Raw genomic sequence first — 144,179 nt, 5'->3', positions numbered from 1 at the left:
GGGCTGCAGGATATTCATATCAGGCTACAGAGCAGGTAGTACAACTCCAAGCTGGTAAACGTGATTGTTTACAGAGTTAGCAATTCAGAAATATCGTAAGTAGATTAAATTTTACTGTGGGAGGAAGGACGTTGAGTGAAGAAATAGTCAAGTTCACATTGACCAACTGATGATACTGAATGAGAGCATAATCTGAGCAATGAGTAGAGGGAAAGAGGGGAAAGTGTGCTGTGAAGGTAAAGCAATGTGCATTCCATAGGGACAACGTGAGACCTCTTTTTGTGCTTTAAAGAAATAGTGAAGTTACTTGACATACCATTTTTTCTAAAGTTATGCTAATGATGATTAATGATGATTACAGTGCTTAATTTTTACATTTGGCAAGTTTTAAAGCAGAAAGAAGAAACCAGATTACCATAATTGTGTAAATACTTATAAAAGAAACATTCACAATTCAGGAGACCCGAATACAGGAACCTCTTAATCAAAATCTAATCCAGTGCTCCTCTAAGATATCCTCCTGTTCTTGCTATGTCTGGGTACAAGATAGATGTTACAAGACTTCTGTTGCCGTGACCAGGAAGTTTCTGGATCAGTATTTAACCTTTCCCCAGACCCTTCACTGCCTAACTTTCATCCAGGAAACAGTGTGTGAGAGCTCCAGGTGATGTTATAAATAGAGGAGTCAGCATCTTCTGAGCCACTTGTAAGATCAGTGCAACTATGTGACTTTTGAAGTGCTGCTTCTTCCCGTTGTGTAGATGTGGAGACATCATCAGATGTCCTGCCAGTTACTGGTGGTTTACAGCACAGCATATGAAGGTTTCACTGAGATTAGATATTTTTATGCAAACAAAGCATGGACAACTCTAAATTCTGAAGTAGTGTTAACTGAAGACAGCACAATAAAACATTATATCATACAATAAAACAGAACCCAAGAACATAGCCTTGGAGTTTGACTACAGCAGATATTGCTTAAAATATTTCTTCACTCTGGAAGCATACCAGATTAAAGATTGGTATCCTTGCTCCCTCCCTTCCTACTCCATCTCTAAGAGAAGGTTTTGCAAAGTTTTGCATGGCCACAAAAGAGAGGTTTGGTGTGTTTCAGGACTGTCAGTTTTTCACCAAGCCTCAGTTCCCTGAGGTCTTTCTTGAACTGAGAGGCCCAGAAATGGACATAATATTCCAGATGTGGCCTCACCAAGGAAGAGTAGAGGGAGAGGAGTACCTCTATTGACCTAATAACCACACCTTTTCTAATACACCCCAGGGTGTATTAGACACCATTGGGTGCTTCATTTCCATCTTGGATGGAGGAATGGTTCTTCCTAGAGTTCAGTGCTGGGACTAGCTATATGACCACTGGAACGGAAGCAGCAAGAGATGGAAGTCTTCTTGTGCATCCTCACTTGCTCAATCCACTGAAATAGCTTGGGCTTCAATATCTGTGTGCTACTTAATAGACAGAAAAGAAAGGTATGAGTAGTACTTACAGTGAGCACGAACGCAAGCTAGGTCAGCTCTAACCTTAACAAAAAGTTTGGATGTGTCTCCTATTGGTAGATGGCTCTTCCAAAGGAGCCTAGCTGCTCACATCATTCCCAGTGCTATAAAGGAAGTAAGTGCAATAGCTGACTTCTAAGGATGTTGGATTTCCTTGATTTTTTCCATTCTTCAGACTGTTTCTTCTCATTTTATTATTTATATCACTAGCATTTCCCATTTTTCCAGCACTGGATTCCAAATATCTGAAGTGGGATTTGGGTTGTACTCAATCTGTGCAGTCAAATGTTTACACAGGCCCTTCTACTGACATCATTAGGGCCAGTTCTCTCTTTTGTCCCTGTTTTTAATTTTTCCTCATCAGAACTATTTTATAAGCTGCAGCAATCAAGCCCAGTTTTGTGAAGTCTGCAACCAGTGTCTTTGTTTCAGCATCTGTTCTTCTCCTACTGGAAGGACAGGGATGCATTGAAAGTCAAATACTGATGCTTTGCTTTGGTTTCATGACTTCTGAGCAAAATGTTTTAGCAACAGCAGGGTTCTCTCATGTCAGTGAGAGAAGGATTTGTGTTTCTGAAAGGACTGGTATCAGCATATGCCTGTCATGTTCCTAGAGGAAAGTCCTTTTCTTATAGTGTGGACAGAAATCCTAGTTTGCCACCTGTGCTGCCTTCTCATTCTAGCCTTGAAGATGCTTGCAGGAAAGAAAATAAAGCTTCTGTTTAACCTGTTATCTGATTCTATTTTCCCTGAGACTAATTCCCTTTCTTCTGAAGTGCAACAGCACAGTGAAATAGATAAATGCATTTTATGCTACAAAATCTACCAATGCCAATTATTTTTGTCCAAAAGGCACCTGCAGTAAGTGCACATGATAGGGTTAAGGACATTTATATGTGAGCATTTTCTTGGTCTCATGACTACAGTAAAGATGAATCAGATTCTGTCCTGTTATGCCCCTTGAGATACCAAGAAAGTAAAAGACTTGATGTAAACCCTAATCCTGAAGTTCCAGTTGAAATGCAGAACTGTCAAGCAGGACAGAAGCTAACATAGATATTTGATTTCAAAAGAAGAGTCATAGATTCTTCACTGAAACTGCTTTGATGTAGTGCTAAAAATCAATGGGATCAACCCCTGCCTCAAACAGGAAAGCCCTATTTATCATCTTCCCTCTGGAGGCAGCAACTCAAGTTTACTCCACCTTGCCCCAAATCATGTTTGTAGTTCAGTCTGAAAAAGGCAATAATATATGACCATGCAGATTTTTATGACTGCTGTCTTAATCTCTGAGATACTGCAGTAACAAATCTGTTACAACACCATCATGTCAGGCACGCCTATAATCAAAACTGCAATTAAGCCTTGTTTTTGTCTAATAAATGGCAATATCTTGATGGCCCCAAGATTTAGACTATTCACCTTATGCACCTCAAAATTTAATTGATACCTTCTATTGCTGAACACATGGAAAGTTCCAGTGGCTGTGAAAATGGCATGGTTAGGGAAACCTTTGTCTATTAAGGCTAAAGTGATGGGTGAACTCACAAAAGGCCTTGGTTATATGAGCTGGTCAGTCATAGATCTTCTTTGAGCTTAAACAAATTGCAGGACATAGCATTTCAGGACTTCAACCACATCTACAGTTTCCATCTAAATCTGTCAGATGAGCATACATGGAGAAAGTGGACTGGGACCTACAGGTATTTTATATTTAGGGCTCTGTAAAGTCTCCCTAGACTTGAAAGAAGGAACTATTTTAATGTCATCCCTTCTTTTTCACTTTATTTCATATTCTGTGCATCCAATGGATTTTACCTCAGTGAGATTTTGTCCTTATTACATCTCTTAATCTCTGTCCCACAAAGAGAATCACAGAATGTTAGGGGTTGGAAGGGAACTCTAGAGGAGACCTTATTAAAATCTAATAATCTAAAATATTCAGAAGTTTGAATAATTGTCAAGACATCCCATTCTTGCAACAAAATTTACAAACAGGCCTTTTCTAAGATGCTCTTGATTGGAAAACTTCAATGGATGTTAGTTGTAGGCCAGCTCACTTTGGTGTATTCCTGAAGAGTTCTCTTAGCCCTCCAGGCTGGGGACAGTACTGAGAATTCTCATTCTTGCCAATAACGATCATAGAATAATATTATAGAATGGCCTAGGTTGGAAGAGACCTTAGACATCATCTATTCAAACCTCCCACTCATGGGCAGGGACACCTCTCAACTAGATTTTCCTGCTCAAGGCCCCATCTAAACTTGCTCTGAACACCTTTAGGGAGAAGGCATCCAGAACCTCCCTGGGCAGCCTATTCCAGAGTCTGTCCACCCTCATACCGAAGAATGTTTTCCTAAGATCCAGTCTAAACCTACTCTCCTTCAGCTTAAAACCATTCCCTCTTGTTCTATTGCTAGACACTCTTATGGTAAGTCCCTCTCCAGCCTTCCTGTAGGATCCCTTCAGGTATTGGAAGGCATCTATAAGGTCCTACTGGAGTCTTCTCTAGGCTGAAAACCCCTAGGTCCTTCATAGCAGAGGATGCAGCCTTTGCATCATCTTTGTGGCCTTCCTCCAGACTCTCTCCAACAGCTCTGTGTCCTTCTTGGGTGGGGATATCAGAACTGAATGAACCAGTTGAGTTATTTGAAAAGAAAGGGGTTCATTGCTACCTCAGAGCACCACCTCAGGATAGGGCAGATGGTTGTCTTTGTGTGTTTGATTTCTTGCTGTGACATGGGGCACATGTTACTGCCTGGAGACAGACCTTCCCTCAAAACAAAAAATGTGACCGCTTCAGAAGCTATATTATTTTTAACTGTTGAAATGACAGGAATACTTTGTTCTGCCAAGGGTGTCTTGTCACAAGGAGCTGAATGGAGTTCTTGAGTATCTCCAGATACTGTCAGTTGAAGATGGTCTGAAACCGAGTTTCCCAACAGTGCAGAGGGAGGAGTGGTGAATGCTGCATCCAATACCAATCGACACCTGGTGGTTGTGTAGGAGATGCCCATCAAAAAGACTGATTCTAAAAGGTTTACAAGGACAAAATTGTTACATTTCTAACACTTGGGCTGTGTGAAGTTTACCACCAGTGTGTCACTGGCCTTTTGATGTGAAATTCCCTTGAGGACAGCCAGTGCTGCAGCCATATGAATGAGATGAGAATTTTCCTGAGAGGTCTGAAATGCTCAGAAGCAGCAAGATGCTGTTATCACAGCTAATGCCTTTTCCTTTAGATGATGACAGCATATCCTCAAGCAATTCCGTGTGGCACACAGGGGTGGCGATACGGCGACATATTCTGGCAGTCTACATGGCAGTGTATACTTAGCTGTCGGATGGACTGCACAGCCATAGCCCTGGAGGTACATTAATAAGAACTATTTGTAATAATTATTGTGGCCACATCTATGAAGGATGGCAGTGGTTTTTTTCCTTGCTGCTCATGCAGAATAAAGCTGTCATAGACATTTTATGGTCAGTACGCTTTGAACCTTATGTAATAATTGTAACATAAATACTCCCCCATGAATATTTAAGGACTGCTTTCCTTTGGTATTGTGTGGCATTTGCATAGTTATCACTGAAATTCATGGCAGGCTCGAAGTGCTCAACCTGTTTACATTGCAGTGGGAAAGTATTTACTGATCCGTACAAATGTTACATTTGCATCTGCAAAGGAAAACGCATCCCTCTTTGGTTTGCTAATGAGAAAAATTATACATCTGGTTGAAGGCACTTGGTTAGAGGCAGAGCTGGCATTTCCCACATCCCATTAATATATGGACACACTTCTTTCCCCCCTGGAATTTGAGTCAACTCTGAGAACATGTTGCTGAGGAAATTGAGTGGTGCCAGAATTTATATGAAGTATTAAACCCCAGGCTTCTGAGCCGTTGACTTATAACAGTCACAGTCTCATTTGGCTGGCCAAGTAACAAATACAGCATTAATACAGGATTTCAAACCAGAACAAAACAAATGGCACATTGTCCTGTCCTTTAAAGGGCTGGACGTTTGGGGCCTCAAAAACTGTGCAGGAGTGAGGGAATGCTGAGTACCTGACAGGCCTCAAAAACTATACAGGAGTGAGGGAATGCTGAGTACCTGACAGCACTGGGACACTCAGCTCTCTTAAACCCCTGACTGATGAACTGGATGCAAACCTGCAGTCAGACTGTGCAAAGCAGCTCACATTTGGTTAGCTTTATTAGCTTGGTCTTGATAGAGATCAAATGGAGCAGGACTGGTCCAAAGTAGCCTTTGAGGGACCAGAACTTTCAACCTGGGGATTGTAACCAAAGGGCTTGCTAGAAGTCAGAGTCAGTCCAGATGGATTTGATACATCTGGGTTGGAGCTGGCTGTGCTAGCTCAGCTGGTTTTGTGCAGAGAGATTCCATGCCTTTAGCCTGTGCTCTTGTGTTAACTGCACTGAATAAATCAGAATACTTGGCTCTCTTTCAGTCCAGAGAGTGGATCACTGTCTGCAACTCAGTCATCTTGTCCTGCTGGATGAGGAAGAAAAATGGTGCACTCTGTAACAGTCTTCTGCATTGCAAAAAGGAACTAAATTACAAGAATTAGCCTGAATCATAGAATCATTTAGGTTGGAAAAGACCAAGATCATCAAGTCCAACTGTTTACTCTAACAAGTCCACCACTAAGCCATATCCCCAAGCACTGCACCTACGTGACTTTTAAATGCATTGAAGGATGGTGATTCTACCACCTCCCTGGGCAGTCTGTTTCAATGCCTGACAATCCTTTCAGTGATATTTTTTTTTCCTAACGTCCAACCTAAATCTTCCCTGGTGCAGCTTGAGGCCATACCCTCCTGCTCTGTCTTGGGAAAAGAAAACATTCACACGGTGTGGGTTCCAACTGATGTGAGTCCAGTGTTTTATGATATGTTAGGTTCTCTTTGTCTTTGGGAACTTCAAGGCATGCTTGGTGAAATTCCAGAGTTGTCCCTTGAATTAGAAAAGTTACAGGTTGTCTTGTACAACTGACTTGATGTTCCTGTTAGCAGGAACTGGGGTACTAAATAATGTATCCATACCTATGAGCCTTGAACTAAAGCCAGCACCACATCCTTCTGAACTGGTGACTCTGTATAGACCAAGACTTCCTGCTCTGCTGATTGTCTTGAACATTCATTTGAGATCTTCAAGTGGACAGGTCAAAGGTAGTTATCAGAAATGCTTCTTTGGATTTAAGCTAGTTGTTTGGATCTTGTTTGGATCTAGGGTTTTACTTGTACCAATACTAAACTGAGATTTTTGATCCTTTCCTTTTAATTCTTCATCATATAAAATTACACTCTTAAGTATTTTTCCTAATTCATAATACTGGCCTTCAAAGTAACTATGAACTCAGAAAGTCCAAAAAGTTGATAACTAACCCGTGAAAAATGTATTAAACAGAGAAGGATGAAGCTGCTTCTTGGCCTCAAACAGTTAAAGTTCTTTCCGTGACTCTTTCCTTTAATAAATACAGCTACCTCATTTTAACCATTAAAGATCTAACTTAGTTGTTTCCACACAGGAAGATATTTTTGTCTTAAAATGTTCTTTCTGTCACCTATGGAAAATCCCAGAAGTTTTTTCATCTCTCTCTCTCAGACAATGGGATTTTCAAGTGCTCTTGTCACTGGCACACTACACCACTGTTAACTTTACCTTCTTGCAGCGTTAGGCACAGGTGTGGGACAAGGACACAGTGACGTGTTGGGTAACGCTGTGACAGCAGGAAAGTCCAGAACCCTAGTTCATTTAAGAGACCATGACTGCATTACTTTGCAAACACGGTTTGTGTATCTTTTTGGTTTAGTGGTAAGTAACCAGCTGTCACAAGGATGCTAACACAGCCTGGCAGGATATCATGGTAGACACTGGGCATGCAAAACCATGGGGAGTGCCTCGTGCAGTAGGGTGTTCCGGAATATTTCCTGTTCTTTTTGCAAGGTGTCTGACTTTCAACTTGAATTTCCTACTTTGCTGTAAGCCTTCTGACATCCCTTCTTCAAAACCTTCTGCTCCCTAGATGTGATTGACAGCTCCAAGCTTTCCCTGCAGTGGAGGAATCCTGGCTCAAAATTCTTGTCTCTTTCGCATCCCAGACAAGTACCTTGATCAGCTAGGGCTTTAGATCAGTATTTCCAGAACCTTCAAAAAGAGGCTATGTGACAACTGGGACTAAAATCTCCTCAGTAGCACTTCATTGTAAGGGTCAAAATCCTTGGACTGGATTTTATTTTTATTTTTACTTGAAAAGGTTTACTTGTGGTTCATTTGTAGGGTCAATATTGATGCCATCTGATATGCAGACCCCAAACCAGAAGATATGGGAAGAGTCTAAATTAGGAGGAAAATGGAAAGCAATTTCAGCAAACCCAGGTTGTAGAGAATTAAACTGCTCAGCCATGCTCCAAGAAGCAAATTTATGCTCAGGTTACAGAACGAGGTTTGGTTTAATTGACCGTGTTGTAATTTTCCCACACCCTTTGGTCACAGAAATCGGATGCGGTTCTCTGATGCCTGAGGCATCAAACCAGATGTGGTCTGAGGTATCTGAGAGCAACCAAAGCTCACTAATGGAACCTTGTAGTGTGCAGAACAAATGCGTTTATTCTTCTGTGTCCTTCTTAACCCAGAGAGTTGCAAGCAACCAGACTGCTTATAGCACTCTTCAGGAAAGATGTTGATGATGCTTTTCTCTCTCCATTATTTGCTTCAGTGACAGGTGTCTACCTTTGAGAAGCTGGCTGACACAGAAGTGTGAGGTCTAGCTTGAAACCATATTGACTTTTAAATTCAAATATCCTTTTCATCTCCTCCTGTAAGATGTTTTTAAAACCAATTTAATATATCTGTTCCAAGTAGAGATTGAGTTTATATCTTTTCTAGAAAGGTTAACAGTAGAAAATGATGAAAAGCCTAAATTTACAGTATTAATACACTGTTAATTTGCTTAAGATGCTGTTGTAGCTGTGGTAACATAGGCTTGACCAAAATGCTTGGAAATATAAATATTACATTACAGTCATAATATACAAAATCAGTTTGGAGCTACACAATGCTTTGAGCTCCTAAGTTAGTGCTTTATGAATGCACAAGTAGCACATTTGCTTTTTAATTTAGGTTCCATTCTTTTCAGCAGGATTCTCCACTTATGGTACAAATAAGCAAATTTCTACAAAAGTTTCTCAGGGAGAATACTACACAAATGTGAACCATTTATAACTCCTCTAGGATGCTGAAAACAAAATCCCTAATTACAAATATTTCAAGAATGAAAGGATCTGAAAATAGTGAGTAATGGCTTTGAGCTTAAGTTGAGTAATTCTCTGTCAATGAGTGAAATGTGTATAATCTACTATCAAACGGAGCAATTAAGTTTTACATCAAGGAGCATGTTTGGTTACCATTACTTATTAATTCCACAGCTTTTTCTTTTTTTCTCACTTCCACTTAATTCAGTGAATTTAAGCTTCCAGCTTCTCCGCTATTCAAAACACATCATGGAAACAGCAGAGACAGCTATTTCTTCCCTATAGTGGAATAATCTGGCCTTGCACTCAACAACCAAAGACAAGAAGGTTCAGTCACCCTTTCAAAGGGACTGAAAACTTCTTTCCCACTTGTCTGAGTGGGTCAGAGTACAGCAGCATATGAGAGCACAGATCCCAGGTTGTCTTCCCTCCCTGAAGGGATATGGTGTCAGGAAAGCAACTAATATTTTCAAAATCTAACACATTAATGCTTTTATTTTTAACATCATCCCAAATAATGGCTGGGATGTTATTGTGATTAAATCATGCAGGCAGGCTATGGAGCTGCACTTACATGGTGTTTAGGGTGTAATTCAGGCTCCATTGACAAGTTACTAGTTTAAAATATCAGCAGGAATTCATCCCTACTGCAAGATGAGTGCCACCTCTTACCTATGTGTTAAGCTCAATTTTCTTCTCTCCCTAACTACTCAAAACCAGCAGAAAGTCTGTGAATTACTTTCAAATATAAATTGGAATGAAGAACCAGGGGCCTGCATTGCTGTGTTTTGTTTCTCAAGCACAGAAGAGTATGGGAGCCCTGAGGGACTCCTTAAATGAAGCCAGAAGCTTCAAAGTGCCACATGAGGTGAAACTGATGGACTTCAGCCCAGGGAGCATGCCAAGTGGGACACAGTGAACTAGTTAGTGTCACCCTGGCATTGCCACCTCCCAGCCTTTCTGCTTGCTTCTGAGGCTCCAGGAAGGTCTGAAGTGACAGGAATGGCAGGTGTATTGTCATAGAATCATAGAATCAAGAAGGTTGGAAGAGACCTCAAGGATCATCGAGTCCAGCCTGTCACCCTACACCTCATGACTATCGAAACCATGGCACCAAGTGCCATGTCCAATCCCCTCTTGAACACCTCCAGGGATGGTGACTCCACCACCTCCCTGGGCAGCACATTCCAATGGCCAACCACTCTCTCTGTGAAGAACTTTCTCCTCACCTCCAGCCTAAACTTTCCCTGGCGCAGCTTGAGACTTTGTGCTTCTTCCCTTCCTAATTGCTGGTCCTCCCTTGCTTCCTCTGTATGTGGCACCTAGAGGAAATTTCCCCAACCTGAACTGCTGCTATTTTTCACAGCCACCTTTTTAGAGAAAAGTAGCTCAGAGCACAGGCCTCCAGTGACCAAATCTGGAAGGGCTTCTCCATTGCCACATAAGAGCAACAGGGCACAAACCTGAGCCAGCAGAGCCCCTCTACAGGGTGTGTTGCTCTCAGTGCTGTGTAGACTGAGGCAGCACAGACTGGTACCAAGAGCCAGAGAGCCTAAGGAAGGATCAAGATGGCTTAAAAGCACGTGTGCCCTTTCCCAAGCCCAGGATTCACCTCAGTGCAGTCCCAAGCTGACCACATGCTGTATCATCAGTTGCTTCTGTTGTCCAAGAGCATTTCCTCAACATGCTGGTGTTTCTGTGCTCTCATGTCTGTATTGTGAAAACCAGGACATCCTGCTGTGCTGCCAGTCATAGAATCATAGACTTGTAGAATCAGTATAGTTGGAAAATACCTTTAAAATCACTGAGTCCAACTACTACCTAACTGCCAAGTTCAGTACTAAATCATGTCCTTGACCTGAGCACACAACCTCAGCTACTGTGAGATGTGCTTGCTGCTAAGTGCTTCCTCCTTGGTGGCAAAGCTAGCTTTAGCATAGAGTCATAGAATTCTTTTGGAGGGAAAAGACCTTTAAGATCATCAAATCCAACCATTCTGTAACTCTACCAAGTCTGCTGCTAAACCATGTCACTCAGCACCACATCTCTGTGTCTTTTTAACACCTCCAGGATGGGGATAATCACTTCCTTGAGGAGCCTATTCCAGCATTTTATAGCCCTTTCAGTGGAGAAGTTTCTTCTGCTATGTTTTTGTTCCAACTTGCTCTCTCTTAAGGGCAAAAAATAAATTCTTCCTGACTGCATCTACTAAATCTCTCACTGCATTACAATGGATTTTTGTGCTTTTGTCCTTGCCTTATGTAGCTGACATGGACCTAGTTTGACCTGTAAGTGGCAGTATATGGCTTAAAATGCTTCCTCCTCCACGACTCTTTCTCATCCAGCTGGATGACACTCCGAAGGAATGATAATTGGAGGGCTGACTGAATTCCACTGACTAAGGGCTTACTTAAACAATCTTCTTGTCTGAATGGTGTCACGCAGCTCCCTATTATTCCTAATACTGCTCAAGCATAGAAAATTATTTTGAATTACTTGTTTTCTCAAATAGTTTTAAAGCTGCTTTTTATAGTAGTCAGATTTCTCTCCCTGCATATTGTGAAGACTTTCATTTCCTAGGTGTACTCTGAAATAGCACTGTGTAGCTAATTTCTGCATAATGCTTGGGTGTCATCATAAGTATAGACAGAGAAGTAAGTACATTCAGTTAACAAAATAAACTTAACTTGTGCACATGATTGTCCATGCAAAGGTGCTCTTAAAATTCTTGTTGGTGTGTTTTGGTTTCGGATTTTTTTTTGGCAGAAGGATAAACTTTTTGCATTGCTGCAATGAATTTCTACTGTACCCAGCATACCAGTAATAGGATTTATTCAGATCCCACAACAATACATTCTGTATAAGCAGATGACAATGGTCTCTCTTTTTGAAATCTTAGTGACCATAATAAAATCTGTGGCCACTCTTCCATAAGGAATTGCTGAAGTAGCTCCCAGGCTAGTCTGACATCTCATTCTCCTCTGATGAGGCATGGAGAAAATTGAATTGATCCAAGCACCACACAGGTTTGTTCAGTTGGAGAAAGCAGGGACAGACCCTGTCCCCCATAGGGACAGACCCTCTACTGCCTGAGGGTAGGGCAGAAATAGATGACTGCTGAAATTACCAGCAGGGATTAATATTTGCATGATAGATTCTGATGAAGGCTTCCTGGGGTTTATGCCCGCAAAGTGGTTCAAGTTTACCTGTGAAAAGTCAAGAACTAGAAGAAAAATGTTCTCTGCTTTCTTCTGAGAGGCTTCAGCTTGATTTGTTGTTGCAATTCAGGACATTTGTTTATTTGTTGATTGTCACCCAAAGTTTGAAAACAGCTTGAGGGCCACCCTACAAACCTCTGGTTTACAGATGAAGTAGGAAGGCAGAGATTAGACATACTGGATGTTATCCTGCTGTCTGACCCATGAGTCAAACCTCCCTAGGACTGAATGGCAATCATTGTCTTGTCTCTGCTTCCCATCCTTCCTCTGCTTTGTGTCAAGGTGCTACACTCCAGCCTTGTCAGCTGCAAGTCTGGTGCTCTTTCACAGGCTTTAAAAATAAATCTCAAAAGAAACTATTCTGTTCTGTTTGGCTATAAAGGACACTGGAAGTTTCGTATATAGCATACCATGCATAAAAATAATTGCTGCAACTGCAATGTACAAGTACTTATTGTGCTGAGGTAAAATCAAGATGTGTCACAAGCAAAAAATATTACTCTGGAGGAAAAGTCCTTGCTTTAAGAAGTAGAGAAAAACAGCTCTATCAGTGAAAAACCAGAACACAGAGAGGGTTTTATTTGTAAGTCAGACTTTTTATGGTACTCATCAGAAGCCCTTTAGTACCTCATAAATATGAATTAATTTATCCTCATAATTCTTCCATGTAGTACGGAAATATTATTTTCTTCATTTTAGAGAAGGGAAAATGGGCCAAGGAAAGATCAAATGATTAGCCCAACATCATAATGATCACCTGTAGTAGAGCAGGATAGAAATGCAGATTCCCAGAGTCCTGGGGACATATATATACCTGCAAACCAATCTTTCAAAGATAATTGTTGGTATTTGTCATAGAGAGGCAGGAGGGGAAAAAGAGCCAGCCCCACTTTCAGGAAAATAAAACCAATCATGGCAAAGTAGAAGTGGAAATCTCTGAGATTCAAAAGCAGAGATTCTAGTAAAGTCTCCCAGGGTTGATGTTAGATTCAACTGTGCTCATAAGGCAGCAAGATTTTAGAATGGAAATTAAAATACTCTGTAAACAATGAGAATTACAGGTGAAGATGGAAAGCATGAGCTTAGGGGGTTTTCAGGCTTTTCAGATGCACAACTGAATTCTTCAAAGCATCCACGAATCTCCTATTTTTATCACCATCGATCTTCATCTCCTGTCAGTTTTGCTATCCTCAATTTCAGCCATGATGTAAAACACATTCTTCAGCCAGCACACTGCAGGTTTCATCTGCCTAAACCCCAGTGCCCTGAATCCAACAAGGACAGTCCTGAAACCTGGAAATTGTTAGAATGATAAGTATTTCTGGTTGGATTGTGCTAGAAAAAAAACAGCTGATGTGAGACAAAGTTCTGGATTATCCTTCTCCTCAGTGCTCTCTGATGCAGTTAGGCACAGGAGTGGGACAAGGACACAGTGAGGTGTGAGGGGTAACACTGTGACAACTGCGAAGCCAGCAGAACAGTCCAGAACCCTACCTCATTTAAGAGATCGTGACTGCATTGCTTTGCAAACACTGTTCATGTGTTTCATTTGCCTTTAGTGATAAGTAACCAGCTACCAACACAGCCTGGCGGGAGTTACGTGAGCATGCAGCTGCATGATGTTATCTTAAGTAACATATATCTCAGGAGGCCTAAATTGTCAATGGCTTTCAAATAAGAATCTGTTTGCTGTCCTGTGCTCTGAGCTTTTCTTCCAGTTGGCCCTTTTTCTATCCATTTCCCACCACAACAGTGTTAAGTCCTGGTCCTTGACACAGCTTCCTTTCAAACCTGAAAGTTTGGTTTGAGGTGCTACACGAACTGGTTACTTTCATCTCAGCCTCATCTCTTCAGTGTTCTAACCTTGAGTATAACAATGTTTTAGCTTCAAGACTTTTCCTGGAACTGGAATATGTGTCTCTATGAATAAGAAGTCTCCAAGGTGATATTAGTGGGGAAATTAAGTAGAAGGTGAGGTAGGAGAGGATGTGAATATCTTTGTGAAGCAGCCTATGACAGCTGTGATCAAAGCAGTTGGGGAGAGTGTCACAACCAAAGAGTTGCACTGTTGCCATAATAAAATGCTCCTTGATACACACATTGCACAAGATGTGGTGCTTGTCTCCCCATAAGCAGTGTTGTAGAGTCAGCCCAGCAGGCCAGACCAGCAGTGCAACTCCATCAAAGTTGCACTGCAGTGCAAACACGCTGCTCTGCTGCTCTCACTGCTCTGCCACTTCACCTGAGACAAGCCTAAATGGTAAACCCTTTCTTGCTCTGAATTCTCCTCCCAGGCAAGTGTGTGGTGTCACATTGCGTAACAGACACTGTTCAATAGTCAATGCACAAAGGGATTTGCCTTGTGTCACTGGGAGTGCTGCTAGCCCACAGCTACTCCTCCTGTGTCTGTGTGTGGAGAGAGATTAGAAAGTCTCAAAGAGCTGTCTCTTGTTGTCCCACAATACAAAGCCGCTTAGTATTTGCTTGTTTCTGCACTGATCTCTGCAAAAATGCTATCACCTGGTGGTCTAGGAGGCAGAAGGCAGATTTTTAAAGTATTTTTTTTTTAAAGTACTTTTTCTCCACTAAAACCTGACAATTTGGACTCCTGCTTGGAGATGAAGTTGTGCTTAGCACCCAGGCAGAAACCCTTTAGGAATGCAACAAGCAAAGGGGTCATGTGGCTGCTTTCTGGCAGCACCAACTGCTCAAATCTTAAAATAATTAAGTAAGAAGCAGTAGTTCTAATCCCACCGTGGTTTGGTTTTTTTCTCCGACCATCTGTGAACAGACATGTCTCTTCTCTCAGCACTGAAGTGAGGAAGATTTACCAGAGTGTGGAGGCCACAAGAGAAATGGCTGAAGGACTTGGGGCTTTCTGAGATGTTCATCACTGGAGAAGAAGCAGTGATATCTGGAGAAAAACAAGCACTATATGTTAGCTCTATTTCAGAAACAAAACCAGCAACTGTCTTGCACCTTCTCTGAAGAGGATTAGAAGAAGACTCACTTATGGGCTGTATCCATTGAGCAGCTGGGAGGACAGGAAAAGAAAAGCCATCTTCTACCACAGAAGGATTATCACAGGCACATTGAAATGTCAAGTCTACCATTTCAAGGTGTGAGCAGCCTGGAGGAATAAAGCCCCAAGGAGTCTGAAGGATATTTAAGAATTCAAGGATGAAGTGGAAATAAAAGAAGAAAAATTAAGTAGAAAATATGTCAAATAATATGCAGCTTAGCAGAGAATTAAATGATGACAAAAGGTAATTACAGAGGGAGAGGCATGCAAACAAACAAGAAAGAGAAGAGTCATGATAAGCCTTTAAAGAAGAGGAGGAACAGAAAGTCAGTGTCTCCTGCAAGTATTTTCGGAAGCTTTTATTATTTTTTTTTTCTTAATTGAGTTCCATATGCTCAGAGCTGATCCTGTCTTTAAAGTTGGTGGCTTATGCCTTTCTATCACACGTTTTTTCTCAGCTGTGCTAACAAGTTTTTGTGGCAGGAATGCAGTGCTCTGTTTAACATGGAAAATAGAAAAGCCTGCTTTAAAGACTTTCAGGCTTCCTGAAATTCCTTCTTTTTGAGAAGCTGTTTGTTCCAAGACAGAGAATAAAATGAGCCCAAACTGCTTGCTGTTCATGGCTGGGTTTATAGCCAGCAGTGTTATATGGGCTTGTTTGCTGAGAAGTGCTAAATGTTACTTAGGCTCCTTTTGGAAAAAAAATAGGGTTTCTTACAAGTTTGTGCCACAGCACTTCCATGCAAAAAGCATAATCAAAAGCCAGTCAGCAATAAACTCTGTATGTTTTCAAATAATGGTCTAAAATTCTGCTTTAAAGCACCTCTGAGGACTCATTATGGCAAAAGAGATTTCTCCAAATTGGTACTTCTCTCACCACAGGTCATATTCTTTAATAGGGCCTTCAGTGATGGTAGGATCATAGGACCTTTTTAAACGTACTCACAGTGCATTTGCGATAGAGAATTTGCACGTCACGTCCACTACTGTCTGGAGCACTTTTAAGGGCAGGAGAAACAGCATTAGCTGTCACTAGAAAACTGACTAAAAGAAACCTGGGAGTTCAGCTTCATTGTGGATCTAGGTGTGGATATTTTTGCAAGGGATGGGATGGATATTGCATCACTGCGGCGAGCTCTGCTCCCAGTTAGCAGGTGCTGAAGCTGACAGCCTGTGCCTTGCTCAGGGAGCAGGAGCTCTGCCAGCTGCAGAATCCTGCCAGCTCCTCAGATCACAGCCTGCAAGGCCTAGAGGGATGGCACAACACAGAAACTCATTTGCAAATGCCTGAATTTCTACATTTCAGCTGCCTGGCTGAGGAATCCAGAATTTCTCATCTGATCTTCTCTGAACTGGAGACTCAGGGCACCTTCCCAAACACAAGGGAAGCCTTTTAAATGCATCAGATTGAATTGATCTGCAGCTAGGGGTGACATCAGATTTCCAGGAACTCGAAAAAAACGTGATTTTCTGTGTGCACTTAACTCCTGCCAATTTTGCATGTGCAGATGTGTTTTACTTTGACTTTTCCTTTCTTATGAGCTCTCAGCCCCCACATTATGGGTGACAACTTAAAAGAACACAAGGGATCCTGTTTGTTTTCCATAGGAAGCACCGACCTATTTGTATTTCTGTATCACTGCTGAGATCAGTGGGCTGTATTTCAGGAGGAGCGCTTGCTGCAGCCTGCAATCTGACTCCATCAGAAGTTTTGATATCAAACCTGACCTCAGAGAACTATGAGCCACCTGAGTGCCTTAACCCAGAAACTTTGTCAGAGTGGGATTACTGGCTGATGGATTATAAACATGTGAATTTTCAAAGAAGCAGACAGAAATGTAAAGGGAGAAAAGTTTGGAAACAGCTATTTTGCAGAATAGCTTCCCATTCTTACTTCTGCTCAATAGCACTGATTTGCTCCCCTGGTGAGCCCCAGGAGTATTTGGGGAGAAGAGGAGAATAAGGATGTCAAAATTAAATCAGTGCTGGTTCAGCACTGAAGGCAGTGTCACATTATAACATCTTTCACCCCGAGTGATGCTGGGAACCCTGACACTGATGCAGCATGGGACACTGCCCAGACTTCCCATCGGAGGTGAGACTCGCCAGCATTCTCATCTTTAAAGCTTTTATAGAACTTTCTTAGAAGTCAAATATGCTCCTTTCTTTCAAGACAAAGACAAGGACACACTTGTGGCAGCATCACTGGTGTCAGGTGAGAGCAATATCCAGGTATTTCCATTATGATCAACCAGCTAAGTTTAGATTTCAGGGTAACTGGTGCTTGTGTCACAAGCTTCTTGGTGTACAATAGCCTGGTTAGGACAATTACATGTGTTCTGCAGTCCTAGATGGATGCAAGACATCTCAGGAGGAAAACACATCCTGTGATGGACAGAACTTGTAAGGGCTTAGCTTTCACAGCTGATGTTTCACGGGCAATGTCCTAGCTAATGCCAACGTCTCCAGTGCTTTTTGTGTAGAAGTGCTTGTCTCAGAGATTGAAAGAGCTGTGACTGATTGAGGAGGAGTGATCCTGCATCACACTACCCATGTGTGGGTGAGAAGTCACAAATAGGCACAGGATTCGGGTCCATGGTAATGCCCAAAAGAGAGCACAGAGGACCCAGCTTCTCTGCCTTGCTTAACACTAGCACTGCAGAGACTGCTTTCAGGGAGGAGAAGCCACTTTCTTCTCCCTGTTTGCTCTGATGATTCTAATCAGTATGGACACTGCCAAAGAACAACAGTAACTTGATGCCAAATCTGGACTGTGAGGAATAGGCCTCACTTTGCTTGGAAAGCACCACAGCCTGCCACCTTCTGGCCTACAGATGCCTGGGGTGGATGGTCCAGGCTCCCAGTTCCACCTTTTCTCTCTTCTGGTAGTGTGCTGAGCTTTCCCAGCCTGAAGGAGCCCTTGCAGCAGCTACTTCCAGGAGGGAGACAGTTTACTTGTGTGCTGCCAGAGCGCCTCCCTCCTCAGTCACAGCCACAGGACACTACATTAGACCTCCTGACCACATTTAAAAATTACCAATGTCTGAAGACTCTCCCTCTCCAAGCTCTGACTACCTCAGTCAAGAGTCTGAAACTAAAAACATCCAGCTAATCTCTTTTGTGTTACTTCCCTCTGCTGTGCAAGCATTCATCAGGGACAATTGTTTTAAACTAGAACAGGGTAAATTTAGGTTAGACATATTAGGAGGAAGTTCTTCACAAGGAGGGTGGTGAGATACTGGAATGGGTTGCCCAGATGTAGTGGAGGTCCCTCCCTGGAGACATTCAAGGTCAAACCTGATGGTGCCCTGAGCAATCTGATGTAGTTGGAGATGTCCCTGCTTCACTGCAAGGGGGTTGGACAAGATGACCTTTGAGGATTCCTTCTAATCCAATCCGTTCTGCAATCTTATGATCATAAAGCCTAAACCTGAGCCATGCTGAAGCAGGTGGTAAGATGCCTGTTGACTTCAGCAGAGCCTGGGCTTTACTTAAGAGATAAACTGTAAAGCTGTGCAATTTCAACATCCCAGTTACAAGCTCCCACATTTTACTGGTTTAAATTGCTTTACTCTGGGTTTATAGTAGTGCTGTGGGAGAGTAAATTATCCCAGGGTTTCCTACATATTGTTGAAAATCAGACGTCAAACTTAATCTGCCTAAACTCCCAAACCAGTGGCACATCACTCAGTTATAAACTGCGTGCAAAAGGTGCAAGCTGCCAAAAGTAGCTTCAGTCAAATATGTGCCCAGGGGCTCAGTGATGGAGACAATGTTGTGCTTGCTAGTTTACTGCGGTCTGTCTTTCCTCATCCATACATAGAACCATAGAATTGTTTTGGTTGGAAAAGATCTCTATGATCATCAAGTCCAACCATCAACCTAACGCCACCATGGCCATTAAACCATGTCCCAAAGAGCCATGTCTACATGTTCCTTGACTTACATTTTACCTAACGGTAGGCTCATTTCTCCCTTCCTAAAATACTTAGAAGGGAACTGAAATGAAAAATTAAAATCACTGCCTAATTTTGTATGAGCAGAAGGTTCTTTGGCAGAGATCTACAGTGAAACAGGCATTATTGACAGCTTTGTCAAGTTTCCCATATGGACAGTTTGTGCTGATTTCCAGGCAGTTACAAATAATTGAAGTTAAAGCTTTCTGTGCTGAAACAAGAAACAGGTATGTGTCTGATTTTGGAGAGCTTATCATTTATGGTGCTGTTAGTTTTCTTCTCCAAGGAGCTGGTAGATTGCCTTCCAGTACAAAAGAATGGAGGTGAATTTGGGACTACCAGAAAGGGTCACAAAGTGACCTTCACAAATGCTCACACGATGCAGCCTGAGGAAAACTGGTAATGTTAGAAAAGATGGAGTAAGCCTTTGTATTCAGACTGTGTTCAGCACAAAGCCTAATTCACCTGGTTTTGCTGTCCTACAATCTCATTTTCAATACTCAGTAAAAACAGTTCTAAGGAAAGGGAAGTTTGCCAACCCAGCTTGATGTCTTTTATATTGTGAAGGTGGCTGTGGCAGTAAAAATCTGTTTGTTAAAATCTGAGTACATGTAATTATAGAGTACTGTGTGGTGAATAAAGATGAAGTTGGCCATGAAATAGATGGTCTTTTAGACACTTTGGTGTTGCAGTAACAGTGAAATTCTTTGAAAGCTTCCTAGTCCATTGTTAATGTATGAACAGAATGGACTTCCCTTCATGACAAAAACTGGCAAAGTTCCAAATAGTAGAATCACCACAGTGATTATTCCTAAATCTTTTGTGTGGCAAGGTTTGCATTATGTGTATTTTGTACATTTGCACTTCTTTCTAAGGTAGTCAATAGGGGCAGGCCCAAGAATCTACTGATAGCTGATCTTTGTCGTAATTATGTTGGGTCTGGTTTATGTCTATTGATAAGATTTGCGTGTTTATATAATTCAGGCACCTGAAAAGAAAAATGGGAGGTTGGAGCCTCAAGAAACTGAGATTGGTACAAGAAGGGAGTTTCCCTTTCTTCTGTTTCATAGAAAATAATAGGGCTGAGGGTTGAGAGGTTATCTACTCCATCCTTATAAATCACTGTAAGCCCAGTGCTTTTTGTGCAGCTGCTGTGGAGTTGGGAGCAATTGAAGAGCATTTGCATGTTCAGAGGTTACTATCCTGCCCACTCTTCAGTGCTCTTTTTTTCAGACTGCTGCAGAATTCTCTCCTCTCCTAGATCAGCACTCCTAACCTTTTCTCCTTCCTTCTCCGTAAGGTTTATTAGAGAAGGAAAAAACCAAACACCTACTGTTCTTGAAAATAAGAACCCACAGTGGATCTTTTCTGTGCAAACAGATGCAAAAGCTTGGATTTCTGCACCTTCAGTCAGAATGGTGTGTTTATGGAATGCCTCAATTCATTACTCTTGCTAGAGACCTTTGAGGTGAGCTGGTTTTCTACAAGAAAGGAAATTCTTCTTTTCATCGGATATTTAAGCACACAGTGAAGCTCAGGCTCAGATGTCACTAAGCTTTAGTGGGAGATCATACTAGAAATGTCCAGCTCAAAGAGATACCAATCTGTTGCATCTGCAGATGGTTGGGAATATTGTCTCAGAAAGAAAATCTCTGAAATATCCATTTCTGCTGCTGAACTTCAGAAAGATATAACACAGATCAAGTATAGACAAATATGATGAGGTATTCTCCTGCATTTCTATCTGGCTGGGGACATTTTGCCTTTTTTTTTTTTCCCTTCTAAGAAAAATGTTGAAAATCATGAAACTGAGAAAAACATTGTCACATCTGCCAGGCTCCTGTTTCTCTTCTAGACTTAATTACAATTATATTGACTCAATTGAGTTGACATAATTAAGAATCTGGAATTACCTCCAAGCTGTGATACTGCTCATGAATAATCTCATCTAGGAGTTATGTGTCTTAACAAATGAGTGACACCTCCAGCAGTGCTTCAACAAGTGCTATGCATGATTTATTTTGAATGGGAAATTATAGAAGATTCTATGAAATCTAAGACTAGGAGCAGTAAACAACAGTAGTGTTACCTTTTATACCCACAGTTCTTGCAAACCTTGACCTGGAGTGTTTCTTCCAGCAAGTTTTGCTCACAACCTCCTGAAGCAGGTGAAAGATTTTTTTTTTTTTTCCATGACACTCGAAAACTGTGGTACAGGTGTCTTTGGACTTCTCTGGTTTTCTCTCTCTTCATTGTGCTTAACCTTCTCAGTGTCACCTCTTGAGGCTTAACCAGAGTTTCTGGAAGCCATGAAAGTGCTGGCTTCTCCTAAGCACCCCAGGGATGAATTTGGCTGGTAGCCTCCAAATGTTCTCTGAAGCATGTGACTTCCTTATGACTTCACTTTGATTGTCATATAAATCTCATTCAAATGTCCAAAAGCCTACTTGCCAGATTCTTAGATCCCTAAAATTAATCCACTGATAGCTGCCAGAGTTCAACACTGAAATATCCTGATTAGCTGTGCCTAACTGATGTTTGCAGATAGAAGTAGTGAACCTTTATAGAGTCAGTATCTTTTCCTCTTCCTCACAAGTACAAATACCTTAGAACTGTGAACTGTATTTCAGAAGTCACTAAAGATCCAGAGCATCAACCAACCTAGCTTTTCATTTAAAAATCATGCTCTTTGGAAAAAGTCCCCTTTGCAAATCTGGTGAAGCAAATCCATCAGCCTCATGCTTCTGCACTACAACATTTCTTCTTAGTGTCTTTTCACTTGCCACATCAATAGCAACCACCTAATGTGTAATCCTTAATGGTTATGGGGAATTTCTCCCTTTCTGAGACCAAACTTTACTTGCAAAGAGCTGGAATGAAATTCTTATCCACTAAGTCCTCTGGCATTTTAAATAACTGTTTTCACTCAGCCTAAGATTAGCTTCTCAAGTGTATCATCTTCAGGACAGATAAGACTTTGATGTCAAAGCAGCAAGTCATGAATCTCTCTTGCAGTCAGTGTGCATTTCCAGAACTCTTTGGGTTTTCCTTAATTTCTCAATGTATGCATTCTGCTTTTAATGAGTGCTCTTTTCTTTCCCCTCCTCCCTAAAACTTTGTACATCTTTGTCTGCTGGTGGTGATCTCTTTCCTGGTGTTTGGGTTTTTTTTGTGTGTGTGTGTGTTTGGTTTTCTTTTTTTTCTGTTTATTTGGTTTGTTTTTTTTTTTCTTTTGGTTTGTTTGGTTGGTTTTTTGGGGGGGGTTTAATATGTGTGTAGATTTTTTTTTCTTTTCCTTCACTCTTTGCTTCTTTGAGGAAAGAAATTCTCAAGTTTGTAATTAATTCTCCTAGCACTGTCATTGTATTTGGCATGACCTTTGAGATTTACAATTTGGGCTCATTTAATTGGCTAAGTGACATCCTCCTCGTGTTTACTGAATTCCTTTCCTGACTGAAAACCCCCATTAGTTTTGTCTGGATGACAGAGTTCTCTCATCTCCAATCCTTGAAATTGTTTCAGAAGAGTTTTTTTCTTTCTTATCACTCTTTTCTCTCTTTCAAAATAAAATGTATTAATTAGTTTTTAAATCAGAAGTTTAAGGATCTCTGTGTAGTCTCATTCTTATCTCTCAATTCTTTACACTGAGGCTGTCCTCAATTAGGTTGTGACAGCTATTTATATCACTCCTGAACGTTCATCTCCAATTATAAATCCGTACAAAAGGCCAAGTCTGAATTTACATGGAACATACTTCAGCAGCTCTCATAATATAAATGACTGAAATGTGATTAAAGAAACTAAGAGAAACTTGAGAAGGCAATTTAAGGTTCTGCTGAAGTCACTTAGGTTACTGAAGCTCTGTTAAAGTGATGAAATTAGAATTTGATGCCAGAATAGTTGGACTCAATGATTTTAAAGGCCTTTTCCAACCAAAATGATTTTATGGTTCTATGACAATGGGGATCTTACATTAAATTTGGAACCCTAACTGTTGGGCTGTGGATTTCTTTTCTATAATATGTAAAAACAAATAAGAGCAGGTTTCTAAATATCATTGCAGCTAGTTTACAAAAATGGTTTTGCTCATACATGGAGATATGAATTTTAAGATTTGGCTTGGGAATGAATTTTCCCCAGCTACCTAAGATGGAAAAAACCTCCACCTGTCTCTCTTCTCCCATTTGAGTACCCATCAGCCTCAGGTGACCTTCATATGGTCATTGATTTTGTGTTGAAGCATTTTTTTAAATTGGAAAGCTTGTTTTTAAATACAATATAAACGAACGGTGTGGTATGTTTAATGTAGTAACCATCCAGATCAAAGGTAGATGCAATCAATAGATTGGGTGCAAGTGAAATCAGGGTAAATATACAAATTTGAATTGGGAGCAGTAAAATGATCCTTGAATTTCATTGTTGTTTTGTGTAAAGTATTTTTATGGTATCCGTTATGTAGATTGTGTAAATAACACACGTTGAAATGTTGGTGTGCCTCCCCAAAAGGGATCTACACAGTAGTATTTTCTTTTCATTAATAATCTGAATATTGCCCATAGGTATCTTCATTAATAATCTGAATATTGCCCCTATCATTTGTCTATATGATTAAGACACCACTCCTTTTGTCTTGCTTCTTTAAAGGTGTGGGATGTGTATGCATTCGTCAGCCAGATTCTGAAGTGGGGGGGGCAGGGGCTGATTTCAGGTTTTCTATAGCAAGCTAGGAACATCTACTGCACTGAGTTCTGCAGAGAATTTTAGCCAGACTACTGCTTATTTCCAGACCCTAATAGGACTCAGGAGCTATCTAGAGCTGTTTTGCTCACCTGTGTCAAGACTGGGGTGACAGTGACATATCTATGAACAAAATGTGCCTCCAGCATTAGCACCCAACTGCAACTTTGGGCCTTTACTTTGGGGTGTAGGCATCTAAATGACACTTGACTTAAATGTATCTGGTTTTGTGCCCTCTTTGGGATCCAGGTCTGTGTGCTTCCTTGATTAGGCTCAGGGTTAAGAAATCTGTCTAACTGAAGTTGTAGTCACTGGATAGCTCCAATCAATGGTTGCATTCCCAGGCCTAATGTCATTGGGATAAGACTAGTGATGAATTTTACTGCAAATCGAACAAACGCAGCCCAGCTATAAAAATGTCTTGTACAAAGCTGAAAATCCCTTCACCCAATTCACCTGCATGCTGAAGAGTAGTTAAGTTTCACTTTTTTTCCATTTGTAAACATTTACTTCTTGCATTAAATAACGTATCCAGTTGTAGATCTAATCTACACTCCAGGGTGAATTGTGCAAGAATACTCTGCATAAACACTGCAGTGTATTCCCTTTACATAGTGCTCTTCTGAACTGATTCTTTTGTGTGAGTTTCTGCAAGGGTTGGGACTGTTTGATATTTTTCACAAAGTCACAGAATCTTTCTCCTGCTAAACGGGACCATGCCTAGGCTAGCATTGGTACTGAAGGTAACTGTTGCCTGCTAATGAACACCACAAATTCTTGTAGAGCTCTTCAAACAGCAGGAACTGTCTGGGAGTTCAGGTTTGTTCACAGTGCTCCCAGAAATATTTGAGTTTCTTGAGGGTTATAGTCATGATTTATATCTTCTTTATAGCTATCTTGAAGTGAGGGACTTTATGTGGATAATAATGTTCTACGAATGGCAGAAAACCAGCGGCTGTACTCATAACCCTCTTGTTTTTTATACTCTGTGTCAATGTGTTTCAGACAGCATGTTTTGATCACTGGGGATCACAGAGGAGGAGTCTGGGACTCTAATACCCACCTTGGTGTGACTGATGTATTGTCAGCAGTCAAAAGTGGCTTTTCTCCTGACTTCCATAAACACTTAGAAAGAACAGCACTGCAAAAGGAGATGTATTTGCAAAGGTCTAAAGAATACTGCTTCAGAGTTTGTGTAGAAAAATGACAGTTTCCTGAAAACTGATGAAGTGTCCACAGTCTAAACTTGAAGTTTCAGAATAGACTCATACAGATGAAGAGTCTGATGTTGACAGAATTAACTGAAGTACACTAAGAAATAAATCCTTATTGTTTATCCTTATTGTAAATATCCTGATTGTTAATGTCCATTCTGAAGGCACTACTCGTGTTTTCCCTTTCTGTCTGAAGATCTGCACTTGTTTTGATTTAGTGCAGTTGTCTAGACCAACAAATTCTGAGTTCTCTTGCAAGCTTTTCATGGCTTTTCAACCATTCTCATGTTTACGAATCAAGCAGGAAACTTTCATTAATAGCTGTCAACATATTTCTTCTGATTCTGACATCAAAACTAACCAATTCCTTTATCAGTTTACCCTCTACCCTCTGTTTTCCTGCCATCAAATAGCACAATAGAGCTTAAGGGAAAGAAAATCAGAGCAGGTGATTATCATGTCATTCTTTCCATTATTCTTATTTCTGTCCTTAGCTTGAAAAAAACAAAAGGATTGTGAGACTGAGAGGAACTGAGAGAAAAAGCTCTCTCCTTTTGCTTGGTGAAGGAAAGAGAAGCAGGTGAGAAGCAATGTGATCCAGCCCGCTGTTAACAGTTCCCATTCAGCAGCACCCTTTAGATTGGAAGCCACCATTTTCATGTTGTACTTACACCTGCAACTGATGCACCACTCCTGTAGAGTCCTCTCTTGAGAACATAAATCCTCTATTCCCCTCACAGTGCATTCATTTTCTTTCCCTTTCTTTTGGGCTCAGTTTATTTACAGCTTTCTGAGCATTGAATCTCTAGTACTCGAATAACCTCAGGCAGTCCAATCTATTGGGAAGAATACCTCCAGTTATTTGTGGTCTCTAAAATGGCAACTATGCAAAAGCAGGCAGTGAAAAATATCACTGCATAACAAAGTTACATAATTGTGCTTATCATAAAGAGGGCAACATGCTGTCTACTCTTGATTGCCACTTCCAACGTAGTATCTCGAGGCACAGCTCTCCTTCTTTTGGCAATAATACTTGTTTGCTAAAACAGTAACTCCCAGCCAGATACAGTTCTTACAGCCTCATACAATAATTACATCATTACAACCTCTCAATCATTTTGTCCGTGCGGGATTTCACAGAATCAGAATCACAGAATCAATAAGGTTGGAAAAGATCTCAAGGATCACGAAAGTCCAACCTGTCACAAACTGATTCATTTAGCCACTTGTGTTTCCCTTGTTGTGAGTAGCTGTGTTCCAGGGAATGGCTAATACACATCGAGTGGATGCATTTTATTGATAGTTGAGGGGGTATTTTGCATTAACCTCTCTTCGTTTTTTTTGGGGGGGGAGGGTCTACTTATGGATGTTTTCTGCAAAGCAAAAGCTCAGACTTTGCAAAGTATGTTGCAGATACAAGCTGTGTGGCTGTTAATTATTACTTATTCTGTGGTTTCAGTAGTATCTGTATAATGTGATCACTCCTCTGGGTCTAGTCATTTGTCTGGAGCAGGCCTAAACCCAGGAATTCTAAGGAAAATTAGACCTTGCAAGCCATGCCACACTGGAGGCCATGTCAAACTATTTTCCTTTAGAAACAAAGGTAAGTTTGTTTTGCCTGAAAGAGGAGGTAAACCTGCAGTATTGAGCTTTCTGCTCTTTCACATTGAACTCCCTACTGGCAAATATACTCTAAGTGCTTGGTGCAGTGGTCAAATGTCTATTACTATGGGATATGGTTTAGCACCAGACTTGGTAGAGTTAGATAATGGTTGGACCCAGTGATCTTAAAGGTCTTTTCCATACAAAATGGTTTTATGATTCTATGATAAATGTCTCTTAACAGAGCCAAGGTGCATTGTTCCAAAAGCAACAAACTTTGAGCACATCCAGAGCTTCAAGGAGTTCAAAGGAATGCTGATCTTGTGCTGTCTTCCCTCTGCATACATTGCTCAGTTCCCCATCCAACCTGACCTTGAATGTTCCCAGTAATGGACCATGGCCAACCTGGGCCAGTGTTTTACCACCATCATCATAAAAAAATTCTTCTTTATGTCCAGTCTAAATCTCCCCTCTTAGTTTAAAGCCACCTTGTTCTGTCACAACAGGCCCTGATAAAAATCTCTCTGTCCCCATCTCTTTTTGACACTGGAACAGGTTCCCAGGGAGGTTGTAGATGTCCCCTCCCTGGAAGTATTCAAGGCCAGGTTGGATGAGGCCTTGAGCAACCTGGTCTAGTGCAAGGTGTCCTTGCCCATGGCAGGGGGGTTGGAACTAGGTGATCTTTAGGGTCCCTTCCAATCCAAACCATTCTATGAATCTGTGAATCTTTCTTATAGGTCCCTTTAAGTACTGAAAGGCCACAATAAGGTCTCCCTGGAAACTTCTCCAGACTGAACATCCCTAACATTCTTAGCCTTTCTTCACAGCAGGCAGGTTCCAGAACCCTGATTATTTTTGTGGCTTCCTCTGGCCCCATTCCAACAGGCTCATGTTTCTTCTGTGCTGAGGACTTCAGAGCTGGACCAGCATGGCAGATGGGGTCTCACCAGAGCATATCTGCTTGCCTATGCTGCTTTTGATGCAGCCCAGGATGTGATTTGTCTTCTGGGCTGTGAATGCACATTGCTAGGTAATGTTCATCTTTTTACCTAGCAGTACTCCTAGGTCCTTCCCCACAGGGCTGGTCTCAATCTCTATTTCCTCAGGCCTGTGTTGATACCAAGGATTGTCCTAACTACATCTGACAAGGATAATGCTCTGGACTATCTTTGCAGCTTACATATAAGTTATCTTTTCATTATTAAGAGGGCTCAGTGAGGTGGAGAGAAGAGACATAGGAGCAGAAAGCTGAAGGAAAAGAGTAAAGGCTGAAGGAGAGAAGAGAGTAAAGTGATTCAGGCAACAGCAAGAGAAGGGAAGGCGGCCTCCAGGAATTCAGCTGCCTGTACAGCAGCTTGAGAAAAACATGTTCAAGCTGCGAAAGGCAGCCTGCTCTTGGCATCATCAGTGGCCTTTAAAGACACCAGGGAGGAAGCAAAAAGCTGTTCTGCATCATCTCTTACTGCACTGCTTCATTCCTGCTGCTAGGGACAGCCAAGCTGGCAGTGGCAGCTGCCTTGGTGGCACAGGTGGTGCTGTTTTTCGTGCCTCTGCCCCTCGAGGCTGGCCAAAGGAGCTGTGCCACAGCAACTGCACAGCCATGAGTGTAAATTTACTTTCTCCTGAGTTTCACCAGTCTCATGCAGGTTTGTTTGTTTGTTTTCAAAGCTTACAGTAAAAATAGGTCATCACAGGAAACAGCTATTGTGTCAAATCCTGAAACATTATTTTTGGATGCCAAAACTTTTGACTTTTCGAAAGGTAGCTGAGAGAAGAGTTGATGCTGTGGTATGATCAACTTTGTCATCACCAGAGCTTTCTTTTTATCAACATCTTTGATAATCTTATTTACAAAGTAGTAGTAAAAGTTCAGCGTATGGTTTGAATTTCAGCATTGTCAAAACATAATTTTTTTTTTTAGCAGACTTGCAACTACTTTTTCAAGTGTTAGCATCAAAGATTCAAGGCAAGTGCCAGAAAGAAGATAATGAAAACATGTATCAGGGTCTTTTGTAGGCTCTGCAAAGGCAGAAAGAGCAGTGTCAGATGCTGGTGGATGTAGAGGAGACAAGAGCAGCTCCTGCTCGGGGGTGTTTCTCAAGCAGGTCAGCCAGCTCTCCTCCCACACACCCTGTCCTGCCTGCTGTGGGGCACTGGCTGTCCCTTATCATAGAATCATAGAGTTGTCAGGGTTGGAAGGGACCTCAAGGATCACTTATCAAGTGTTTCTGGTACCCTACAGCATCAGACTGTTAGAGATGTAACTGTGCTACGTCTGGAGTTTTGGAGGGAGCCATGGCAGGCAGGCAAACTTCAGTTACAGCACTTTCATTTAGGTGCATTATCACCTCTTATCTCTAAGCTCTATTAAATCCAAGAGCCTTTCTGCCTTATCTGCTCCCAAATATAAAAGGGAGTCCAGATATTCTGGTAAGGTTTACAGGCAGGCTGTAGGATAAAATCTAAAGAAATTCAGACAGAAAAGGCTAGAGAGCATATTACTAGCCCCATTTTCATTAAGTTGCTTGACTGGAGAAAACAGTTTATTTTAGGCCATTTCATCTTTTCTCTGTCTCTCGGACAGCAATTACAAGTAGGCAGTAGTAATGTAAATGCCATCCTCCTCCTTCCACTGAGTTATCAGACAGGCAGCATGGAGATGTTTCAAAGATGCAGAAATGCGGTCCTAAGGGATGTGGTTTAGCACCAGACTTGGTGAAAGTTAGATAATGGTTGGTCTTGATGATCTTAAAGGTCTTTTCCAACTGAAAGTATTCTACGATTCTACGTCTGCCAGGTGAGTTCAATAAAAGAAATTACTAGGACAGTTTTTAAATTTTTAGTGAGGTGGCAGAACTTGTAGTGGCAATGCTCTCACAGGTTTCTTGGCACTACCTTCCTGCTTCACTCAAAGCAATGTGTACATTTTAGCCTGCTGCATATTGTGCCTGGTTATAGTACTAGAAGGTCTTTTCTACCTACCTATGCCCAATTTTTAGCAGGTGAGCAGCACCTTTCTGTGTTGAGTTAGGTTTTCAAGTGAAAGACAATCTGGTAAGAAGTTTCAGCAATCTGAAAGAGCAGTAGGTTAGTTAGTAGTCATGAGATGCTGCTGTGAAGAAATGTAATCCCCACAGCTGAAATATTCAAGACAGCCCTGCAGTTTGGATCAGGAAACAATCTTACACTTGAGATTGTGCTTCCATCCAGACAGCAGCACAATTCTGGATGCAAAGGAAGGCTGTGGTTTTCTGTTAGCAGAGACACAAGCAAGGCAGGAAGAAACAAAGCCAAGTATTTGACCACATTGTTTTTACCCCATTGCTTTTTTAATAGGTCTCCGTAGATCTGATATAATACGGGTGCTGGAATCACCCATGCTTTCAGCCAGCCCTATAAACCTGTTTAAGGAAACAGAGTAGACCACATGTAACTCCTCATGCCTTTTGCACTTAGCTGTCTGATGGTAAATAGAGTTTGCCACCTATTGTTATCTGATTGTATAAAACAAGCTTGATAGTACGGCTAAGCACTGATTTAAAACTGAGATATTCAAGGTCACAAAACTACCTCTTACTTATATGTGGTCTGTCAAGCCTTGAGACATATTTATGGGAAGTGTGGGAGGAAGTTTATGCATTTCCAGTGCCTCTCAGACTGTGGGTCAAGGAGCTCTGAACACAAAATTAATTTGATTTGATTTTTAATCCCATTCAATTCTGGCACTGCAGAAGCGTTGGTTTCTCTGATAAGCTTTTGAAATAAGTAGCCCTATGGAAGGGAAGACGTGAGGAACTTGCATTTGTTTAAGGACATTGACCTTACAGGCTCCCTGTCACTCACACCAAAAGAAGTGTGCAAGGAATTAACCTTGCTTCAAATTTCCATTGTACTTTGCAGGTTATTTTCTTTTGTGTATGTGTGTGTAATGAAACCTTAAGGTTGCTTAGCCACGAATATTCTTATGTCCTGGATAAAACAAATGCACCTCCTTACTGAGTATGGATAAAATGTTATGATAAACATCTCTAGAGGGTGTTTTTAAAAGAAGATTCATAGCCAGCTTCTAAATGGACTCAGCTTGCTGAGTCAGACCAGGTTTGGTGCCAAGTTCTGTAATGAAAGCAGGAGATACTATCATTCCTAAATTACTACCACTTTATTCCTTAATTGACAGTACCATGCACGTGGGTGAAATCCACCTTCCCCACTAGGAATAAATAATAAGAGTCAGGACAACGTCTTGTCAGGACAGTGAAGTAGGAGCCATGGCAGCAAAAGGGCTCTTTGCATACTTGAAACAAGATGAAAATCCCCAGCTGACCTAAAGCAAAGAATATCCCTGCTCATTCTGTAGAGCATGTTCACTCTGGGAAAAGTAGGGATGCGTCATTGATTTAACTTCAGCTAGACCTATTTAACTAACCAGCAGTTAGTAGTTCATTACATTCCACTTAAACCACTGTAGGAGGCACTGGAATGAAACAACATTTATGTGTATCAGGTATACAGTGACCTAACATAGTATCCTGCAGCTCTATACAGTACCCAGCTGTATATTGGGATATTTTTAATTGCAGTGTGCAATTTGAATGGAGAAAAGTGGGCAACAAATCCAGCAACGCCATTTCCCTTTCATTACTCCACATTTTCATTTATTTTTTGCTTCAGGTAGTGTCCTGTTCGGTCTCAGCCGTACAAGAAAGTATTGGGATCAGCTCCAAAATGCCTGTCTGTAATTAGCACCATTTATTTGTGATCACTCAGGGATAATCAGCACTAGCACTCTCAGGGAAAGCTATGGGCACTGTTCTGCAAGAGCAGCTACTTTAGCTCCAGCCCCACTTTTGACTCTTACATTCATCTGTATACTTTAACTGTGAAAAGAACTTATTTCATGTAACATTGCTTTTTTTTTTTTTTTTTTTTTTTCCTAGAAATGGGAATGGAGCTGGGCCAACAACAAGAAAAAGTGAGTTTTTTGTTTAAGAAGTTGCTATAAAAAAGGTGTCAAGTCATATGCATATAAATTTCCAAATAGCTACTAGAGTGTGCTTACAGGATACTACATCAAGAGGAGCTAAGAAGGGGGTAGGGTCCCCCTTTGCATGCTGGTCTTTGCAAGGCACAAAGAGGCCTGACTCAGTTCCTTTGCTGGGAAGGTAGGACAAGTCCTTGGTAGATCCAAAGCATTGTTCTACCTATGCCTACACAGCTCCAAAGACAAATGCAATTTGGTGGTACCTGCAGGCTTCTATCCAGACCACAGTCCTCTCTGCCTGTGTGCTTACACAGGAGATGGAATGCTGTCAGCAAGCATTGTGTTGTGTTACTGACACCATGGTTTTCTCATACAGCTTCTGCCAAGGCAAAATCCCTGCTCATGCAGAGACTAAAACCAACTCAGGGGTCTCTGTGACCCTTAAACTGCTTAAACTGCCTGCTGAAAATGAAATATGTAGCTTGTATGGACACAGGCATTTATGACTCATGATAAAACTACATAGAAACTGGGATTCAAGCACACAGGTTACTTCAGTTACATTCCTTAATGAAATGAGGTTTTTCTCCTTTTAATTTGAACAGCATTTTGTTTCCTCAAGCGCCAGGTATGCCAGGGCAGCCTAAGAGCAAATCCCAGGCCCTTGCCTTATTGATCGCAGTCGTCCTCATGACTGCAGTCAGTATTTTGGCCTCAGTTGAAGTACAGGTTGTAATGTAATAAACCAGATCCTTTTGGAAGATGGCTGGCAGAATTTCACAGGTTATGCTTGCAAAGGCACTGAGCAGGTATTGCTGGTTTGGAAATCCTGCCAGCATCCACCTGCCTGCTGTCTGGAGAGCAGACTTTTGCTCTACTCTTTTGGAGGCTGTAGAGCTCTGCTGCAGTGCTATGCTCTTTAAAGCCTTTCTGTGTTGTGTGTACAACATCACTTGCATAACCAATGCCCAACTGACCAGCAGACAGCCTTTGCAGAAGCAAGAGGATAAGGTCAAGATTTGTATTTCTGATTTGTTGGCAGACACTCTTTCCAGCCCTGCATAATCAGATTCTCTGTGCACCAGCTGATTTCCTAAGGCATAATGTAGTTGATGAGCAGAAAATTGCTTATGTTCTTATCCTCAAAGCTCTACAAAGGTAAGCAAGAACCCTCAGCATCCTTCTTGTACAGAGGCAGCATAGACACATGAATTCTTAATCAATGAGGTTCTCCAAACACCCCCAACAGGGACTGCAGGCTAGTGATGTCTCCAGCTGGCTCAGGAGAGCTTACTTTGTGACAGTGTGGATCACATCTGTGTGTTGTACCCACAACACCATGGAGTGCAGAATTTGCTGCATAATGGGTTGGAGAAGTTGAGTGAATGGCAGAGTCACTGGAAGGCTGAGGTTTATGCTGCAGTGCTAAGTCTGCTGCAGCGGTAGCTAACCTAAAGTTTCTAACTGAAGTAGGTCTACTTGATTCTGTTGTTGTGGCTGTGGTGTCTGTCCCCGTGGCAGGCACAACAATAAAACCTAGCTCATTTAAGTCACTGTCAGGAAGCTAATCACTGATCTGTGTGCCTTCCAGTGTTGGAAGTGCTACTGATGCTACACCTCAGCCTTCACCTCTGCTCGGTGTGGAAACAGGAATGTATAGAGGACTGCCCTGGGTGGAGTTGTGTTTGGTTTCAGGGAACTAGCCACTGAAAAGCATTTCTAGGTGGTGCCAGCCCCAGTTTGAAGTTGTCCTTCTCATGCCAGACTGACACAAGACTCCCACTCTTCCATTCAGTGACCCCCTCAGGTCTAGAGAATCCCAATTTCTTCTCTGTTCCCATCTCTTTTTTGCCTCTGCTGCAGCTCAAGGCCACCAGCTTGTGCATGAGTGTGTGTGAGTGTCCAGTACTGCAAGGGATGCTTGAGAGTCCATGCTTGTGTCACAGGGTGTCTTACATGGATAAAACAAATGAGGTTTGTGCTAGGTGACAGATCAAAGCCATGGTAGGCAGTTATGGGTTTTTCTAGCTCAGCAAAGTGCCCTGTTTTGGTACAAAGTCAGGACACACCTCATTCAGATATTTGGCTGACCAGGAAATTTCACCTTTAATTTCTGACCCAGACACAGTTCTTCTCATTCCTTTTCCTTTCCTAAGCCAGGTCTCGGTTAGTGCATCTTGGGCAGAGACTCAGACATAACATGAAAGCATTTAGCTCAGTGTGGAAACCACAGGGGATTGCTGGCCAACATGGACTGGTAAAAGCCCATGGGAACTAGTGCAGAAAGAAGAACTGAGGAGGAAATGAAGAGTTTGCGTGGCTCATGTCCATGCAGGCATACATAAGCCTGTTCCCAGCTGCAGTAACTGCAGTTGTTTCTGCTGAAACCATCTGGTTTTACAGTTGACAAGAGCTGTTTGTGCAGTGTCAGATAGCTGAAACATAACATGTTTGGGTAATTTTTGTTTTCCTCATTTTTAGAGGAAACAATCCTCTCTAAGCTCCATTATGTAAGGTTGCTTTAAATCACTTTTAAGCTCTGTGGGAAAAAAAATCTCTTAATTACATGATCAATTTCTTGCTTTTAGTGTGTTGAGGATTTTTTGCACACTACATCCTTTTTTTTCTGCCACACCATCTTCACAGGACAGTAAAGAATAGAATTATTTACTCTTCTAGGATTACAGTTACATGAATAAAACATACAGTGAGAATTACCACATCTAAATAGGGTTAGCATTATATTTTTACCTTTTTTGGTTTTTCCCCGTTTCTTTTTTTCAGGTGGATTATTTGTATATAATTTATTCTCACCTACTCTTTCTGTATTGGGAAAACAGCTTTAAGCTCTTCACTTTCTTCTCCCCTTCCCCTGCCTGCTGGACATCTTCTTAGCACAGAAGTCACTGAATCAAGACAGAGGCCAAGTCTTGTATGAAACAGGATCTGAACCTTTTCTCTTTTTTTTTTTTTTTCAATCTAAAGCCATAAATTTAAAATTTTATATCTCACTCTCATCACTTGCTTGTGCTTTCCACCAGGAATTATGCACTAAATGGGACAGTTCAGATGGAGAAATGTGCCCTCCCCAAAGCTGAATTCCCAGGAAGGGCTTATAGGATGTGCCTGGAGCATGCTGGCAGTAGGGCCATGTGAATCCTTGGCTGCAGGAAGAGCTGGGCTGTAAGCATCAGGAAGGAGGTCCTTGCTAGGTCTTGAACCCAGCTGTGGGGACAGATGCTTTAAGGAGATTTAGGATGGTTTAGGATTGAAGCCTTCAGCTCATTTTAAATTCAGGTTGGTGGGTATCCGTTTGGAACACTCCAAGCAGGAACACCTCCCAGAGATAAGGGGCTTTTTAGCCTGAAGAAGAGAGGACTGAATAGGGACCTTATCAATGCTTATAAGTGCTTAAAGGGTAGGTGTCAGGAGGATGGGGCAAGTCTTTTTTCAGTGGTGCCCAGTGGCACAGGACAAGAGGTAATGGGCACACACTTGAACACAGAAAGTTTCATCTAAACATGAGGAAGAACTTTTTTTACTCTGGGGATGGTAGAGCACTGTGCTTGCTCATGGTTACCTGCTTACAGCTATGAACAAAGACCTGCAACAGGCTACCCAGAGAGGTTATGGAGTCTCTTCTGAAACCATTCAAAGCCCCCCTGGATGTGTTTCTGTGCGATTTACTCTGGGTCATCCTGCTCTCGTTGGGGGAGAGGGGGTGTACTCAATGATCTTCAGAGGTCCATTCCAACCCCTACCATTCTGTGATTCTTTGATTCTGTGACTGGAAGGGTAATTTGAGTTGCTTGGGCAATAAGCTGCTTCTTGAGAGCATAGTGTCTAATGCAGTCTGTGGATGTTTACACAGAGGTAGCTCAAACAGCATGGGAGTGATGGTATTTGTGTTTGGCACTGGAGAGAGGACTAATGAAATACATTATGTGCAGTTCTGCCATTCAGCTGCAATTCAAGAAGGATATTGGCAAACTGAGAGAGAGAAGAGTTAGGAGGGCAATTAGAAGCTGGAAAATATTTATCATGGGCCTAAAATCCTGGATCTAGGAGCTAGCATCTATTTTATAAAATGAAAGTTAGAGAGTGACTTATTTGCAGTCCATAAGAGCTTACAGGGAGGAAAGCCTTGGTGATGGCTCTCTGCAATCTTGGAGCCAGAAAAATGGGAGGGCTTAGCAGGGAGGCTCTCATTAAAATATATGGTAGCAATTTGTAAAACCTTTTTTTTTTTGGTTTTGCTTTTCTTACAGCTACATTTAAATGAATCAACACAGAGGAGAAGTGCTGCCCAAGAGTCATCCCTGTCAGCCTTGGGAACTGTGAATCTGAGGAAACTACTGAGGGTATCTCAAGCAACACATGAGTTAAAATGGCATGGTCTCTCACACACTCACAAACACCAGCATGGAGTCAGGGTCTAAGGTAAAAGCAACTCTTTACATTGCTTTGAATGATGACAAAAGTGTTCCAGATGGCTTACAGGTACGTAGAAAACAGGCACCTTGCAGCACACTGGCTGTCAGGAGAGGTACAAGAAAGGGACAGTGCTGCTTGGGGCTAAAATGAAAAAAGACATCTGATATTGGAAGTGGAAAGGGTTGGTTGGGCAAACAAAGTGAGTAAGATGTGGAGCAGTGAGAGCAGCAGAGAAGCCAAGTAACTTCCTGTCATGCAAGGAGGTCTGAGGAGAATGGAGTGTCACACAAATGTGAGGGTGAAATGACTCCTACAAGGAGAAGGGACTAGGTAGGGATTTGTGCCAGGCTCTCCTTTTTTTGCAGATCTCATTAATGTGGAAGTTAAGGGAAACTGCAGATGATGTGAAAATATGGGGAACTGCCCTGGAGGAAGTAGCAGAGACAAAAAGAGCTGTAGAAGATAACAGCACAGGCATGAAATAATGGTGTGAGATTTGGGGTGAAAATATGTAAATTAACTCATTAAGGCAGAGGAAAAGATGTAAATAATTCAAAGGAAGGAAAAATCATACAGAGCAGCTATGCTGAAAAATAAGAAATGTGCAAAGATGGGAGCCAGTGAAATGAGTCTGCAGTCTGATGTGGTGGCATGAAGGATGGCATTAGTTCTGGATTTCAGATGTGAAAACATGAGCTTGGAGTCTATGCTCTACATCTAGGAAGGTCTGCTGACACTTCCCAGGCACATCATCAGGTGAAGTTGCCTGGCTAACATTCTGCTTTCCTGGGAGCAGAAATACCCCTCTGCAAGTTGTAATATCAATAATGCAATACAATACTGGAGTCATTGAAATGAGGACAAACAGGACCCAGATGTGGGTCAAAGTACAATTAAACCTGAATTTAGTTGGGGTATCTTGATATTTGACTGTCTATAGCCAAACCTTACTTTGCACATAGAAAAGTGACATGGATTGGATGGAGGGATGTTGCTGGAATTTATGGGCTAAAACTGTGAGAAAAAAAGCTTAAAACTGATCTGGAAATCTGGACTTTCCTTGGTTCTCAGAAAGAGGATTTCCCTAGGAAGCTTCTAATGACATTTTTACCAGATTAGATACAGCACTAGCAAAACTGTGCAATAAAGAAAAACTTTTCAGAGGCAAGGAGATGAATTAGATGACCCACTAGGCTTTTTTCATCTCTAACTTGCAATGTCTTTATAAAAACACTTTGTCAGGTCTTCACTAACTACTGTGTACTTAGCTCTGATCAGTCCTGTCAGGCTATGGTTTGGGAAGTTAGATTTAGCTATAAATTCCTATCTGAGTCTCTCTTAAATCTAAAAATAGAATAATTGAGAATGTATGGGCTGAATTATGGATCAAATGTGTCACTGCAGGAGCCAAGGACAAAATGGGTGGTATTAAACTGTTGTCAAAGAAAAAACCTCTACTTGAATAGTTCTCTGCTCAGGGAGTGCATTTTTCATGCACAAAGTTCTGTCAAGACATTAATTAATCCTCACAGGATGTCAGTGGATCATTACTTACACCTCCATTTTTCAGACAGAAAAGAAAGTTTAAAGAATCTTCACATCTTACAGGAAGAGGAATTTTGTCTGTTGCCCCATGCTGAAGTCTCCAGTCCATACTGCCACCTAATGACTGTCTAATGTATGTGAGAAAATGTAGCAGGGGCTTTGAAAAAACAAATTAAATAGAGGTTTTCAAGCTCTCCACAATGTTTAATAGTTAAAAAACAAAAATAAAAAGCCAACAACAACAACACCCCCCCCACCAAAAAAAAAAAAAAAAAAAAAAAAAACCCACATAAATTTACTTCAGCAAGGGGAAATCAGGAGAATGTCTGATATGAGGTTGATGTTAATTGTATGGAAAAGCATTGTTTCCTCCTGCAAGAGGCTGTAGACACCCTTGTGAGCTGGTTTGGTACAGATGTGACCTTTGGCAGCACACTGCACAGCCCAGGCTCTTCCTGGTCTGGTGGTACAGATGTGACCCCTAGCAGCACACTGCACAGCCCAGGCTCTTCCTGGTCTGGTGGTACAGATGTGACCCCTAGCAGCACACTGCACAGCCCAGGCTCTTCCTGGTCTGGTGGTACAGATGTGACCCCTAGCAGCACACTGCACAGCCCAGGCTCTCCCTGGTCTGGTGGTACAGATGTGACCCCTAGCAGCACACTGCACAGCCCAGGCTCTTCCTGGTCTGGTGGTACAGATGTGACCCCTAGCAGCACACTGCACAGCCCAGGCTCTCCCTGGTCTGGTGGTACAGATGTGACCCCTAGCAGCGCAGTGCACAGCCCAGGCTCTTCCTGGTCTGGTGGTACAGATGTGACCCCTAGCAGCTCAGTGCACAGCCCAGGCTCTTCCTGGTCTCATGGTACAGATGTGACCCTTGGCAGCACACTGCACAGCCCAGGCTCTCCCTGGTCTGGTGGTACAGATGTGACCCCTAGCAGCGCAGTGCACAGCCCAGGCTCTTCCTGGTCTGGTGGTACAGATGTGACCCCTAGCAGCTCAGTGCACAGCCCAGGCTAACATCACTAATATTTCACACTGATGCCTGCGGATTGGGTGAAGCAGTGTCTGGGAGGAGTTTCCTCATCCCTTAGGGGACTTCACGATTGATAATCCCCACCAATGCTGAAGCAATTAAATCATAGAATTGTTAAGGTTGGAAAAGTCCTCTAAGATCATTGAGTTCAACTGTCAACCAAACACCACCATGTCCACTAAATCACATCCCAAAGTGCTACGTCTTCACGTTTTGTGAACGTGACTCCATCATCTCCCTTTGCAGCCTGTTCCAATAACTGACAAATCTTGTAGGGAAGAAATTTTCCTAAAATCCAACCTAAAACTCCCCTGGTAAAACTTGAGGCCATTTCATCTTGTCCTATCACTAGTTACTTGGGAGAAGAGGCCAACACCTACCTCACTGCAACCTCCTTTCAGGGGATTGTAGAGTGAGGTCTCTCCTCAGGCTTCTTTTCTCCAGACCAAAAACCCCAAATTCCTGAGCTGCTCCTCACTTGACATGTTCTCCAGACCCTTCACCAGCTTTTTTGCCCTTCTCTGGACCCGCTCCAGTACCTCAATGTCTTTCTTGTAGTGAGAGAATTGGCATATGACCTCCTCCTTTCTGATAGAGTGGGAAACTAGGCCAGGCTGTGAGTAGCCAAGTCTTCTTGGAGATCTCAGGAGCCCAGGAAGCCCAAGCTGTCGTCTGCAATTGCGGCAGCAGCTTTGCCCTACATACTGATGAGGCCACAGACTTGTTATGGGACCGTGCTGCTGAATTGCTGCTCCCTTCATAGCAGTGACTTCTATCACATCATCAGTCACAATTTCATCGGTTTTCAGATCTGCCACAAGCAGTTACAGGATCTATTATTCACAGATTCTGTTACAGCACAGTGATATTCGTGGCTACACAGGACTCTCTGCTGCCCCTGGATTGTTTGCAGCTGGTGGGGCAGATGGAGTTGTCTGCACTGGTGCTGGACTAGTAGCAGAGAGTTTACACAGACATCCACTGGAGACCTGCAAGATGCAAATGTCCTTGACATAAGAGGAAATGGGCTCAGGTTGTGCTGAGGAAGGTTCAGGTTGGGTTGCATACTAGGAAGAATTTCTCACAGAAAGGGTTGCCAAGTCCTGGTGCAGGCTGTCCAGGGAGGTGGCAGAGTCACCATCTCTGGAGGTATTCAAAAGAATACACATGGTTGTGGTGCTGAGGGACATGGTTTAGTGGTAGCAGCTTAGCAGTAGTGGTTAGATTGTGAGCTCTGGGCAAGTGGAAGGACTTGGTGATCTTAGAGGTCTCCTCCAACCTCTATGATTGTAAGATGTGACATACTTGTTGCACTGAGTTAACATTACAGTTTCTTCTCATTATGTCCCTACCCTGTAGGCCCTATCCTTTCTTCATTGAAACGGTCATCAGGACTGGAACAGACTGCCCAGGGAAGTGGAGAATCACAGAGTGTTAGGGGCTGGAAGGGGCCTTGAAAGATCATCTAGTCCAACCCCTCACCATGCTTGGAGGCATTTAAAAGACATTTGGATGGGGTGCTTAGGGACATGTACAGTTGTGTACAGGGGGATATTAGGTTATGCTCTTAAGGTCTTTTCCAACCAGGCAATTCTATAATTCTCTGACTAGCTGAGGAAATACACTTAGAGATGCAGTCTGCAATTAGCAGCTGCCTGGAGGCAGTCATGCCCCTTTCTTCTCAAATTCTGCATTCCATTAACACTAATATTTGCATGGTCTTGCAACTCATTCAGCAATTTCCTGTAATTACTAGGTTTTGTTAGCATTAGTTTAATAAATCCTGGGATTTTATTGTCTAGGCAATGCTAACCGCTTTGCCACTGGAAGAAAATAACAAGGGAAAGCAAAATTATTTTGTCGTTGTGTTGCCGTTGTTACGGAGGTGAAATTCTGTTTTGCTATGGTTGATTAACTTTAAAATGTGTTTAAAAAAAACCACCAGGGTTATACAAGAATGATGTGTTTTTGAAATGTAGGGGACTGCTGACAAGCAGGGGAGCCTTTCATGGTGAAAGCCAAGCTTGTATCATTGGGGAATACTTCTAATTGCCTTTCTGACCGTCATTCAGAAATCCCTTCTTAATGTAATTAGGGACTTGTCCAAAACTAGAAATCTATGCAGAGAAAAGTAATTCTATGCCTCTGAGGATTTGGAGATTTCATGGTTTGGTTTTGCCCTAATTTGAGTAGAAAACCAAAACATTTTGAGTTCCCTGTGTCAGCTCTGAAGCCATCCTTGCCCTAGACTAATGTCGTCTTCACAGCAGGCTCTGCTAGAGCCTTCAGTCCTGGAAGTCCCCAGATTTTTGCATGCCAGGGGTCTGCATGCCAGGCTTCTCTGGCATCTTTTCCCAAGAGAGGAGAGCTGCCAAGTGACTAGGAAGTGGGACAGGCAGGAAACCTGCCGAAGAGATCTCGCTTGCTTTCTTCCTAAATTTCACAGGCATGGCCATACATTTGCAAAGCATTTCAGGTTCAGTTAATTCAGCACTTTGTAGTGAAAAGAGTTTTCTCTGTTCTGCCCTCCCCACAGTGGTTCTAATCTTACCAGAGACAGCTAAAATTACTGATTATGAGCTTTCATTAGGAAACGTCGAAAAGAAAAACCTCATAACCTGATTTTCAAAAGGTAATGACTGCAAACTTTCCCACCGGATTGCTCATACCCCAAGAAATTAGGTTATTTTCCTGTTTCAATATCTTCCAAAATAGGCCAAATACAGCTCTGCAGGAAGTAATTGTATTTATTCAGGACAAGGCAGATTCAGGGGAAGTTGATGTTTTTTTCCAGGACAGCCTTGTGCCATTATTACTGTTGTTTATTTATTTATCCTCTTATTTCTGTATGACAGTCCTCCTGTACATAAGGGACTTGAACATCTCTCCCATGGAGAAAGATTGAGACAACTGGGCCTGTTTAATCTGGAGAAGAGAAGGCTGAGAGGGGATCTTACTAACGTCTATAAATGTCTCAGGGGTAGGTGTCAGGATGAAGGGGCCAGTCTCTTTTTGGTGGTGTCCAGTAATAAGATAAGGTAGATGCTGGAACAGAGGAAGTTCTACCTCAACATGAGGAAAAAATTTTCTGCTGTGAGGGTGGTGAAGCATTGGGCCAGGCTGCCCAGAGAGGTTGTGGAGAGGTCATCTTCTCTGGAGACTTTCAAAACCCACTTGAATGCATTCATGTGCAGCCTGTTCCAGATCATCCTGCTTTGGCAGGTGGGGATTGGACTTATGATCTCTAGAGGTCCCTTCCAACCCCTAACATTCTATGATTCTAGGCTAGGTCATATAAAAACACTGAAGAAAAAATGCCTTCCTACCTCAAAGAAGGTAGATTCCAAGCAGGCAAAGGTGAGGAAGGGAAATTGAAGTCTTTGCATGAGATCATGTATGTAGGCTTTATTGATCCTTACTGGTCATCTTGCAACTGTCTCAGAACCGCAGAAAGGACCTCTGGGGATCATCTAATCCGTTCTGCAATTCTGTGATTCTATCACCAAAGTTTTGTGGATACTGCATTTGCATAACAGGCAGTGTGATTTGTACTGAAATCATCTTCTGCTGGTGTGTAGATCTCCTCTCTTCCCATTGAGCAGAAGGTGGGACAGAGGACATTTCAGGCTGTGACTTCTACCAAGGCTTTTAATTGCTACTATTTTGTGCTTAGAGGTAGGTTAGAAAGGATATGCATTTCAGAGCCTGATAAAAGAAACTGAGATCAAATGGTCGAACTTTTTCTTCTTTGTGGCATTGCTGTAACTAAATTACCTGGGTGCACAGAGATAACAGATACAGAGAATGAGTTGGAGTTGTTCCCAGAATACCTTAATGAATTTATAAACAAAATAAGCATTTCAGCAACACACTCATCATGCTTTGCAAAGTCATGAACAGCAGTCAGTGCACAGTGCCAAGTCCAGGAGGAGGGAGGGCTTATGACAGTGACCAGCTTCCATTACAAAGAACAAAAAGCTAAAGACTTGAAGGCCTCAACTTGGCCATTAACGAGCCTTGTCAACATCAATGAAGTTTCTCATGAAATTTTAGGTATCTGGGGTCAGTTTAGGGGACATTAGAAGAGAAAAATCTTTCCATGATAGGTTATTGGTGTAAATATACTCCCAGTTGCTAGTGACCAGGGTATATCAATATTTGACAGCTACCTCTTAGCACAACCAGCCAGCACTGGCAGCCCAGCTCTGGTGGGATGAACATTCAGATCTGACAGATCACCATGACTGGCTTTACTTGTACTTGCAAAGAAAGGGCGTCGTCAGGAACTGATCTGCCTTTCCCCGTCTGGAGTCCAGGATGGTCATAGGATCATAGAATCATTTTGGCTGGAAAAGAATCATAGAATGGCCTAGGTTGGAATGGACCCTAGAGATTATCTACTCCAACCTTCCTGTCGTGGGCAGGGACTCCTCTCAACTAGACTTGGTTACTCAAGGCCTCATCCAGCCTGGCCTCAAACACCTCCAGGAAGGGGGCAGCCACAGCAGTCCATTTCAGAGTCTCACCACCCTCATACTGAAGAATTTCTTCCTAAGATCCAGTCTAACCCTTCTCTCCCTCAGCTTAAAATCAATTCACCCTTGTCCTGTAGCTAGACACCCTTATGGAAAGCACCTCTCCAGCCTTCCTGTAGGTTCCCTTCAAGTATTGAAAGGCAGCTAAATGACCTTTAAGATCATCAAGCCCAACCATTACCTAACTATCAGATCAGGTGACAACTATGTCCTTCAGCACCACATCTCTGCCTCTTTGAAACACCTCCACCGATGGGGATTCAAGCACCTCCATGGGGATCCCATTCAAGTCTCTGAGAACCCTTTCAGACAAGAAATTTCTTCTAATGTCCAATCTAAACCACCCCCGGTGCAAGTTGAGGCCATTTCCTCTTATCCTAGTACCCCAACTCAGCCATTTCCCAGGTGCTTTCATGGAGCTCTTAAAAGCCTGGCACCTTCAGTAGCAAAATCCTGCTCTGTAAAATCTGGGTTGCTGTTTTTCTGGCAGAGCTGAGGAAGTTGTCAGCGGCCAAGCTGCACAGGAGAGCACCTTATTGTTCTGCTTGTCAAATAGGATGCTGGGATCATTGCCTGCACGCCTCAGTGCACACCTCACAAATCAGAGCTGTACCTGCATGCGGGTTTAATTAGGTACATTCAAGTACAGGGAAGCTGAGACGTTTCAATGCTGCTGCTGGCAGTACCAATTCCCAGCACTCTGTGGAGAGTAAAATGATTCATTCTCACAGGAGAGAGCAGAAGAAGTAGAAGAGAAACTTATGGTTAAACCTAGTCAGTGTTTTTCAGTGTTCATTGCAACACCTAGGGGACAGGCTGAACTGTCCAGGGGCATGAGATGGGCACAGGCCATGGGAAAGGCAGGAGAAGAGTGTCAGTAGCACCACAGGGAACCCAGGACAGCCATGTAGGGCCAGAGAGAGCTTGGGAACAGAAGCAATGAGCTTGGAGCTGGTCTACATGGTTGTTTTGGTTTGGGGCTGAGGGGCTTTTTTTCTTGTTTTGTTTCTTCTATTTGGTTGGTTATCTTTTAGGTTTGGGGGTGGGTTATTTTTTTGTCGGTTTGGTTTGGTTTGGTTTGGTTGTTGGTTTGGGGGTTTTTGTGGGTTTTTTTGGTTGGTTGGTTTTGTTTTTTTTAATAAAATAATAGAACCACAAATGAATATTTATCTGGTTTGCTGGCAACTGAACCCTTTAATTTTACTCTTGAGCTGAAAAGCAAAAAGAAAAACCTTTTCAGGCTGAAAATCTGAATCTTTAGGTTTCAAAAGTGTTGGGATGAAATTTTTAGATTATCCTAAAATATGTTACTGGGGGTAGACGGGAGCACAGGATACAACCTAATTCTACTGAATTCATGCATGATTACCTGAGACTGCATCCTTTATAACACTCAGCTGCATTTGCTAAAAAAAAAAAAAAAAATCATCCAGCTTTGCTCTTTTTTTTTGGTTTAATAATTAAAGTTTCTGGTATAACTGTGCTCATGCTGTAGTCTAGATAGATCCCACATGTCTATGTCTGGCTCTGATGTTCCTTCTTAGAAATTTGCTCACCTTTGTATTTTTTATTTCTTGCTCTTTAAATGAAAATGATTTCTGATCTGAAATACTTTCAGACATTGAAAAAAAAAGGTGTTACAATGACACATTGTGGGTCTGAAGATTTGGTTTTGGTAAAGGCAGATGGATTTAAAAAGTGTTAGCACTTGCTGGGTCAAATTAGACAAATCTTACCAGGAGATCCATGAAATATTTCTACCCAGGGGTTGAGAGTTGCTTATCATCTACAGAACAGGATTTGCCCTTGAAATGTCTTCTATAATTAAAGTCCTTATGCCACTTGTATTTATGAATTATTTGAACAAATGAGACATCAACCAACAGATGATGAGTTTGGTTCCTTGACATCCAACTGAGGTCACCATTTGCCAGCCAGGCTCTGAATCATAAAATAAAACAGAAGCATAGAATAATTTTGGTTGGAAAAGACCTTTAAAATCATAGAGTCTACCAAGTGTGGTGCTAAATCATGTCCCTCAGCACCACATCTCTGCCTCTTTTATCACATCCAGGGATGGGGATTTGACCACATCTCTGGGGAGCCCGTTCCAGTCCTTGAGAAACCTTTCAGTGAAAAAGTTACTTCTCATATCCAATCTAAAGATTCTCTGATGTAATCGAGGCCTTTCCTCTTGTTCTATCACTTGTTCCTAGAGAGAAGAGACCACTCCCCACCTGGGTCCAACCTCCTTTCAGGGAGTTGTAGAGAGCAAAAAGGTCTTCCCTCAGCCTTCTTTTGTCCAGATTAAACATCCTCAGTTCCCTCATCTGCTCCGCGTGAGACTTGTTCTCTAGACCCTTCACCATCTTTGTTGCCCTTTTCTGGACCTATTCTAGCACCTCAAGGTCTTTCTTGCACTGAGGCCCCGAAACTGATCACACGACTGAAGGCGTGGCCTCACCAGTGCTGAGTACTAGGGGACAATCACTTCCCTGGTCCTGCTGGTCACACTATTGTTGATCCAGGCCAGGATGCTGCTGGCCTTCTTGGCCACCTGGGCATGCTGCTGGCTCATCTTCAGCCAGCTGTCAACCAACACCCCTAGGTCTTTCTCTATTGGGCAGCTTTCCAGCCGCTCTGTCCCAACCCTGGAGCTTTCATGGGGTTGTCGTGACCCAACTGCAAGACCTGGCAATGTGATAGTGTGAAGAAAACTACTGCTGGAGCGAGGCCAGCAGGAGGACAGGGACTACAGATAAGCTATAAAAATCCCACACCTACATTTCCATCATCATATTGTACTTTGACTCAGCCTTCCCTGCAGCTTGAGCTGCCAAACAACTTAATAGAGAGGGTTTCTCCTGGTAGAAAAAGAGGGTGCTGACCTTCTGGGCTGAAATCACAGATGAATGCTTTCAAATGCAGTAGGAGAATTGTCCTCGCTTTCATCTCTCCATCACGGGTCATCAGTAGTTTTTGTCCCTGCTCCTTGTCTTCTAGTTCAGAGCTCAGACTTCCCTGTGGAGAAAACATGGAGGGAAAAAAATTTGCCATGGATTTCAAGAAGTGTTTGATTTGACTCCAGGTCGTCATTCTGGACATCACAACAGAAGACTAAGGGTTGAAAGGCAAAGTCAAGAAGCTTTTTTTGGAAAGTCAGGGCTTTATTCTAAATGCACTGGGATGCAGCATTTCACAGGACATTTCCAAGGGTCCAGCCAGGTGACACAAATCAGAAGTACAGTCTCACAGCCAGTCTGACCTGAGACTGGAAATGATGAGGATTTTCTCCAAGCAGTGCTGATCCCAACAAGTTCATCAGGCCTTGGAGGTCCAATGTAGCCCTTGTGAAAGCCAGTCATTAATGTCACTGGAGCTATAGCAAGGATGTATTTAGGCCAATGTGCTTAGAAAAATTTGTGGTGTAGAAGTACAAAATGCCAAGCGGGGTTGAAAGGTTCTGGGGCATGTGTGTGCAGATGGGTAGAAAGATGTGATTTCTTTCTGCTCTGTTTGGTATTTGTGGTTTGTTTGTTTGTTTTTTATAATTGCTTTTATTACATTTTTAGAGTAATAATTTGTTCTATGCGGTGTGTAGCACTGCTTGCCATCTTTACTCCCTTAACTGTTCCAAAACCAAGTGGGTGAACTGAGAGGTGACTTGTTTCAGGTCACTAAATTGGGAAATGAAACGAAACTGGAATGCCTGTAGAAGAAAACCACCTGGAAATAACCCTAAAAGCAGTCTATTATCAGAGGACTGAAGAAGGAAAAATATGTCTGTGTTTCCCATTTATCTGAGTGAAACTATGACTTAAACTATGGGCCTGATGGACTACAAGGTCTGTTTGTCTAGGCACCAACCACAGCACACAGAGCACTGGCTTCAGGGCTCTTGAGAGGACACTTTGGAGTGCTCATGGCAAGGCAGGCTGGAAGCTTTCATTTTAGATGCCAGAATGCTATTAATATGGGAGAATTTTCCAGTATTGCTTTGCAATTGGATCAAAATCTCTCCCATCACAATGTGTAGACCACAGTAATTGTGTGTGTGCATGAATATTAACTTCCACAGAGCACAATGTCTCTACAGAGGAGTCTCCTCTTGATAATGCTTAGCTATTCCAAGTAAAAGTCAAGGTGATCCCATATCCCTTCTTGTATGTGAGAGCAGAAATTATCCCCAAGATGCAGATCAGATGCATCAATTAGAGGCATCTTGGAGGCAAGAAGTCAGTAGGACATGTTTTATTATTCATTTTGGTCTCTGGGAGGTCTTTGCAAAACCATTTAAAGCAAACATGATTTGGAATATTTGCACTGATGTGAAGGTGAAAATAGATCCTCTCCCCACATTGCTGTCAGCAGAGGAAAAAGCTGAGATGGAGCTCATAGTAAGCTTGGACTTGCTGATGTAACTGCTCTCCCTTCACTGACCTCCACACAGCTGAAGTGGTTGACCCCCAGTAAAAACCTGCCCCAGTAATTTTGGCTTTTATTAGAATATCTCCCTTATTAAGAAATAAGCTTCATGAAGTCCCTTTGTCCATCTTGTGCTTCTCTTCCTCCTTAACCATTTTCCAGTGCAGGCATCCTTCAGCAGAATCCATTTCTCTAGGTTTATCCCCAGAAGGTTTACAAATAATGAGCTGTGAAGCCAAAGCATCATTTCTGCTGTATGTGCTCTGCTTAAATCTGTGGGACCTGTGTCTGCCTGAGCAGAAGCAGAGAGCTTGCAGGCACCTAACACTACACAGGACAGTGCTGAAGATGGTACTGAGTAATGACCTCATCTCAGCCCAAATGCCCAGAGAAGGTCCAGAAACAGACAGATTGGCAAAATCCTCTCAAGGTCCACACCTTACGAAGCTGAACTCCGAATTACCTCTTGGTGCAGCATCTTGCTTCTCCCTGCCAAACCAAGAAGGGAGCAACACCAAGACCTAGCTTGGCAGCAGGACCCACTATTGGGCTTTCCCAGTCCAGCAGTGGTGTTTGCATTCCCTCTGTTAAGCACAGGAGAGATGTGTAGTGGGTAGGGGTAATAAAGCATATTACCAGGCTGGAAATTGCTGTATGAACTGTAGGAATTAGTTAAATCCCACTGGAGCAGACAGAGACTCTATGCCTAAAACTCACCTGAAGGCAGGTCTGGGGACTAGGTGCCTGCCCCAGGGACTGGTGGGGGGTTTATCCAGTGACCATCTCGTATCCAACAGGGACACTATTGCAATAACAGGGACTTAAAACCCCCTGTGGTTTTAGTGGTAGAGCTGCTACTGGCCCCCCTTCCTGAAGCAGCAGCCTGCAGAGGCACCATAGATGCTGGTGGGAGTGGAGGGGGAGCGTGGATGGCTTAGTTGCAATTTAACACTGACTGGCACCTTTACCCAAGCCTGGTTTTGGAGCTGGTCCTCACAGAGCAATATCCAACAGGTAGGCTCCAGCAGAGGGCACAGCCACCCAGCAGAAACCAAGAGCTGGGGCACAGAAGCAGGGGGATGCTGATGGGAGCAGAGAAGTCCCAGATGCATCCTTTTGGAACTGGGCTTCTCCTTTAAAAACACTGGCCCCTGCCACTTGCAAACGAGGTGTAGCATCTGCTTTTGGCACCAGAACACATGGTTGCCTTTCTGAAAGGAAGATAGCACAGCCAGAAGGTCACTTTTTGGCAGTATTAGATTTGATCTTAGTTTGGATATGTGCATCAGACAGCTTTCCTGAGGTAGCAGCTGAGGGTGAGCACTTCTTCCCACTGATAGGGTACTAGATCCAGGAGTAACAAACAAGGTCAGGATTTATGATGAGATCCGAATCTGGCCCTTGTTCTCTATTTGCATAAACCTTACACTAACCTGGGGGTTACCTTGTGACCAGTGAACATTGCAGGAAATAGAAAACTCACCAGTTCTAACTTGTAACAGTGACAGTTTTTTGTAGCTGTGCCTAGTCCCCCCTGTGGGGCTTAGAGGGGATACAGAGACCTTTACTCCCTGAGCTGGGGTGGCTCTGCCACCTTTCCCCTCCATTAGCCTGTGCAGTGTTTCAGTGGGGCCAAAGCAAAGGAAAGGCATAGAATCATAGAATTGTTTTGGTTGGAAAAGCCCTGTAAGATCATCAAGTCTGACCATTGCCTCACTCTACCAGGCCTAGTGCTAGCCTATGTCCCACAGCACCACATCTCTCTGTGCCTCTTAAACTCTTCCAGAGATGGGGATTCACTCACATCCCTGGGAAGCCTGTTCCAGTCTTTGAAAACCCTTTCAGTCAAGGAATTGCTTCTAATCTCCAATCTAAACCTCCTCTGGTGCAACTTGAGGCCATTTTTTCTTGTTCTATCCCTTGTTCCTAGGAAGAAGAGGCCAACCCCCACCACACTCCTTTCAGGGAGTTGTAGAGAGTGTGAGGTCTTCCCTCAGCTTCCTTTTCTCCAGACTAAATAATCCCAGTTTCATCAGCTGTTCCTCATCCTTCTGAGACAGCAATGTGCAGGGAAACTGATACATGCCCTCCAGGGAGGTACAAATTAGGAGATGCACCCTCCTTGTATGAGGGAGACCTTGAGGGAGTCCTGATGCCTCCCAATGCTCAGTTTAGCTCTGTGTTCTCCTCACTTAGGGCTCTCCCTCTGAGGCACAATTAAAAGCACACTTGAGTTTTCTCTATTTGTCTCAGTAGACCAGCATGGCAAGTGCAATCCTCCCATTATACAACATGACAGTAATTAACACCTAGCTACAGAGCTGTTGCATCTAGACCTTTCTTCACTGATGGGCCACAAATCACAGACAAGTGTTTACACTACTAACAGTATGAATATGGCACATTTTAGTTTTGAGGACAACACAGGTAGCAGATAAGCAATGTAATAATTATGCTCTGTGTGTAAAATAACACTTTCCTTCTAAGGTTCTTCAAGCTTTTAACACTCAATAATGAATTTAGTCTTGCTGTATCTGCTGTGATGGGAGGGTTGTTAATTTGGCTCCTGGGAGAAAAAATGAAGCAGAGAAGTGACTTTTTCAGAAGCATCTTGGAAACTCTGCTATTGACCCTTTTAGGTTCAATGAATAAAAACCTTGGAGTTGACAGTTTGGGGTTATAACCATAAATTGTGTTTCTGCATGTCTGCTTCTGGGGCCTGGCTGAAGTCCAACAACTGTTCTCTTGACTCCTGTAATTAAGAATAGGCACTTTGGCCTTTGGAGCCCAAGCCATGAGTTTCTGGTGACAGCTGTACACATATGAATGAAGTGATGAGATTTCCTGTCTTCTGGGTGTCAGTTTGAATAGATGAGGTGTCCAGATAAGGACTGCACTGATTCAATGTCCTTCCTAAGGATGCTAGTGAGGAGCCCTGGATGGAAATGCAAAAAATCTTCCTGTGGTCACGTTCTCATGGTGGTTAGTGATCATATCTGACCAGGTCAGGTTCTCATGGTGATTAATGATCATATTTGACCTCTGTGTATTCATGCAATAATTCTATGAGCATGCCAGAAACCTCATCTCTCTTTTTGGACTGTCCTAGAAAGGAGAGAGTGAAATCATAGAATCACAACATCATTTTGGTTGGGAAAGACCTTTAAGATCATTGAGTCCAACCATTATCACACTCTGCTAAGTCTGATGCTAAACCATGTTCTTCAGCACCCCATCTCTGGGCCTTTTAAATACCTATAGGGATGGGGATTCAACCACCTCCCTGGGGAGCCTATTCTAGTGTCTGAGAACCCTTTCAGTGAAGAAGTTTCTTCTAATATCCAACCTAAACCTTCCCTGGCACAACTTGAGGCTACTTCCTCTCACCCTGTCACTTGTTACTAGGGAGAAGAGACAGAACTATGAAAAAGAGTATGGTATCAAGGACAGGGGTATATTTCTATACCTTCCTATGGAAAGGCAATTCCTACCCCTGGGAGGATCTTTCCCAGCATCTGCACCTTTAAAAATATTGAAAGAAGATTTATTTTATTTTCTTATTCCATAACACATAAACATCTATTAACATCCTACCTTAAGTTCTTGTAACAAATTAATGGCTTAACTCCTAGCACCTAATACCCACTACTTTCCCAACCAGGAGCACTTCAAGTGGAGCCCTGCCCCACGCTGAGTGCCAATCAACCAAGACACACAAACAGCAACTCACCTCTTTCTGTCAGAATAGCTGGCCTAGGGCTAACCTGTTTCAAGCACCTTGCTGCTGTGGGTGAGAAGCTGTTTCTGCTGTAAGCTTGCACTGCTGCAGCCTTATCCTCTGACAACACCTGGCTGTAGCAATACACGTTTACCAGCACACAGATTGGTAGGCAGGTGACCACTGAGGCAACAAAATAAGATAAACCCAAGCAGACAGCTGTAACTGAGAAACAACCTGTCTGCTCGAGGATCTGTAAAACTCCAAGAGAATTAACAAGTCACATTTTAGCACCCTTGCCATACTTGGCAGGTGGTCTTTCTTCCCCTGCCCATCCCGCAGCCCCTGGGCCAAGCACACCGTTGCAGGAATTGTCCACTGCAACCCGCTGGCTTGCTTGGTGCCTTTGAGAGACAGTGCAAGGGGCCGTCTCAAATCCAGCTCCCTCACCACACACTACTCACCCCCTCCATGAGCCAGGTCTGAGCCCTCAGGGAGCCAGTACAACTCACTGCACAAGCTATTCACTTTCTTTTTTTCATTTTGGTGACCTACCCACCCACCAGTGAGCCAAACTGGCTGAGGAAGGGGCTGGGGTAGTGCCAGGGGTGGAGAATCAGGAGGATTGCATGACCAACAGGAGAACAGGGAGCAGAAAATCCTCTTCTGTGGCAATCAGGTTGTCTCAGCCCTTCCACACAGTCAGCCTCTGCCTGCTAGTGTAGCAATCAGTCGGAGCATTGAGAGCAGGATAATCTGTTATTTTGGAACACTCCTCAAATAGCCTTCATCCTCCAAACAACTGGCAGCCTCAGGAAGAGTCATTTCTGTGGCTCTGCTGTTGGAACTCAAACAGCTTGTGACACACAGCCAAGATCTACTGGAGATCACCTACTGGAGGTGCCTGCTTCCATGGGTAGTTGGGCTAGGATATCACAGAATCACAGAATGGCAGGGGTCAGAAGGGACCTTTGAAGAACATCTTGTCAACTCTCCCTGCTAGAGCAGGATGACCCAGAGTAAACATCCAGCACATTCCTGAAGCTGGCAGACAGGACATGGAGTTTAGGGGAACAGCTGCTGGAGGACAGGCAGAATACTGGAGGGCATCTCAAACAGCAGTACCTGTGTCTCTGAAAATAAGTTGGGGCTGAAGTGACTAATGTCAGAGTCCTCAACTATGACACAACATAGCCCCAGCTACACTGACAAAACTGCCTGGGGGTTGGGGTGCTCCTGGGCTTGAGCAGCAGTGGCAGAGCCTGCCCACAGACTTCCCCATACCTCTGAAACAGTAGCAGCAGATTGAATATTCAGCTGGGTACAAAAGCTTCCCTTGGCCCTACTGACTTCCTACAGAAATCCCAGCAGCTCTATTACCCTCTTAATTTGTTCTTATTTCTTCATGTATTCAATCTAATGCTAACACAAAGCACTTTTGTACGCCAGCAAAAAAGCACTTCTGAGGCCAAAAAAAAAACCTGTGCGGTCCAGGAGATGTTCAAAGATGTGTTTAAAAATTAAAGGCAGCCCTCTAAAAACAGCTTGTCTGTGCAACTACCTCTCTGTACAACTTCTCTTCCTTGTACTCTAAAGTGCCTGCAACTCCAAATTGCAAAGTTCTTTCTTAGACTATTTTTACACAGATTCCAGATGGCACAGAGCAAGTGACTTTGCTTTGTGAAGCTAAAGATTTTAGAGGAGGTGACTACAAAGGCTTACTCAGCTTTTGTAGCCCCTTCATCACTGACTGCAGGATTAGTCCAAATGATGAAGTGAAAGAACAAGAGAAAAGCTGAGCAATCGTTTCCCATTTTGGGTTTTGGAGAATCAGCGTAGGCACTGCTTTGCTGAGTGTTTGTTGGGTTTGGGTTCTGTTTTGTTCTCTTTTTCTTTTTTTTTTTTCCTTTTGGTAAATCCCCAAAATAGAATCCAATCAATATTTCTACAGTTAAATGTCACATTATTACATGGAAGAGTGAGGTCTTCTTTTCCCCTTTCTAATCAGTGAGCTTTTGTGCATACCTGTGAGATCTCTTCAGCAGCAGGGAGATTATGCAGCATAACTGATGACTGAGTCCTGTCCTTCATTTCAGTGACCTTTGCACAGGATTTGTGTAGCGCATTCACATTTGATTTAATAACAGTGGGAAGTAATAGTAATACTAAATGTAATAGTTAAGCAATAATTAAGAAGACTGAATCCTGTTATTGCCTTCCTGCTGAAGGAGCACATGTGATGGCTTTCATCTTTGAATGAGCAGCAGGATATTCCGAACCCCACTGCTGGCTCCATTGCCTCAGACAGGAATTGTGCCGCTACATCTTGTACCTGCTGAGGTCAGCAGGACTTTCAGGGCTACTGCAAGATACAGCACAGAACCCTGTGGCAGAATCCTGGTCTATATGTGCTGCAAGCTGTGATGGATCTCCTGAACCATTTGGCAACAGCACTATTACATTAGCAGGTTTTTTTTTAAGGCAGGAGGTGAACTGATTTGTTCAGGAGAGACAGCAGTGTCAGTTGTGCTGGCTCTGGAAGCTCTGGAATCCTCATTACAGGAAGCACATGGACCTGATGGAGCGAGTCCAGAGGAGGGCCATGAAAATGATGAGGGGGCTGGAGAACCTCTGCTACAGGCTGAGGGAGCTGGGGTTGCTCAGCCTGGAGAAGACAAGGCTCTGGGGAGACCTAATAATGACCTTCCAATACCTGAAGGGGGCCTACAAGAAGGAAGAAGAGAGACTGTTTACAAAGGCCTGCAGTGATAGGATGAGGTGCAATGGTTTCAAACTAAAGAAGAGTAGATTTAGATTGGATGTTAGGAACAAGTTCTTTACCATGAGGGTGATGGAACACTGGAACAGGTTGCCTAGGGAGGTAGTTGAGGCCCCAGGTTTGGAGATATTCAGTGAGGCTCACAGGGCACTGGGCAACCTGATCTAGTTGAGGATGTCCCTGCTTACTGTAGAGGGGTTGGACTAGATGATCTTTGGAGGTCCCTTCCAACTCAAATTATTCTACGATTCTATGATCCTAAACCTGCACAAAGCAGAAGCAGATGAAGAGTCCTGGCCTGCTTGTTGACACTTTCCCAGTCACAGCTGATAGGCAAGCTCCATACTAGATGGTGAAACTGTGAAAAGAAGAAAATGACCAAGAGATTTTTAGGGTGCCCAATATTTTGCTCTGTGACCACTTCATCTAAGTGCCTGTCAGCTTTTTGCCTGCTTTCCAACAATGTGAAATATGCAGCAACAGGCTTTCAAGAAATTCAAAGTATAAAAATGTCCAGAAAGTTAAGGTTGAAGCACAGATAACTGTTTTTATCTTTGAATCTCTCCACTCATCACTCAAAATACACATGTACCTATTTATAGACACCCATGATAACAGCACTGATCACTTGGAGCAGTGCTTTCTGCTTCTGTAGCTGTTTTAGACTGCAACATCAAATTAAATTAGTCTTTAGAATGTGATTGCACAGATGCCATTGTTTCAACCACCTCTTCCATTTTAAACCTAGCTAAATTATAAAGTAGTATGTAGAAATGTCAAGCAAATATATGGATTGACATCAATCACCACAAAGGTCAGATCCTCTTTCAACCTCTACCACAGACCACTAGTGTGACTTCAGCATGCAGACTTAGGTGGCTCAGTGTAAGTATCCAGCTCCAAGCCGACATGCTTCTGTTTGAACCATTTGCCTTTAGTTTCTCTGTCTCATCTCCTTCCCTTAAAAGAGGCAGATGGGTTTTGTTGCCCTCTCAGCAACAAGTCAGTTTATTTTCTCTTTGATTTACTGATATCATCCAACCCAAGGCTGTAGGGAAGCCAGTGTGCTGTTGCTGTTGTGCTCTTCCCAGTGAGTAGGGATGAAGCACGCTACAGGTCTGCAGATGTACTGGCAGATAATGCAGGAGAATCCTCATGTCTTTTGCCTATGAATGAATACCATCTGGGATACACTTAGAACTGCTACTAGTGTATGCAAAGATGGGAAATTCAGATTCTGTGATTTATATGGAAATGACAGTAATGAGGGAGGTCTCGCTGTTGGATTGCATTTTATGCTCAAGACTTCGTGTGCTTTGAAGCCACAGAGATTTTCCACTTCTTGTCTAGAGCTTCAGCACAAACTGAAAAAGGCTTCTGCTTCCTATGGCTGTGAAGAAAATACTGAGAAAGGTTGAAGAAGGAATCGTGTGAAGATAAAGACACAACTACCCCACTTACAACCACAGGGTAACTTTCATTAAGCCAATCTGAGCCACAGAACTGACAACAAGGAGGGGCAGATTTCTGTCCGAGCTACCCACAAGGGCTGCACCTTGGAGCTACTCCTTGGCCCCCATGGTGCACTCTGCAGCTTGCTCCTACCTGTGGCTTTTCTGTTGCAACTGGCATGAGCTGTTGTAAAATTATGGCAGAAGAGCTTAGATCTAGGTGGTTTCAGAGCAGCCAGGTGGTTTTGTAAGCACCTGATCAAGCTGACACCCCTGAATACTACAGCATGATGGAATGAGAGCATGCTGAGACTTGGGTTAATTTACAGACCTGCAAGATAATGCAATAATTACTCCTTAAATTCCCTTGTAACATTTTAATTCTGATGAGGGTTTGCTATTGATTTATTATAAGCTGACACTGCCTTAGTGCAAGAATTTGCTCACAGGGTTTGCTTGGGCTTACCAGGGCATCCATCCAAGCAGCTTCCCACTGGTTGAGTGCAGGTGTAACATAGTGGTACAGACTAACCCGATCTGCAGGCCTGACTTGCCCGGTAGACTTAAACATCCCATAAACATCCCTTGGCCATTTTTTGTTTATCCCCTGACACCTCATGAAATCTTTCTTTTTGTTAGGACTGGTCAGGACCAGCCAGTAGTCCTAGGGAGGTCACTTATTCACTCTTGATACCACCTTCCATTATGTTATGCAAGAGCACTACCTGATTGTTTCTAGATGATCGAATACATATGAGAACTCACTTTTCCATTATTTGCATGTTGCTTTGCTTTCATATAGAGCAAAACTGCAGACAGAAAGATGAAGTCCTTTGATGCATTAATTGATGCAGTTGACAAAAAAAAAAAAGAAAGCTTTCAAGCACACAGGCCTCCTTCAAGTTTTTTGTTTGTTTTAGTAATTGATGTTATCTCTATATCACACTGTCAAGTCTCATCGCCACTTACCATACCTTATGTTGACTTGTCAGCACCATAGCATCTCATTTCCCAGCAGCTGCTAAGAGTTTAGTTGAGGCTTAGCTATTCATCAGTAGCACAAACTACTCAAAATGACTCCTTACAGCAATAGAAGCCGAATGGTTTTTGCAATAAATTAACACTGTGACAGGGAGGAAAAAGTATTTGCTTAAGTAACAGGGATGATAATGGCAAGGTGCCTAACTTGATTAGACAGGCCTTTGTAAATCCTGAATGAACCTGCTTGCACTATTCAAGCAAAGGGTCTTGGGTAAAATGGAAATGATATTAACATATATCTGGCAGAAAATGCAGCATTTTGCTGCTACATCTTCTGTACAGCCTGAGGAGATGTGCTAAATAAGGGGAATAAAAAGTAATGCTGAATAACTACCCATTTGCTGAACAAGATGGGCACCTCAGAGAAAAAGAAAGAGATACGTGCACAGAGGGACTAAAGTTGTGTTCCTTCTCTCTTGAAAACACATTATCCTCCCCACATCCTTTCTCCTGAAAGGTATTTACAGCTTTCACTTCAAGTTTCTGCTTTTATGTGAGAATTAATTGAGTTACTTAAAAAATGGTTACATAAAAGTTATTTCCCCTTAAAACAGACCATATATTTTTGTTTACTGTTCTCAACTACAACTAATATAAACGGCTAGAAGCAGGGCTTACAAGCTCCTCAAGGCCAGGGAGATTTTATATGGTCTTCCGTTGTTTACTCAGACTTCATAAGTAACCCCAAGCTTCAGTATCTTTTTGCAGATAGTAATGTGCCAGGAAGAATTTTCAAGTAGCCCCTATGAGACTGGGACATGAAGGGAAGGAGGATTCATTGTGGATTGTTTAATCTCCTCACTACAAGAAAGACATTGAGGTGCTGGAGTGGGTTCAGCAAAGGGCAAAAAAGCTGGTAAAGGGTCTGGAGAACAGGTGTGGTGAGGAGCAGAGGAGGGAGAAGAGGAAGCTGAGGGGAGACGACCTTGCTCTCTACAACTACCTGAAAGGAGGTTGGACCCATGTGGGTGTTGGTCTCTTCTCCCTAGTAACAAGTGATAGGAGGAGACGAAATGGCCTCAAGTTGCACCAGGGAGGTTCAGATTGGATATGAGAAGTAACTTCTTGGCTGAAAGGGCTCTCAAACATTGGAATAGGTTCCCCAGGGAGGTGGTTGAATCCCCATCCCTAGAGATGTTTAGAAGAGGCAGAGGTGTGGTGCTGAGGTACATGGTTTAGCACCAGACTTTGTAGAGTTGGACCTGATGATCTTGAAGGTCTTTTCCCCTCTAAACTCTTCTGTGTAGAACTGAGCTACAGAAAACCTGGAGAAGTTCCTGGTGAACTTTGCAGACTCATATGATTCCCAGTATGGCTTTTACTGCATTTCCTGAAACTCTTACGGCTGGTTTTAAAGCATTGCTGAAACTGAAGTTCTACATGACACCTTGTATGCTCAGCACTCTTGAATCAGCACTGAATGCCACACAGATTTTTTGCGAGTCTGAATGGCTGAGCTCCCAGGGCCACTGGAGTTGGAGGAACTCAGCTGGAGACATCAGGGTGCAGCAGATGAGAGGGGAAGCTGAGGATACATGAATACTGTGTTCCCTATCTGCAAGGAGCTGAGCAGGTTACAGTGCTGAGGGGCATGGTTTAGCACCAGAGTAGAGTTAGACAATGGTTATACTTGATGATCATAAAGGTTTTTTCCAACCAAAACAAGTCCATGATTTTATGATACCCAAGGGTCTTTCCCCCAGGCTCCACCAGTCCCATCCATATGATGACATCTCAAAGTTTATCTGTGGTGGGTGAGGATATGGCTCTGCTTGTCTGTAGCGCAGTGCTGCCTGCACAGGGACACCCAGCTACACCCCACTGGGCCTGTTGGGGCAGTGCAGACTTCCAGCAGTCTCAGCAGGTGCATATTGAATTTAAAAATGAAAAGGATGGGGGGCGGTAGGTTATTTTTGGGGTGCACGTTTGCTTTTCTGCCTAAACCTCTGCTTGTGCTTCATCACTGGAGGTGTTTTAAAGATGTAGAGATGTGATGCTAAGGGGCATGGTTTAGCACCAGACTCGGTAGAGTTAGATAATGGTTTGATTCGATGAGTTTAAAGGTCTTTTCCAACTGACGTGATTCCCTGATTCTGTGCGATTTATTCCCCGAGAGGCCGGGAGGGACACGCAGGGCGCGGGTGGGGGCTCAACGCTGGAACGGGGGCTTCCTCTTTCTGTACTAATATTTGACTGCTCAGGGTGTGTGTGGGGGTGTGTTCCGTCAGGCCAAGCCGCAGCTCCGGTGCCGCGGGGAGCCCGGCGGGCCCGCGAGGGGCGGTGGCGAGGGGCGGGTGTCTCGGGCGGTGGCGGCGGCGGCGGCGGGCGGGCACTAAGACCGCGCCGCCCCCGGGCGCTGCGCGGCGGCCGCAGAAGAGGAGGAGACCGGCGGGTCCGGGAGGAGAGGCGCGGTGGGGAGCGGAGCTATGTTAAACCCGGGGTACCGCTGAGGCGGGGCGGGCCAGGCCAGAGGCGGGGGCTCTCCGGTGGTGGGCGCGCAGGGGCCCGGCTCCCGAGGCGGCGGCGACAGGCAGGCAGCGATTGCGGCGCGGGAAGTGGCTCCGCAGCCACTGGGCCAATGAACATGTCAGTGTTGACTTTGCAGGAATACGAATTCGAGAAGCAGTTCAACGAGCATGCGGCCATCCAGTGGATGCAGGAGAACTGGTGAGTACCACCCCTCCCCGGCCCCGCCGCCCCGCTCGGCGCTGAGCCCATCCGGGTGCGCGCTTCTGTGAGCCCGGCCGGCGCGATGCCGGAGCCGCTGCCGGTGCGGGTACGGGCGCGGCTCTGCGCCGCCGTGCGCGGGCACACGGGTGCTGCCTGCCGCCCGCCTGCGCTACCTGCGCGCCCGCCGCCGCCGGGGCCGCCCCGCCGGGTTAACGCAAGGCCAGGGCTTCCCGCCGGCCGCTCGGTGCGGGCCCCCAACCCCGCCGCCGCCACCCGCCGTACTGCGGCCCCCCCCGGCTGGTCCGGCGGCGCGGAGTCACACACGTGTCCCGGCTCTGCCCTCGGCCTCTCCGCAGCCTCCGGCCCTGCCCAGCCCCTCCCGCTCCCCGCCCGACAGAACAAGTTGCGCGGCTGCCTGCGCTCCCTCGCCGAGCCCCTTTTCCACCTGGCTCCGTTCTCCTAGCTCCTCATAAAACTTCATTCCGAGCCATGTGGCTATTAACTTTCTCGGCGTCTGCGTGCGGCCGGGGAGATGAGCCGAGCCGAGCCGCGCCGCAGCGGGACCCGCCGTGTCCGGGGCGGTGGGGGGCGGCTGCTGCAAGAGACCCGGCGGGGCGCTGCGGGCCGCGGCGAGAAGGAGCCCCACGGACATGCAGGTGGACACATGCAGGCACACGGCCTTGCTCGCCAGAGGGGAGAGCTGTGCCGGCAGCCTGCGCGCTTCCCCTTGCTGTTCCCGGGTATCACCGGTCCCGGTCCCGGGGCCTCGGCCGGAAACATGAAGAGAGCCCCTCCAGCTGTCCCTGGCCCTTCCCACGGGGTTCTCCAGGCTGCTCTCGGGGTTAGGATCCATCTCTCTTACCATGCCCATCCCGGGCCCTGTCCTGGTTTTATCCTTCTGCTGGGCCCTTGTGTTCACACCTTGCCAATGCTTACCTGTGCCTTACTACTGCACCATCCTTGCCACTCTTACCTAGTGCCCAGCCTTGCCTTTCGTGCTGCTCCTGTGGTCTCTCTCCCCAGCTTACTTCCTAATTTCTCATTTCTTGCATGCCCAATCTCATCAGTGTCACCTGCCCGCTTTGGCTCCCCATCCCTATATCTCCTGAGTGAGGACCTTCCCCATGCCACTCTCATGTGATGATGGCAGGATAGGGCTGTCTCTGGGTCCAAGCTTTGGCACCTACATTTGCAAGGCAGAATGGTCCCACATCCTGGGAGCATCTCAGCCAGGGACTTGTTACAACCCCTCCAGTTGATAGACCCCTGCCCCCACAATGACTTGTCTGAGGACTTTCAAGGGCACTGTAAAATAACCACTGAGGTGTCTGTATGTCTCCCTCTGTTCTCCTGCAGATGAGCTCATTAGCTCCTGAAGGGTTCCTAGTGTCAATGAGGTTTCGGGAGAAAAGGGACCACATAGATATTCTTGGGCTGCGAGTTTTGGATGCTTCCCTTTTTGTCTGTGTTCCAGAAGAAAATTGGCATCAGAATAGGGCAAACTGGTTAAAGAGGATGGAGGGGTTGGTATCTCAGTATATAATAGCCAAATAACCCAGGAGAGATGCAGTTTAGATTAAAGAACATGACTAGGAACCAGGACTGCTGTGTCTTCTTCTTGGCTCTGCTGTACTTCATGATGTGACCTTGGGAACATTATATAACCTCTCCTAGGCCTCAGTTTCCCCAGCAGGGAAAGATGGGGGGGAGCTTGGTGAGGGGTAATAATGCTGAAATAGTCTCAAGAGGCACTTTGACTTGGGTGATGTTTGCAGAGTGCTGCGAAGATGTCAGGTACTATATAAATGCAAAGCAGTGTCATTAAAGTCTCCTTGGCAGCTTCATGTGCTGCAGAAGTTGCCAGCTGGGACTCCTGGAACGCCAGGTTCTGATTTCCCAGGTTCAGAGGAGGAGACTGGCAGTTGTACGCTGCTGCTGAACAGCTGAAAGAGACAGGGTGATCCCTGCATGCTCTCTTTTTGGTCTAGTTTCTCCTTCTCCAACGGAACTTAGATGATTTAATGCGTTTGATTCACATGAAAGTAAAGGAGAGCGATGTGCTGGTGGCCTGGGAACGTTTCTGGAAAAGAAATGGAGCTGTGCCCACTGAGGTCTCTGCTGTGGCAGGCTTTTCCTGAAAATACTGCTGAAGACTCTTCTGAGTTTCAGGTTAAATTGTGCATTTTTATCTAGAGGGAATTCACTCGCTTAATGAAACAGGAACTGTTCCAGCACTTGAGTTTTGCAGGGGAGCTTTAACTGGTAAAATACAGCAGCTAAAGGCCTTGCAAGAACAGTTTTCTGCTTCACATCAGGGTGACTCCATAGGTTTACTTATGCAGAGATCAATTGCAGTATGTGACTTTTTGACTTTGTAGGCATAGCCTTGATGTTGACATCACTAATGTAAGAGCATCCTAGGTCATTAGGTAGTAGTTTGTAGGGATAAACATGGTTGTTGTTTGGGCAGGAAGATGGGCTAAGTGGGCTTGCTTTGAGAAAGTCTGGCAGGATTTTGTGTTGTAATCAGTATTTAAATTAGGATGCACTACTATTGCAATGCCTAACACGGAGGAAACAAATTCTGTAGGTGTGGCATTTGTTGTTTTATTTCATCTCAAAGATTTTTCTTGGTACCTTAAAAAACCCAAGGTGACAGGGTATTAGGGGAGATGAAGGGGCTCTAATGGTTTGACCTTGTCTTTAGGCTTTTGAGAAGCACTTTTGGAATCTGAGTAGGCTGCATATGAAGACATAGCCCAGACTGAGAAAGGAATCTCTTTGCACACTCCCTAGCTTCTCAGCTGGTTAAAGCACTGACAAGCACTTTTAATTAGAACTGCATAAGCCTAAAGCTGGAAAAGCTTGAACACAAAGCCTAGGGGTAGGAGCATATCCATGGGTACCAGTGTGGTTAGTCTGGATGGATCATGGTGCAAAGAATGAAGTGGTTAGTTCTGTTCAGCCAAGGCTTTGCCCTTTACCTCTGTCCGCCAAGCCTGCTCCAAGCTCCATTGCTCCCTGAGGCAAGTGTATGTCCTCTACAGTCACAAGTTGCAGGCACCTGGGCTTTTCTTCCACATAGTCCCATCTTAGGATTTGTTTCATCAGTGCTATGTGTGCCTGGAAGTCATTCCTCTGAGGCTGACATGCACGGAGGAAATTGGTCTAATGGCAGTGAACAAGGTCCTTGCTTCATTTCAGATGTTCCTGCTTCACTTTAGGGAGGCCCCTATCCTGCAGTGTGCATTGGGCTGGAACCTCTTTAGAGTCTGGACCTAGATGAGCAGTGCTGTAAAGAGTCTGCTGCTTTGACACAGAGGAAAAATGCATAGTCTGTTCCCTGATATTTGGAAGCTGATGGGTTTGGTGCCTCCCTGAATGCTTGGCTTTGTATGTAGTCCCCAGACTGCCTGGTTCTGCAGGAAGGCACTAAGGGCAGAGCTTCAGCCTGCTGGTCCCCTTGGGAGAGAGCTGCCCATTAGCTGACTTCCCTGAACAAGCAGTCATGGGTTTTCAGGAGGTTAAAGAACTAACAGATCTGTTCACACTCATGAAACTCCTTATGCTTGAAGTTGTGGGAAAGCTGTTGCTGATGTACATTTACCTATGCTGCCATCAGGTAAACAGTATTGCTTTAAGATAAGATAAACTATCTCACCATGCTCAGACCATGGGAGTTACAGTTTCAGGATGATTAGGATTAAGTCAAATATTTATGAAAATAATTACTTAAAATGATTTCTCAATTCAGACTCTCCCAGCACCTCCTCCCAAACTTCTTTGAACAGGCAAGAGGGATGAAGTAAATAATCTGCAGAGGATTTTTTTCCTCTTAAACTGCTGCGTAAGAGTTAATGCAGCTCTAGTCCTTTATTTCTTGCGAGTAAATAACATCACTGTTTTTGTAGAAAACTCTCATTTCAGCCACTCATAAAGCAAAAAGGGTTTGCAGAACTGAGTGTGAGAATGGTTAAAGGTCTTTTCCCACTGAAATGATTCTATGATCCCTGCAGCAGCCAGTGAGGTAGCAAAAGGGAAGCAAAAGTGCCTGAGTGCCTGGCTGGAGCAGTGACCACTGGGGTCTTTCTCCATCGTGCTGCAGAGCACCGGGTTCAAGGATCAGCACCAAGTGACAGTTGTTCCTGTTATAATTGTCTGGCCAATAATAATTATCTTCAGATGTCTGCTGACGAGGGGCTCACCAATGGGGAGGCAGGAGGCTTGTGCTGACTGCGCTGAGATTGTCTGGGTGAGATGACATCATGCGAGGGCTTGCCTAAAATCACAGAAACTTTTCCTCTGCTGCTGCTCTGCCGGCTGCTGCAGAGCTCTGGCCATCGCTGCTTCTAGCTCTTGCTCCTTTCTCTTTGCCTTTCCTGTTTTTTTTTTTTTTTCCCTCTTTTTCTCCCTGAAAAGCCAAGGTTTAACCCTTGGTAGCTGGCAGTGTGCCTGCAGGTAGTAGTGGCAGCTGAGGAATCAAGTGGAGAAGGATGACGGGAATGAAAGCAGAGCTGATTGTTGCCTAAAGATGCTGTGGAGCTCTGCTGCAGAAACTTCCTGCTTTCGGTAGAGCGAAGCACTGTGTGACAGAAACAGTTGTTATTTTGGGATTCTTTTGTTTGGTTTGGGGTTTTTTATTTTTGGTTTGGTTTGGTTTTTTGTTTCTTTTTCTTAATTTTAAAGGACTTAGGCAGCTCAAAATGGGCTCTGAAATTAACTTTGTAAACCTCAGCTGAATGTAAATGTTTGTGTGTTTGAATAAAACCAAACCCAACAAACAACACCCAGGCACAGGATGTTATTTTTAACCTTTTGTTACCTGGAACTTCTATATGGTGAGAGGCAGAGAATGCAGCCAGTGCTGAGAGAAATGTATCTCTTTCTGGCCAAAACTGGAGATAGATGTGGAAGAGCAGAGGGTCAGCTAATTTGGATTTGAAAATGCACTTGCCTTTTAATAATTCACACAAGCACCGTTGCCTTAGACAGATTTGTTTCCTAAATGCAGAATGAGCTTTTCTCATCCACTTGAGCTACTCTTACCTCGTGCAGAAATCAAGAGCGAAAGGCTGTGCCTGTATCTCTCCAGGCATACGTGCATGGCAGCCAAAAACTGATGTAAATGACTTTTTTTTTTTCCTCTCTAGCCCTGAGCTCTTGCTAAATGCCAGTGGAGGACGTGGAGGGGATGCTGCAGTCACCTTGTCCTCTGTGCCATGGCAAGGTCTGAGAAGACAAAATGAATGAGTTGCTTTTTACCACAGAGAGAGAATGTTTTATTTCAGCAAAATTCAGCCAGCCCAAGATTTCAGCCTACCTCCACATCCCCCAAAAGGGCTTTTTGCTGCTTTCTTCTGAAAACTGGCCGTAAAGCTGACAGGGCCACCAGTGCAGGGCAGCTGTGGTGCTGCAGAGATTAGAGGATACTCGCTCCGTTGCAGTTCCTCCATCCCCTTCTGAGTAAAACACTGCTGCACTGGAGTGTCACAGAGCTTTGACTGCTTGAAAACACAAGGATGGAGTCTGGGGGGAATAACAGTACAAGTCCATTCAGAGTTCAGGTATTTTCTGTAGGTATGCTTGGGAAAGAAAAAAAAATAAAAGATAGTGGCACAAAAGTGGCAACCTGAAGCTAAATTGCAGAATCACAGAATAGTAGGGGTTGGAAGGGTCCTCTAGAGATCATCTAGTCCAACCTCCCTGCCAGAGCAGGGTACACAGGGCAGTGTCATGGTTGGTTTTGAATGCCTCCAGATAAGGAGGCTCTACTACTTCTGTGGGCAGCCTGCTCCAGTGCTCCAGCACGCTCAATGTCAAGAATTTTCTTATCATGTTTAGATGCAACTTCATATGTTCACATTTATGCTTGTTACCTCTTGTCCTGTTGCTGGGCACCCCTGAAAAAAGATTAGCATTATCCTCCTGGCACCTACCCTTTAAGTATTTATAAGCATCAATAAGATTCCCCCCACAGTCTTCAGTAGGCTAAAAAGCCCCAACTCCCTCAGCCTTTCTTTGTAAGAGAGAGAAATGCATTGATATCTACTGGATTCACCCTACAGTGCAACAAAGGCATTGACCTTTTTTTCTTATTCTATCCCTAGAGTAAGACACATCTCTCATCATGTTGCTTCATTAATTTTTAATTTTTTACTTTGTGAAACCCTGTGTGCTTGCAGGAATAATAGACTTGTAAGAATGGAGCAAAAGATGATTTAGGAGCCTGCTGTCATTTTCAAAAGTCAGCGTGGACACTCAAGAACATTTTGGTTTGGGATGAGGTGTAGGATGCAAAGTAGCTCATATCCCCAACTATGAGGAGTGTTTGTGCAAGTACTGGCTGAGAGCAAGTGGTGGCATGAATCCCCAGAGTCAGGGTGCTTTTTGGGGATGGGCAAAGGAGCAATGCAAAGAAGCTGATTTCTCCTGGGACTGGAGTGCAGAGTGCCCAGCTCTCTCTTTATTTCTCTAAACAGCCTGGCCCAGTTGAATCACAGGGAATTTTTCCCCTGGAAGATGGCATTCTCACCTCTGGGGCTGTTTCTGCTCGTTTGTAGGTACAGGCACGCATGCAGAGCCAAACAGAATTCTTCACTGGTTAAGTCCATGTGAAGTCGATGGGAGAAGGCTCCCAATATACTGGTTCAGCTTTCCAGTTTACCAAGCTATAGCTTCACAAGGATGTGGTGTTAGGGCTTTTGAGGCAACAGGAAGAGGATATCCTTTCTGAATATGATGGCATCCCTACTTGACCAGTCCTGGCAAAAGTGCAGGAAATCAACTTCCACAGGCTCTTCTGCATGCCTGCTAAAGGCCAAGGTCATTGTCCCACCTTGAGAAGACAGCATTTTGGCACATGAGTTGTTTTGAGCTGTCTTGCTGTCAGGTTGCACATGCTTCTGGGCTCTTCCTAGGCACTGCAATGACTCTCATTTCCTGATTGCCAATTTTTAATCATAGCTTGATGATTAGCCACAGTTGTTTATGTTGGTGTGTTTTTCCCTCCTGTTTTTTTTTTTTTTTTGTTTGTTTGTTTGGCTGGGTTTTTTTGAGGCAGACACTACATGTGCATGTCCAGTGCAACCTGGAAGTCTTTATAAAGCAGTGAATGAAATTTATGTGGGGACAGCTTCCACATTCTTCTGTCTCAAACAGGTGCAGTGTGGATGTCCATAATCTGGTAAGAGAAGCACTGTAGGCAGGCTACAGTAATTAACTAGATCCTAGTCTTCCAATGAATTCCACGTTGACAAATGTTGCCGTTTGGTGGGGTTCAGGGTAACCAGGAGATCACTGCATGTGGTGAGGATGTGACACTGTGTGGGTGTGAGGGTGACACAGTGCTGCAGCAGGCTGCCCAGAGAGATTGTGGAGTCTCCTTCTCTGGAGACATTCAAAACCCTCCTGAATGTGTTCCTGAGTGACCTACTCTAGCTGATCCTGCTCTGGCAGAGGGGTTGGACTAGATGATCTTTTGAGGTCCTGTCCAGCCCCTAATATTCTGTGATTCTTCCTGTTATGTCACAGTGTCACATCCCTTGTGGCTGGCCTTGCTGCAGGAGGCTGCTGCAGCCCAGTGTGCATTCTGCAGGGGCACTCAGGTTAGCCTTATGTAGTCTGGCAGCAGAACAAGAAACAGCAGGGCAGGGATTCCACCCAGGATAATTCAAGGGAAAAGTCATTCCACATCATGGGCAGGATTTGCAAATGTGGTAATTACTGCTTTCAGATCCAAAGTAGGAACTCTACCTGATACTGCCTTCCACCATGTGCCTTGCACTATGTGGTCCATTGCGAGCCTTCGATTGCAAGTTTTGGTGACTTTTGTAAGGGCATCTCACCCTTTGATTGTCTCAAGTCTTACTTTTGGGCTAAGAGCAGGGTGGAAGGATTCCAAAACCAGCATGACCTTGGTGTGGCTAGAGAAGGTAGCCAGATCCTGCAGAAATGATGGGCAGATCTTGCATCTGCTGGGAAGAGCTGGTATTCAGAGTGGGGAAGAAAAGGGGGTGATGCAAGTCATTTGGTTTATGTCATGCCAGTGGATTTGGGGCTTTGTAGAGTATATGTTGTGGTTTATTTACTGCATGGCATGATGAGAAGTGATCAATAAGTCTCTGAGGATGTGGGGAGCCTGACTTCAAACTGTGTGTCGCCACAGCCATGTAGTACAAGTCATGCATCAATCAGTGAGGCACAGGTCTTTGAAATGTATCTGAGTCCCATGATTTCAATGGAGATCAAGGACCTGTGCCATCTCTGAAAATGGTTCTTTGTGCCTCAGTTCCTTGGCTGTAAAATAGTGCACAGTTCCTCTGTAGTGATATTCAGAGTATTTTTTTATCATGTCACAAAGGTGATCCTGAGCTGATAAACTCCTATGAGCAGCTACATTAAAATGGTACAGAAAACGTCATGGCCTTAGAGTATGACCACACAGCTTTACACTTGTAGTAGCACTGAAGAATACTTTACTCTTACCAAGGATGTGGGACAAAGTTTGTCTCCTTGATTGTGGAAACTGAGGAGTTCTTACATTGCTGCTGTAATATGAGAGGCAAGGCAGTTTCTTGTTGGTATCATGGGATTAAACTGCAAGTCTAGACCATTCTTGATTGCAAAGTTATGGAAGAAACTGTCCTTCATATAGTCCAATAAAACTTCAGACTATTTAGCAGCTTCTGATGATAACTTTTAAATGGAATTTTAAAATTTTGTTGCTAATTAGTTTCAATGTATGAAGCCTGCAGACTGAGTGAAAAATTAATTGGACATCATCCATGATTATGAGCTCCTCAGATTGAATGTGTTGCTTTTGATATCTGATGGCCTCAGTTACCCCTGGATATAAAACTTCAGGTCATTCAAGAGCATTAGTAAGGACAAATATATGCCCTGAATATCTTGAACTATCAGTAGTATAAAAATACCTGGTAAGAGCAATTCCAGGGAATGCCAATTTGTATTTTAAGGGGAAGAAACAATGGGCCAAGCTCATCTCAGTAAAAACATCAAAATGATGTTATTGAGGAGTCAGATCTTCTGGCTAGTAAAATTCTGGTCTTCCTTTTTTCTTTTCTTTTTTTTTTTTTGTTTTTAATTTAGAACCATGGAGAGGTACTTAAGATGATACTAAAATCCCTGAAGTATAAACAAACACAGGATGCCCAAGTTGTTGCCCTGTCCCATTCAAGTGTTTGATTTATTAGAAAATACTTACAAAGTCTGGCTTTTTCCTTATGTCATTTTCCATTTAGCTTTAACAGGGAATTTCTCTTCTAGGTCTCCTGCCATGCATCTGCTGAATGCAGGTCCTCTAAATGTTAATGGGAATTTTGTGGTTTCCAACATAAAAAATCTCCAGACAGCTGAAGGTCCTGGTTCTTTGTTCTCCCTGCAGGGACTGACTATCCAACTCCTTTTCCAGCAAAGAGGAGGTATGGGTTATTAGTAGGAAGTTCTACAGACACCTTGCATTTCAATTCCGTACTTCATCCTCCTTGGCTTGACAGTCAAGCAGAAAACTCCAAGCTATTTTGTGCACCATGGTGATGTCTAGATTCTTTTGTCTTCATTAGCTACCTGCACTTTCATGAAGACTTTGGCTCTGTTGGCATGGTGTCTCTGGGGCTAATGGCTGTCCTGGTCTATGGTAGATCTAAAGGTCTAATCATAAGGGAGGCTTGATGGATCTCTTTTCCTGGGGACCCAGCATCTCCATGCTCATGGGTGACTGAGTCAAACCCAGCAGAACCCACTGATAGTTTCACTGCACTCCTTAGGTAAAAGCTGTAGCTGTGAGGATGTGTTGAGGGGAACTGTTGCTGTGAGTGCACAGCATTGGTTGCAGACCCCTAATGAAATTGTTTGCAGGTAGAAGTATTTCAAGATGCATAATGCTGTCTTTACATCGTTTTGTGAGGGCATTTCTCCATTACATTTTTCGTAAGGTAGCGCAGTTGGCCTCTGAAACAAGATATTGACCTAGCTGAACCTTTGATCTGTCCTGATTGCTTCTGTGTGCTTAAATATCCTTTTCTGATCACATGCCTGGTAAAGAAAATACTGGATTTGATACTGGTCAGACTGTAATTGACATTCTCTCTTGCAACAGTTCTGTGTACACAGACTCAGTTTATTTTGTTAAATCATTGTTTGTTGCTTTAGAACTGTGTAAATATTTTGAAGTTAAATCCATCGAGTTTAAGTCCCTCTTGGTTTGGCTCTTGATGCTGAAAATGCCCAGCAACCCTATGTACTGTGGCATTTCTGGGGGCTTGGTGCTAGATGAGATTCTCCCCATGCAAGGCATTGCTCACAGGTGCTGTGACAAACTCTTCCCTTGCTCCTAACAGCTTGTGGGTTTAGTTTAAGACTAGTAGTACCCCAGGCAGACAAAACTCATTCTTATATTTGAAAAGGCATGGGTAATTTGTTGCTTGGACTGTGAGAGTCAGATCTGTATAGCTGTGTTGTCACTGTGACCCAGTGGGGAGTTCCACATCTGTCCCAGCGGAGGGAGGATGGCTCCAGACAGCCAAACACGATAGGTAGAAATAATGTTACAGCACTGAAAGGAATCCTCAGCTGATGTATCCTTGTTCACTCACTTCTAGCATCACATCTGAAATGCATTTTTTTCTATTTCTAACAATTTGCTATCAGCTTCCCAGTATTTTCAAGAGTTTCTCTCCTGCATCAGTGCTTCCATCCGTGTTTGGATGGTAAGATCAGCAGCAGCTTGCAGTGTTCCTATTGCAGCCCTTAGGGCTGCGCTGTTGTACCCAGCGCTGTTGTACGCAGGATACTCAAGCCTGTTAGGAGATGCAAGAAAATGTTTTACTGAAAGAAACATTTTGAAAACCCTGGCCCTGGGTGTTCATAAGAGAATGTTAGGGGAGGGGATCTTTAAAGATCATCTAGTCCAACCCCACTGCTAAGGCAGGATCACCTAGAGTAGGTCACACAGGAACACATCCAGGTGGGTTTTGAATGTCTCCAGAGAAGGAGACTCCAGAACCTCTCTGGGCAGCCTGTTCCAGTGTTCTGTCACAGTGAAAAAAGCTTTTCCTTATGTTTAGGCAGAACCTCCTCTGCTCCAGCTTGCGCCCATTGCCCCTTGTTCTGTCATTGGACATCGCTGAGCAGAGCCTAGCTCCATCCTCCTGACACTCACCCTTCACATAAACACAAATGAGGTCACCTTTCAGTCTCTTCTTCTCCAAGCTAAATAGCCCCAGCTCCCTCAGTCTCTCCTCAACAGGGAGATGTTCTACTCCTTTCAGCATTCTTGTGGCTCTCTGCTGGACTCTTTCAAGCAGTTCCCTGAGGTCCTTCTTGAACTGAGGGTCCCAGAACTGGAAACAATATTCCAGATGCAGCCTCAACAGGGCAGAGTAGAGGGGGAGGAGAATCTTACTCAAGATGGGTATTGTGTAATGGTACTCCTTGCTAAAGATGGTAGTTACAGTGCATGCCTCTCCCAGATTGCTCCACATTATGTCTTTTGATCTTCCTAAGGAGGTCTGCACATCCAGGATCTTGGTATTTGGTGATTGCAGACAGTTTTTGTTCCTGTTCTCTAATTCCGGCCCTGAGCACCCTGCAGGCACTGGTGATGGGATTTGTCTGACCGCACACAGACACTGCAGCGTAAGGTATCTGAGTCATACCATCCTGAAATAGGGAGCTGAGAGGGAGAAGTTGCATCCTAAAACCACTCTGTTCTCTGCACCGAATACAGGGAGATTCCAGGGCACTAAGTGGACCATACTTATTTCCAGCCATCTTTCTTCCTTTTTGTCCCACAGTGCTTTCTTTTCTTTTTCCAGCTACCTGTATGATTTTTCATTTCCATTGCTCTTTCCCTTTCCTTCTGTAATTTTCTGTGTATCTTTTTCCCATGTAGGAAGAGCCAAGCTGGCACCGTGGGTGGCTGGGAAAGTGAGACGCGGTGTGATTTTTGGTGCTGGGCTGGTGGAGCTGGGCAACACAGGCATGGCCCTCAACTGTCTCCAGATGAACAGAAAAAAGTACTGCCTTGGGGTAGTTCTGCTGCCACCTGAGGAAGTCATTTGGTCCTTGGTGTCTGGAATAGGGCAATATTGAAATGTAGCTATAAGACCTCCCCAGAGCATTCTCTCCAGGCTGACTGACCCCAGTTATCTCAGCCTGCCTTTGTAGGAGAGGTGCTTCAGCCCTCTGGATCATCATTGTAGCCCTCCTCTGGACCTGCTCCAGCAGGTGCATGTCTCTCGTGTGCTGGGAGCTCCAGAGCTGGACATAGTACTCCAGGTAAAGGCTCATCAGAGCAGAGTGGCAGAATCACCTCTCTCAACCTGCTGGTCATGCTGCAGGCCAGCATGCCATTGGCCTTCCGGGCTGCAGGTGCACACTGTTGGCTCATGTTCAGCTTCTTATCCCCCAGCACCCACAAGCTCTTTTCTGCAGGGCTGCTCTCAATTTCATCATCCCCCAGCCTGTATTGATACTGATCTGACGTTGGTGCAGGACCTTGCCCACCCCTCCAGCCTGTCCTTTAGTCTTATCAACCCTCTAAGGTCATTGAATCCAATTGAATGCCAAATAAACCATGTCTGCACCTTTTTTTGAACACCTCCCTGGGCAGACTGTTCCCAATGCTTGACCACTCTTTCAGTAAAGAAGTTCTTTCTGATGTCCAGTCATATCCTGGTGTAAATGCATATCCTGGTGTATATGTACCAGTCATATTCCTGGTATAAATCTTTTAAATGCAGCTTTCTAGTCACAAGCTGGAAAAATTCTAAAGTGAAGCCTATGGTCAAGCTTCTGTTAGCTTCAACATTAAGAGAAGTAGCTCCTAAACTTGGATTTGTTGGCTAAATATATTACGGCATCTGGCATGTCAAACGATGATGACAGTTGACATATTTTGATATGGTCATTACTATAAATGGAATAATGGAAAAGATGCCAGAAGAACAGGACAAGGAAGGAGATTGTGTCTACATTTAGGACAAAATACACACCAGGCTGATAATATGGGCAGTCTGGAGATCAGACAGAACTAGGGCTACCGCAGCCTTCATAGAATCATAGAATGGTCTGGGTTGGAAGGGACCTCCAAAGGTCATCTAGTCCAACCCCCTCTGCAGTAAGCAGGGAAATCCTCAACTAGATCAAATTGCCCAGAGCCCTGTAGAGCCTCACCTTGAGTATGTCCAGGGATGGGGCCTCAACTACATCTCTGGGCAACCTCTCCCAGTGTTCGACTACCTTCATGGTAAAGAACATGTTCCTAACATCCGATCTCAATCTACTCTTCTCTAGTTTTAAACCATTGCTCCTTGTCCTTTCACTACAGGCCTTTGTAAACAGTCTTACTCCACAGCTTTGTACTGTGTGGTGAAGAAGCAGAGCTCCTCTCTCTGCTTTCTGAAGTAGCATGCTTTGATGGAGAAGAAAACTGGACTAGGATAACAAAAAAGGATCTGTTAGCATCTATCATGTATCAGTGTTAAAGCTGGGAGTGCCCTCAGGCTTTCCAAATGCTCTTCTTGCCTGAGTAGTCCCAGTGACTTCAGCAGTTGTGGTGTCATGGAGCATCTTCCCTAATGAAGTGCTGGTGGTTTCAGGGTAGGCTTGCCAAGTGTGTCAGATACTGAGTGTGGTCCTTTGGTTTATCTTGAGGAAGGGTTGCAAGTACAGTGAGTAGTTTCGAATCACGTCAAATGGCAAATACAACCAATGGAGGCTTTTATTTTATGATTATTTTCTGACATTTTGTCTTTGTATGCTATGTCCTGATGACCTTAGTCATAGAATCATAGAATGGCGTAGGTTAGAAGGGACCTTAGAGATCATCTACTCCAAACTTCCTACCATGGGCAGGGCCACCTCTCAACTAGACTTGGCTGCTCAAGGTCTCATCAAACCTGGTCTTGAACACCCCCAGAGAGGAGGCATCCACAAGCTCCCTGGGCAACCTGTTCCAGAGTCCTATCATACTGAAGAACTTTTTCCTAAGATCCAGTCTAAACTTACTCTCTATAAGCTTAAAACCATTCCCCCTTGTTCTATTGCTAGGCACCCTTATGGAAACTCCTTCTCCAGCCTTCCTGTCTTCTCTTCTCCAGGCTGAACACCACCATCTCTCTCAGCCTGTCCTCATAGCAGAGGTGTTCCAGCCCTTGGATCATCCATGTGGCCCTCCTCTGGACTCGCTCCAACACCTCTGTGTCCGTCTTATGATGGGGACAAAGAGCTGAACACAATATTTGAGGTGAGGTGTCACAAGAGCAGAGTGAAGAGCAGAATCACCCCTCTCGACCTACTGACCACAATTCTCTTCATGCAGCTCAGCACACAATTTGCCTTCTGGGTTGCATGACCTCACTGCCAGCTCATGTTGAGCTTCTCATCAGCACCCCCAAGTCTTTTTCTTCAGGGCTACTCTCAACCCACTCTGCACCTAGCCTGTGTTTGTGCCTGGGATTGGCCCGACCCAGGTGCAGGCCCTTATACTTTGACGCAGGACCTTGCACTCCACCAGGTTAGTGGCGTGTTAGGCTCCTTTCTATTATACCAGGTAGTGTTGTATTTGTTTACAAAGGAGGTGAGTTTGGCTGCAGACATCTTTAACTCACTTGCCTTGTTTAAATTCTGAGGAGTAAGTGGACTTGGTGGAACTTCAAGTAGCTCCTGTGTTGTTAAAGCAGCTGTATATCTTGAAAGAGGGACACTTAAGGAGGGTTAGGTATTTTAGTTTCTTTTTGCCTTTTTCTGAGATTTAGACTGAATCAGTCACATTCTTGGTGAGTTAGTTGCTTTAATGACAGAAAGGTCTATGATAGAACATTTCTAACAAAAGAAGGGATGCCCTGAAAGTGGTGGATCTCCACAGCTACCAGAGCTGCTCTGAGAGCTGGTCAAAGCCATTGCAACTGGAAGTCTTGCCCAATTTGAATGACCAGTTCCAATGACTTTCAGCTGAGGTCTCTCTTCTTAGTTCCCAAGTCTTATATGGCAATAAAAGAAAGGAAGACTTTGGTTTCCAGCACTTTTGAGAGCCTCCCATTGCATGTGCAGTAAGCCAAAGCACAGCAGACAAACTCTGTACCATTGCTGTGTTTTCCCTGGTTGCTGAATGAATTTGTGCTCTTTAAATGTCAGCCAACCTGTGAGGCAACAGGGACAGCCTCTCTGTCAGCTAGGCTCAGTGAGGAGGTGATGTCAAGATGGGTGGCTTTGGGATTGCTGATGCTGGAGTAGCTTCTTGGGGCTCAACTTTTACCACATGCCACACAGATGGAACCACTGCTACAGTGATGTGAACTGGCCAGAGCTGCCTGTCATGACTTCTCCCAGGGCTGTGGCCTCCTGTGGCAGAGTGGAAGGGACCAACAAAGACAGTAAATCATCAGACTGCTCCATCTGCCTGCATGGCTTTTCTGAAGGCAGTCCTGGAGACAGCACAGCATGGGGATGATGTGTCCTTTGGGAAAGATGGGGAGGCACTTGTTACAAGGGCATGTAGTGATGGGACAAGGGCTAATGACTTTAAACTGAAAAAGAGGAGATTTAGGTTACATGTAAGGAAGAAGTTCTTCACTTTGAGGGTGGTGAGACAGTGAAACAGGTTGCCCAGAGAAGCTGTGGATGCCCCACCCTGGAGGTGCTCAAGGTCAGGTTGGTTGGAGCTTTGAGCAACCTGGTGTATTGAAAGGTATCCCTGCCCATGGCAGGAGGGGTTGCAACTAGAAGATCTTCAAGGTCCTTTTCCATCCAAACCGTTCTATGGTTTGGTGCCTATGAGAGCAGTGTGCTGAGGTGCTTGTGGCTCGTGTGCCCAAAATGTTGTACCCACGCAGTCTGAGTAGTTTCCTTCTAGCTGCCTGAGCAAAGCTGTGAATTAGATAAACATCTCTCTCTAGCTGGGTCTTGCTGTGATAGCACCTGGGGGTCTGCACTCTAGACTGTCCTGCTCTACCTGCTCCATTCAAAGAGTGAGTAAGGCACATGTCCAGAGAGCTACAGGTTTTCAAGGACCTCCACTATTAAAACTAGGGTCTGGGATTCTTCCAAGTCAGTGGGAGACATGTCTGTGACTTGAATGGGAAGAAGATGTAAATTTTGGTGCATGAGTACATGAGGTGGCTCTGGCATTAGCTGTAGCTTTAGCTTGGACAGAGATGTGGGTGCTGCTGAATTTGGAATAAGCTGCCATCCCACAGGCTTCCTGCAGGAATACCAGTGAAGAGGATATAAGTGAGAATGTGGCTGTGGAGTAAATGGGGGATCACTGGAAAGCATGAGGACGGCACTGCAAAGGGCTTATTTCCCAGAGACTGCCTTATGGACTATCCTCCCTGTGCAAGTGCTCCTCATCCAGAATGTCTGGATGAGGAGCTACCTGTCTCCAGTGTCGAACCAATTAAGGTGACCAGGGGCTTTAGCTGGAGGAGTGGTGGCAGTGTGCTGGAGAAAGCCTGACAGAACAACAAGGAGAAAGAAATGCCTGTGTTGACTCATAGGAGACGTTTTGAAGGTTATGGATATATGTTAAGCAGGTATTAAATAGCACTTGCTTTATAAATATAATTTAAAAGCCCAAGTATGCTCTTCAGGGCTCCAGAGTGTATCAGAGCAGGAGTTAAGGAGAGTCTGTGTTTTCAAAGTGTTAGAAAAAAGAGGATTTTTAGATCAGAAAATCTGCAAAGTTTGCTGGTGATCTGAAATCTGGTGACTTTTGTGAAACTTCTTGGCCTCGTACCTATCTTTTTCTTCCTGCTCACTGCTTTCTGCAGCTGTGCTCCCTGAATTCCATGTGGTCATCTGTGATCTGTGTGACCTGAGAGAGGAAATGTTCAGCCCTGCCATGCGATTGCTGTTTGACCAGCCACCTTGGGATGATCCTCCAAGGCACTAAGTCACTTGCTTTGCAGAGAAAATGTGGGCTGACAGGAGGGTGAGCCAGACCACAAACTCATTTGTGAAAGAGAGAGGACCCTCACACCATAGTGGTGTGTTGTCCAGGTTATGGAGGATATCTGCAGCATGAGCAACCTGGTGGTGCATTCTGAAATGCTCTCCTGACTAACATACTGCTTGCGTTTGCTGACTCATCCTTGCACTGCCTTTTTCTTTCTTGTTCCCTGGATGTGTTGATTTTTATCTCTGTTACTAGGGCTGTGCCCCAGACACTGTATAACCAGCCTGTTTGGCTCCTGTGGCGGTGGGAGGTATCTACATTTAGATACAGATGTTAGTGTAATTAACCCATAAGTGGATAACAGCAACAAAATACAGGAGCCTGAACCTCTTCACTGTGTGTGAGGGAGGGCTGTGAAACACTGCTCTCAGGGCAGGGCCATCCCCAGCATCACTGCCTGGGGCTTGGCACCACCAGTTACGTTGGGTCACCCTATCTGTCCAGGTCCTGCTCCCCACTGCTGTTTTGGCTGACGTAAGTGTGTCTCTGAAGGCACTTTCAGGGTGGGAGCTGTACAGGGCATGGTTGAGAATTGTGGTGGAGCTGCCAAGTTCCTGCCTTCCTGCATTTCCAGGTGTGTGGGTGACCACATGCCCTGCTTGTAGGGTGCTCCTGGGAGGGCTTCATCAGGCTCTTCTCTGTGCACCGCAGCCGCCCTGTGCCCCAGCCGCCCGGTGCCCCAGCCGCCCGGTGCCCCAGCCGCCCGGTGCCCCGCAGCCCTGTGCCCCGCAGCCCTGTGCCCCAGCAGCCCTGCTTACTTTCCCACTTTGATCTTTCACCCAAGCCATTACACATCCGTGTCTCTTGCCGCTTCAAAGGATGTCTGTTCTTTGTGTACAGTGCTCATGTACTTCTGGAGCTATGGCTCATTTCCTGTATGTGTTCTCAAATGCCAGCAGTGTTTGAGGATCCAGGTTAGTATGCAAGGACAATTATGTTTCAGTTGCCTTTTTTTTTTTCCTGATTTTTGTCCCAGATGATTGCATGAATAGACCTTATGAACTCCTTCTGAACAGGCCACTATTAATTTTCATTGTCCAACTTATGTGGGACTAGTTTTCAAGCCCATCTCATTAACTTGCCATCATGTAACACTCTTTTCTCTTTTTTAAATCAGATGGTGGCTGGTGTTTTCCCAGCAATCCTTGTGCAAGGAATGACCTTGCATGGTCAGTTAGCAGACGGCTTCCTCCCTGATGGTTTGAGGAGCATTATGTATGAATTCCCAGGAGATGATATCACACAGCATTGCTGTGAATGAAGCATGCTTTTTCCCTCCGTGCCTTTTCCTGCTCGTCAATTTTGTGTCAGCTGGGAGCCGGCAGACAGCATTCCCCAACGTCGCCATGCAGAATCCAGTACCAATGATACCTTCAGAAACTGCCCTGCACGGAAACTACAGCCCCTGTGTGCGGGTTCTGCACCCTTCTGAGTACCTGGACATGGTATCTGGTGGGTTGAAATTACCCCCCAGCTAATTTGAGAGAATTACCCCCCAAAATAAAATTGCCAGACTAACTCAGTTTGGGATGGAAGCAAATGAAGCTGTATTTACAAGCAAACTGCAATCTAGAAATATGAAATGCAATGAATATGTACCAAATATGCAATATATGTACTATAGATATATATATACACACACATACACAATTTATAAACAACACAGAAACACCTCAGACCTCCCCTGGATGGCTCCAGGAGACCCATTCACCTTCTCCCCACACTCCCTCCCTCCTTCCTGTTACCTCACACCATAGTCAAAAGAGAGATACCTCTAGCAAGGTCATGAAAAGAGAGGGAGAGAGAAGCTGCAGGTAGAAGTGACAGAAAAAGAAAAGAGAGAATTGTTTATGCCTCTTCTCTATATTCCCATTAGCAACCCAATGGATTATATAGACCTTATCATTATTTTTCTTTTACATCCAATGGTAATTTATTTTACTTGCAGTCTTTGCAGTCATGGACTAGGCTAAAGTTCCCCCTTCAAACTGTAACAGTGTCTTTGCTTTAAGGAACTTAAGCCTGGAACTTTCTGGTTCTTTTTAGGCACAATTGCCTTTCTCAAGCAATCTTCCCATGGCGTTGCTTCCTGCGGGTCTCTGTCTGCTGCGTTCAGTGAGCTGAGCGATACGTAGCGTTTGTATACAAGTTCTAGGTTGGAAAATCTTGGCAGTTTTGATAGTGGCTTTGGTAAGTGCTGGAGGGCATTAAACACGCAGCTTCTCTGGTGTCTTCTCCTGTTAGCTATTTCTTCATAGTGGGAATGACTGTCAGCTTCTTGAACTAAGCTCTGAAAGCCCTACAGGCATTTCAGTGGCGATGCTAAGGAGTTGTGATTAGCTTTACTCACATCTGGATTTACATTTTTGTTAGTGATTCTGAATACACGTTGGACCAAATATATATGCAAACAATATCAGGAGGGTGGGTGCTTGTGTTCTCCCCACTTATTTTTTACTGATGCTCAAAGGCAGTGCCTAGCACCTTGGACGTATGCAGTGAGGACTGAGGATGAGCAGAGCTGTTATTTTACATTGAATTAGTCCATCTTCTCTAGCCCAGCTTCCTCTGAATTTCTGTTCTGTTTGCTGAAAACATCTGGCATTACCTATTTAAAAATTATAAGTTTAGATTTATTTTACCCAGGAAAACAGAAACCAGGCCCAGAACAGACAATAGTGTGAGAGCTTTGAAAGAGATGCCTTGTCTTTATCAGTAAGTGGTAGCACTTACTGGTAGAGCTCTGCTCTACTCAAGTATTTCTTCATTGCTGTCACATAAGGTGAGCAATAAGCTTTTTCTGCAGCGTGGCACTCTGTCAGAGGACAGGGTGAGCAGTGCAACTGGAGCAGTTAACTCTTTTCCACCTCCAGACTTCAGCACCTGCTCCAAATAAGATTTTCATGTCCCTTTGTGCAGCTGCATGATGAATTTCTGGGATGAACAGTTGCTTCAGTACAGAGTTTAAAATGGAAACCAGGACTTTGCCAGTCAGCTTTTAGATCCCCTCTTTCAGTGAGTCAAGGAAGAGGCTTCATTGTCTTACAGAGTACCTTGCAGGCTGGAAACCCCAAGCCTGCAGTCGCTCTGGTTGGTCCTCAAACTGCTGTTCATGCAGCTTACTGCTATATGCCCTTCCTGGCCCGAATCTGGCCCCTTGTCTTTTTGTTTAAGATAAGGGAAGAGCTTTGTCCCTTTGGAAGCTGCTTTGGGCAGAAATATCCATCAAGGAAATATCCATATATTAGTTACATAGATCGCTGAGCCAGATTTTCCAGCTGTTTATTTTACAAGCACTTTCAGGTGGCTCAATGCAGTTAGAGATTATTAAGTCTTAAGTTGTTAAGTGAAATTTAATGATGTTAATAGACCTTCAGCATTCATGTTTAATCCATTATTACTTATTGACCTACATGATATGTTGATACTTTTTAAAGCTTCAACCTTGGCAGGTCTGTATATAAATACTTGTATTTCCCAGATCCTTGGATTAATGTCTTTCTGCTGTTAACCAGCATGGACATCAGCTCTGCCTTTGGACTGAAAACCAGCTGCAGAAGGAAGCCTGGTGCTGTAGCTGACTTTGAAAATGATGCCTGTATGTGTCTGCCAGGTGGAAGCACTGGGTGGAACGCTGAAGAAGAGAGAGAGAAACAAATTTGGGATGGCTTAAATGAGGCATAAAACATTGTACCAGCCAAGGAGGCCTGAGTGAGATGCTGCCCGGCAGACCATACAACCTTGTTCACTGAAGTGAAGCCCAGCTCAGGATGCTTCCAGGCCTCTCCAGATTTTTGGGGAGGAACATCCTGCTGGTTACAGCACAGCAGAATAAGAATCTGCCACCTCTTTATTGTGGTGTTTGACCATCTTTTCTTTTGGCATAAAAGTGCTTCTCCACCGATTAAATTCTAAATTTCAAAGTTTCTGGACCACATTAATGTTTAATCTGCCCTCTACTAGCTGCCAATTTCTATGCTGATTTGCAGTGATTAAAAATTAATCTGAGTAGGATTTGGTGGTACTCCTGAATTCAGGCATTTTGATCTTGTAAGTTAGGTTTTAAACTAAATGCGCACTACACGTGCATACTCTGCTTTATTAAAAAAGCAGAATCAGTGCTTCACTTTTAAAGATTATTCCTGATTTCCTGATCTTTTTCAGGTGTATCACTGCAGCTAAACAATCAGAGAGCATCTTCCAGCTAACTGTTCATGTCTTTGGAGGGATACCTTTTGTGGTTGGTATCAGAAACAAGTACAAAAGGAGCTTTTCAGTCTCTGCCTGTGGCTGATCCATTTTTGGTATTGTGTTTCAGGAAGCAAACCCAGCCATGCCATGTTTTGCTGAGTCAAAGCTTCAACTAATGCCATAGAGCAAGTTTTTCTTGGGCTAGGTGATCTGTCTCCAGAGGTCCTTTCCACCCCCTGCCATTCTGTGATTCTTCTTTATCATGGCTTAGGAGATTCAAAGCCATGCAAAGACTTGATTCTCTTACAGAGATAACCCTTATGTCATCTTCCTAACTATTTTGTCAAGATTGTCTGTCTGTTTTCCTCTTGAGTGTACGCTGGCACTGCTGACCTTTCTTGGCTCACCTTCTGTCGTCTACAGACTGGAGGTGAAGTGTGCAAATCTTGGGATTTACATATTTGGCTGATTTATGAGTAAATACCTCTCAGTCTTTGTTTAAATCTACTGGAGTCTAAAGAGGTGATGCTGTGGCTACCCCACAGATGTATTGCAGTCGTGTTGCAGGTACTTGCAGGTGACAGATTTTCATCATTCACTCTTCTCCAGCTATGACAAAAGACTTCTGCACCAAGTGGAAGCACCAGTTCAGGTATTTTCCATCAGACCTGTGTAGTTTTTGCAGAAATTTTATTGAACCTGTTCTTATGCAAATATTAACACAATTTGGTTTTCTTTGTTTTTTTATGAGCGTGCTGTAATTAGTCTGCCTCTAAATTCTTCCTGGCTGTTTATTAGCTCATGAAGGACTATGGCAATTTCACTGTTTAAATTCAGTGGTTAAATTCAGGCCTGTATGATGAAACTTGTCTAACCAAAGCTGGAGTCTTCACTCCCTGGTATTGGTGCTCTGTCCATGTGATTTTTCTTGGCTTGTTCCTCGCCTTTTTCAGGTTATGATCTGTTTAGCTTAAAACGTTATTTGCTCTTTGGCTTGTAAATAAGATCAATAAACACTTCTGCACAAAGTGTGCAGGGCTTTGTGGGGGGAGGGAGGGAGGTGTCCAGTTGTGCCATTGGGTGACTGGTTTTTGAAATAGCATAGCCCAGTAGACACTGAAATGTGTTTAAATGATAATCCTATTTCTGACCCAAGTCAGATAAATAACTGTGTGTGTCTGTGGACTCCTCACCAAAGGTTAATGTGTTACCCACTAGGCTGCAGACACACTAATGACAAACACTGGTCACTCTTGAGTGGAATGTAGTACCATCCTTGAGGAGCGCCATGCAGTGTCTCAATTCTATGGCTTTGATCACAAGCAAGTGTAACAAGGCACAGGATCACAGAATACTGGTTTGGAAGGGCCCCCAAGGATCATTTGGTCCAACCTTTCTAGGTGATAGTCTAGTTGAAATGAGCTGGCCCAGCACCCTGTCAAGCTGAGCCTTAAGAAAGGGGAATCCACTGTTTCCCTTGGGAGATGATTCCAATGTCTCACTGTTCTTATTTTCTTTTGAAGTGCAATCAGAATCTCCCCAGCAGTAACTTGTCCCCATCACCCCTTGTCTTTTCCATGTGACTTCTTGTAGAAAGGGAGTCTCCATCTTCCAGGTAGCCACCCTTATGGACTGGTCCATGGTGATAAGGTCTCCCTTAAGCTTCTTTTTCTCAGGGCTGAAAAAAACCTGTTCTCTCAGCCTTTCCTCTTGTGACAGGGCTTCTAGTCCCCTGATCATTCTTGTGGCCCTTCTCTGGGCTGTTTAAACCTGCTATAGGTGATGCTGCTCCAGCAGGAGGGTTGGACTAGACAATCTCCAGAGATCCCTTCCAATCCCTACTAGTCTGTGATTCTGTGTAGAGACTTCCTATTGCCACAGCCATGGACACACAGAGATAAGCTCCTGTTTTCACTTTGCTGTGTGTTTTGTGTACTATTTGTAGAGTGTCATGTTTTATTTGAAACCAGCCTGGACTGATGACCTGCATGAGGTGATGTCCTTTCTCTGACTTCTGGAAGCTGCTTCCAGTTCACCTCAGGGTGAAAGTCCTGCACATCTGCATGCACAAAAGGAAAGGTTCAGGGCCAGGTTTCATAATGGAGTTTCTGAATGTTGAAAATCTTTGGTTCTTACTCATCTCTTACAGTGAATGTGAACTAGATCAAAAATCCCAGCACGCTGTGCATTTTAAAGTTCAGGTAAGTTCATTTCACTGAATTCAGAGAAGATTTCAAAACTTTCAGATTTCCAAGTGAAATATGGAGCAACTGCTGGTGCTGATTTTTTTCTATATCATTTTATTCTGTAACTTCTCCAACAGTGTGTTAGGACAGTACATTTTTTGGTCTCTCTTGGGTAGCCATCCTAATTTGGGAGAGTTAAAACAATTCTTAATCTTGTGCCATTGTAGCAGTGTGAGCTGGAATGTGGTAGCAGAGTTTCTAGCATTTCACTTTTATGTTTTTTTTCTGCAGGTAGGTTCAGAAGTCAGGACCAAATTTTAAGTCAAATAAGTAGGAAGTGAAGCAAAAAGTACAGTGTTCCAGAAGCAAAAAGCAGAAAATCATTCCATCTTTTAATGAGATGTGAAATGTTCACACCTTGCAGGAAAAGGTCTCCAGAAAAGGATCCATGTTGTCTTTAGGTTATTCTGTGGGTAGATAACCTTCCCTACTAACAGCTAACTTCTAATGCAATTACTATTCAGTTCTAAAATAGCCATTTTACTTGGGACACCAAGACTTTCTTCTCTGATTTAGTACTTCTTTTTGCTCTTCGTGTTTGGGACCATCATTGCTGTCCTAACCATATAATAGACATACAGACCACATATAGGTGCAGTAGTCTTTTCCCAGGAAAGGTTTTCCTGTAGAGCAATAAGGTAGCCAGATAGCAAGGTCCTGAGAGCATGGAAGCTTCAGCACATGACATGTGGGAATCTGAATGCTCTGCATGGGCTCTGTATGTAAATGGTAACCTTTGAGGAAGTTATCTTAGCTTTTACACAAGCTATTCCTAAGTAACAAGAGGTGATGCAGTAGCCTGCCCAGGTTGGTGTGACCAGACTGGAGTATCCAATACAGAGTTACAATAACTCTGTTCTTCAATCTATCAGTAGAAGAACAGTAGACCACCCCGGCTGCAAACTCACATAAACACTGGGTACACTGTCCCCAGTCCCATGCTTGCAGAACTGTGCAGAGATCCATCTGTTCGTCTCTGCATTTCAGTGTGTGTGTGGGGAGAGAAAAATCACAGGTTTGTGATGTTTTTAGGGTCAGTCACAGTTTTCACAAAAGGCAGATTCTGAAGTAATTTTAGAAGACCATTATGAATGAAGCTGCCGACTCTGTACTTGTTAATTGTTGATAGGATGACTGCATAATTCTATATTGGGTTTAGTTCAATTCAGTATAGTTCAGCCAGTTAAAAAGTCTGGGAAATAGGCAGGAAGACTGGAGAATGAGTTTAGGAAAAAAAAAAATCACAAAACCTTGTCAACATCTCAAATGCTTAGGAAATTAATTTATTTGCAAGGAACTTCAAGCTGCCTTTTCCTTCAAGGCCAGGAAGAATTTCATGTGTTTTGCCTAATCATAGTTCCCAAATGTAGAGGTTACTGAACCTCTATGTGCTAAATGATCAGTAGAAAAGGACCTTGTATACTGAAACTTCTTCCTTGGAGTCCAGGACAGAGAGAATTTGAAAGAGGAGAGGACAGTCTTTGAAGCACAGTTTGGACCTCTCTTTGCACACCTCATTAACCATCTATAAGCTGTCCAGTGCATAGCAATTACAGTGTTTGCCTTTCTAGGGTCTCTTCAATGCTTGGTTTCATGTAAACAGGAAACAATTAAGGCAGAAATGTGGTGCTCAATTTCCATTGCATTTCCCGTGCAAAACTGGGGGTTGAGCCATTTGGGAATTTTCCCCCTTAATTGCACCCTTAGTGGTATGAGGTGTGTTGATTGACTTGATGTGATGCCCTCACACACACCTGCCTGGAAGTGATTCAGGCCACCCACCTTGGGTAATGGAAGGTATTTCAGCTCAGTTTGCCACCTAAAACACAGAGGGCTGGATTTAGTCCTGGGTTACACAAGAGGTGTTGCAGGGAGGAAGTGCCCATCTTGCCAGCTGCCATGGCCAGGTGGGATGGTACAGGCTCGGCACCATTCTCCTCATGGACATTGCCAGAAAGGATTGGCATGATTATGGCTTGTGCTGGCTGCAGGTAGTCATACTGTGTGATTGGGGAAGAGAAGGTGCACCAGCCCTTTGTACACACAGGATGTTGTGTGTGTTGTACAAGTAAACATTATCAAGTCTGATACTGTGAGCTGTGGGATGAGCTGCTCTGCTTGCCTCAGGGCTCCCTGTTTGTTGTAGTGTTGCAGTAGTGGTGACAGGGCTCCAGAGCAGAAGACCACATGAGGCAGGCAAGTCCTCTGAAAGTTTAGTGAACTAGCATAGTAAAATGAAACTAGGGCATCAGGATATCCATAAACCCTCCATAGTTCAAGGAATTTCACAGAATCACAGTATCAGAATCACAGTGGCTGGAAAAGACCTTTAAGATCATCAAGTCCAACTGTTCTCCAACTCTACCGGGGCCACTACTATGCCATATTCTTAAGCAACATATCTGGAAAGATTTTAAGTGCATCCAGTGATGGTGATTCAACCACCTCCCTGGGCAGCCTATTTCAGTCCTTCAGAACCCTTTTTGGTAATGAAGGTTTTCCTGAAGTCTAATCTAGACCTCCCCTGGTGTAACTTGGTACCATTTCCTCGTGTCCTGCCAGTTGTGACTTGTGAGAAGAGACCAACACCCACCTCTCTCTACAACCTCCTTTCCAGTAGTTGGAGAGAATGAGAAGGTTTCCCCTTAGCCTCCTCCAGGCTAAACAACCCCAGCTCCCTTTGCTGTTCCTCATGACTTATTCTCAGGACCCTTTCCAGCCTCGCTGCTCTTCTGTGGACACATTCCAGCAACTCAGTGTCTGCTGAATTTGTGCATAATCAATAGCAGTAACCAAAGCAGAGCAGCAGGTGAACATCAGTCTTGGCTTTCTTTAGGCTGGTTATGTCCATTTTCTTGACTGAGCAGAAGCAAGACCAGAGGCAGGTTTAAATGCTGTCACACTCCACTCAAGATGCCGTTAGTATGTTTTATCACTGGTGAAGATCTCAGAATTGTATCATACTTGCATTTGGCCTCAGAAATGCATTAGCTCTGAGGCATCCAGTAGAGAAATTTGACTACATACACATGAGCCAGAAAGCTTCTGGAATTGCCCAAGAAGACTAAGATCTTTCCAGAGCTGTGTAGTGCTAGTTCAGAGCAAGACACGGGTGGTGATTCTCTAAATCCTTCTGTAAGTTAGCAATTAAAAGCTATAGGGTTTTGTGATCCTTGCTGTATTCTTCATCTGGGTGGATGGATAGATGGATGGATGGATACATGTAAGCTTCTGAAAGGCAGTTTTTGTGGAGAAACCATAAGATAACACAGTGGGAATTGGTGCCAAGAAATCTTTGTAAGTCACAAAAATGGGAAGAGCAAGCAAGCACGATGTTCTAACTCAGTATAAGTCATTGAGTATTTTTCTTTTTGTTTGGCTGGTGGTGTGCGCACTCTTTGGCAAAGTGATTCTCCTCAGTATTATTGGGATATGAAGATATCATGGCTGAGCTTAGAAGTTTCTGTGTGAAGTGCCACTTTGCTTTGGCCCCATACGTTTTCATTAAAAGCCATTTTACAATCATCCAAGATGAAATACGATAATATATCCACAGCTACAGAAAAGGATGCCTTTCAAGTCTATGTGAGTGGTGCAGAAATCATCTTTTAACATAGTTGTGGTGGAGGGATGGTATTTAAATTGCAGCCTAGAATCATTACAGGAAAGCAAACAATTAACATTTGTGCATCTGACATTTTAGAGCCTCAGTTTCTTACATATATTTGCTGAATAAATGTCACCCTCCTGGAAGTTGCACAACCAGGTGATGTGTTCACTTGCACAATCACAAGAGCATTTCAAACATGCAAGAGGATAAAGATAAAATGGGTTTTGTAATGATAAAGCCAAAGGCCTTTATTTTGGTGCAATTAAAATTTCACCTCAAAATTATATAGTGAGTTGTTTGCACAGCATTTCATTTGGTTCTTCAGCTCTCTTACCTTAAGAAGGATGCATAAAAGATATGTTAAGCAGGTGCTGAGCTGCAGTTTGTTTGGAGCCCTTCTGGGCCTTAGTGCTGAGTTCTGGTGAGGCAGTGTGCTTTCAGTTATAGCCAACCTAAGTTTTTCTTCTTTGGCATAGAATCATAGAACCATTTTGATTAGAAGAGATCTTTAAGATAATTATCTAACTCTTCCAAGTCTAGTGCTAAACCCTGTCTCTCAACACCGCATCACTGTGTCTTTGAAATGCTTCCAGGGGTTGGGTTTTATCCACCTCCCTGGGGAACCTGTTCCACTCTTTGAAAACCCTTACAGTGAAGAAATTTCTTCTAATATCCAACCTAAACATCCTCTGGGATAATGTGAGGCCATTCTTGAGCTCGGTTTAGCAATTCCCAAATTAAATGTGAGGACTTGAGATACTCCAAAGGTCAGATCAGATGATGGTCCTTTCTGACTTCAAAGGTGTCCCTGCCCATGGCAGGATGCTTGGAACTAGATGATCTTTAAGGTCCCTTCCAATCCAAACCATTTTGTGATAGGATTCTGTGGTTTTCACAGAATCGCAGAATTAACCAATTCTGAGCCTAAAGTATTGTGTTGATGACTGTAATATAAACACACACTGATCAGTTTAGTAAATATGGAAAGCTACATAATGAGAACACTGTACAAACTTCTGGCACCTTGAAAGCTTTTGTTCTTTCAGAAGTGTTTCCTGTCAGTTCTTCTTAAGATAGTCACATCCTTAGAAAAAGCATTTATTCTTAGAAGTCCTTACCAAGAAGCCTTTAATGTTGAGTTAGGGTTTTTTTTGAGTGAAACAAATGGTATTCATCTGACTGCCATATACAGATTTTCATTTGGGGCTTTTCATATGTTATCAGCATTGATGGTGTCATCTCTGGGAGATAAGGCTTGTTGCCACAAACTGGAGCTGCTGGAGACAAGCTGCATCCCTTTCCTTGCTCGTCCTAACTGTCATGGGATCAGCGTTAAGTGTAGGTTTGATCTGTTACCTACACAGTTTCATTGCATGCTATAGATGTAGCAATACTTACGGATTCCATTGCCTTGCATCTCCCACTGGATTGTTGTGTTAATTTCCTTACACCTTTGCCCGGATGAATCAGCCAGAAGATGAAGCTCTGACAATGAGGAATCCTAAAATGCTGTGCCCATTGAGCTTTAGTTATGGATCACAAACTGTTTTGTTTTCTGAAAGTGAAAAGTATTGACAGTGGGAGCCAGAGGATCACATGTTTTTGATCAAATACTGCTTCTCAGAGCTGCTACTTGAGTTTCAGAACCCAAATTTTCAGATGAAACAGGACTAAATCCTTGAAAAGAAAGTGATTAAACTCTTGTGAAGTAGGTTTGCATCAACATGCAATTTTCTGCTTGATAGCTTGAACTGAATTGAGTGCTGCCTAGTTTATTTTCCATAAGGCACCAGCTCTGAAGTTTAATGATGGCAATTTAAAGGCATCTTTGCTATTCCTTTGTGGGCCAACACAAAAGAAATAGGCTGGGGGATCATGTCTGAATGCTGTCTGCCATCACAGGAGTGATGAACTGAGTCTGAGAAGACAGTTTGGGGTTTTGTTTTGGTTTTTTTTTTTTTTCCCAGTTAAATGCTCTCTTCTCCCAGTGCTTCCTGGTATCAGTGCCCAGGGAGGTGGTGAAGTCACTGTCCCTGGAGGTGTTCAAAAGACATGTAGACATGGCACTTTGTGACATGGTTTAGTGGGCATGGTGGTGTTGGGCTGATAGTTGGACTTGATCTTTGAGGTCTTTTCCCATCTTAATGATTCTATGATTACATATATACATATAGTGTGTATATACAGTATATCTATCCCTTGGTACAAAGCAAGAGACAGAGGTGGTCCAGATAGTAAATTCCATGATATTATCTTTCCTACGTATTCATAGAATGGTTTGGGTTGGAAGGGACCCTAAAGATCATCTAGTTCCAACCCTCCACTAGACAAGGGTGCTCAAGGCCTCATTCAACCTGGCCTTGAACACCTGCAGGAAGGGGGCATCTACTACCTCCCTGGGCAACCTGTTCCAATGTCTCACCACCCTTACTATAAAGAATTTCTTTCTAATATGTCTTTAAAATCTAAAAGTATGTCTTAAAATGCCCATTAGTGGCCTCCTCTGGAGCAAAGGCAGGAAAGTTTCTGGCAGGCAGAGGAGAGGAGCATACCTCTCATGTAAAAGACATTGCCAGGGTTCGACTCAGCCCCGGGCCGTCGCTGCTGGTGCTGTGATCCAGCAGCAAGTGACCTCATGCTGTCTGCAGGGACACAGTGACTCAGTAGCAGCCAGATCCCATCTGAACACCCTGGTGCTGGTTGGCGAGCGGTCAAATGGAGCAGCCAGCAGGGATTTGAACACGGTGTCTGAGCTTGAGAAAATGAATCGGAGGCAAAGCGAAAACAAACCCCTAAATTGCTGGAAATTAAATAAACAACCCCACGCACCAACCTCAACACAACACTGATTTGCTTACTGAGGTGATATCTGGCTCCCTGTCTCTAGTAATCTCATCCACTGCTGCTCGATCTGTCTGACTTTTGGAAGACTAGGATTTTTGGTTTTAATAAGAAACTAAAAAAATCACTGTGTTAATTACTCAATTGTTGTGGGAGCAGGCTGCTTATTTTAGTTTATTGTAGGAGTAAAATATGCAGTTAGGTCAACAGAGACTAGCTAAGCCTTGTAAAGCTGCTTACATTGTATTAGAGAACCTGTAAAGTAAGGGGAGGCTCATTATTTGTTCTTCAAAGTTATTTCAGGAATGTCACTGTAAAGTGCAGAAGATCCCACTTTAGAAGAATCCCAAAGAACAGAAATAAAAAGAACAGAAATTATCACTGCAGACAGGAAAAAGACTTGTCAAGAGGAAAACAGTGCCAGAGCTTGCTGTTTGGGGGGAAATATAAATACGGAATAAAATGCCTCACTTCTATAGTATCAAAGCCTAGTCTTCAAGCAGCACTAAAGAAAAGTTCACTTTTTTCCTGTCAAGTCTCTGAACTCAGACAGGTTCAGTTTTGCTACATCAAAGTAATTCTGTCGCTCTTGCCTTGTAATATCAATATGTTTTGGAAGCTGCCATCCAGTCTGTTAGGATTATGTATGAAAGCAAATAAATGATTTGAATGCAGTTGGACTTAAGATGACAATGCTGACTGACAATGGGGCCAGTCATCAAGATGCAGTAGTTAAAGGTTTTTTGATCTGAGCCTTTTTTGGCATTGAGAGTCCTACCAAGAGAGCCTGTCCCAGACTGGGTGCAGTCAGGTGCTTACTTGGGGACCACAGGGGTGAGTCTATATCCCAACTGGAGATGGTCAAGGGAAAGCACTGAGCAACCAGATTCTTACTGAAGGGTGTATGTATAGAATGAGAAAAACCACATTTGTTGATGTTGGTGTGGGGTTTGGAGAGTTCTTAACTAACTAAGGAAGTGTTTCGTTGGAGCAGGTCCAGAGGAGGTCACAAAAACAATCAGAGGGCTGGAGCATCTTCCCTATGGGGACAGGCTACAAGGGCTGGGGTTGTTCAGCCCAGAGAAGAGGAGGTTCTGGGGAGACCTTTTAGTGGACTTCCAGTTCCTGAAGGGGGCCTGCAAGTAAGCTGGGGAGGGACTGTTGACAGTCTGCACCAGTGAGTCAGGCAGGCTAATTGTATCTCACAACAAAAATCCACAAGCTCTTTCAACTCAAATTATTTCTCTTCTACCTCCACTGAATTCATAGCTCATGAAAGGTGCTGGATCCTAACAACTGAAATTTTCAGACCACAGCTATGTAAAAGTACCATGCTGCAGTGACCTTTCTTTGCTTAGCTTTGCTGCTGGGAGCAAATTGTAAGGCTGTTCCTTCCTAAGCATGGGCTTAATGTTACCAACTTGTCTCCTACAGATTATCAAATAGTCTTCAGGTAGTAGTGATCTTTAGTCATGGTGGATGTGGGCCAGATCTGAACTAACAAACTGTAAAAGGACCTATATCCCATTACCAAACCACTATCCAGTCTTACTCATTAACATTTTAGTGGCAAAAGTTCAAATGAGTTATTTCATTAATAGTCATGAAACTAATTACATTGAAGTGCATCTGGCGGTAGGAAAGGCAACTGACTTCTGTGCTGCTGAATAAATTCAGTCTATGTTAGGAAGTGTTATTCTGCCTCTAAATGAGAGAAATACATTGCAAATCATGAAGAGGTATTAAAATGAGGAATGCAGATGTGTCCTAAATGTGATATACTTGATGCTGCAGTTCCCTACTGCAATCAATTAATTAACTGGGTAATCAGAAGTGTGATTGAGTTGAAGGGTCTTGGGCACTATTTTGTGCCTTATTTGCTCCCATAGACACTGAAAAGTCTGCAAAATAAGAATGGTCTGAGAACTAGGATAGTCATCATTGACTTGGATAAAATTAAACTGAACTGAGTATCAAGGTTAGTTTGGATACATAGTAAGGAGAGCTGGGTATACTGAGGAGATCTGGCCAGAGCCCATGAGGTATCTGTCTGCTTGATTTCCATTAGAATTTTTGCACCTGATTATGGCTAAGGATGTGGTCAGATTTTCTTTGCTCAAGGTCACAGGCAAGTTTGATGGAGCAGCTCTAGTTTCATAGAATAGCTTGAACTGGAAGGGACCTTAAAGATCATCTAGTTCCAAAACCCCTGCCATGGGCAAGGACACCTCCCACTAGACCAGGTTGCTCAAAGCCCCCCCCCCAGTCTAGTCTTAAACACTTTCAGGGATGTGTTCCTGAGCACTAATCTGGCAGCCCAACGTTGCAATGACTCCTGCTTGCTGAGAGTGCGTGAATTTGTCTGCCACATCATTCCCATACCCGTTATAAGCATGTCGGGTCTGGTCCCATTGCCCCCAGAAGGACTTAATTTGCTGTTGCTGTCATCTTTCCTTTTCCATGACTTCCTGAACCTGCATGTGCACCACAAGATGCCATGGAGGCATGCACTTGGAGGTACTTCCTGCCTTTGAGAAACAAAGAGACAAATTGATATTCTTGTGGTAGTTAGGAGCACCTTGCTTTTACTTTGTGTGCAACATTCTTCAGTAGCCTGGGGTCTTCTCAGCTTGGCTCAAGGGGAAGGTAAGCTGAAGTGGGATCGGGGCTGACTTCACCTGTGTTCAGTGAATGGCAGTCAAACAACTATGGTCTCCAGAAGCAGAAAGGCAAGCCTGCAGTGATATCTATGCTCCCAGCTAACCACTGCTGAGAGTGGAGAGGTTGTAAGTGGCTTGATTTGACTCCTGCAACTAACCAAAGCAGGAACATGGTCAGATGTATATTTCTCTTCTTCAGAAATCTTTGTTTAACTCACTCTTGGATGCGTGAAGAACAGATTTTTCAAGTGTTCCTTTTTCACTGAGTAAGCAATACAGATACAGGGAGCGGCAGTCTTGCCAACCAAGTCGGCAAAGGAAGCACTGAATGCTTCATAGGTACCACAGGGAGCCTTGGGGAAGTGGAACAGAAGTTCAGTGCCCCCCTGCCCATGAAGAGTTCACACAGGAGAGGCCACTGAAAGCTGATCTGTCCTCTAAGAAAGGTTTCTTAGTCAAGGAAAAATGTTGGGTGAATAAAATAAAAATAAGATAGTTAAAGCTGTTGAGTTTTACTCTGTGAGTTGGGAACAGCAAATAATGAGGACAGTATCCATCAACTAATAAGCAACTTTTCCAAAGTACTCAAATTGTAGGGAATTTTCCATCAATATCCCTGCATTCAGGACCAGACCCAAGTGTTTCTCTGGCAGTAAGAGAGAGGTGCCATCTCCTACCTTCTGTGCAGTCTCACCATGCATTTTGGCAGCCTTTGGCTGTTATTTCCCACTGGGTCTGTATGGATAAAGAGGACAGGATACAAATATGTTGTTATTTGATAGGCAGTAGAGCAGCTTTGCCTGCAGCATTTGTGTTTGGCTTGCAGTTGCTGAGCTGTGTTTCTCAGCTGTGGAAATGGATGCTTTCTGCCCAGCTTATGCTCTGAGCAAGGGTTGTTCCCTTTCTGCCCAATAAATTGCAGTAACCTATGCTACTGCTGGTTTTGCTTAATACTTGTGTGGTCATGGCTAGAGAATGATGTGCAAAAGCACAGTGTGCTGCTTCTATATGGACATTTGCAGCTGGGAGCAAACACCAGCTTGGCAGCCCTGTTGGCTTCCCATATGGGTTGATCAGTGTGTGCCTCTCCACACTGCCCTGGCTGTGACCTGGGCTGACCTGACCTGCAGTGAGAGAGTCTCAGTTAATTCTCCTTCAGCTCTTGTGACGGCCGGTGCAGCAATGGCTGAGGCTGCCAAGTGCCATGAGTGCAGTGCTGTCCTTCAGGAGGTCTCTTGGGAAGGAGGTTGACACTACCAAAGACTTGACAACATCAGCTGGTAAGACTTCCAGCTCAGGTAAATACTGTTAGTTCTAAGAGCCAGGCTCCCTTTCTTTCTCTTGTCTGCACAAATAGTGTGGGATCAAATCCTGAAATCTTTACCCTTTTCTAGACAGCTACTAAGATGATGAGAGGACTGGATCATTGACCTTATGAGTAGAGGCTGAGGAAGCTGGGGATGTATAGCCTGGAGAAGAGCAGACTGAATGGGGATCCTATTAATGTTCATCAATAGATACCTAAAGGGCAAGCGTCAGGAGGCTGGAACCAGACTCTTTTCAGTGTTCAGTGGCAGGACAAGAGGCAAGGGGTACAAACGGGAACATGGGAGGGTCCATATAACGTAAGGAAAAAAACTCAGGGTGCCAGAGCACTGGCACAGGCTGCCCAGAGAGGTTATGGAGTCTCCATCTCTGTAAGCATTCAAAATGTGTTCCTGTGTGATTTACTCTGGGTGATCCTTCTCTAGCAGGGGGGTAGGACTAGATGATCTCCAGAGGTCCCTTCCAGCTCCTACCTTTCTGTGATTCTTATTCTAGATTCTTCTAGAGAAGAGCAGATTTAGGTAGGATGTTAGGAACAGGTTCTTTACCATGAGGATAGTGCAACACTGGAACAGGTTGCCCAGAGAGGTGTTTGGGGCCTCATCCCTGGACATTCTCAAAATGAGGCTCGACAGGGCTCACGGCAACCTGATCTAGTTGAGGATGCCCCTGCTGACTGCAGGTGGGGGGTGGACTAGATGACCTTCAGAGGTCCCTTCCAACCCAGACCATTCTGTGGTGGTGCATAAGGAATGCTGCTGGTCCAAGCCAAACAAGACCATGCTCTTAGAACATGTGACATATTTACTAGAAAAAAGCTAACAAATAGTTTACTGCTTAGTTCCCAGAAGTACTCTGTCATCAGCCAAGTCAGTGCCCTGATGCAGCAAAGCACTTCAGTGAAATAAATTAAAAGAAAGAAGAGGAATCTATGCATGGGTGCAGCTCAGTGAGGTTTTCTGAGTGAGGTATTTTAACATTCTGCTCTGGGTTGCTTTCTCAACTGGAGCCCTTGAAACCATTTGTGTAGGTCCAGGGCTGCAGATGCTGTCCAAAGCTGGGTTTGGCTTGGGGTTGTGCAGGAGCCTGGTCTTGGGTGAACTGCAGTGCTTTGTTGCTGTGCTGGCAAGGGAGAAGAGCACATGAGGGAAGGGAAGCACAGGCTGATAAAAAGACTACTCTTCTGCTATGAGTCAGCCCCAAAGGAATGTTAATTTTAATTTATTTGTTTTGGGTTGAGCTACCAGCGTTTATCAGCACAGCCAGAGCTCCTGGGTCTGCAGAGTGCTGTGCCAGAGGCAGGCTTGCTACCTTGCCAAGGACCACTTTGGGATCTCTGCTGCCAGAGCAGCTGCAGCTCCTCCAGCTCATCTCAGGGTCCAGAGTAAAGATGCACATCTCAGGCCCCCTCCCAGCTCCTGTGCACTGTGTCCAAGTGGTTTAGGCAGCTCTAGTCTCCAAGGACCCTGGGGACAGAGACCAGCCTTTGCTGCTGGGGCTACGGGGATGCAGAGGAGGATATAGCAACAGGACTGGGTGGGAGGTTTAGGTTGGATGTTAGAAGAAACTTCTTCACTGAAACTGTTCTCCCAAGACTGGAACAGGCTCCCCAGTGAGTTGGTTAAATCCCTGGAAGTGTTTCAAAGAGGCAGAGATGTGGTGCAGAGGGACATGGTTTAGCATCAGACTTGGCAGAGTTAGAGAATGCTTGGACTTGACCTTAAAGGTCTTTTTCAACTGAAGTTATTCTATGGCCGTGCAAGTGGAGACTTAATCTCTTTCCCTTAACATTTCCAGATTTACTTTTCCTTTCCTTCTTTCCTACTCTGAATTTCTTTTCCTTTCTGATAACTCTTCATCTGTCCTCAGGATGTGTGTTGTAGGAAGGTGCTTGTGCAGAGGACAGCCATGTATTGTTGTTTCCATGCTGCTTTGCAGCACAGCAGGCTCAGTCAGAGTTTCTGTGTGTACATATTGCTCAACAGGTCCCAGCCTTGCAGCCTGAGCCAGGGGGTGGCGGGGGAGGGTTGTGTTGGTACTGCAGGTGCCAGAAAGCAAGGGAAAAGCTTTTGCAAATTAAAGGTTCCAGGTTTACCTTCTTGCTCTGCTCTGTAGTAGGGCAGTGGTCAGACTTCCCTGCCACCTCTGTGCATCCCATCCAGCTGGAGTGCACTGTCAAGCCTTTCCTCTCCTGGGTGACCACTTTCAGTGCAGTCATCTGGGAAGAGATGGGGTACAGGCAGGAGTGCTCAAGCCTTTGTATTCCCCTTTCCCTCCCAAGCCCATCTTTGAAACTGGCAAACCTTTTTGCACTTGGAAAGCAGTCTCACAGAGTTTGGTTGTCCTAATGGCTGGGAGTTGTCTCCCTGCCACTGCATAGTGATGTCTGGTGTCTGCAGGTTTGATCTAGTGCCAAGAGAAGTGGAGAGTTTATACCTTCTCCGCATTCCCCCACGCATGAGAGCAAACTCAACATGCCAGGTTTGTTTGTAACACACATGTAGCAGGGAAGAGCTCTGTGAGCTTACATAAGGCATCAAGAGATCTTTCTCTTTAAAAAATTTAAAGCATGTGTGGTTAGCACACGCTGAGGATGGAGATAGACTCTCAGACCTTGCGAGATCAGTCACCCGCTGTGTTTGTTGTGATAGATTTGCCCCAGCCTGCATGCTAGAGACTGTTTCTCAGTTATTTTCTTAGTGCTTATCATTGAATGTGAATGCAGAAATCCTCAATCATTTAAGACACTCGTTCATTCTCCCTCTCCCTTCCAAATTAAAGCAAGGCTAAAAAGTAAGACTGTGTTTGAGCAGAGGCAGTAAAGGCTTTTCCAAGTCTTAAAAATGGAAATGGCTTGCATAAGGCAGCTGCAGTATTTTTTTTTCAGTGCAGGCAGGCATGTTTCCTTTTCATTTGTTAATTATAAAAGAAAATTCACCAAGGAGAGTCTTGTTAAACAAGTCTGGCATTGAAAGGAGAGAAAGAGAAGAAAAGGACCTGCCTTCACTCTGTAGCTGCTTGACCTGAATCACAGCCGTGACCTGAATTTAGTTTCCTTTGAATTTTGTTTCAACATTTTTCTTTTCTTTTTTTTAATTCCAGTCCTGACAGCTTCAAGAAGGGCAGCTGAGGCCAGTATTTTGCCCTCAGGCACGTTGAGTGAAAACAACAATTTAGAAACTTAAACATCAGATACTTATTTCACGTGACATATACTTGGAGCCCTGGGAACAGTGGTGGGTGCCCATTGCTGGCAAGTGGCTCTGGGGACTTTTAGCTCCCAGCCTTCTCACTGCCTCTCTGCTGTTCTCTTCCTCAGACCTGTCAGAGGAAATGCAGTTTGCCTCTTTGTTAAATGCTTCATTTGGAGGAAACAGAGGTTTTTTTGGACAATGGGGTTGGAGCATTCTAACAGTGCTGGATGAGCTTCCCTTGCGGGAGCTGACCTGAAGTCACTGTCTCATGCCGAGCTTTGATTTACATGAGGAAAGAACTATAGCTCTTGGTCTAAAATTGTGCCCCTGGAGAAGCCATTTGGAGAGCTCATGAGTTTTGCTGTGGAACCAACTTGATAGTGAAATAACCCTCCCTGTGTGAAGGAGCCCGGGTCCTGCTGGGTTCAGAGAGCCTTGGATGCAGAGTTTTCCAGGACTATTCATGCTGTCCAAAATAAAGTTGGTTAGAAAAATAAGTCATGCCAGTGTCTCTCAGGACATCAAGCCTATATTCTGTCACTTTCCAGTTATATTGGGTGCAGGATGATTAAGTTTCATACAAGAACTTTCACATTTTCATTTTGCCTGCACGATGTATGCCAGAAGGCTGCTTAATATGCCATTCCTAGGGTTTGAACCACTCTGTGGTTTAAAATGCTTCAATACAGTGTGGTGAAAGAAAAGCAAATAACTTGAGAACATTTCTCCATTGTTCTACTGGAGGAGTAGAGCTGCTAAATTCAGATAGATCCATCATTGCCAGCTTTTTCTTGGTCAAGGAGCTCCCAAACTAATAGCTCCTGCCATCTGTAGGTTTTAGGAGGTCTGATGGAACCAGTTAATTTTCTTGAGAATCAGAAAGATGTTAGCAGAGGCTGTGAGCACCAAATTTAGCCAAATCTTTTGAATATAGTCTGATTTAAAGTTTACAGTTTGTAAATGCAGATGTGGCAGAGCTGCAAAGTTTTAAGTATGAGACCACGTTCTCGTGTACTTGCCTGGTTTCTGAGTGAGCCCATTTCCCTTAAATTATTACTTAACAGGCTCGTTTAGCATGTTACTGACAGCAGTGTTATCAGTATTACTTGGGTTTTATTGATAGTATTGGTAATATTTAACAGGAGTGAGTGGGAAGTAGATTTATTCTTCCTTCCCATACAATCAAATAAAAGCACATCTGAATAAAAGGTTTTACAGTACTACAGGGAATTTGGTGTCTACACAGCCCAATATCTAAATACACAGAAAAAGCAGCACAGGCTGATTTAAGTAATAAGATATTGTTGAACTCAAGTCTAGTTAGAGCCATCCTTTGTTTTGTAGCCACGTAACACCTTTGTTTTATTTAAGGCAAAAGCTACCAGGGGTGGGGCAGGGTGGGATGGGTGGAGTGGTGGTTATAGCACAGATCCAGCATTTCTCACAAATGTGGATGAGAAGCTCAAAGCTGTATTGCTAAGAATCCAGTCCCCAAAAGAACAAACTCCTGCAAGTGCAGGTTTGATAGGTCTTTGAACAAGTTAAGTGTCATGTGAGATTGCTAAGCATCTAAGGCAGGGAGACGCTGATTCTTTTTGATGATAACACTAGCTAGCTAGAGGGACTAAAGCATAAAGTGTAGGCTGGAAAAAATGGTTTTCAATGAATCACAAAACTGAATGGGATTTTGCTTGGCCCACCCTGTCATGCTTGCTAGCCTCTGCTGAAGCAAGGGACACAGCTTGCTGGTTGGAGCAGCATGGGGTGGGCTTTGCCCACTCGAGGGGCTCTGCACAGGCTGGACACTGCCCTGCCAACAGGACTGAAACTGCTGAACCAAAAGGCACTTTGAATGTGGACCTTTTCCCTTCTTGGTAAAAGAAAGGTGACTTGAATTATTTTTTTTTCTCAGACCTTTCTCTGCCACTCATCCCTCTCTGCACATACAGTTGCCTTGGTGATGCAGGCTGGTGAAAAGGAGCAAAATGAAGGGCTGTGTTGGGAATTTCCATGTGAACCAGTGCACCCCTGCACTGTGGTGACCATGTGGAGATAGCAGCTCAGAGCCCCACAGAGCAGAGCTCAGGACCAAGGCCATTACCGTGAGTGTGTGTTGGCCTTAACATAGCAGTACCACGGCCAGGATGTAAGCAAACACAGGGACACATGTCTGTGTTTGTCACTTAGTGGTGGTGGTGTTCAAGGTCTCAAATGTTTTTATTTTCAGTGGGTCAGAGCCCCAGTGAGCCAAAGAAATTAAAACGATGAAGAAAAACACCTTGCAGTGGGGGACGGAGGGCAAGCACTGGTATAGCTGGCATAGGTCCCTAAAACATGAGTAAACTCCCCTTGGCATTTCAAATTCTGAGACTTTGCCTTTTGGACTGAATCCTTGGTAGCTGTGAAACTCTCTGATATGTATTTATAGTTTGCTTATACACAGGAGCCTCAAAGCTGCTACAGGTAAAGGAGGAAAAAAGCAAACCCCCCAAAAAATCAAACAAACCTGAAAGCAATAACACAAGCAAATTGCATTTGCTCTAGGGTATCACAAGAGTGGAAAAACTTGTTGCATGCACAGTATTACAGCTTTTTCTGCGGGCACTCAGGTTAGCTGGTGGCAAATATGCAGCTGCATTGATCATTACCAACCTCAAAGAAAGAGAATTTGCCTTTCCCCAGGAGACAGGCTTGTAAAAGCCAGCTGTTGGTAATCTGTACTTAATGCACAGGAACTGGAGTGCCCAGTCTGCAGAGACTGCAGTAGGTGCTTGGATCATGATGTTTTAGCTAGAAGGTGCTGAGATGCCCAGTCTCAGTGTGTGAGTTGTGTGTTGAGGCCCCTGGATACAGGGGCAGCAAAGGTGACTGGTGCCTGGGTGGATTTTTGGTTCAGCTGCTGACACAGCTGCGGTGGGCATGCTGCAAAGCGCTGGAGCACCTCAGGGCATCCTCTTGGAAAATACTTTTGGGAAGATCCCTTTCTTCCCTCTCTGTTGCCCACCAGATCCTGCACAGGGGTGCCAAGGGACTCATTTCCTTTGCAAATGAAAGAACCAAAGTAGCAGAGCATTCTTAAATGAGATTCTGATGTAAGTGAATCCATGTGTAATTACAGCATCTGGTGAGAGCATGGCAGAGACATTGGGCAGATGCAAGGAGGCAGATTTATTGTTAATGTTGGAACTAGATGACCTCCAAGGTCCCTTTCAACCCAAACCATTCTATGATTCTATGAAAGAGAATACTCTGTCTTCTCATCACCTATTCTTACCGTTTCTACTATACTGGGAGGGGGGGTGTGATACGGAAATTAATTCAGGCGTAGCTTGGCTTTTTGCTAGACAGATTTACAGAATTTTTTTTTTAATCCTTTTTGTAGGCCAGCCATAGGGTAGCCATGGAGAGGAGGTTGAGCAAAATCCACAAGTTAGGGAATTATCACTGGTGGTTAATCCAATTAAGGAAAAAGTAATAGTATACTATGTATGGTTGGAGATGTAAAACAAATTTTGGTTATGTGACTTTTGAAAACAAAAGATCTTTTTTTTTCGTTCCTCTACCTTCTTGTAAGGCTGCTTTCTGTTTAAAACAAACAAACAAACAACCTAACTCCAAAACAGTATCACTTGATTTGCTGGCAGACTTTTGTATTCATTTGCAGTAATCTGGTTCTCCCTTTTGCCTTTTAAGAGCCATGGCCACTAAATTCTGACTATTGTTGCATTTGGATTGTTTGAAAACATTTGTATTTATGCCCTTGCTTTGCTTCATTTGTCTGCCTGGCCAGAGGAGTTGAATATCAGTTACTGCCTGCTCCTGGTTATGCTCCTTTTCCTTGGTCCTGATGTTGTTTATGCAGCCACCTCATAGTAGTCCAGATTGATTGCCTTGTTTGTCTGTGGTTTCTTTCCTTTTGACATCTCCTCTCTTTTAATAGTTCCCCTGTGATCAAGATTTAGCAGAGCCTAGGACAGGCAACTCTGTGTATATTTAACACTTTGATGTTGTACTTGTTAATCCTTTAGTAACCTGGGCTCTTTATACCACGATGGAAAGTGAAATACTGCTAAGCAGTTTAGTATCCCATCTGATTAGGTGAGGGAGTGGCTAAGGGCAGGATGCAGTCAACCAAGCCTTGAGGCTTCCTGCAAAAAGAAAGACCCAGATTCTTTGATTCAGGAGAGCTGGCAGAGACAAGGGTGCCTGTGCCAAGCATGAGGCTGTAGGCAGAGGTGGAAAGGCAGAACTAACTGTCACAAACATACTGCTGACAGGCTAGAGATAAGCTATGTTAATGCCCTGTACTTTGTACTGCTGGCTGCCACTCCTGCTGCTTTATTCTGATTGTTTGGGGCTGCTGCAGGACTGCAGGGGGGATGTCCAAGGGACACATATGAAAAACATGCCTGAGGAATGGGATGTCATCCAGAGGGACCTGGACAAGCTCCAGAAGTGGGTTCCTTTGAACCTCATGAGGTTCAGCAAGGCCAAGTGCAAGGTCTTACACCAGGGCTGGGACAATCCTCAGTATCAATCCAGGCTGGGGGATGAAAGGTTGGAGAGCAGCCCTGCAGAAAAGGACTTGGGGATGCTGTCATGACGCACGTTGCTGGACATGAGCCAGCAATGTGTGCTGCCAGCCCAGAAGCTGTGTCCTGGGCTGTGTTCAAAGCAGTGTAGGCAGCAGGGTGAGGAGGGATTCTGCACCTCTGCTCTTGTGAGACTTCACGTGGAGCACTGTGTCCAGCTCTGGCATAATCACAGAACATTAGAGGTTGGAAGGGACCTCCAGAGATCATCAAGTCCAACCCCCTTGCCAAAAGCAGAATCACCTAGGGTAGTCTGCACAGGAATCATCCAGGCAGGTTTTGAATGTGTCCAGAGAAGGAGACTCCACAACCTCTCTGGGCAGCCTGTTCCAGTGCTCTGTCACCCTCACTGTAAAGTTTCTCCTCCTGCTGAGTTGAAATCTTCTACGTTCAAGTTTGTACCTGTTGTTCCTTGTCTTATTATTGCTCACCACCAAAAAGAGATTGGCCCCCTCCACTTGACACCCACCCCTCAGATATTTATAGACATTGATCCTAGAGAGCTGAAAAAAAAAATTAATCTACTAATGAGAAGCAATGCAAAAGACCCTGTAATTTAGAAATCTTGAAAAAGGTGAGGGGAAGACACAGTAAGTGAAGTGGTTGAATCACTGGTGAGTTGGGTAGCTGAATGGTTTCTAGCCTTCAAAGGACATGGACATGTTGTAGCAGGCTCAGAGGAAGCCACAACAATGATCAGAGGGCTGGAACACCTCACCTGTGTGGACAAGCTGCAAGAGTTGGGGCTTGGTCAGCCTGGAGAAGAGAAGGCTCTGGGGAGACCTTTTAGCAGCCTTCCAGTACCTAAAGGGGCCTGTATGAAATATTGGGACAGACTTTTTAGCAGTTGTGACAGGATGAGGGGTGATAGCTTTAAACTAAAAGAGGGAGATTTAGATTGGACATAAGGGTTTTGTTTTTTTTTTTTTTTTTTTACAATTATGGTGATGAAACAGTGGAACAGATTTCCCAGGGAAGTACTGGAAACATTCTGAGTGAGATTGAATGGGGCCTCTGAGCAACCTGCTTTTAGTTGAAGATGTCCCTGTTCACTGTGAGGGGTTTGGACTTGATGACCTTTAAAGGTCCTTCCAGCCTGATTCTAAATCAGACAGGCTGTGTTATGTAGTTGAGGAGCTGCTGATTGTACAGTGTTACCATGTTCCTCTGTGTTCCCCATCTTCATTCCCAGTGCATTCATTCCCAGGTTTAGGAATGTCATCCCACCTTCTAGATTTTGTCTGCATCAGATCCTGAAAATTCTTGACAGTAATTAGGAAATTGCTTCTACTGCTTTATCACTTGCAGTGTTTCTCATGGTGTTTCATGTTCTCCTCTCAAATGATTTTAGAAGCAGGCCAATTTGCTACTTCCTTTATCTTTAAAAAGGTCTGATTTGAAGGGGCTGTCTTGACTGATTTAAAGGACAGTGATTCTGGGTTTAAGGAATAAGCTTTAGGCCATGGCCTGTGGCATGGGAATTGTAATGGGGTGAAAGTACTGGGAAATATATTGACAGGTTAGTCTGAGGACTGGAGACTCCCCTGGGAATCAAAAGCATAAAATTCCTCTGTAAGTCAGTGGCTCATGAAGATGCCATTGATAATATAGCCAGCTAACACACAGGGCTACCATTTCTGTGGTGGACACATCAGGCAAGCTGCAAAGCATAGTATTGTAAGGAGGTAGCAGCAAAACCTGGCTCCTAGCTACTCTCACCTGCTCCTTGTTGCAAATGTTGAGCACTGCTGAAACATTTTCTTATTTGTCCTGACCTGCTTCCTGGTTGATTAAGAAGGGAATTGGCTGTTTGGCATTAAGAAAGGAAATGGCTCTTTTTTATAGAGAAGTGATTGAAAAGATTGTAGCAAGACTACCTTGTTGGTTTTTTTTTTGCTGGATTTTGCTAGTTTCCTATTAGTCAAGAGTTAGGTCCAGATTTGCTGCAGCATTTCCTTTAGCATCCTTTGTCACTTGATCTCAGCACTAGACAAAGATCAGATGCCCTTGAAGATTTTATTAGATATGTCAAGCAGTCCTTGACATTGTGTATCAAAAAGTACTGCAGGACCAGTCAGAGCAGGCAGCTGTTTTCCACATGACCTGATTCTTCACTAAGGGATGCTGGAAAATGCTCTTTCTTTTGCTTCTCTACCAAAGTGTCCTTTTTTTTCTGAGCCTTATTCACTCCTTTCTCTTCCACAGGGCATGTGAGTGTTTACAGGGTTAGAAAGCAAGAGGTTTTATTTTGCAGTTCTATTGCTGCAGTGCCACTGGTACCAGTGTCCCCTGTTAATCAAACCTAAGCCACAGAATGGCACTGCTGCCTTGCTCTGATTTGTCTATATGGTTTTAGGTCTTTAGAAGGGAAGTGTGTGTTCTAATTTATTAATTATTAATGTCTGAGCTTTTCAGACATCCCCTCAGTTTGGTTTCCTCCAGGATAATTGAATGTATTCTGGCACTGAGTTATGAAGTGATCCTTTCCGTAAGGTGGTCACCAAGCCTGGCAGTACATGACTTTCAGTCGCCCTATTTCTAAGTTGTGCTCTGCTCTAGAGGAGAAGCTTGTGTCTCTCTTTTTTTTTTTTTTTTTTTTTTTTTTTTTTTGGCTGGCAACAGTCTTAGAAAATTCAGAATGGGTTTTGTTTGTGTTTTTCAATCCACTGGCAGTTGTAGCAACATCATTTTCTGCAGTCGCATTGCAGAAGGCTGCAAGGGAGCATCGTCTGCTGGAATGACGTTTAGGGCAGATGGAGGAACAGCACACTACCTGCTTGCAATCCCTGCCTTCTCCATGTTTCATTTTGAGTGACTGCTTTTGTTCTACTTCAGTATTTTTTGAGATCTAACAAACATTATTTCCAAGACTGTTTACAAGTTGCATTTGCAGTGGTAGAGAGACCTGACCATGTCACTGGGGTGCAGAGGCTCTCCTGCAGATGCAGAGGCAAAGGTAGCTGTAGTGTTTGTGTTGATGTGTTACTTGTGTTGTTAAATGAAATATTCCCAAAGCAGTGAGCAAAGCAGTGCTTGTCTATATAAATAACATCTGTCTGTTGCTTCAGAGATCTTTCTGGATCTGAAGGACTCGCACTGATGTACTCCTTTAAGTGCAAACTTATTAGATGTCATAACCACTGACTGATCAGATAAAGCAGATCAAATGAGTTAGGCAATATGGAGATCTAGTTATTTTCATGCTATGTCTATGTCATATGCTCCACTAGCATAATCACTAACTGCTTTCAGGTTAGAAGTCAGTATAAAAAGAATGACATCAACTGGAGGAGATGTAGGTTAGTAGTTGCCAAGTTCAGCTGCAGTTGTGTTTACTAGCTCCGGGTTTTTTATTGTGGAGGCCAGAGTTTAAAGTTACATTGATGAAATTAAAAGTGAAAGTGCTGTAGCTTTTCATCAGAACTGCAGTGCCTCTGACCTACATTAGCTTCCTTGATCTGTGCTGTACGTCCACCTACTGAAAGCCCACAAAAGCCCAGAGAAACCCATAGTGCATCCAAGAGGACACTGGGACGCCCTGCTTTGTCACCTGTTATAAGCCCAAGTCTCTGTATTAGGAACTGGATGTGTTGTCAAAGTGACGTAGGTGGATTTAGCAGAGATTCGTAGTAAAGAAGTTGTTTCTCTGACAACACTGTGGCATGTTCTGAAGACTATTAACAGCCACAGGGATGGGCATCACTTTACCAGTAGGCACCTCTGAGTCTTCTGGGGCCAGATTACATTCTAAGCTCTAGAGATGTAAATCTTCGGGGGATTGTGCAAAAATGGTTGCAGCTTTGTGATGAGTGCCAGTAACAGTCAGGTCAGATGATGGGGAGCAGTGGAGGCATTGAGGATTTTGTGTTTTAGATTGGATATTAGGAAAAAATTATTTACTGAAAGAAAGATGCTCCTCAGGGAAGTGGTGGAGTCACATCCCTGGAGGTGTAGACATGGTACTTCAGGACATGGTTTAGTGGGTATGGTGGTGTTGGGTTGACAGTTGTTGGACTTGATCTCAGAGGTCTTTTCCAACCTTATTGACTTCATGATTCTCTGCAGGCTTTGCTGCAGTCTAGGACACTGGCCGGGTAGAAGGATGTTGATGGGATTCACCCAAACAATCTACCCACTGGGCTGCAACTTCCGCTGCTCTCCATGTGAGGTGGAAACTTGGGCGTGACAGTGGTCACTGCAAGCACACTGTCACTTGCCATCTCCACTGGGTGGCTCCCCATTTGAACCATAATTTGGTGGTGCTAAGGCATATGATGGACTCAATGATCGTAAAGGTCTTTCCCAACTGAAATGATGGCCTGATTCTATAATTTAAAGCTGGAGGAACTCCAGGGCAGAGCCAGAGATGAAGCTGATTTGCCTTCATTGATAACAGAATTTTGGCGAGCTGATTTCCAATCTCAAAGGTTTTGAGGTTGTTTTGGTTTTGAAGGGTTTTTTGTTTGTTTGTTTGTTTGTTTTTCTGAAGTGCTTCCCACTTAAGGCCTAATTCTGCTGTGTGACATTGCTTCTTTGGAATTGGAGGTTATGGGGTTTTAAGGCTTTATGGTTTCTTCCATTAAGTCTTTGTAGAAGTTGCAGGCTTATAAAGAACAAGGGAGTTTGTATACTGCAGAGCTGAGTGTACCTATCCTAGCTGGAAAAAGCTGTCCCTGAATTTTAGCTTCCTTTTCTCACCCTTACACTTCGGTTTCGTTTTCTCACTACAAAGGCAGGAAAAAATTACTGCTGCTGTTTTCATCCCTAGCTGCACACACTTTATGGCCAATCCTCTGTAAGAGGGAAAGGCTACAAGCATCAGCGTGACGAACTGCGGGCAGCCGCGTTTTAGCAAAACAAATGCAACCGTCAGGGTGGTGCAGGACATGAACCACCTTCCCTCATGCCTCCACACTGTGCCCTTATTTCTCCTCTAATTTTGGGGCTGTTGCCTGCCCTGACAATGACATGAACTGGGAAATTATTTCTTGCTCCCGGGTCTGATTGAATGTGATGTGGACGAAGGCTCAGATGGGCCCCTTGCTCCCCAGGAAAGATGCCCATACAGACTGGCTGGTGGGGAACTGGAGCTATCTCCAGCAATGCCTCCAGCTGGACCACAGCCAGCTGTGACCTGTAATCACTGCAAAAAAATAGTTCCTCAGAGATAGCTGGCCCTGCAGCTCTCACTCTTCCTGCTCCAGCCTGGGCAGTCAGAGACCTGGGTTTTAGGCTATGCCTCAACTGGAGAACAGGTCTTCTGAGGAGCAGCTCAGGAAACAGAGGTTGTTTAATCTGGAGAAAAGGAGGCTGAGGGGAGAACTTCTCGCTCTGCAACTTCCTGAAAGGAGGTTGGAGCTGTAGTGGGCATTGGTCTCTTCTCTCAGGTAGCAAGTGATAATACAAGAGGAAATGACCCCAAATTGTACTAGGAAAGGTTTAGGCTGGCTATTAGAAGAAACTGAAAGGGTTCTCAAAGACTGGAACAGGCTCCCTAGGGAGGTGGTTGAATCCCTGAAGGTGTTACAAAGAGGCAGTGATGTGGTGCTGAGGGATATGGTTTAGGACTGGACTTGGTAGAGTTAGAGAATGGTTGGACTCAAATCATCTGAAAGGTGTTTCCAACCAAAACGATTCTATGGTTCTGTGATTCTATGACTCAGCTGTTAGCACTTATGGAGCAAAGAGTGCACACACAAGTCCTTCTCTTCCTTCATCCTTTTTAGCCAAGTTGAGCTTGGGACAGTTGCCACAGAAGTCCCTCTGGCAGCCTCCCACTACTCTGTTTCCTTCCTTTCTTTGGGTGAAGGAGTTGGGTTGATGATACAGGTACTGTCTGTCAGAAATGGTGTGAACTGGGTGATGGGAAGAGGACCCTGGAGAGAAGGCAGATGTGGGGGAATAGCAGTACCTGGCTAGAATGTGTTCCCAGGATGCTGACTCCTCTTCCCTTGCACCCAGCAGGGAAAGGGTTGCCTAGGGAGCAGCCCTGGGTGGAGCACAGATTGGCATCTGAGACACCGTGTCAGGAGAAGACTGAAATGATCCTTTGAGAGGCAGGCTTTAGAAATCAGTGGATCAGGTGATTGGCATGAGATGCCTCCCCATTTACTCTCTGATAGGCTGTTACGTCAAAGACCATCATCAGTGAGTCACCTACCTGTGTGTGTGACTGTCATCATTGCTGCTCTAAATATAAATTCCAAAGGATACTGAGCTGCAGAAATAAACTGGACTGTGTTGGCATGCACGTATCAGACAGATCTTCCTCCTCTGCACGACCTCTCTTAGTTATTAAGGCTGATAATGGTCAGCAGCTCAAATCAAAGGCAGGAGTACAGGTCATGTTTTTGTTGGCAGATCTGGCGTGCTCACATTTGATCTCTTCTTGCTGGTTCTGTCAAGATTATCTCTGGGAAGAGAGAGAGGTTTGCTTTGACAAGATTTCTGGGGTAGAAGCAGAGAGACTGAGAAGCGCTTTCACACCCTTTTTTATACATACGGAATGTGTGATTTTGAAATCAGCACCAGAGAAAAATAGCTTTGCCAAGGGTACCAGCCACTGCTTGTGAGCTGTGGACATGGGTGTGATGTGTGATTTGCAGTGGTTCAGGTTGGAGCACTTTAATTAGACTCTCATGAAGAGAGAAGGAGCTTGTAACAAGGAGGAGGTTGTTCTCTTCTCCCTAGTATCAAGTGATAGCACAAGAGGAAATATCTTCAAGTTGCACCAGAGGATGTTTAGATTGGACATCAGAAGAAAATTCGTGACAGAAAGGGTTCTCAAAGCCTGGAATAGCCTCCCCAGGGAGGTAGTTGAATCCCCATCCCTGGTGTTTAAAAGAGGCAGAGATGTGGTGCTGAGGGACACAGTTTAACACCAGACTTGGTAGAGTTAGCTAATGGTTGGAATGGATGATCTAAAGATATTTTTCAACCAAAAAGACTGATTCTGTGATAAACACAAGCAGTTTGTGTTTGCTGTTGAAAGCTGGGAAAAAGTTGTAAGCAGTCCTGTATCTTTCATCTTACCAAGCATCGTTTTTTTCCCCTTTTCAGTAAAATCTAAGGGGTTTCATTCAAGTCAATAAAATGGTGATGAAAAAAGCCAAAAGACAACCATCACGAGCCTGAAATTGCCTCTTTACTGTGCACTCTGCTCTGGCAACTGCAGCATTTGGGATTTTTTGCCTCTTGTGCTCCCTTTACAGCATATAGAGAAGTGGAGAAGTGGTAATGAATTCAAGAATGATCTCTGCCTGTGCAAAATAAGTACACCTTGATTTTGAAAATAAGATCTTAAAATGTTATAGAATGTAAATAGAGGGGGGCAAACACTGCTTCACTTCTGAACGCTGTTAGGAGGAAAATCCTGCATTAGGTGGTAGAGGATGGTTTAAAGATCTGTGCTAAGGTTGACCTTTGTGCATTTCTGTAAGGGCTTTTCTTCCTGAGTAGAAGAGGTCCTATGGAAATATTGACTTTTATAGTGCATATCTATGTTTCAGTTTACTCATTAGCAGCAGAGAACTCTACAATAATGACTCAGACTGCTATTTTCGGGTGTGTGTGGGGGGGGAATATGACACCAGTGCCTCTGTGCTGAAAGAAGCTCCTTCAGCAGCACTGCAATATTCAGGGATATTTCACTTTGCGTCGGAGACGCCAGGATGTCTCGCACTGCTGCACGTGAGGCTCACCCTCAAGCCTCAGCCCTGTATTTTAGAACCTCCTGGCAATTCTTGTACTTTAAGGATTTCATACATAATGTGCTTCTGGAGGAGTCAGGGTTTCTTACTCCTCAGCCATCTGTATGCTGTTGCCTTCCTCTCTGGATTACTTGCTGCCCCTTTCTGTGTTGTGTTTTCCTGCCCGAGGCTAGGTGGCTGATCCCTCCTTGTCACTTCTTGGTGCCTGAGTGGGTTTTCCTGTGTGGGACTGCCTGGTTCTGACCAAGGAGAAGCTTTGTCCCTGGTAGGTTGGATTTCTTCTGTCTTGCTTTATCAGCCCCCAGTTTCTGCCTTCTTGTTTCCATTTCTCTGCCATGAGGCAGAAATAAGGCACATCAGTGCCCAAAGCTTTTGTCCCTGCTCACTGCAGGGCAGTTGGACAAGATGGCCTTTGAGGGTCCCTTCCAACCCAATGCATTTCATGATGTTCTATGATCTTCCATCCTTGATGAAAAAACTGCCTATGGTTTACACAGTGCAGATTGACAAGCAGGCCCCATGGGGCTGTGGCCCAGGGCATCCTAATACCACCTGCCCCCTTGTAGGATTATTGTAGAAGAGTGGCTTAAGGAAACTTGAACTTAAGGAGAAACTTCTTCACTCTGAGGGTGCCAGAACACTGGAGCAGGCTGCCCAGAGAGGTGGTGGAGTCTCCTTCTCTGGAGACTTTCAAACCGCCCTCACCCCGGATGCATTCCCGTGAAATCTGCTCTAAGCGTTACCTGCATTAGCAGAGGGATCGAACTAGATCTCCAGAGGTCCTTTCCAACCCCCACCCTGCTGGGATTCCGTGACCAAAAATCTATGTTCAGCATGGGTAGTCTGTACCCATGAGTGCAAGAAGCATCCGCCCTGGAGCTTTAGCAAAGAAAGGACTTCAAGCCTTCTTCCCTTCCATGTCATTCTAGCTTCATGTCCATCTCTTGGTTGCCAGATACCTTATTTGCTGCTGTGTTTACCATTCAACCTTTCTCTTCTAGTTCCCTCATCATACCAGCTGCTTCTGCCTCTCTCCTTGCATTGTGATACTGCCACTTCTATGCCAGTATCCTGGAAGACCTGCCTCATCTTCAGCCTGTAGCCCCAAACCCTTGCCTCCTTTTCTTGTAGTAACCCCCAGCCTCCTTTTCCTGTAGTAACCCCTCAACCACTTTATAGATTCTCCAGAAAATTCCCCAGCCTTCCTTTTGGGGAAAAGAGCTGGCAAATTTTCATGGGGAAACATGGAGTTGTTAGTGCTTAGTCCCTGAAGTCTGAAAATGTAGGAAGGTGGGAGACAACTGTGAGAAACAGAAATGCCAGGAAAATGTGGAGGATTTGGCAGCTCTGTCTTTATGTCTACTGTGTTACCCTGCAGAACAGAATTGAAGACAAACATATGAATGTGCTAACGTTGAAGTTATTGGGTGCAAGTCTGCTACTGAATTACTTTGGAGGATTTTAATGTTTTTACTTTCAAGGTTAACTTTCCGCTCTATTTGGTTTCTCTTTGGGTAATAGCAATGAAAAGTTACAGTGCTCCAGAACGAATCCAAAACTGTGTTTAAAAATGCTCATGTGGTATTAGCCTCCTTTGGCTAAAAAACGTATCAGAGATACTCAAATGCTGTCAGATTGCCATTGCTTTGTGTCACCAGACTGTAGTCATGAACCTTTGAGGAAAAACCACTGTGAAAGTACTGGTAGGAAGCTGGTTAATACCAGTCTAATGCAGTTGAACAGATTATCTTAAGAGTACATACCCCTGCAACCCCTTTATAAGTGCATCATCTGGACTACCCAGTCCTTTTTACTGCTGTTGTACTGCAAAGAGGGGAAAATTCAAAGTCCCTTTGATGCTAAAAAGTGATCAAAATTCCCCATGTGTCAAAACAGATGATTTCAAAATCAGCCTAATTGTTATTCAGGATTGTGCTTACCTCTGATAGGAGATAATGCTGCTGTGTCTCTCTGCGGCTGAAACTGCTTACAGCCGCTCTCTGCAGCTCGCATCATGCCTGCTGTCAGATCTTCCCTGTCTGCAACAGCCAATACAAAGCTGTGTACTGCAGAAAATACCATTTACCATCACTGCAAATAATGCTGAACTCCTTACAAAGCTGTTACAAGTGACCTGAAATTCATCTGTTCTAAGTAACATGTAACTATTGACCTCAATACACTGAACTCACAAAAACTAGCTTCGGTAGTAAGAAGCAAAACAAAATGTTACTCACTGTAAGTATCTAGAGTTATTTGGTGTAAGTATGAAGTGCCTTGCCCAGGAAGAAGGGAATCAAACAGAGCACAGACCTGAGCTGCTAACTCATCCAAACTGATCTTTTTCCTGGAATGGGAGCCAAAGTCAAACAATGACTTTGACATTATGGCTGTATTTGCTCCAGAACTGCGCTGCTTCCTGCCTGCCTTCCCACAATACATATCTTTAGCTACTGCTCTCAAATCCTGACCTCCTCCCATGCCAGCCTGCATAGCCCATGTCCTGTTGGCAGCTGCCTAGCAGCACTGTGGTGCAGTCTCTTCTGCACCAAGATGACATCTTGGCACTGCTTGAGGTGGCATCCTCTCCCTCTTCTTGGTTGCTTTGGAGCTCCGTTCCTGGCCCAGTGCAATCCTTCTTCTGGGATGAGGGACTCCCACTGCAGTGCCACGAGGTGGAGCAGCTTGTACCTTCCCCATGGCATGGGGCTGTAGAGTCCCTCCTGTGGGCTCCCTGCAGATGGCTCGGCTTGAGTAGCCATATGTGTGTATCTTCGTCTCCCTCCCTCACTGTGTGCATTGCTGGCTGGCTGTGCTGAGCACTCTGAGCCAAGACTTTGGTGGAACTGAAGAGGCAGAAGCATGAAGAATGGGCATCTCTCCCACTGACCTAGGGCAGCCAGGACAGCACTGCAGACTGTGATACAGCCCATCATATTCCTTCTGCCTTCCCTTGCCCATGCCCAGGTTGGCAATGGCTACTCTGCACACTGCTGCTGAAGAGGCTGCAGAGGGAAGGAGGCTCTCACACTGAGAGTCTGTTCCTGTCCTATAACCCATAAATCTTGTCTTCACGGTTAGGTGCCTTGGTATGAGCAAGTTTGAGGTGGTTCATCACTCCCCAAACTGGTTAACAAATATTTACTGACCTCCAGCCAAGCTGAACTGCATTCATGCTGTCAAATGTGGTAATTCAGTCCCTTCTCTGACTGAAACACAAGACTCTGTAGAAGTACAATGCATTCTTTTCTATTATGAGATGAATAAGGACTGAGGCCTTGTGGTTTGCAAAACTTGGTTGTGATAAACATTACCATGGCAATTAGACCATCTCAATGTGCAAGGTGAGAGGACACTGCTTCTGTGGTCATTCTCTTCTTCCTGGGACTTGTTGCCAACAGGGGTGTTAAAGCTCAGCCAGGAGACTACAGGAACTGTGTCTCCCCTTCTTGGCGCAGAGCGCTGGTTGGGGTTTCATGCAGTTGCCCATTTGTAACACAGCTATGTTAATAGAACAGGAGTTTCTAAGTGGGCAGAAAATGGCATGCTGCTGGATGCATACTGGTAGGCCTCTGTCTCTTTGGACTTCCCTTTCATGAGCTTTCAAGCTCATGAAACTCGTTTCTCTCCAGTGAAGGCCCCATGTGCTGTGTGCTTTCTTTGGACTGCAGATATGCTGCTACAACTTTTCTTAGTTTTCATGGGTCTGATGGGAAGCCCCTTGTCCATGACACCACAGGCAGTGCCATGCCATGCTGTGCTGCGTGCATTGCTTGGTGTCCACACTTAGCTGTATCTGGGGCTAAACTCCAGAGCAGTTACTCTGTCACCCAGTGACCCCTCTGCAGCAGAGAAGGGGGATCAGGAAAAGGAGAGAAGACCCACAGGTTGAAATGAAAATGGATTTAATGAAATGGACAAATGAATACCAATGTCAGTAGAAGGTATATAAAGTTGTACTCTGCCCAGCAGAAGTGCAGCAGTCACAATATCCAGAAATGCAGTCCTCAAGAGCAGGAGGAAGAGGAGCAGGGTCAGGAGGAGCCCAAGCGGGAGGCTTTAACAAGGCACCTCTCTTCTCACAAACTTCCCCCTTTATACTGAGTGTGATGCTCAGAGTCTGGGATACATCTGTAGAGAACTTCAGTCAGCTGTCCTAGCTGACTCAGAGATGCTAATGGCCTGCAGCCATTGTCTGGGATTCTGTCCCAAGAAAACCAGGACACTTGGCCTTCAGGACCATGCCATGCTTTCCATATCCTTTGCCATGGTGTATCCTCAGTTGGCTAATCACAATGGAAGAACCTTGAGGTGACACCTACTTGGCAGCAGTAGTGACACCATGAGTATATCCTTGTCTTTATCCTGTGGTGAAGCAACATTCTTAAACATCCATCTGAAAATCCTATAAAAGCTCTACAAGGCTACCACATGGCTGAACCTCCCTGGGCAGAGTTCTGTGCCCTGGTCTCAGGTCTGTCTGCCACTGCAACATCTCAGGGTTCCAGCATCAGAAAGAACAGGAGATCTAGTAACTTGCTGCTACCTTTTTTTGGCTGTTAGTGAAGTATTTAACTTTCTTGAGAGTGTTTTGTTCTTTGGAGGGGGGCAGGGGGGCGGTGTATGTGTGTCCAAAAAGAACCAGCATCTCTCAGTGCAAAGCCATAGTCCGCTGATGTTTGTGAATTTAGATTTTGTAAGGGAAAAACGTGTACCTCAGTACACCCCCATCCAGTTAGGCCACCATTAATACTGTACATCATTACATCTTAGTGTACTATTGTGTGGGAATGAGTCCCAAGGTGAATCTGTTTTTGAGCTCTGGTTGATTTACAATGAATTACCGTAGCAGAGTTCAAATGCTTACTGATTATTGCTGGCTGGGCTACTATCAGGCAGTTTTAAAAATAAAAGTTGCAATTCTGTGAGTATCAATGAGTATCATTAACAGAGCCCTGCTTCACCTTTCAGCAAACTGACTGATTTTCCTGAATCAGCACTCACAGGCAGGGCTTGTGTAGCAGGGTGATGCCACCCAGCATGGTCACTGCTTAATGGTACTATTGACCTCCCTTTGATGGCTCTCTGCTTTTCATGAGGCTCTTCACATTGTGTTGCAGTGCTGAAGCTCTCCCAGATGTCTTCTTGGAGATAAAAATGGGAAACTAAATTGCCAGGTAGCAAGGAACCTGCAGAAAATAAATACTGATGTGAAAAAGATAAGTGAGCTGCAAAACATGATCAGCTGGTTCAAGTGTCAACAGTGTTGTGCTTGTAGAAGCGTGTCTGGGCTCTGCAATATCTATCCTGTGCCTCATAGAAGTTCACTCTTCAGAATATGGGGATGAAGGGGAGCCAAAATCAGCTGTCCTTTTTCAGAACTTCCCCAGGGTCAGTTTTGTCAGCACCTGGCCCAGCGTGCAGGCAGGTAGGTTCATGCACTAGCAATAATCTCAGCAGGAGCATCTTCAGAAGAGTTTCCTTGACAGCTGTGTCGAGCTGTGACTCTGCTGTGTGTCTGATACTCATTAAATACTTGACAGATGTTTTCTGGGTTTGTTTTGCAGGAAGAAATCATTCCTGTTTTCAGCTCTCTACGCTGCCTTTATATTTGGTGGTCGGCACCTGATGAACAAACGAGCAAAATTTGAACTGAGGAAGCCACTAGTGCTCTGGTCCCTGAGCCTTGCTGTCTTCAGGTAGGCATTTCTTCACACCAACTGCCTTTGACAGTAGTCCATGAAGAGGGTTTTGGGTTCTTCACACACAACAGCGCTCCTTACGTGACTGCCAGCTCACCCAGCCATGGCATTGCTTTAGTTCTACTATTCAGGGTTATGTCCTGGTCTGTTCCCCTGTTGAAATGATCCCCTTTGACTTGCCAGATCATAGAGCGTTTGAAGAGGAGAGAAATCAATAACCCTCTTGAAAAACAAAGGTGAAAATAGAGTGAGGACATGAGAGAAAGCGCTGATCACTGCAATAGATTTACCGTGCAAGCTACAAATGGAAACCAACACATTAAGCTGTTAGTCTTGTTCTCACTTACTAGTTGGTGTTACATTTATATGGGTGCACATATGGAATATGTAGTCTGGGCTCTCATCTTCATTACAGGGTGGTAAATGTAAAGCTGCTGCTTTGATGACAGGTAAATTAGGTGACTAACTGAAATCAGAATCTAGCTTCTGGTGACTCCCTCACAAAGCTTGTGAATGTAGCAAAAGGGAGGCTTCCCAGGGAGAGGCTGTTTCTTAGTGCTGCACATCTCTCTAGCTATGTGCTGCTTGTGTCATCAAGTGTGGGGAAAGTCATGTTCAGATTGTCAATAGCTGCTGGAGTCAGGAGTAAAACTGAGCAATGTGAATTCCTCCTTATCTGCTAATAGGCTAATTTTTAATGAGACTGAAGATAAATGAATGAACTAACGATTATAAAAACAGCTCTTATAAACACACAAACTTTGCTACAGTTTGCTAAATACATAGAAGACTTGAGGATTATTAGCCTTCATTTCTGTGCTTGTTGGGAGTGTGGAACTCACTCATCAGCACAGAAATCATTTGCAAACCATTTTCAAACACTGCTACCTGTATCTTTTTCTAGAATCAATACAACAATTGCTGATTATATCAGTTTACAAGTATATAAAGCAGGTTTTCTGTGAGTGATGCATGATTTTTCACAAGATAGGAATAGCTTCTAATAGTTTCTAAAATGGAATTTCTACAAAATAGAATAAAACAGAAGTGAAGAAGTTTCATGGCATATCTTTTCCTTCACCTTCTAAAACTCTGGTGAGGAATATAAACTGTATTTCTACATTGTTTCATCCAGCTAACAGGAGGACTTTGTTGGCCTTTGTAATAGTTCAGTGATACCTTAAAAAAAAAAAATCCTAGTGCAGACAAAATTTGGAGCAGTCTGGGTAACTTTGAGAGCAAGTTCTACCACTGTGAAAACTGATCATTTTCATTTGGTTGCATTTGATGTTGTAGTTCTGGCTGTGTCTTAACAGTTTTGCTGTTAGGGTCCTGTAAGCAATTACGTGTAAGTAGTATGTCTGCTGTGAGTAGTTGTGCTGAGGAAAAACACCCTGCCTGGGGGAGCCCTCAGTATTCTGCCTCAAGGTCAGTGTGAGGCTTTTTTTTCTGGGCTCCTTGTTTGTCTCCCTTCTAGCACTCCTACCCTTTTACCTGCTTCAAATATCCGCAGAAATAGTAACACTTAGCAGAGGCTGGAAAGATGTGTTTTGGGCTTTAAAAAAAAAAACGAAGGAAGGAAGGAAATTGCCTGCCAGGCAATGACATGGTCCTTCTTCAGAATGTATTCCTTACACCTCCCTTGTGCCAAGATCATTTAAATGTGGTAGCAGCTACAGTAGGACACTTGCCACGCTTATAAATAAACAAAACAACGACAGCACCCTCCTGAGCTTGTTGAACATTCAAGAGCTCAGTCAAGAGTGAGGTTTGTGTCAACACTGGCAGCCAGCAGGATTTCTGAGGCAGAAAAGCAGCTTTATTTATGTCCCTTTGGAAGCATTGACCAGCTCGAATGCTTTGTGTTTGGAATAAAGTTACCATTTCTCATGAAAACTTCTGTAGGACAGTAAATCTTGCTTTGCACTTAGAGAGCACTGTGAAAACATCATCTTCTGAAATCTTTTGCTGAGAAATTAGTTTGGGATATTGTTGTTGGGTTTGGGGTTTTTTTGGTTTTATTCCCTCCCTAGCAGGTTTGTTGACATGTTTTTGACACTGAAGATTTATTGTTGCCTGAAATGTTTTCAGTCTTTTGTCTTGCTTTTTCCACTTCAGTTAAGTGTGTTTGCCTAGCTGGGTTTTGTACTGAGATCCTAGGGGAGCAGCTCTGTGCTGCTCCATGTCAGTGGGAACCCCCTATTAGGAAGCTGACACAAGTTCCTTTTTCAGTCTCCTAAGATGCCAAGGAGGCTGTTACTGATTCACCTGTGCAGCAAAGTGACACTCAGCCCTGTGCTCAGGAATGTTTCCTGGGGTTAAAAATAAAGCCACGTTCCTTCTGAGTTGCCAGTTTTATGTTTGTGACACTTTGAACGTAACGTTAGGGTCATTCGTTGAATTTTTCACGAGGAGTGTATCAAAAGTGTGTTGCTGGCATCTCTGGAGGTCAGCAATGCTGAGACCAGGACTCTCAGAGAAGGATAGAAAGTCATTAATGCACGTTTTGGTTACATCTCAGCTGGGTATTTGTAACTCCTTTGATATCTGTAGAGTTTGTGTATGGGCAGCATTACTATCCAGGAGCGTAAGCATCTGTTTGATTGCCTCATCTTTACACAAGACAGCAGCATGGCACCATTTTTGTTTGCTAGCCACCCTTAAAGAGCTGCCAACAGAAATCTCAGGGTCAAGGCACTAACTAACAATACTAAAAGGTTGTCTTCCCTGGGGAATAGCATCATGTCAGTATGGGAGATAAGGAAGCTAAAATGTCCAGCATAGATTCATAGAATTCATTTTGGTTGGAAAAGACCTTTAAGATCATCGAGTCCAACCATAATCTAGCCCTGCCAAGTCTAGTGCTAAACCATGGCCCTCAGCACCATATCTGTGTCTTTGAAACACCTCCAGGAATGGAGATTCAGCCACCTCCTTGGGAAGCCTGTTCCAGTCTTTGAGAATCCTTTCAGTCAAGAAATTTCTTCTAATATCCAACCTAAACTTCTCTTAGTGCAACTTGAGGCCACTTCCTCTTGCCCTATAACTTGTTACTAGAGAGAAGAGACCAACACCCACCTGGCTACAGCTTCCTTTCAGGGAGCTGTGTAGAGAGCCAGAAGGTCTTCCCTCAGCCTCATTTTCTCCAGGCTGAACACCCCTAATTCCCTCAGCCACTCCTCAGAAGACCCTTCAAGCTTTGTTGCCTTTGTTTGAATACGCTCCGGCACCTCAATGTCCTTCTTGTAGTGAGTGCCCCAGAACTGAACCCAGGACTCAGTGTGTGGCCTCACTAGTGCTGGGTACAAGGGGACAATCACTTCCCTGGTCCCACTGGCGATGCTCTTGGCCTTCTTGGCCACCTGGGCATGCTTGCTGGCTCATGTTCAGCAGAGACTAAGCCTGACTGTGGCTGGTGCAGTGTAGATAGGAAGGATTTCTCTTTGTCTCGTTAAACTACCCAAACATAATACTCTTAGCACCTGAGATTACTTAGATTCTCATCCAAACGCAGCTATGCTTTGTACCAGTGGTGGAAATCAGTTGATATCAATACAGGGTTTCCAGATGTCTTTTTTTTCCCCCAGGAAATCCCTTCCTTCAAAACTGGAGAGGTGGTATCAAGCATAGCTGCTTGCCTTAAATCTTATTGGAGCCTCAAAAAGCAAAGTATCCCAACCAAAAAGGCTCCATGGAAGAAAGTGACTCACTTTGCTTTTATGAGACTGGTGCAATTGATTTGTTTCTGCAAGCACAGCACCATTTTGTAGAAGGGTTTGCATTTGTTCAACAGAGAGCTTTTGAGAAGGCAGCTTGGAACATCTCTTATGTGAGGGAGTCAGGCCTGAGCTGGACTGAACAGAAAAGGCTAAGTTTGACAAAAGGATTTCAGTCACTTGGATTTGTGACTCAATTGTATTTCAGTTACTGTGCTCATAAGAAAGAAATTTGATGAAAGATGATTCAAATTTACATCCTATGTCAAGACCTGCCATTCACAGATAACTTGCCATGGAGATTAAAACACCATTTAATTTCTTGTGTTGCTGAGCAACCCATCAAAATTCTACAATACTCCAAAATTTCCTAAAGGTCCTGACAATCCATGCAAAGAGAAATTGAATCACTGAAAAGAGAAATATTTGCCAAATAACATTAAAATTAATAAACAGCATTAAAGGTGGATTAATAATTTTATATAATTTAAGAACAAGGTGAATTCCATGTGGAACATTCCCTGTATTTTTTGAGCATTTTTGAGCATATTCTCAGCAGAACATTTCTGAGGACATGAATTAGATCACCAAAGGATCATAGAATGGCTTAGATTGGAAGCGACCTTAGAGATCATCTACTCCATCCTCCCTGCCATGGGAAGGGTTGCCTTGCAACTAGGTTCAGTTGCTGAAGGCCTCATCCAGCATGGCCTCAAACACCTCCCTGGGCAACCTGTTCCAGTGCCTCACCAGTCTAATACTGAAGAATGTCTTCCTGAGATCTAGGCTAAGCCTACTCTCCCTCTGCTTAAAACCGTTCCCTCTTGTCCTATTTCTAGACACCCTTATGGAAAGTCCATCTTCAGCCTTCCTGTAGGATCCCTTCAGGTACTGAAAGGCAGCTATACAGTTCCCAGGGAGTCTTCTCTTCTCGAGCCTCTCCCCAGTTCTCTTGTAGGCTCCTTCAGGGACTGGAAGGCCACTATAAGGTCTCCCTGGAGCCTTCTCTTCTGCAATGAGCTAACCCACCTGCCATGCCTTGCCTCTTGGAAGTACTGCCCCCAACTCTGTCCCCAGGGAACAGTTTGAAGTACCCATGAAATAAGCTGTTACCTGTTTGTTGGAGCGAGGGCTGTCTTTATTCTTCATGGTATCATGTCCAGGCAGTCTGTGACGCTGGCTCATCTGGAGTGCTGCCAGGTCCTTTATGCTGGATTTCAAGTTCATCATTCATCTTCCTGTGCTTGGATGATTTTCTTATATAACAGATACTATAAACATCTTTTTAAGTGACTGTGTTGGAGCAAAAGTTGAAAGCTGGGTGGTCAATAGGAATTCCAAACAATTGGAAAGAAGACAGAAATCCCTTGGATACTATCTGACAGTTTAAGAGACTAATTTCTTTTCTTTAAGGTGAATTGTAAACCCAACAGGGAAACACAAGCAATGTGATGCAGAGTGAGTTCATACACTGCAGAACAAGTTCTAGAAAAATATAGAGGTGATAAAAATATATAGGCTAAGAGTAGTAAAGCACTACTAAGAGGATGCATCTCCAATATGTACCTTATTTATTCTGAGAACATCCCATGACAAATAATCTTCATTCCCAGAATTGTAACTGATGCCATGTGACGACATGCTGAGCCCATCCTCTTCTCAAATCTCACCTCTTCATTTGTTCTGCTGTTGCTGCTGTGGACTCTCTGTCCATCAGAGTAATTCTGAATGCAAACTGGTTTTATTCTTCTAAGAAGTTTGCACAGAATTCACTATTTGTCATGACTGATGCTATTTTAGAGGAGATAATGATAGACTGGCTAATTTTTTATTTCAGTGCTAAACTGAGCCTCCTTTCTGTAAAACCTTTTTTTTTTTCTACTTACTTGTTTGTCTTTAATGGTGCAAAACTGAACGTCTTAGCAAAGTGCATTGAATATGTGATTTAGAAAGCAGCTGCTGCACTTGTTTTGTTTCTTCCCTGCCCACTCTCACAATCAACAGGAGTGGTGACATACAGTTTTGCACCTTGATTTATAGCTTTCTCAGGAGATCACCCTGTCAGGCCACCACTCAGCATTGATGTCATACTCAAAACAGAATCCCCCAAGAGTGTGGCTTTTCCTCTCCGTTTTAAATGGGGAGCAGACTGGGGAGTGTATTTGAGGAATAAAGAACATCTGTCTCATGGCTTAAGAATGGAGCTGTGCTAGGAGGTAGATAATTCACTCAAAGAAATCAAACCTTCCATCTGTCCCCCTCTGGCCTCACTTCTGTGTTTTACTCAGCTTCAGTATTTGGTTTGTGTGCCTGATAAAAGGTCCTCCCCCCATGCAGAAATCTCTATTTGCTTCTGAGTAAGTCCCCAACAGCTTGTGCTTTGTGGAGACAGTGTGAATCAAACCCTGAGAGGTGTTAGCCTGCATGACCTGTCAAATCCAACACTGCACCTGCGGACGGGTGTGTTAATAAACACTGCCAGACAGAGTAGTGTTCACACAGAATCAGAGTGCTGGGGCCTGCAAGTGGCCCCTGGAGATCATCTAGTTCAGCTCCCCTCTTAAAGCAGGGTCACCTAGATCAGGTTGCACAAGAACACATCCAGGCAGGTTTTGAAATTCTCCAGAGAAGGAGACTCCACAAACTGTCTGGGCAGCCTGCTCCAGGGCACTGGCACTGTCACAGCAAAGAAGATTTTCCTTAAATTCAAGTGAAGCTTCCTGGTTTGTGCCCATTACCCTTTTGTCCTACCGCTGGCTACTACTGAAAAGAGCCTGGCCCCATCATCATGACCTCCACCCTTTAGATATTGATCAGCCTTGATAAGATCCCCTCTCAACCTGCTCTTCTCCAGGCTAAAGACCTTCAGGTCTCTCAGCCTCTCCTTCTAAGAGAGATGCTTCAGTCCCATAATAATCTTCATGGCCTTCCATTGGACTGTCTTCAGTAGATCTCTATTTCTCTTGCACTGGGGAGCCCTGAACTGGACACAGTATTCCAGGTTTGTCCTCACCAGGGCAGAGTACAGGGGAAGGAGAACCTCCCTCAACCTGCTGGTGATACTCTTGTTAACGCACCACAGAATACTGTTGGTCTTCTTGGCCACGAGGGCACTTTGCTGGCTTGTAGTGAACCTGTTGTCTGCTAGCACTTCCAAGTTCCTCCTTTGCAGGGCTACATGTGATGTGGTTTAGCTTCTTCTAATCCAATGTGCATCCTTTTCTCTGTACCATTCAGCATCTTTCCTGAATACATAAAATATATTTATTATTTACCAGTTGTAGGCAAAGCCTTGAGATCCAAACTTCTCTAGATGCTTGCAGGAGAGCACTGCACAGGGAAGGACAGGGAAGATCAGTGGCTCCAGGGCTGTAATTGCCATTAAAATTATGGATCTGAGCAGCTCATTATAGATGCATTATAACTTTTAGCTTCTTTAAGCCTTCTTTATTCTGTCAAATGCTAGTCTTTTCCTGCAACTTAGATTTTGCTTACTTTGTTTTCTGCCTGGTTTACAGCTTTAGTGCTGGCTACCCTCATTGGTTGGCTGGATTCTCTGCTAAATCTTTTACTTTATTACTTTTGGGCTTTATTTGCCTAGGATAATTTTAAAATCCTGAGTACATATATTTCAAGGCTATACATGACAGTTACTTTACCAACTTGATACTTTTGATCCAGTGAGCATCTTTTAATTTATCCTGCAGCAATAGGTGTGCCACTTTTTTTCCCAGATTATCATCTAAATCACTGCAGTATTACTGTTACTCTCAAATGTTCTTGAGATAATGTTGGATGGTGAGAAGAATTTCAGTAGCGACACAGGAACAAGTGCAAATGCTCCTGAAGCATTCATTAAGGATTGCTTAAGAGGTATGCTGTGCTTATGAATCCACATGGGCTGCTTTGGCAAGCCTGAGATGGATTCTTTAATTCTTGGGAGATTATGTATCAAACACAGGGCTTAAGCTGAAAATTGATTTATTTTTTTAATCTTTTTAGTAATTTAGCCGCAGTCACAACTTGCTGAAAGAAAATATCTAAGAATCAGGAAATATTTCTTGACATCTCATTGAATATCCAGCTTTCCTAGGGTGCCAGGGATCATCAGCTACAACAGAAGTCCAATTATTGTTTAGTGATGGAAGAGTGAGTTTTTGCTTAAGAAATAACAGCTTTCATCAAGACATATTGTTCCTTCAAGTTCCTGCCCTCCATGTGCCAGATAATCAGGGAGCAGCATGAGGTAACAGCACACTGAGGAGGACAGGGCCGGATGATAGGTAATTGCTATTGATTAGCTTGTAACTGACTCTTTGGAAGCCAGACAAGATGCAGGGATGCTTGGGTAGAGCTGATTTTTCATTTGTTGACCAAAACCAGCTCCATGTTTTTCAGCAGTGTGCTGTTCCGCGGGTGTCCCTTTAAGCAACTTCGGCTATTCTCTGATGCTCCTGGGGGATGATTGAGGGCAGCTGCCCTTCAGCCTGACCGTTGCTCCTTGTTTATCTCTACCAAAACCCAACGGGCCTTGAGAAGCCAATGAGTGCTCTGTGTGAGGCTTTCCATGCAAGCATAACCCTTCTCACCCCCACCAGTTATCTGCTCTGTTGCAGAGACTTCTTGTAGGAATCTAGCCCAGGCATCTGATTTCTCTTATGCTTTATAAGCTGTGCAGGTTCTTCCATGAGCTCATGGAGCTTTGCTTTATTGATCATTTTTATACTCTGCTCCTCAGGATTGTCTGAATGTAGCTAGTCCCAGTCATAAAGAAAGCAGGTCTGGGGGATCAGATTATGTTTCCTGGAGAGGGAATTGAGGTTCCATGAGGAGAGACTGGAAGGTGGTAGCTGTGGTAGATGGGGTTTTATCCACATATATAAATAAGCCTTCAGAGTAGTAGTTGCAGCAGTTGGCAGAAGTGTTGGGTTTGCTACTTTAGCGAGAGAGAATCAGATGGATTTTACTCTGCTGTGGTGTTAATGTGATTAAAATCTCCAGATGACAGTGTCCATTGATCCAGAGCCCAGCAGAGATGTCACTGTTTGGGTATACTTAATGAGGTCCCTGGAGAGGGAAGGAAATAAGTTAAGCCTGGTTTTCAGTCCACTTTTGTCAGTAAAAAGGACAAAGGAATGGTTTGGGGAACCAGGTGAGCTGTGACTGGAAAATCTGCCAACAAGAGGGAAGGGCTGAAGGGAGTAACCCCACGCTGAGGGATTTATTGCTGAGGAGAAAAAAAAGACTGATGCAAGGAGCACAGTATCTGCCCTCACTTGAAAAACCACAGAGTGAGCTGTCACTTCAATATACCTAATCTCCCTACCCAAAATTTATCACATGGGGAAGTAATAAGCACCTAGGCATGTATGCATATGCTATGGGTATATAAACCTGCACAAATGATTGATCATTTCTTAGAGCCATGTAAAATATTTGCACAATTTTGAAATCACTCTGAGCTGGCCTGGCTTTAGATGTTGTTCCCCGTTGAAAACTCCAATGATTTGCATTGAAAAGCTTGCTAGGGCAGACAGCTGGATCAGAGTCAAGTAGGAAGGTCTGCAAAGCAGGGCTTGTTTGTTTGCTTCAGTGCTAAGGTTTTTTTAGAGATGGAAGGGGAATTCTCCCCAATTTTGCGTTGGGATTTTAATAGGACTGAACCCAAACCTCCAAGTATGTGTGAACTTATGCAAAGAAGTCTTCTGCTAAAAAGAAAGATTAAAACTGCAAAGATTAGCACAACTTTTGTTCATTATAAAACATTTCCAGTCCTACTGACTAGTAAGCAAGCCCTGCACTGAAAAAAACATCTGCCCCTTTTCTTCCATTTTTCTTTAGCAATACTATGGCTTGGACTCCACCTTGAATAGGACTCTTTCACCTTCAGAAAGGGCAAGTGAGGACTCAGTGGGTAGCCACAAGACCCATCTGTTCTTCCTAGTCAGGAGATGGGCAGGGGGACAGGCTGAGGAGCAGCTGGGCAGCATGATGTTAGAAGGCAGGTTTTTCTGCTGGGGCACATTAAATCCTTGGATGCACAATATTGTCATGACAGTCCTAAATCCCAGACATACAAAAAACAAGCACTGCACTCCTCTGCAAGACTGACTTTGAAATAATGAGATTTTTTTTTTTCTCACTTTACAGTGACAGTTTATGGTTCTGCTATTGTCTGTGTTTTACTCACTGGTTATGCCTTTGGGTTTTTTTCTTTGTAGATTTGGGTAGGTAGAAGCCCTTCAAAATAAACTCCCTACAGAACCAGTTACTGCTGAATGAGCTTAGAACCTGTATTGTTGTAGTTTTATCAACTGAGAGCATTAGTAAAGGAAAACAGGAGTTTTTAAGATTATTGGCATTGAATTTCTCCCCTCAATAGCAGGATTTTTGTACCTGGCCATATCACAAGGAGTTAGACACCCCCCACAGTCAGTTCTGATCTGCTTTTCTTCTGGAATTCACTGGTACAAGTCAGGGGATCAGCAGGGAGCATTAATGCAAAACAACTACAATAGTTAGAACAGCTGCAAAAATTCCACATGGGAGAAGAATCCAAATGTTTTCTCTTATGGCAAGGTCTAACCCTAGGCAACTTCAAGGAGTGGGACAGTGGAGAGGAGATAGACGTAGGGATGCTTTTGAAACTACATAGGTTCACTTCCTCTGTGGCTTGTGTTCAGCTGTGTGAGGCCAAATCCACCCTGGTGTTTGCCTTAATACATCAAGGGAAATCAGAAGGAAAGCAATGGTCTGAGTCTGTGTAGGGCAGGTCTTGCCCTTATCTGATCTTCTTGCTAGGTCAGGAAGTTTTCGGCTGTTTGTGTTTCCAGGACAGCACGGCTCTGTATCTCTGTGTGCATCACTCTGTATTTTTATGTCTTGAAAGCAAGATGTCAAAGTGTCAGATTGGCAGACAAGATGGGCTATAAATTATATAGGTGTACCTTGGGTAATTGAGATGGAGGATTTGGGACTTCAAGGTTTAGAGAGTAACTCAAAAAACGTGAAAAGAAAATCTACAGGAGTCTGAAGAAAATGCCTCCTACTGGAGTATGTTTACTATTAGTTCAATGAAACTGTTTTCATTGATGCAGAGTGAGGTTAGACCTCTTTCTGCTTACACAAAACAGACCTCATGGGCAGAGCACTGAACCACAACTCATGGTGTCACACATTATTTCTCATCCTGGCCTAGACACAAGTTTTTGATGGGACATTTCAATTCTGGTTTGCCTCACCTCTCTGTCTCTGAAATGAGTCTTGTGCTTAGCCACTTAACGAGGCTGTTGCAAGAGTAAAGGCCATTAAGGACTGTGAAATATAAATATAATGCTAAGGGCTTTGGAAATGCCAACACAGACAGAAGTCGTCTGATGGAAGTTAGGTCTGAACCTGAAGGGACCAGAACTTAGAAAGAGCTTAGCAGTTAGCAGTTCTTCACACAGGCATGTCTGACCTAAAGCAGTTGCTGGCCTCGGTGTCTTTGAGGTGGACAACCCAAGCTGAAAGTCACTTGACTGTTGAAAAGCAGACAGGACCAAAATTTTGGCAACAGGAAGGCCTGCTCTGCGGAGAGACCGGAGGTGTCCATTTCATCAGTAGTGCATCTGATGAAGCGACAGGAGCCTCCAGGGATCAGTTCTGGGAGGTAAAACAGGGAGGTGCTTTACAAGGGTTTTATAAGAGCAATCTTTAATCAGGATCAGGTCTCCTTCTCTCTATCACTAACCTTAATGTTGAAAGGTGATGAAACAGCAGCCTAATTGCATTCATTTTCTTTGCCATTTCTTATGAAAATAGCAGTTGGACTAAGTTCATCAGCTGTAATTTGAACAAGCGCCTCTCTAGGATTTCAAGCTAACTTACTGTTCAAAAGTTCTCTCTTTCAAGTGCTTGTAAAATGCCTCGTAAATGTTACGTTTGGAGTTAAGAGAGGCCAGATCTGTAGTCAATGCTATTCTTTTTTCAAACTTTTTTTATCACTTAGATGAATATTGCTGTATATCCTTCACTGAACTAAGAGACTGATTTGTTTGCTTTGGCAAACATCAGTCTCAGTTCCACAAACCTAGCAAAATATTTTCAATCATCACTTGCAGACTTACAAAGCTGTTTTTTCTAGTCAGTTACTAGTACATATGAATATTTCATATAGACTGTCCTTGAGTCACATTGACCATTTTGGATGTTGAGTGTCAGATTCTTTTCTAGGCTGCTTCTCTATGAGATTAGAGGGCATGTCATACTGCACTACCTTAGCCACAGCTCTCATTAACTCCTTGAGATCAAAATGAGAGCCATTAATTCCATGTAGGTCACTGAACAACAACAAAATTATATCTTCCACTGATTGCACACATTTCATTTGTATTTTACAAGCAGTTTCTTAGTGTATGGTTTCTTAATGTACAGTAAAAGTGATTTTGCAATCAAAGATGAGCCTAAAGCAACCTTATGGTTTCTACACCTGTTTAAATATGGGAAGATCCAGGATTTTATGGAACTGCATTTGTCTGCAATCAAGGCCAAGTAAGACAGGAGTCACATCTGAGATAATGTTTAGGTAGTCTGACAACCTTTTAGTGAAACTATATATTTAAATCATCATAGGCTTAATTAATTCCTCCTCTCTTTTGGAGAATTTATTCCACCTGGGAAATCCAACTTAAAAAAAAATACCAATATTGCACCATCATGTATTACACATTTCCCAGTGAAAGTAGTTCTGCTCCTCCCTTTGCCCTGCAGAGCTGGCCAGATGTGGATGGATGTGCACATCATGGGAGAAAGAAGAACATGAAAAGTGTTGAGAGATGATTCATTCTTTATAAAAAGGAATGGAGGAACAGTTGCAATGAAATGTAGCCAGTTCACAAGCACCCAAGATCAGCTTGGGTGTCAGAAAGCAGAGGAAAACAATTGGCAATTCTGGTGGATTGTGCTGCTCCTTTACTACATTCCTAGATGTGTCCACTCCCCAGAAAAGGGGACCTTCAGCACCCATGTTTGCTCTCTGTGATAACCTGTCAACATGTGCCTGTGGAGCCTTCAAGTGTAAGGAAGCCAGGCTCTGCTCCATGATGTCTAGTGATAGGACAAGGGGCAACAGGTGCAAGCTGGAACATGGGAGGTGCCACATGAACACAAGTAAAAGCTTTTTCACTGTGAGGGTGACAAAACACTGAAATAGGCTGTCCAGAGAGGTTGTGGAGTCTCCTTCTCTGGAGACATTCAAAAGCCACCAGGACATGTTCTTGTGTGACCTATTCTAGGTGATCCTGCATCTTGCAGGAGGTTGGACTAAATGATCTTTCAAGATCCCTTCCAACCCCTAATGTTCTGTGATTCTGTGAAACTTAATTAGCCAGGAAGTGTATTTCTCACTTGCCTTTTGCTTCTGTATGCTGAAAAGCTGATGTGTGACAGCAGGTCTCGCCAGTCCCCTCCTTGTGATGGAGTCTCAAGCTGCACCAGGGGAGGTTTAGGCTGGAGGTGAGGAGAAAGTTCTTCACAGAGAGAGTGGTTGGCCATTGGAATGGGCTGCCCAGGGAGGTGGTGGAGTCACCATCCCTGGAGGTGTTCAAGAGGGGATTGGACGTGGCACTTGGTGCCATGGTTTCGATAGTCATGAGGTTTAGGGTGACAGGTTGGACTTGATGATCTTTGAGGTCTCTTCCAGCCTTCTTGATTCTATGATTCTATGAATGGTTTCCTTTTTTTAGGAAACATATTATAAGGTAATAAACCTCCCATAAATCTCCTGAGTTAGCTACCAAAATTTTGTTTGAGTGTCTTGTCTTTCTGACAACTGCTGTTGGACTTGATGAGCTTAAAGGTCTTTTCCAACCTAAACAACTATATGATTGTAAAGTCCCAGCATAGTCTGCCCCTGAAGGACCTGAAGCCACTGTGCAGTGTAAGCAGAGATTTTAGGTTGGGAGCAGGCTATCAGTTCATTAAATCTTCCATCTCTCCCACTGATTTGATGGTGTAATCACTGCAGCAAGAGCAAAGCAGCAAGGACACTGTGATCTGACTACCTCACCTGACTGCACAGATAATAGCTCAGGTAGCTCTTCTTTTATTACAGCTGTATATATGGTACGTGGTCACCATACAAATGCACGTTCTCAGAGCTCCTCTTCGCTAGGTAGGACCTATCCTGGTGTGCTTCCTCCCTGAAAAGGGCCGTTTTCCACCAATGGTCTGCCAGCTTTATCTGAGGTCAGACAGGAAAAAACAATTCTGTGGCAATCTTGGGAAAAACCTTTCCATCTGCTGCTGTGCAAGACAAGTGGCCTCTTCAATGCTTGCATCCTCCAGAGGTGCCTCTGTGTCTTTTAACAACCAAAACTACTGTGCCTTCTCATGTGGCTGAAGCAGGGTTTTGTGAGAGACAGAAATGTCCTGCAGGCAGCTTCATTTGCAGCAACAAAAATCCATCACCTTCTTAAGAAAGTTGTCATCTAGCCCTGTCACCTAGCTGAGTCATCTGCTTGGTGCATATCATTGATGATACCCTGGGACCGTTTTCATGAGACTGCAGAAGACAAGGGTGATTTGCAAGAAGCTCATCTTGAGCAGGTATAGAAGAAAAGCTCTTTCAGCCTGGAGAAGAGAAGGCTCTGAGGAGACATTATAGCTGCCTTCCATTACCTGAAGGGGCCTACAGGAAAGCTGGAGAGGGACTATTTATAAAGGGCATGTGGTGGCAGTACAAGGGGCAATGGTTTTAAACTAGAGCAGGATAGATTTAAATTGGATGTTAGGAAGAAGTTCTTTACTATGAGGGTGGTGAGACACTGGAAAGGGTTACCCAGAGAAGTTGTGGACACCTCTTCCCTGGAATTATATAAGACCAGGCTGGATGCAGCTTTGAGCAACCTGATCTGGCAAGGGGGCTGGATCTAGGTGATCTTTAAGGTCCCTTCCAACTAAAGCCATTCTATGAAATACTTCCAGAGAGCTACCAACCAACCCTAGCAGTTCTGTTGCCAAATTGGTTTGTCACAAACTTATGTTTAGGATTTAATCCAAAGAGCACAGCAAGCAAATGACTGAAAGATGTAAGGCGTTCCATCACATGGAGGTACACCCACCTCAGTACAGACTGCTTGTAAATACCAGTTTGAGTTTCTCTCCTGATTTGGGGGATCAGAACTCTCTGACAGAGGTGGCTTCAGCTGCATTTGTTTTCGAGAAACTTTCTTCATAGTGTTTCTCCTGTAGATGCTTTCTATATGCATTTTCTCAGGATCAGTTCATTTTTACATAGTTGCTGTTGCTTGGCTAAGCCAGAAATATTTTGTTGCCTCTTTACAGTAACTCCTTTCCCTAGGTGTGCTCTGGGACCACCCTGCCACTCTGACCTGTCATACTGAGGGGTTGCTGTGCATCACATGCTCCTGTGCCACAGCTTTAGCAACACAACTTGTTCCTCTCTGCTGAGGGCTGTAGGTTTTAAATCAGAAGGACTCAGAAAGGCCAATTTGTTGTGTTAAGGGACCAGCTCTTCAGCAGCAGAAGGGAAACTTGATATGACCACTAAGTACTCCTGCTGAACAGAACAGAGCAATGAACGCAGTTTGATTTGTCACAAAGGAAGGTGTGGGAAGCTCCACATTCTCCACCAAGTGACCTTTAAACATTTCTTTGAATACAGAACTCTTCCTCTGTAAATATTTTGCATGCTAAAATGAAAAACTAACCACCACAAAACAGCCAAAGAATTTGCTTCCCTTTTTTCTCATCCTTATGATGCAAGCAAGCTGCAGTCTGAGGGCTGTGACTGCATGTAAGGTGATCTCAGCTGCTCTCTCAGGACCACTGTCTGGCTGATGTGATTTTCAGAGAGGAGGATCATGACCATGCTGCCACCTTTCTGTGCTCCTGGGGCATAGACTCAATTGCTGGGACTCGTAGCTACAAGTGGTGCCCATGTAAGCAGGTCATGGGAGAAAGCCTCTCTCCTCCAACCAGGCAGGGACTGGTTGCCCAGCCAGTTCCCTGCCAGGCTAGCCCAGCACACCCACAACAGAGGGTAGTCCAACATCTCAGAGGCTGGTAGAACCAGATGGGTGCCTGTTGTTTGGGCACCCATGTTGAGCAGCCTGTGGGCCTGGGTAAGGAGGACTCCACTTGAAGTCCCTACCAGAGCTTAATTTTGCTCAGCACAACCAGGTCTTGCTGTCTGCAGGCTCCCTGCTGCTCTCTGCTGGTGCTGTGTACAGGTGGCCTGCTTTCAAAAGTGAAGACACTTCACTTTTGACATGGAGCTTCTAGTTATCACCTTAGCCAGAGTCAAGACTTTTATCCCTTTCAGTGCCATCTTTACCTCATTCTCCAGGTACCGTTTGCATTTTAAGATGCAGTCTGGAGTAGAGGATTTCCACCCTGAGATTATCCCAGCACTAAAATCTTTTAGGAAATGTTGCTGTATTCTGTGCTGAACTTGTAATACTTTTTTTTTTTTTTTTTTTTTCCACATTGTACAGTATTGATTCTGGACCTCGATGTCCAGAGGTGACAGGAGCCACATGCAGTGATGGATCTGCATAGGAAGCAGCCCTAGCAAAAATGTTCTTCTCACTGCCAGGAGGAGATGAGCCTGCTGCAAAGAATCATATAATCATTTTGATTGGAAGAGGCCTTTAAGATCATCAACCACTAACCCAGCACTGTCAGGCCACCACTAAATCATGTCCCTTGGCACCAGATCTTTCAGGTGACATCTTCTAAATACTTCTAGGAATGGTAACTCAGCCTCTTCTCTGGGCAGCATGTCTCAATTCTTTGCAACCAAATATCCCATCCAAACATCCCCTGGTGCAACTTGAGGCTATTTCATCTTCTCCTACCCCTTGTTACTATGGAGAAGAGACCAACCCCCACCTCACTACAGCCTCCTGAAAGGAAGTTGTAGAGAGCATTGAGGTCCCCCCTCCGCCTCCTTTTCTCCAGACTGAATAAGCCCAGTTCTGTCAACCATTCCTCACCAGACCTGTTCTCCAAACCCTTTGCTAGCTTTGTGGCAGTTATCTGGACCTGCTCCAGCCCTTCAGTGTCTTTGTTGCAGTGAGGGGCCCCAAAACTGAACCCAGGACTCAAGGTGTAGCCTCATCAGTGCTTGTGTGGAGGGACAATAACTGCCCTGGTTCTGCTAGTCACACTGTTGCTGATCCCGGCCAGGGTGCTGGGGACCCTCTTGGCCATCTGAGCACACTGCTGGCTCATGTTCAGCTGACCATCAACCAGTACTTCCAGGTCTTTCTCTGTTGGACAGATTTCCAGCCACTCTGCCCCAAGCCTGGAGCTGTTATGGGGATGTTGTGACCCAACTGCAGGACCCAGAATTTGGTCTTGTTAAATCTCATACAGCTGGCCTCAGCCCATCAATACAGCCTGTCCAGGTCCCTCTGCAGAGCCTTCCTGCCCTCAAGCAGATCAGTGTTCCCACCCAGCTTGGTATCATCTGCAAATTTACTGAGAGTGCCCTTGATCCTTTGTCCAGAACAGTGATAAAGATATTAAAGAGGACTGGTCCCAGCAGTGAGCCCTAGGGAACATCAGTTGTGACCAGCTGCCAACTGGATTCAGCTCCATTCACCACCACTCTTTGGGTCTGACTATCCAGACACATTTTTATCCAGTGAAAAGTGCTACAATGGCAGCTGAGGGGTGAACTGGAGTCTTGAGCTACCTGCTGCCCTCACAGGCTTTTGATAAACAAGTACTTCCCTCCCTGCTGGGATGACCAACAAGCACTTGGTCATCAGGTAGGTCCCCAGCTCTCAGTTTCCCTCCTTCTTAACACTGTGCCTAACCCATGCATGAGATTTTTTTGAGACCCTTTTGTGTGAGGAAAAAATACTAATTTTTATTCTACTCATGGATACATTTTGATCATTTTTTGGGCAGTAAAATATCAATTGGGCCCTTGTTAATCCACTAGAGAAGTCACTACCGAAGGGAGGAGAATGTAGGATGTCTTGAGGCTGAAGAGATGATAAAGCTGCAATAGTAGGTGCAGTTTGTTTCTGATCAGTCTCTCTCACTGCAAACAGCTGTAATTGTACAATAATTTGCTGCTACCTTATTTCCCAAATCCCTGCAGATGATTCCCATCAGACAGACTGCTTTAGTAAGCAGTTTGCTTCAGTACTTCACAAAAGCTACAGCAGAGAGCAGGGTGAGGATAAAATGAAGCAGAAGTGATTTACTGAGCAAGCAGTGTCATCACTCTGCTGCACATCATGTCTTTGCAAGATAGAAGTTTGCTGGTTGATCTTACCTTGCAGAACAAACAAGATTAAGTGGCAGAGGCACAAAAAGCAGTCGTGGCTCTCTGGGTCCAAGGCTTATTTGAAGATGAGCGTTAGACCTTTTTCTGTCTGGGATGGGGCATGCTTGTTGGCAAGAAGCACAGCTCCCTTCTCTGGAGTTTTTTTAGGTGATTGACTGAATCAGAAATAGTGTGGCCAGCAGGACTAGGGAAGTGATTGTCCCCCAGTGCTCAGCACTGGTGAGGCCACACCTTGAGTCCAGGGTTCAGTTTTGGGGCCCTCACTACAAGAAAGACATTGAGGTGCTGGAGCATGTCCAGAGGAGTGCATTGAGGCTGGTGAAGGGTCTGGAGAACTGCTCTTGTGAGGAGCAGCTGAGGGAACTGGGTTGTTTAACCTGCAGAAATGGAGGCTGAAAGGAGACTTTCTTGCTCTTTACAACTCCCCTTTCAGGAGGTGGTAGTGAGGTGAGGGTCAGTCTCTTTTCCATAGTAACAAGCAATAGGAGAAGAGGAAGTGGCATCAAGTTATAGCAGGGGAGGTTTATATTGGATATTGGAAAAAAATCTTTACTTGAAGAGTGGTCAGGCATTGGAACAGGCTGTCCAGGGAGGTGGTAAAGTTACCACCCCTGGAGGTGTTCCAGAACCATGTAGATAATGCACTTCAGGTTTAGTGGGCAGGGTAGTATTGGATTGATGGTTGGACTTTATGATCTTAGAGTTCTTTTCCAACCTTAATATTTCTGTGATTCTGTGAAAGAATTACTTACAGTTTGACATCCTCCTTATTCATAAGGCCTTCCTTTGTGAATTACACACAAATGTAACTTGGCTTTTCCTGGTAAAAAAATGCAGATTAGTCTGACTCACCCCATGCAGAGCAGTAACTGGAGTCACGTCTTCCAGAGGCAGGGGTCTGGAGGAAGCCACTGTGCTGCAAAATGATAGAATAGGAAGCGAATGTGAGCGTGCAAGTGCACATGTACGCGCTCCAAGGAGATCTCTGCAGTAGCTGCTAAACCAGAAGGCAGGAAGAATAACATCCTTCTAATTTCAAGGATAGTCAAGTGAAACTCTAATCCCCACAGGAAAACACTCTGTGGCTCTGTTACCAGTCCAGATTAAATCCCTGGGTGTCCATACTCAAATTACTTAAAGAAACATTTTGCTGTTGCTTAAACAAGTCCTCTTCTCATCTGAGGTTGTGTTCGTGGTACAGAATTCTCTTTGATTTCAAACTTTAATTAAAAGTAGCATTTTAGAAAAGCAGTACAGCTTCTATAGAAGGGAGTATTGCTTGCAGCTATTTGATTTCATAATTTAAAATTTCCTTTTTCTCCCCTATTTTAATGTCAACACCAAGGTATTTGCTAGTGGGAGAACCAGCGTGGCATTATGTATTCTGCCTGATCTTCCTCCACCCAGTTTTGCCACCACCCAAAACACAGGAACAAGCAGCAGCCTGCCCTGGCTGCCTTAAGGAGTTCACTGCCTTGGGAAGTGATCAGATCACATATGTGTCAGGATCTCCTGCCTTCTTGGGAATGAGAAATGCAACTCCTGAGAAAGATTTAAAAAAAAAAAAAAAAAAAAGGCATGTGTTAAATGCCAGAGAGAAGACACAGAATGAGTTGCACCTGATCTCAAAGCTCTCCTGTAGGCTTTAGCATTCTCTGCTAAGTCAAAAAGACCAATCCCTGAAAGACATGAGAGGAGCATGCTGAGAGCATTTCTGGGAGGGAACAACCCTACTTGGGGAGGGTGTACCATGGGCTGCACAGGTGCTAAAGAATGCTGCACTATCCCTTCTGCATGCAGCTGCTGTCTTGCTTAAGCCCTAGGAACATCTGCATTGCTTAGGGCAAGCTAATGAGAAGCCCAGACTCAACTGAACTCCTTCAAGACACCTGTACCACAGTGTAAGAGGACTCACCTGGCAGTAGGGCTCATGAGCAAATACTGCTGTACAAATAGCAGATAACAACAGTAGCCTCTTGAATGCTCGCTGTTGTCTGAGTTTCCTGGTGGCACAGTGAGACCTCAGGCATTAAATGTAATGGTGTGGGAGCCAGGATGTAACACTTCTCACCCCAGACCTCACCTGGCTGTGGAGTCCCATCTGTGGTGCCACTGACAGAGCCCAAACAGGACCAAGCAGCATGGTGCTCCACTTGGTTGCAGAGTGCGTGCAGAGCACAGCAAGGTGCATTGCTTCTCAGCAGCAGGCAAGTTTGTCTGGAGGTGTTAGTGCTGCAGGTTTGGAAATCTGAATACATTTGTGAATATATTTGTGCAACAAATAGAAAAACTTAGGTCAGCAGTTCCTGTGCTCAGCAGGCTTACTTGAGCCATCTGGTCTGACCAAGTGCCATAAGAACTGTCATAGACCTCAACTTTTGAGGCTGCCTTGATGATTTTAAAACTCATTTTGTAGAGAGTAGTGACAAGTAGTGACAAGTAACAGAATCTGCAACTTCATATGGACTGTTCCTTATTTCACACACTTGGCATAAATGGTAGCTTGGACTGCCCACATGTCTATACGTCCCTTTTAGGTGGCTGAATTTGCTTGATGACATGGGATAGTCACAAAAGACACCAAGGCAGAGCAGAAACCAAAGGATTCATGAGCAGAATGAAGTCACAGAGAAGTTAGGGCAGATGAGATGGAGCTGGGTAAAGGCAGAGGGGCACAATGATGTAAGATATACTTACACTGTACTTAAGTAAGCATACTTAATTAAAGTAAGATATACTCAACCCCAGAGGAGATTGGGTCTTTCTTTCCTCAATTTTTATGGAAGCTACTTATTTCACTCAGTATGCATCACAGCTTTTGAAGGACCAACAAGCTACAGTGGTAGACAATGGGCAAGCATGTTCTTGCCCATTTAAACAGCAAGGCAATTCCTTCTGCAGAGCTCCTAACAGCTGAGACAGAAGCCTTTGTTCCTTACATCAGCTGGATGGTTTTTATTTTCTGAACCTATCCCCTCTCTAATTGCATTAATTAATATCACTGCAAATCTCTTGATGTTTCTCACTTACAGAACACTGTTACCTTGCATCTCACTTCGATGAGGTGAGGCTGAATCTGCTGTTTACAACTCAATTCAACAAGTCAATTCCTCTCTTAGCGGTGACCTGTTAAGAGATGAGATGAAATGCAAAGTCAGCATGTGCACCAAAATATCAGCCCTGACCCAGACCCTCCATCAAAACCTGTGTGCCCTGCTTGGCATTGTCTGTGCTCAGAGCTCCTGTGGTTGTAACAAACACAGGAAGAGACAAGAAGGAAATCAGAAGAGGAATTGGTCCTGTTTATGTTGATGACAACTCTTCATCAGCTCCTTTCATGTAATCTCCTAGCTATCAGCATCAAAACATTGCATATTTTCAGCTGAAGCAGATGTCTCCCACTGCTCCTGAAAACTGAAAGACCATTCCTGTAGTAATGAAATAAAAACCACTGATGCTACCATTCCAGACTTCCCCCAGGGAATAGGGCTGCAGTCCAGTTTACAACTCCGAGTTCAGAATAACTTCCTAGAAGCCAGCAGATTTGCTCCAGTTTTAAGGCTGTCTCAAACATAATATTTCAGTACATTCATGGCCTCTTTCTCATAATAATTTGAAGTGATGGCATGTAGATGTCAAGCATCCACTCAACTTTCTTCATTTTCTCTTTTTGTTTTAAAGTATATTCGGTGCTGTTCGAACTGGTGCTTATATGCTGTACATTTTGATGACCAAAGGCCTGAAGCAGTCAGTGTGTGACCAGGGTTTTTACATTGGACCTGTCAGCAAATTCTGGGCATATGCATTTGTGCTAAGCAAAGCACCCGAACTAGGTGAGTACCCTCTCTCCCTTTCTCTCACTGTGCATACTTAGAGCAGAAATGGCTGCGCAGAAGGCAAAAGAAGGGTCTCAGAGCTGTCAAAATCTCATTTTAGTCTTAGAAAAACAGAGTAAAAAAAAAAACAAAACCAACCCCAAGCTCTGCATGTTTTAGTTTTTAGAGAGTTAAGCCCAGTTTGGCTGAAGTTCGATCCATGTGCAGTTGAAGAAGACCATTCCCAGCCCAAGAATAAACTGCAGTGATTATACACAGCAGGGTAGTCAAGAAATAAGAACAATCTGGTCCATACCTCTTGCTTAGCTACTCTTAGGCAAATACAAATAGTGTAATCAGCAGTCACCCACCCTGTGAGCACACAAGTGAAGGCTGGGCTACAGCATCTGTGTCAGCAAGAAGCTTTGAGTCAGGTTCTTCCTCCATTCTGCAGCATTCATCCTTAAATACAGGTGTAGGCATACAATTAGAAACAGTAATGTACTTCCTCCCTAAGCACTGAAAGCTGAGGCTGCCTGCTACCTCCAAATAGAAACCCATTTTCCATAATAGCCCTAGCTTTTCTAGTCCTGATTCTTACAAACTTCAGTCTCCCCAGTAATTCTTTTGGTAATGATACTTCTGATATACACGCCAAGGCCAACTTAATTAGCCAGTCTGCATGTGTTCTCACCCTGTGGCTTATTAGTGTAAGAAAGGATTGTTTAATGGGAAGGAGGAGGTAAGGAGTCTGTGATTCAGAAGCCTCCAGCTTTCATTTCAGAGGATGTCCTTACTAAACCTCAAAGAGCTGCAGCACTCACTGTGTTCAAGCACACAGCAAAAATAAGTCTGTACCTTTCAGCAGAGAGTTTGATTCAGCAAATTACAGGACAGCAAGTCATCAGCATAAAAACTGGGTAGAGACAGACACCAGTTGCCTTGCTGTGTCAGAATCCCTTGGTTTCCTGCTGCTTAAATAACTGCAAACCCATGGAAATTTAATTGTTAAACATGGAAAACATCATCTAGAACTCCACAGCAGCAATAAATTGAGCATATGATTACTTAGTAAAATGTGAGTCAACATCTTGCAGCTAATGAAGTAAACATTAGCATTATGGCTTATTCCAGCCCTTGTGAAGACAGCACTGGTTTGGTTCCACCCATCATAAATATTAGTGGTTTGGATTTCCTGGGATACATACACTTAGAAATTAAGTCCCCAGGTTCAAATCTCAGGGATCTCTTTTGAAAGAGTGTCTAACACCAGAAAGCAAGTAGCATGCTTACATTGAGGTACTCAGTGCAATCGTGAGAAGCAGGTGGAAGAATAAAGCAGGAAAGGGGAACAAAAATTTACTTTTCTACAGTAACAACATGAATTTGCAGCACAGGATGTGCATTTTGCCATTAACTGAATTATTTTCTGGAAGCATGTTTTTCTGCTCATTACATACCTTTCCTATTGTAGGCTGCATATGCAATTGTTTTTTGCACAGTAGCTCAAAAGGCTCTACTGAGTTGAATGAGGTTCAGTTTGCAGGTAGGCATTTGAAGCAGAGGGACACTGTGCTGCTTCCTCTTCAGATTTTCTGCTCTCTGTCAAGCTGCATTTCTCTTCTAGTCACAGTCTTTTATGGGTTGAGTTAGATCCCCCAATTACTTCTTTTTTGAGAAATCTGCCCTGGAGAGCAAGTCTCACCACGTTCAGAATTTGGATGTAAAAATGGAGTTGTATTTACAAAAGAAACTAAATACAACACTGTAAAAAAGCAATAAACATGTACAGAGTGTATTTACCTATTTATACACATGCTAACAACAGCACAGGACCCCCCTGTGCCTTTGATTCAGCCTTTGATTCCCTCTTGGGGACAAAAGGCCCCAAGACAGCTATGAAGAGCACACGATCCCCCCTTCAGCCCCCCCTGTACCTTTAGAGAGGTCCAAGGTCAGAGGAAGTATAGCACAGCACGAAAGCCAGAAGCAGAGCAAGAGTGAGCAGGCAAAGAGAACAAACAAACTCTGCTGCAAGATACAAGGTTTTCAGTATACCAATGGAATTATATTAATCTATCTATTGTTATCATTCAGTGTCCAGTCCCTTACATTATGTATCTTTTACTCAAACGTCTCTAGAATATTCCTAATTACAGCTAGTATCTAAACTAGGGACTCCAGGGACTAGCTCAAACCACTACAAGTATGTAATGGGCAGTGTCGCAGTCAGAGAGAAAACATGTTCACTCACCTCAGATTTTCACAGATGATGTTTGCAGCAAGGGTCTATCAAGTAAACTTACGGAGTTTTCAGGCAGGGGTGCCCACGCAGGCAAACGTGGATACATTGTTTTTCCGAAGACTGCATAATTAGGAAACAGCTTTCCGTGCTCCAAAACGTCCTGTATTCCAGCCACAGCAAAGGGAAGGAAGCCCTGTAGTAATGATGGATTTGTTCAATGTGATTCTCATTTCCTCCCCTCTTTTTTTGTTTGTTTGTGTTGTTTTGTTGCAGGTGATACAATATTCATTATTCTTAGGAAGCAGAAGCTCATCTTCTTGCACTGGTACCATCACATTACTGTGTTACTTTATTCTTGGTATTCCTACAAGGACATGGTGGCTGGTGGTGGCTGGTTCATGACCATGAACTACGGAGTGCACGCCGTTATGTACTCTTACTATGCCTTGCGGGCTGCTGGCTTCAGAGTCTCACGCAAGTTCGCCATGTTCATCACCTTGTCGCAGATCACTCAGATGCTGATCGGTTGCGTGGTCAATTACCTGGTCTTCTCCTGGATGCAGCAGGGCCAGTGCCATTCCCACGTGCAGAACATCATCTGGTCCTCTCTCATGTACCTCAGCTACTTTGTGCTCTTCTGCCATTTCTTCTTTGAGGCCTATATTGGCAAAACCAGAAAAGAAAGGAAGGTTGACTAGTGGTAGAAATGAGAAGCCATAGCTCAGGGTCATCAAGAAAAACAAAATCACAAGAAAAGAAAATGGCACAAGGAATCACATATATGTATGGTGCAGCTAAAACTTGGCAGCTTAGGGAAAGTTAGCTTGGTTTAACCCAGTAAGTTTATGATCCTATCATGGTGAGGACTCACTGAATTCTACTCTGTCTCAAAGGACTGCTGATGAAAGACAACTTCCTTCTTGTACCTGTCTGCTCAAGAAAAGAAAGGAGGAAAGAAGAGAAAAAAGGAAAGAGAGAAGGGAGAAGAAAAGAGAAAAGGAGTAATGCTGATGGGAGAGAAAACCTCAAGTATATTAAACAAGCAGTATGTTTCCCCCATGCTGGAGGAGAGACTTTATTTAAAAAAAACCCAAAAGTTTCTCAACCCTTTCTAGTAAATGCTCAGCGTTAAACTCAAACAAAGTAAAGCAGAGAGGTGACAAAAAAAAAAAAATAAAATCCATCTGTGATAACAACATGATTGCCAAATTAAAATCTTTAAATCTTTTCCACACAGAGGGTTGATACCTTTAGCCAAAATGAAACCCAAAAGGGTATTTCCTGCATGGAAAGTGGCTGAACTCCACACTGTGGTCACAAATGGAAAAGAGAAGAGATTGATTTCTCTGCTATGTACTCTGGGATGCAGAGTTGCCTCCCTCAGAATGTGGAAAGGAGCAGTACTTTTACAAGAATTTAATGTGCAAAGATGCACTGTTGCAATACATATATCAGCGAGTGCATGTTCCAAGTGCACTTTTCAGTTAAAGGCAAGGGATTTCTGCAGCAGGATGTCATAGAGGGTTAAATCAATCAACATTTGCTAAATTACCCGGGGCTAATAGCAGAGGGATGTTCAGGAAGGAGAGGGAGACAACCCCCCCTCGTGTGATTGTTAGGAATCACCTGCTAATCTCAGTTTAACCCACTGAATTAAAATGGGGGAATTGAATGGGGCAAATGGGAAGGAATGCTGCTTAGCAGGAAGAGAGTGATGTATCTGCTCACTGTTCCCAGAACAGAGCCCTGTGTTACAATACAGATTTTGGGTTTCTGGGGACACAAGGATGCCTGCCTGGGTGGTGAAGAGGTGGCAGGACTGGGTGACAGTAGGTAACACTGTGCTTCTGCATCTGCCTCCTGGGCAGTGCAGAGATGTTCAAAGTGCCCTCCTCTGGTCATGTGGAGATACTACTACAAAACATACTTGGAATAGGTTTCTCTTGAGATTCGTCTAGGGGAAAAAAAAAAAATTAGTCTAAACAGAGTAATTTTGTTGCAGCAGCTTAACTCTAAAGTCCAGAGAGAATTATCCTTCGTGAAGTATCTCTCTCTCTCTCTCTCTCTGCAGAATCTGTATTGTAACATCAGACTGACCATTTAGGAAGACACTTTCTTCTCTGAAGTCAGCTACAGATAGAAGGAGAAATGTTATTTCCCTCTGAACCTTAGAGAGTTAGTCGAGAACAGCCATATTCTTTCAAAGACAAGTAGGTTGCATTATCTGTGATATTAACAGTCCTTATGAAGCCAAATACAGCGTGTAAAAGTTCCTAGTACTTCAAAGACGCAAGTATGTAAACTTGGTGTTAAATGTGTTAATGTAGTATTCTAAACTGTATCAGTTAGGTAGTTTTAAACTAAACAATTAGAAGAACTAGATCAACAAAATAGGGACTGCTGTTCTGCATAGGATATACACACACACACACCTATAACTACACCCATAGACACATCCTGTGAATTGTCAACGAGAACAAAACAAAAAAATAAGCCCAGTGGCAGAGAATCACATTTCCTGGCTAATGCAAAAGATTGTCATTATCTTTCTTGCTTTAATTCGAGATTGTACAGTACAAAGGGGCTTTTTTTGTTGATTTTTTAATATGATTTTTAGCTTTAATTGTGCTGTCATTCATAAACCAGAGCTGCTTTAGTATCCTGTTAAGAGATGACAAGGGCTTTCGGTGTCTCATTATATACAAAAGAAAAAAAACACAACAAAAAAACCAATCACAAATAAAGCTGCATTCCATGTTATGTGAATGGTCTTACGAATCAAAAAGCCTTTGCAGGCTGAAATCATAATTACGACGAGCAGAAAACAAGTTTACATTTGTGTTATTTAAGTTAATTGGTGTGCTGACATTTTATGGTACAAAACAAATAGCAAAATGTGATATATGCAGTAATGAAGCTATGATATTCATTAATAGGCCTACTGTATACGTGGAAATATTAGACAAAACCAATTAAATGTGTAAACCATTTTGTTATACAGCTTGGGAGTAGATAATTATAATGCTGAATAAGCCTTTTTCCTCATGCTTAATTATGCCCTGGCTAAGAAGCAGGTTATAAGATCAATTAAGAGTGGAAAAGGCAAAATTAAAGTCAACTGCAATTAGATAAGAAGCGTTGGTAGAAGCCCACCATTGTGCCATTTAGACCTCACTCCTGCGTGTCTGAGGTCTCTCAAATAAAGTAAGATGGGGTGGAGGTGGTCCAGCATCTGGAACTGAAGCTGGAGCAGAAATTCTGGACCCTGTGAAGTCAGTGGAGGCTTTGCTCTGTTTTGAACCGAGGCAGTGTGTCCAGCTGCCTTTGATCTGAGCAGAAGGAAAGGAACCACACACATCTCCTGCTGATTTGGAGCGCTTAAAAGCCCCATAAACTTTTGTCAATGAGGAGCACAGCAACAGCAAGGCAGGGGTTCACAGACGAAGTTTAAGACAGGCAGGAACCAGGGTAGGTTGCAAACGAGCTGCCATGCTTCGTATGCTGTTTTCCTCAGTTGCACAAGAGAGGAAACCATGCCTGTGTCTGCTGAATGGCAATGCTGGCAATGCCAACACTGACTTCAGTGGAGCAAGAACATCACCTGCTCTTACCCCATCCTCCCAAAGCCCTCACAGGTACCTCTGCACCATTTCCAGCAGCTGCTTCCCAACCTGCCCGCCAGTCAGGTCCACCAGCCTTGCTGCTTGGAAAGTGGCTTTGGTGCAGAAACCAGCCCAAGTGACCTCCTCAAAGCACAGTGTGGGTGTACCCCTGGTGTGCAGGGGGCACTCAGCGCTGAGTACAGCGGACAGCCTGGTGGGTGGCTAGGCTGCAGACAAGCATACCTGTAGGGAAGGGGCAACAAAATCAGGCATGTAAGGGACAGTGGTGAATTAGGGTACATTTATCATGGCTGGAAATTGTCTATCATGCTGTCATTTGCTTCAGCAGATGACACATCACACAAACATTTACACAGGTCTTTTGGGTTTTTCCTCTGAGGTGTTTACCTGGAGTCAAATGTGGTAACTGGTAATAAAGAAATTGAGGGTAAGGCCAAAACCAACTTACACTGGTTTTCTTACTTCTCTTTCTTCCTAAAACACAAATTCATGATATTTATACATCACTTTTAGCCCATTGACATGCACTCAAACACTGAAACAGTCAACCCTAATGTAATGACACTTCAACAATACTCCAGCTGCTCCACCCTATCAGCCCCAGGACATAAACACAGCTAATTGGGTTCTATTTATTTCCCCTGGTTAGAGCCTTGGGATCACACTTCCAAATTTTTCTGTCCACTACCAGAGCTTTCTGCTCCTCATTCTTTTAAATAAAGCTCTAGTTTAGCTGTATTCACATACATCATGAGGAACTCAAACCTTGTAAAACTTGACCAAGCATTATGGGAGCTGTGACAACCACAAATGCTGGAAATGGGATTCACTATTAAAGTCAGGAAAGTACACTGGTGATAAGGTCAGCCGGCCAGGGTTGAAGTCTGCAAGTTGTGTTTTGATGCTTTAATCCAATGTACTGAAATAAAACCGGTTATGGATTTTATGCTTAGGCAGCTGTGAGCAGAATTTGGCTCTTCCCAGATGCTACTTCATGTAGTGGACACTTGAAGGAAAATATTTTCAGCTAGTTAGTGGAAGAGCAAAAACTAGGGTAATTCTGCAGCCTCTTTAAATTGTGCCTGGTGCTTACAGACCTTCTGTAGCTCAGAGTCACAAAGGATTTATGTCTGGGTCTCACTGATAACACCCAACTAAGGGTGCCTGGCTCTCAAAATGACCTCTCACCAGAATCGCACGGTAAAGTAAAACAAGCTTTTACTTACAAGATAAGGGCCAAAGTGTGCAAAGGGAATCACTCTAAAGAGCTGAGTTGGGTGGGAAGAATTTAAGTATTGATCACAAGTCATGGAAGAGATAAGGAGAGAGAAGGCCTATTCCATATCCCAGCAGAAAGTATTTCCAGGCTGAATGCTCACCTCTTCCCAAGATGAGGAAAGGTACAGTGGAAGCACCAGGTGTCCAGGACGGGGTGGCTGGTGGTATAAGGCTTGTCTGAAGGGGTCTCTTCCATAGGTGGAAGTTACTTGTACAGTAGCTCCCTGAGCGCAAACATGCATCTGTGGTTTTGTTTGAAGGAGCATCTGTGGTCTGACAGCTTGTGAATGTTGAGGCCTGGATGATTTAATGTTTCTCTCCTGAAAGTAAAAAAGCTGGGACAATGTTTTAGCTGGAGCAGTGGTGCATCAGGGATCAATATTCAGGTGATTTGCAGGCAACAAAGAGCTTAAGACACCAGTTACTGTGTCTGTGGAACAGCAGCCTTTGTAAGCAGTGCCAGACACATCAGCTCAGCAGTATCTCTGGAAGTCATAGCCTACTCTGTACTTAGAAACCAGCAATGGAAGTATACATTTATATGCAAATTATAAATACAGCCCTTGTGTAATAACAATAGCTTTGATCAAGGAAGAAATCAAAGCAAGTTACAGATCATAGCACATAGATTCATGACTTGGTCCAAGGTTTACAGAACGTGAGGTCGGTGGTGAAATGTGGAATGACTTCAGTGAGCTTTGCTTCAGCCCACTGCAGCCCAGTTGCAGAGGGTGATGCAAGACCTAAATCCCCTTGTTGTTTACTTAGACTGGGAGCATAGCTCTTCAGTTATGCTTTCCAACCTGATGTCAGAGAGCCCTCTAGAAGGGAAGCATTACAGCTAGGAATTGTCAGTGGGGTTCTCCTGTTTTATTTCAATACATTCTCCGTTCCTTTTATTTTACTCAAAGTAAGCTGAAGGACAAGTCCCTGATCCTGCTGTAGCAAGTGCCCCGCTGTGCAGCCACACAGGGGCACAGAAGCCTTTTGCTTGCAGG

The 144,179-nt window shown here is 43.9% G+C and overlaps 1 protein-coding gene across 1 annotated transcript; it reads left to right on the top strand.

The window, feature by feature from the left end:
* The first annotated feature begins 59,061 nt into the window (after nucleotides 1-59,061).
* ELOVL6 (ELOVL fatty acid elongase 6) lies at nucleotides 59,062-138,978 on the top strand. The gene is made up of 4 exons (XM_054383178.1): nucleotides 59,062-59,150; nucleotides 114,065-114,196; nucleotides 135,902-136,053; nucleotides 138,554-138,978. The coding sequence occupies exons 1-4, from the start codon at nucleotides 59,062-59,064 to the stop codon at nucleotides 138,976-138,978; spliced, it is 798 nt and encodes a 265-aa protein (XP_054239153.1).
* Nucleotides 138,979-144,179: the final 5,201 nt, after the last annotated feature.

This window comes from Indicator indicator, chromosome 8 (genome assembly GCF_027791375.1).
Source record: "Indicator indicator isolate 239-I01 chromosome 8, UM_Iind_1.1, whole genome shotgun sequence".
NCBI lineage: Eukaryota > Metazoa > Chordata > Aves > Piciformes > Indicatoridae > Indicator > Indicator indicator.
Note: the sequence above shows the minus strand (reverse complement) of the source record. Positions and strands in the feature narration are given on the sequence as shown.

What these genes read in the sequence shown, in the direction of transcription:
- ELOVL6 (XM_054383178.1), top strand. Translation starts at nt 59,062, where the DNA reads ATGAACATGTCAGTGTTGACTTTGCAGGAATACGAATTCGAGAAGCAG. An exon ending in CAGTGGATGCAGGAGAACTG is followed by an intron (nt 59,151 to 114,064) that starts GTGAGTACCACC and finishes TTTGTTTTGCAG; the next exon opens with GAAGAAATCATTCCTGTTTT. An exon ending in AAGCAAAGCACCCGAACTAG is followed by an intron (nt 136,054 to 138,553) that starts GTGAGTACCCTC and finishes GTTTTGTTGCAG; the next exon opens with GTGATACAATATTCATTATT.